The sequence below is a fragment of the Nerophis ophidion genome, linkage group LG01 (assembly GCF_033978795.1).
Source record: "Nerophis ophidion isolate RoL-2023_Sa linkage group LG01, RoL_Noph_v1.0, whole genome shotgun sequence".
Classification (NCBI taxonomy): domain Eukaryota; kingdom Metazoa; phylum Chordata; class Actinopteri; order Syngnathiformes; family Syngnathidae; genus Nerophis; species Nerophis ophidion.
This window is the reverse complement of record NC_084611.1, coordinates 19,393,562-19,537,740: the sequence shown is the minus strand read 5'-3', so window position 1 is coordinate 19,537,740 and position 144,179 is coordinate 19,393,562. Positions and strand designations below refer to the sequence as shown.

At 40.7% G+C, this 144,179-nt stretch overlaps 3 protein-coding genes and 1 pseudogene across 5 annotated transcripts; all 4 read right to left on the bottom strand.

The window, feature by feature from the left end:
* Window positions 1–8,295: 8,295 nt before the first annotated feature.
* Window positions 8,296–8,416, bottom strand: LOC133563065 (5S ribosomal RNA; annotated as a pseudogene).
* A 21,345-nt stretch (window positions 8,417–29,761) lies between these two features.
* On the bottom strand, window positions 29,762–37,729 carry LOC133565030 (uncharacterized). The gene is made up of 4 exons (XM_061919497.1): window positions 37,303–37,729; window positions 35,389–35,498; window positions 35,103–35,321; window positions 29,762–30,099 (listed from the first exon to the last, which is right to left on the bottom strand). Exons 1-4 carry the CDS (start codon window positions 37,626–37,628, stop codon window positions 29,927–29,929), a joined length of 828 nt encoding a protein of 275 aa, XP_061775481.1. The 5' UTR covers window positions 37,629–37,729; the 3' UTR covers window positions 29,762–29,926.
* Window positions 37,730–43,379: 5,650 nt separating this feature from the next.
* Window positions 43,380–51,640, bottom strand: rpl35 (ribosomal protein L35). The gene is made up of 4 exons (XM_061897897.1): window positions 51,541–51,640; window positions 51,013–51,149; window positions 46,514–46,595; window positions 43,380–43,578 (listed from the first exon to the last, which is right to left on the bottom strand). Exons 1-4 carry the CDS (start codon window positions 51,541–51,543, stop codon window positions 43,429–43,431), a joined length of 372 nt encoding a protein of 123 aa, XP_061753881.1. The 5' UTR covers window positions 51,544–51,640; the 3' UTR covers window positions 43,380–43,428.
* Window positions 46,513–128,199, bottom strand: gda (guanine deaminase). 3 transcript variants are annotated; one of them, XR_009806472.1, is made up of 15 exons: window positions 127,919–128,168; window positions 127,572–127,660; window positions 110,374–110,545; window positions 105,959–106,046; window positions 90,343–90,448; window positions 90,233–90,260; window positions 89,846–89,953; window positions 86,584–86,691; window positions 86,424–86,521; window positions 86,279–86,346; window positions 77,887–78,033; window positions 75,478–75,596; window positions 51,541–51,640; window positions 51,013–51,149; window positions 46,513–46,595 (listed from the first exon to the last, which is right to left on the bottom strand). XR_009806472.1 is itself a non-coding variant. In XM_061897884.1 (14 exons), the coding sequence occupies exons 1-14, from the start codon at window positions 128,045–128,047 to the stop codon at window positions 75,226–75,228; spliced, it is 1,353 nt and encodes a 450-aa protein (XP_061753868.1). In that variant the 5' UTR covers window positions 128,048–128,197; the 3' UTR covers window positions 74,683–75,225. The 3 variants fall into 3 exon arrangements, 2 of the variants coding, with proteins under 2 accessions (XP_061753857.1, XP_061753868.1); XM_061897884.1 differs by lacking the exons at window positions 46,513–46,595; window positions 51,013–51,149; window positions 51,541–51,640 and adding exons at window positions 74,683–75,290; window positions 75,378–75,405 and having other exon boundaries at window positions 127,919–128,197; XM_061897873.1 differs by lacking the exons at window positions 46,513–46,595; window positions 51,013–51,149; window positions 51,541–51,640 and adding an exon at window positions 66,137–66,715 and having other exon boundaries at window positions 127,919–128,199.
* Window positions 128,200–144,179: the final 15,980 nt, after the last annotated feature.

Sequence of the window (144,179 nt, the reverse complement as noted above, 5' to 3'; positions counted from 1 at the left end):
AACAACTAGATCAACTTCATTTTATCCATCGATTTTAAGTTTTAAATAAAACATTTTTTTTAATTTTTTTTTATTTTATTTTTGTCAAAGAAAACTGTGTTTTTATACGTTAAAACTAGAAAAAATGCAATATTTCCCTATAAAATATTTCAAAGTGGAATATTTGATGTGAAGGTATTAGAGTCTTGAAAAATTCAATAGCTAAATTTGATTAAGTTTTTTTTTTTTCTTTTAGCAATGGTAGTTTTAAAGAAACAAATCACCTTCATGGCAGCTTTGCGTTATCAAAGTCAATCATTGCAACTTTTTCTTGTTACATTTGACTTCTTTGCTCTTTTATTGCACTTTTTATATATTTATTAGTTTTAATTATACCGTGGACGGACGTCTGATTATTAGAACACTGAATAATAATCATTTAGGACTCACATTTTGATTTATCAAAGCTGAAACTGTTCTGTGGCCGCTGTTTTGTGTCTTTATATTTGTCATGTCTGGAATTTTCGAACAAATTAGCGCAGAAACGGACACATCTTTGTGAGAAAGGCGCCGCAAATGTAGACGATGGAGAGAGAATCCTCCGTCCGTGTGTGCCTGTCAACATATTTGGACGTCAAAAATGAAAATTGTTGGGGGGTTCATTCAAACAAATTAAATTGATTTGTTTTGGTGTTTTTATGGTGTGCATATTTTTCATATAGGAGTTTTAAAGGCCTACTGAAACCCACTACTTCCGACCACGCAGTCTGATAGTTTATATATGAATGATGAAATATTAACATTGCAACACATACCAATACGGCCTTTTTAGTTTACTAAATTACAATTTTAAATTTCCCGCGGAGTTTCTTGTTGAAAACGTTGCGGAATGATGACGCGTATGATGACGTGTGTTTGTGACGTTATTGGTTGGAGGGGACATATTAGCTCAGCACCACTTACGGCTAAAAGTTGTCTCTTTTCATCGCATAATTACACAGTAATTTGGACATCAGTGTTGCTGAATCTTTTGCAATTTGTTCAATTAATAATGGAGACTATAAAGAACAATGCTGCTGGTGGAAAGCGGTGGATTGCGGCTGTCTTTAGCACCGAAACACACCAAGTGTTTTTTTGTTTGTTGTGAAGCTTTAACACAGAGCGGTCAAGCGAACATGTTTCTCTACGTCAACCAGCATGTTTTTGGATGGTAAAATTGTGATATCAAGTCGGCTCTTACCGGAGACATTAGTGGATTGTGCGTCCTCCAGCAGTAGCTGTCAAAAAAGGCATCTGTGAGCTTGGCTCCTCGGCTTCTCTCTGAGACACTGGCGTGTTCACCGCAGCCATCTGACTTTCAGGTATGTCTTTACAATCTCACTAAAACACTATTAAAACAATAAGCAGATAAGGGATCTTCCAGAATTATCCTTGTAAATGTGTCTAATTACATCTGAAACGCTCACACTGTCGCCGCCCGGAGCCGTCGCTTTTTATTTATTTTTTTTATTTTTATTTTTTTCTAGTCCTTCACTATCAATATCCTCATCCACAAAACTTTCATCTGTCGCTTTTTTTAAAAAAAATATATTTTTATTTTTTTTCTAGTCCTTCACTATCAATATCTACATCCACAAAACTTTCATCCTTGCTCAAATTAATGGGGAAATTGTCGCTTTCTCGGTCCGAATAGCTCTTACTGCTATAACTGGACAGCAGTTATTTTAAATGCTACAATAAAAATAGTTCACATTATCAAAAACAATTAATATTTATTCACACACACACAATTATTGGTACCGTATTGGTTCAAATGTGAACGGTACCCATCACCAATTATAACCATATCATACCACTATCACATCAGTTTTCTTATACTTTGATCAAAAATAAACATAAAATAGATTGTTTTACTGCAATGAGGTGGCGACTTGTCCAAGGTGTACTCTGCCTTCCGCCTGATTGTAGCTGAGATAGGCACCAGCGCACCCCGCCACCCCAAAGGGAATAAGCGGTAGAAATGGATGGATGGATAGATTTTTTAACGGGATACCTTCTTAAGTCAACACCTGTGGCTCCCAGTGCCTCACTGCACTGAAAACCTATCAACATCAACATGGTAAATGGAAGAACATGTAGACCTTAAAGGCCTACTGAAATGAGATTTTCTTATTCAAACGGGGATAGCAGGTCCATTCTATGTGTTACACTTGGTCATTTCACGATATTGCCATATTTTTGCTGAAAGGATTTAGTAGAGAACATCGACGACAAAGTTCGCAACTTTTGGTCACTAATAAATAAGCCTTGACTGTACCGGAATTAGCAGACGATGAGCGTGTGACGTCACGGGTTGTAGGGCTCCTCACATCCTCACATTGTTTATAATCTTAGCCACCAGCAGCAAGTGCAATTCGGACCGAGAAAGCGACAATTTCCCCATTAATTTGAGCAAGGATGAAATGTTCGTGGATGAGGAAAGTTAGAGTGAAGCACCAAAAAAAAAAGGAGACGGCTCCAGGCGACGGCAGTGTGAGCAATTCAGATGTTATTAGACACATTTACTAAGATAATTCTGGAAAATCCCTTACCTGCTTATTGTGTTAATAATGTTTTAGTGAGATTATAAAGTCATGCCTGAAAGTCGGAGGACTGGGGTGAACGCCAGTGTCTCTGAGAGGAGCCAAGATCACAGCTGCCTTTTTGACAGCCACAGGAGGAGGTCGCATAATCCCCTCAAGTCTCCGGTAAGAGCCGACTTAATATCACAATTTTCCCATCCAAAAACTTGCTGGTTGACATAGAGAAAACATGTTTACTTGACCGCTCTGAGTTAAAGCTTCACAATAAACAAAGAAACACCGGCTGTTTTTCGGTGCTAACGGCAGCAGCAATCCACCGCTTTCCACCAACAGCATTCTTCTTTAAAGTCTCCATTAATAATTGAACAAATTGCAAAAGATTCAGCAACACAGATGTCCAAATTACTGTGTAATTATGCGATGAATAGAGATTACTTTTAGCCGTAAGTGGTGCTGGGCTAATATGTCCGCTACAACCCGAGACGCCGCGGGAAGTTCAAAATTGTAATTTAGTCAACTAAACGGCCATATTGGCATGTGTTGCAATGTTAAGATTTCATCATTGATATATAAACTATCAGACTGCGTGGTCGGTAGTAGTGGGTTTCAGTAGGCCTTTAATGGCCTACTGAAATGAGATGTTCTTATTTACATGGGGATAGCAGGTCCATTCTATGTGTCATACTTGATCATTTCGCGATATTGCCATATTTTTGCTGAAAGGATTTAGTAGAGAACATCAACGATAAAGTTCGCAAATGGAGAAAAGCCCTGCCTCTACCGGAAGCCGCAGACGATGACGTCACATGTTGATGGCTCCTCACATATCCACATTGATTTTAATGGGAGCCTCCAACAAAAAAAGCTATTCAGACCGAGAAAACGACAATTCCCCCATTAATTTGAGCGAGGATGAAAGATTCCTGTTTGAGGATATTGATAGCGACGGACTAGAAAAAGGAAAAAAAAAAACAAGTTAAAAAAAAAAAAACGCGATTGCATTGAGACGGATTCATATGTTTTTAGAGACATTTACTAGGATAATTCTGGGAAATCCCTTATCTTTCTATTGTGTTGCTAGTGTTTTAGTGAGTTTAATAGTACCTGATAGTCAGAGGGGTGTGTCCACGGGTGTGTTGACGCCAATCTCTGAGGGAAGTCGATGGCAGCTGCATGGACGGCGCAAGCTCAGCTGATATCCGGTAAGAGGCGACTTTTTAACCACAATTTTCTCACCAAAACCTGCTGGTTGACATTCGGTTGGGATCCATGTTCGCTGTGATTCATAGTAAAGTTTCACGTCCGTGAATTTTAAACAAGGAATCACTGTGTGTTTTTGTGGCTAAAGGCTAAAGCTTCCCAACTCCGTCTTTCTACTTTGAATTCTCCAATATTAATCGAACAAATTCCAAAAGATTCAGTAATGCAGATCTACAAAATACTGTGTAATTATGCCATTAAAGCAGACGACTTTTAGCTGTGTGTGTGCGCAGCGCTCATGTTCATAACAGCCCGTGATGTCATGCGTACACGTCGTCATTACACGACGTTTTCAGGAAAAAAGTCCCGGGAAATTTTAAATTGCAATTTAGTCATCTAAAAAGGCCGTATTGGCATGTGTTGCAATGTTAATATTTCATCATTGATATATAAACTATCAGACTGCGTGGTCGGTAGTAGTGGGTTTCAGTAGGCCTTTTAAGACTTAATATTCAGAAAATTTAACTTTTTCAGACCCCGCAGAAAGAAAGCCCTTCATCCTAAGATTGCTATAGAATGTCATTAACGCTGCAAAAAAAGTTTGTCTATTATACAAATCCACTTCGATCCTAAAATGGGAACTGCCTGTGAAAACGTCCATCGAAGACCTCTGAAACTTTCTTGCGAGCACACACACGTACTTGACATTCTGCACAAAGCTGGCACCCTGCCCAGCTCTGAGGAATGCTGGCCGGGGCACAGCGGCCCACCAACTCAGCACAAAAAAAGAATACGGCCATTGTGGTGACGGTTAGATCTTCTTTATCTGCCAAGCGCCACCACGCCACGTACTGCAGACAGCTGTTGTCTGGAGGCCAAAGGCCACAGCGCGTTTCTTCTGCAGTCATATGTCCTCACACTGGCCCGATTTATGTAGACTTCTGGAAGCCGTGCAGCCTGCGCTCCCGATGACGAATGAAATGCCGAAAGTTCTCAGAGAACCAAAAGGTCGTTCCCTCAATCTGATAATTGTTTCTACTCCACTTGTGGCGACAACACTGCCACATAAAAGTCAACTCCAAACCCTTTGACTGAGCTGCTTATTGGCAGGACAGCCAGGGCCACATGTGTACGCTAGTGTAGCATAGGAAGTTATTATCGGCGTACGATGGGAGGCATGTGTCTGCCTGTCCTCTGATCAACTGCCAAGAAAAACTAAGTTAATTCAAAGCTGAGGTCTCGTTGCACAAACTCAATCAATCTTCTCCAAATCGAATCGCTGAATGTTCGACTATTCGAAGACAGCCTCAGACACCATTCTTATTCCGTATTTTTGTCCAACTTGCTAAAACACCAAAATTGTGTGGGGATTGAATAATTTTGATCACAACTGTATCTCGTGGCACAGTGGTTGAAAAACACTGCTCTACAGCTAAAAGTCGTCTGCTTAAACCGCATAATTACACAGTATTTTGGACATCATTGTTGCTGAATCTTTTGCAATTTGTTCAGTTAATAATGGAGAAGTGAAAGTAGAAAGATGGAGTTGGGAAGCTTTAGCCTTCAGCCACACAAACAAACGGTGATTCCTTGTTTAAAATTCCCGGAGGTGAAGCTTTACTATGGATCAGAGCGGTCAAGCGAACATGGATCCCGACCAAATGTCAACCAGCAGTTTTCGGTGAGAAAATTGTGGTAAAAAGTTGCCACTTATCGAAGATCAGCTGAGCTTGTGCCGTCCATACAGCTGCCGTCGACTTCCCTCAGACACTGGCCTCAAGACACCCGTGGACAAACCCCTCCGACTATCAGGTACTATTAAACTCACTAAAACACCAGCAACACAATAGAAAGATAAGGGATTTCCCAGAATTATCCTAGTAACTGTGTCTAAAAACATCTGAATCCGTCCCAATGCAATCGTCTTTTTTCGGGGCGGTATAGCTCGGTTGATAGAGTGGCCGTGCCAGCAACTTGAGGGTTGCAGATTCGATTCCCGCTTCCACTATCCTAGTCACTGCCGTTGTGTCCTTAAGTAGAACACTTTACCCACCTGCTCCCAGTGCCCCCACACTGGTTTAATTGTAACATAGATATTGGGTTTCACTATGTAAAGCGCTTTGAGTCACTAGAGAAAAGCGCTATATAAATATAATTCACTTCACTTTTCTTTTTTTTCCCTCCGCTATCAATATCCTCAAACACGAATCTTTCATCCTCGCTCAAATTAATGGGGAGATTGTCGTTTTCTCGGTCCGAATGGCTCTTTTTGTCGGAGGCTCCCATTAAAAACAATGTGAGGATGTGAGGAGCCCTCAACGGGTGACGTCATCGTCTGCGACTTCCGGTAAAGGCAGGGCTTTTCTATTAGCGACCAAAAGTTGCGAACTTTATCGTGGATTTTCTCTACTAAATCCTTTCAGCAAAATTATGGCAATATCGCGAAATGATCAAGTATGACACATAGAATGGACCTGCTATCCCCGTTTAAATAAGAAAATCTCATTTCAGTAGGCCTTTAAAGAAAACTTAGAGACTGGGCCTTGCGTAGTGTACGGACCCTCCCTTTAGTCCCACCGCTCCGAGCGGCGCTCAAACCCAGGTCACCCGGTAAGTATGCTAGCCACTAAGCTACAGTATAAGCCAAAACTGCTAACCCAGCAGCGATCATACTCTTTTGAGGTTGTCGGTTTACCAACGGACTGATTGGCCCAGCCGCCCTGGCTGGCCTCCGTAGCAGCTGCAAGTTCAGGGAAACAAAACAGAAGTTAGTCCGGCTTCTGTTTTGTTTCCCTGAACTTGCAGTCTCTCGCTCAGGCAAATGTTTGGGAAGTTTGTTTGTGAAGAGAATTGTCCCATTGCGCCTGCTTTATGGAGACACTAGAGATACCACAGCTGCACGACATGAAAGGACACGCAGTATGCATGAGTGTTCTTTAAATAAATGACATCTGGTTCCCACTATCGTACTCAACATGAAAGACAACATGAAAGACAACCTTAAAGAACGACGTTAAACTTCTAGCTGCACTGATACTTGCACACTCAGCATGTCAGAAACACATGAAATGTGTAAATACTTTGCGGATGACATGATGTCACTTCTACTCAATGTCATCTTGGACCTGATTTTTATATCGCTCTTGATTGACCATTGTCATAGGAAAACAGACAGCATCGATGCCCAAATGTACCCAACTTTGTAATGAATATCATGCGGCTTTTTAGAAAGTTTTGTACTATAAACTCTGCTATTTTTTTCCCTACACTTCGTACCCTGCGGCTTATAAAAAGGTGTAACTAATTTATACGGGTGTGGGAAAAAATTGATTCGAATTTGAATCGTGATTCTCACGTTGTGCGATTCAGAATCGATTCTCATTTTTAAAAAATCGATTATTTTATTTATTTTTTTCATCAATCCAACAAAACAATACACAGCAATACCATAACAATGCAATCCAATTCCAAAACAAAGCCTGACCCAGCAACACTCAGAACTGCAATAAACAGAGCAATTGAGAGAAGACACAAACACGACACAGAACAAACCCAAAGTAGCGAAACAAAAATTAGTTATCAACAAGAGTATCAATATTAGTTATAATTTCGACATAGCAGTGATTAAAAATCCCTCATTGACATTATCATTAGACATTTATAAAAATCGCATCTCATAAGCTTGACAACACACTGTGTCCAATATTTTCACAAGGATAAAATAATTCATATTTTTGGTTCGTCTAATAAAGACATGCACCTGGGGATAGGTTGATTGGCAACACTAAAATTGGCCCTAGTGTGTGAATGGGAGTGTGAAAGTTGTCTGTCTATCTGTGTTGGCCCTGCGATGAGGTGGCGACTTGTCCAGGGTGTACCCCGCCTTCCGCCCGATTGTAGCTGAGATAGGCGCCAGCGCCCCCCGCGACCCCAAAAGGGAATAAGCGGTAGAAAATGGATGGATGGATGGGTTCGTCTAATAGTTAAAACAAATTTACATTATTGCAATCAGTTGATAAAACATTGTCCTTTACAATTATAAAAGCTTTTTACAAAAATCTACTACTCTGCTTGCATGTCAGCAGACTGGGGTGGATCCTGCTGAAATCCTATGTATTGAATGAATGAGAATCCTTTTAAATCGGGAAAAAAAAGTTTTTGAATCGAGAATCGCGTTGAATTGAAAAAAAACATCGATTTTGAATCGAATCGTGACCCTAAGAATCGATATTGAATCGAATCATGGGACACCCAAAGATTCGCAGCCCTACTAATTTATGTATTTTTCCTTCACCGACAGTCATAATGCAAATAGTAAAATAAGGCAAAAACACTGAATAGCTGTGGTAAATTTTGTGCTACGATGCCGGATTGTGGACGAGTTCACAGGTACTGCGGTGCTTTTTATTGATTGAAACTTTTATTAGTAGATTGCACAATACAGTACATATGCCGTACAATTGACCACTAAATGGTAACACCCGAATAAGTTTTTCAACTTGTTTAAGTCGGGGTCCATGTAAATCAATTCATGGTATTGCAGCACCTGGTATTCCCAGGTAGTCTCCCATCCAAGTACTAACCAGGCCAGACCGGGCTTAGCTTCTGAGATCTGATGAGATCGGGCATGCTCAGGGTAGTTTGGCCGTGCAGCGTTGCCTTTCTGTTTGGACTGAGCTTTGAACCGGAAGTTGAAGTGCCATTTCGTCTACTACGTCGTCCATGGCGTTGCTACTCGTATGGATTCTTAATTCATCACTCCAATGTTTGTAAATTTTACAATATAACTAAAACAGTTCTTACAGTTCTCATTCCTTGTGTGATGTCTGCAGGAGTGTTTTCATGCATATTTGTACGTGCTTTTGAAATGTAATGATGCTAGCATCTATAGCATTAGCTAATATGCCAACATATTTACAAGTGTCTGTGTTAGTATTATTACCTTACAATGGCATTTTTTCGTATTATTTCAGTTTCACAAATTCCTCAGTAAACTCACCCAAACGTCACCATGGAGTTGTTGAGTCTGTTCAGCTGACTGGAGAGCTAGCTTCCGCAGCTAGTGGGTCCATGACAATGACTTCTGTTTTGTTTGATCCGCCGTGTTACAGACACTGTTTGGAAAAAATAAACATAAACATTTACAAAATATTTATGTGTAAATAATTCATTTCACAACAGATATATGTGCAGTAAAATCCATGGAAAAAAGTTTTTTTTCTTCTAAAATTTAGTCGCAATCTATAGTCCGGAAAATACAGAACTTTTTATGATTTCACAACCCTTTGTCCAGGCATGAAGTTTTCACGCACCATTGAAAATTTGGATGGTATAACAAGGTCTTAACAGGACTCAAGTGCACCCGAATGTACCCAAAATTGGACTCACGTGGTCTTTGGGCACATGCCAGATATTTTGGAGTCACAAGACTTACATGGGTAGATCCTTTTTGGCCGAGCCTGGAATCTTTAGGATTCTGGTTGGTGGAGACTCTGTGACCTTCAGGAGAGAGATGGACCTTTCGGGGGAACTCTAGGGTCCTTAAGGAGTTAATTTATTTCTCATTTTCGCAAGCTGAATTGCACACTTAGCATAACCTTTAAGTTGAACTTAATTTGACATTCTTTAAACAATTGCAGACTATACCCTACCAACACCTGGTTTCTATAGAAGGGTCCCAGAAATGAAGGACACCGCCCTACTTTCATTAAAAACCTGAACTGTGCTAACATCATCTTGTAACACAAACCTGACTCTCCCATCTGGTTATTACCTAATTGCACTCATAATCTATGCAAAGCATGATATCACACATGTACACATGCAACGCTCATACACTGGGGGGATAGTTACTTGATCCATAGGCAAAAAAATATGTACAAACCCCGTTTTCATATGAGTTGGGAAATTGTGTTGGATGTAAATATAAACGAAATACAATGATTTACAAATCCTTTTCAACCCATATTCAATTGAATGCACTACAAAGAAAAGATATTTGATGTTGAAACTCATAAACTTTTTTTTTTTTTTTTGCAAATGATAATTAACTTAGAATTTCATGGCTCCAACACGTGCCAAAGTAGTTGGGAAAGGGCATGTTCACCACTGTGTTACATCACATTTTCTTTTAACAACACTCAATAAACGTTTGGTAACTGAGGAAAATAATTGTTGAAGCTTTGAAAGTGGAATTCTTTACCATTTTTGCTTGATATACAGCTTAAGTTGTTCAACAGTCCAGGGTCTTGTTGTCGTATTTTACGCTTCATAATGCGCCACACATTTTCGATGGGAAACCTGTCTGGACTGCAGGCGGGCCAGGAAAGTACCCGCACTCTTTTACTACGAAGACACACTGCTGTAACACGTGGCTTGGCATTGTTTTGCTGAAATAAGCAGGGGCGTCCATGATAACGTTGCTTGGATGACAACATATGTTGCTCCAAAACCTGTATGGACCTTTCAGCATTAATGGTGCCTTCCGGGTGTAAGTTACCCATGCCTTGAGCACTAATACACCCCCATACCATCACAGATGCTGTCTTTTGAACTTTGCCCCTTTAACAATCCGGATGGTTATTTTCCTCTTTGTTTCGGAGGACACCACGTCCACAGTTTCCAAATATACCTTGAAATGTGGACTCGTCAGACCACAGAACACTTTTCCACTTTGCATCAGTCCATCTTAGATGAGCTCAGGCCCAGCGAAGCCGGCGGCGTTTCTCGGTGTTGTTGATAAATGGCATTGGCTTTGCATAGTAGAGTTGTAACTCTGTACAACTGTAGTTGCTGACAGTGGTTTTCTGAAGTGTTCCTGAGCCCATGTGGTGATTTCCTTTACACACTGATGTCGGTTTTTGATGCAGTACCACCTGAGGGATCAAAGGTCCATAATATCATTGCTTACGTGCAGTGATTTCTCCAGATTCTTTAAACCTTTTGATAATTTTACGGATCGTAGATGGTAAAATCCCTAAATTCTTTGCAATATCTCATTGACAAATGTTGTTCTAAAACTTTTCGACAATTTGTTTACAAATTGGTGACCCTCGCCCCATCCTTGTTTGTGAATTACTTAGCATTTCATGGAAGCTGCTTATACCCAATCATGGCACCCACCTGTTCCCAATTAGCCTGCACACCTGTGGTATGTTCCAAATCCAATCATGGCACCCACCTGTTCCCAATTAGCCTGCAAACCTGTGGTATGTTCCAAATAGGTGTTTGATGAGCATTCCTCAACTTTATCAGTATTTATTGCCACCTTTCCAAACTTCTTTGTCACGTGTTGCTGGCATCAAATTCAAAAGTTAATGATTATTTGCACAAAAAAAAATGTTTATCAGTTTTAACATCAAATATGTTGTCTTTGTAGCATATTCAACTTAATAAGGGTTAAAAATGAATTGTAAATAATTGTATTCCGTTTATATTTACATCTAACACAATTTCCCAACTTATATGGAAACAGGGTTTGTAATAAAAGGTTCTGAATTCATTTAGAGTTGAGTAAAATACATATTTGACACCCAAGCAAAACCTCACAGTATTTGGTGTAGAAAATAGAAATACATTCATTGTTAGGTTACAAACATCTCTGGATGGCTTTCGGTCTGATTGATCCTTAGTGTTTTGTCTGAGGCTACTTCGTTGTTACATGATTGTATCTCGCTTTGAGTCATGGTCGAGACAAGGGATCTTGGTCTCAAAAAGGTTGCTGACCGCTCAGGCTGTCTTCAAATAGTCAAAGATTTGACGAGTCGATTCCATTTAGTCAAGTTTGATGTCTTCTCCATGCTGTGTTAGCGCCAACGACCTCATCAAACAATTTGTTTAACTGTTAGTTTGTCAGAGTGGTTTAGCCTTTTTTGAGGTGGAAATAGTCGTAAATGAGACCTCTGTTTTGTTCACTTTAATAATAGACTGTATTCATTTTATAAGTTTATTTGATTTACTATGGAATATTCACCAGATAGGTGCTGGATCTACATCCATGTGACGTTACCAGGGGAATTCGAACCAATACGGTAGAGATTTTGTCCGGTAACTGGGACTGTAACTGTTTTTGATAATAGAATGTTATTTTTTTTGCAACACTAAAAATGTATTAGATTATAATAACTCATTTATTTTATAATAAAATAGAAAAATGCCCAAGTCTCAAATACAGTTGCTAGTCCAAGACATTAGATGGCAGTAGTGTATAGTTCATAGTGTGTCGGTCAGTTCAGTCGTTGCTGTCTGTTGTGACCAACAAAGTGTTAATACTGTAAGTATTGCACTTAAAACGCACCTGCTGTTTGATTGTAAACGGCATCTTAGTAGTAGTTTTCATGAACACATTTTGAGGAGCCTATCTCAGCTGCATTCAGGCGGAAGGCGGCGTACACCCTGGACAAGTCACCACCTCATCACAGGGCCAACACAGATAGACAGACAACATTCACACACTAAGGACCATTTAGTGTTGCCAGTGCATGTCTTTGGAGGTGCGAGGAGTACCCGGAGGGAACCGACGCAGTCACGGGGAGAACATGCAAACTCCACACAGAAAGGTCTCGAGCCCAGGAACGAACCCAGGACTACCTACGTATTGTGAGGCACAAGCACTAAACCCTGTTTCCTCCGTGCAGACCCTAATGTATAGTATTTATATATATGTATATATTTATATATGCTGATATCTACTGATGTTTATCCAATAAGTGATTGTTTTATTATATTCATAGTGTGTATATCTTGTATATCACTGGATCATCTTTTCTCCCAAAGTAGTCTTTGTTGTCTCTCATGAAGTCTGCCACGATGGAAAGTGTTGTCGTTGTTGAAGGCAAAAAGTGAACGTTGTTCTTCCCTCACTTTATGTGCTGAGGTTATACAGCTTGGCAGACAGCTAACAACCAATCCAGGACGTTCTAATAAAGTTCCAAAGCAGATGAATCCATTTAGGCTCTTTATTGTTGTTGATCTTGCTTTGTCTTGCACTGGATTTTTTATTTTTTATTATTATTATTGTAAAACTGAAATACGCACAATGACAATGTATAAGCTATATGATTCAATTAACATACTGAAATGTAATACACAATATGTAAACATTAGCTTTACACAAATATACAGCATTATCACCAAACAAATACTGCGGAGTGTTGAAAGTATTTCGATGGGACGGCGTGGCGCAGTGGGAGAGTGGCCGTGCGCAACCCGAGGGTCACTGGTTCAAATCCCACCTAGAACCAACCTCGTCACGTCCGTTGTGTCCTGAGCAAGACACTTCACCCTTGCTCCTGATGGGTGCTGGTTGGCGCCTTGCATGGCAGCTCCCTCCATCAGTGTGTGAATGGGTAAATATGGAAGTAGTGTCAAAAGCGCTTTGAGTACCTTGAAGGTAGAAAAGCGGTATACAAGTACAACCCATTTATCATTTATTGTGGAAATATGCGACCGGTGTTGTGCCGAATTATGCACCCCCGCCGTAAAATGCACCCCCTGGCGGGAGCGCGCTTACGTCACTCGGTTGCGTCACCCGTCTCGAAAAGTAGCTAAACTCGGCTAAAATCGCCTCTTTCGGCATAAAAAGGTACATAACAAGGTGAATAATCCAAGTTGTCTTTACTTTGGATATACATTTAGGCTCTTTATTGTTGTTGATCTTGCTTTGTCTTGCACTGGATTTTTTGTTTTTATTATTATTATTGTAAAACTGAAATACACACAATGACAAGACAACTTTACTTTGGATATACATTTAGGCTCTTTATTGTTGTTGATCTTGCTTTGTCTTGCACTGGATTTTTATTTTTATTTTTTATTATTATTATTGTAAAACTGAAATACACACAATGACAAGACAACTTGGATTATTCACCTTGTTATGTACCTTTTTATGCCGAAAGAGGCGATTTTAGCCGAGTTTAGCTACTTTTCGAGACGGGTGACGCAACCGAGTGACGTAAGCGTGCTCCCGCCGGGGGGTGCATTTTACGGCGCGGGTGCATAATTTGGCACAACACCGGCAGCCATTTTAAATCCTCAAACATTCAATAAAATAAGAGCACAAAAATCGTTTTCCAATACACATCTTACTATCAAATTTAGCCACTTTCCACCTTAGTATTGAATTACATAAACAAGTTAAACAGTTTACTTACAGACTTGTCTTTTCCAAGGCTTGTAAGAGTTAACACAACTCGTCTACTTCTCATTGTTTGTGAACTGAACTAACATCGTAAACCGGAAGTGCCGAAACTAAACCGGAAGTGCCAAACTAATGACGCGCAGCATTTCCCATCGCCACAAGGTGTCAGTAATAGTCCTGGGTAACACAAGACATATTGACAGAGCTTAAACCATTTTTACTATAACAATCTACAAGATTAATATTGGTTGCCTCTCTCTCTTCCCTTTCATCTTTCGGTATTCCTTCTTTTTTTTTTTTTTTTTTTTCTTTTTTTTTTTTTTATTACTATCTTTCTAGCTATCATTATGTATACTTATTGTTGCATTTGAACAACTTTATTATTGATAATAGAAGTAAACTATTGGTTTTGTTCATGATCAATAGCGCTTTTTCTATTGGTATTTGTATTGCTCCAGTTTAAGTGTAAAAATGCTCATTGTCATTACTATATTATTTATTTCACTAACTGCTTATTTGCTATCACTTTTACGATCCTATTTGTACATATTGTATGTGCTGGTGTTGTTCTATTGTTGTTGTCGTTTTTGTCTCTCTGTCTAATCCCCCTCTTATCCCCACAATTTCCACCTCTGTCTTCCTTTTTTTCTCTTTCTATCCCCTCCTGCTCCGGCCCGGCTGCACCAAATGATAATATAAATACATTTAATGAAGTCAAATTCAAATAAGGCAACAAGAGAAGTATCCTACACTTCTCTTTTTTAAAAGAAAATCTGAACAGCCGATATATGGGCATCTACATCATTTATATGATTTGCCTGAGAAGCTTGACAGGACAAAAAAAAAAAAAAAGTAATAGTCCACAATCAAACGGGCATAACAAACGTTGTGATGTGTCTGTGAAATAAATAGGCTGCCGCATGTGAAAAATGTGCATGTTATGTCAATATTACATTTTATCATTATATTTAAAATTTTAAATTTTTCTTTATCATTGGAATAGAGTGACTCTCTATACTTCCATTGTTAGCTGACTTTTGCTAGCGTTTTTTTATGATTTAGAATGCATTAAAAAAAACATGTGTGTTCCTGTCTTGCACAAGGATTGTGAATGATAGGAAAAAATGTTTTAAACAAGTGCATTTCCCCCAGAAGTGTGAGTCACAATGCTTGCAAGAGGTGAAATGAAACACACCTCATCAGTGTTCACAGGTACGACTAACACAACTCAGAATTTCTGCCTCCCGCCCACTGGGAGCAATTTGGATTCCAGCCGCTTTAACTGAGAGCCGAGATGATGTCATTGTTTGGAGCCGGGAAACCCCCAAAAGTACACAGACTGCACAAAGCAGTTGTTGGAACATTCTATAGATTTGCAAGTGTGCTGTGAGTGCTTGTTTTGGACCAATCAGTACTCGCGTTTTTCACAAGGACGTGCACTTTTTTTTCAATTTGAGGAAAGATCTGCCTCAAGCGTTCAAATGTTTCCTCATCACTTCAATGTCAATGTTTGCTAATGTGCTACACACTGTTTTTATTGTATCTTTTATAGTACAGTTAGTTTTATAAAGTACATATTTTCATTAGGCTGAGTACACAATCATTTTTCATACATGCTTTATCAGAATCATGCCTTGAAAAGTTGTGCGGTACAAAACGTGGTAATTGTTGTCATAACTTGGCTTGGACGTGGATAGTTTCTTCGATGCAGATGAGAATCAGCACGAGTGCGGCGTGGACGTGAGTACATGGTTGTTTATTTAAACGCTATAAGCAAAAATAATCAAACTAAGGACGCTCACAAGGAGGTACAGACACTTGGCTATGAATAAACAAAAGACTAGCATAAATGCTGCAAACTACAAACATGAAACAAAAACACTTGCTCGATTGGCATGAATAATAATAAACTATAAACAAAACTAGCACAATGGCATAAATACAAAAACTTACACGGCATGGAACTATGGACATGAAGGAGGTGCATCATGGGTAGCATGTGTGCGAGTGTGAAAATCCCAGAATGATAAACGGAAAGAAAATTACTTAAATACTGGCTGTGATAATCAGGAACAGGTGTGGGACTGAGGGCAGGGGCGTGACAAGGTGGGAACTAATGCGTTGGCATGGAAACAAACAAAACCAGGAAGTGAAAAATGTGACTGAATGTCCAAAAACTAAACATAGCATGACCAAAACCAAAACATAACTTACAGGCGTGACAATTATTATTTAGATTTTTAAAAATGTGCACAAATAATTTAAGGCATTTTCGTTTTCTATGTTAAGTAAGTGTGTTTATATTGTTCTACTGAGTTAATGTTGCTTATCAATTTTAATGTATTAAAGGCCTACTGAAACCCACTACTACCCACCACGCAGTCTGATAGTTTATATATCAATGATGAAATATTAACATTGCAACACATGCCAATACGGCCTTTTTAGTTTACTAAATTGCAATTTTAAACTTCCCGGGAGTTTCTCATTAAAAAACGTCGTGGAATGATGACGTGTACGCGTGACGTCATGGACTGTAAGGAAATATTAGCGCTGCGCACACACACAGCTAAAAGTCGTCTGCTTTAACCACATAATTACACAGTATTTTGAACATCTGTGTTGCTGAATCTTTTGCAATTTGTTCATTTAATGTTGGAGAAGTCAAAGTAGAAAGATGGAGTTGGGAAGCTTTAGCCTTTAGCCACACAAACACACGGTGATTCCTTGTTTAAAATTCCCGGAGGTGAAACTTTACTATGGATCAGAGCGGTCAAGCGAACATGGATCCCGACCAGATGTCAACCAGCAGTTTTCGGTGAGAAAAATTGTGGTAAAAAGTCGCCACTTACCGGAGATTAGCTGAGCTTGTGCCGTCCATACAGCTGCCGTCGACTTCCCTCAGACACTGGCCTCAAGGCACCCGTGGACACACCCTTCCGACTATCAGGTACTATTAAACTCACTAAAACACTAGCAACACAATAGAAAGATAAGGGATTTCCCAGAATTATCCTAGTAAATGTGTCTAAAAACATCTGACTCTGTCCGATTGCAATCGCCTTTTTTTTTTTTCGAGTCCGTCACTATCAATATCCTCAAACACAAATCTTTCATCCTCGCTCAAATTAATGGGGAAATTGTCGTTTTCTCGGTCCGAATAGCTCTTTTTGTTGGAGGCTCCCATTAAAAACAATGTGAGGATGTGAGGAGCCATCAACGGGTGATGTCATCGTCTGCGACTTCCGGTAAAGGCAGGGCTTTTCTGTTAGCGACCAAAAGTTGCAAACTTTATCGTGGATGTTCTCTACTAAATCCTTTCAGCAAAAATATGGCAATATCGCGAAATGCTCAAGTATGACACATAGAATGGACCTGCTATCCCCGTTTGCATAAGTCTCATTTCAGTAGGCCTTTATTGTGTAATTGTATATCCATCCATCCATTTTCTACCGCTTATTCCCTTCCGGGGTCGCGGGGGGCTGTAATTGTATAAACTTATGTAATTTTATTTTTAAGTTAAAATGGTTCAAGTCGTTCAAAAATGTTTTTTATAGTTTTTATATGTACAGTATTTTCCTGGATATTATGCAAATTGATGCACTTTAAATCTTTTCTGTTCCAGACTAAAAAACTAATTGTTTTAAGTTGTTCTTTGTTGCAATTTAAGCATTATTTATTTATTTCCGTGTTGTTTGATATGCAGAGGTGTACTCATAACCGTTTGATAGACACATTATACTATTTACAGTCATTGCAGAGAGCGGGGTGAGGGGGGCACAACACATTTTTAACACCCTTGTGATGGGGAGGTACCAGAAAAAAAATTGAGAAACCCTTAAAGGGAAACATTACCACAATTTCAGAAGGGTTAAAACCAATAAAAATCAGTTCCCAGTGGCTTATTTTATTTTTCGAAATTTTATTCAAAATTTTACTCATCATGGAATATCTCAAAAAAAGGCTTCAAAGTGCCTGATTTTCGCTATCTGTAAATCAATCAATCAATCAATCAATCAATCAATGTTTACTTATATAGCCCTAAATCACTAGTGTCTCAAAGGGCTGCACAAACCACAACACAAACCACTACGACATCCTCGGTTGGCCCACATAAGGGCAAGAAAAACTCACACCCAGTGGGACGTCGGTGACAATGATGACTATGAGAACCTTGGAGAGGAGGAAAGCAATGGATGTCGAGCGGGTCTAACACGATACTGTGAAAGTTCAGAGTGGATCCAACACAGCCGCGAGAGTCCAGTCCAAAGCGGATCCAACACAGCAGCGAGAGTCCCGTCCACAGCGGAGCCAGCAGGAAACCATCCCAAGCGGAGGCGGATCAGCAGCGCAGATATGTCCCCAACCGATACACAGGCAAGCGGCCCATCCTGTCCATCCTGGGTCCCGACTCTGGACAGCCAGTACTTCATCCATGGCCATCGGACCGGACCTCCTCCACAAAGAAGAGTGGGACATAGGAGAAAAAGAAAAGAAACGGCAGATCAACTGGTATAAAAAGGGAGTCTATTTAAAGGCTAGAGTATACAAATGAGTTTTAAGGTGAGACTTAAATGAAAGCCAACATTATTATTTGATAGACTATCATTTGTTTGCAATTACAGAGGTCAAACGTTTCCTATAGTTCTTCAGCAGGTTTGCACAGACTGCAGGAGGGATTTTGGCCCACTCCTCCACACAGATCTCCTCTACATCAGTCAGGTTTTTGGGCTGTCGCTCAGTAACTGACTTTCAGCTCCCTCCAAAGATTTTCAATTGGATTTAGGGCTGGAGACTGGCTAGGCCACTCCAGAAAAACCATATTTTTACGAAGCCACTTCTTGGTTTTCCTGGCTGTGTGCTTTGGGTCATTGTCATGTTGGAAGATCCAGCCACAACTCATCTTCAATGATCTGACTGAGGGAAGAAGGTTTTTGGCCAGAATCTCACAATTCACGGCTGCAGTCATCCTCTCCTTAATACAGTACAGTCGTCCTATCCCATGAGCAGAAAAACACCCCCAAAGCGTGATGCTACCACCCCCACGCTTCACAGTAGGTATGGTGTTCTTGGGATGGTACGCATCATTCTTCTTCCTCCAAACATGCATAGTGGAATTATGACCAAAAAGGTCAATTTTGGTCTCATCTGTCCACAGAACTTTCTCCCATGACTCCTCTGGATCATCCAAGTGGTCATTGGCAAACTTAAGACGGGCCTTAACATGTGCTGGTTTAAGCAGAGGAACCTTCTGTGCCATGCATGATTTCAAACCATGACGTCTTGGTGTATTACCCACAGTCACCATGGAAACAGTGGTCCTAGCTCTTTTCAGGTCATTGACCAAGTCCTGCCGTGTAGTCCTGGGCTGATTCCTCACCTTTCTTAGCATCATTGAGACCCCACGAGGTGATATCTTGCATGGAGCTCCACTCCGATTGAGATTGACCGTCATGTTTAACTTCTTTCATTTTCTAATGATTGCTGCAACAGTGGACCTTTTTTCACCAAGTTGCTTTGCAATTTCTACAGAGCCCTTTCCATTCTTGTGGAGTTGTAGAATTTTGTCTCTGGTGTCTTTGGACAGCTCTTTGCTCTTAGCTATGCTGAATGTTTGGGTCTTACTGATTGTATGGGGTGGACAGGTGTCTTTATGCAGCTAACGACCTCACACAGGTGCATCTGATTCAGGATAATACAGTGGAGTGGAGGAGGACTTTTAAAGGCGGACTAACAGGTCTTGGAGGGTCAGAATTCCAGCTGATAGACAGGTGTTCAAATACTTATTTTCAGCTGTAACACACAAATAAATTGTTAAAAATCCTAGGTTGTGATTTCTGGATTTTTATTTTTAGGTTATCTCTCATACAGTGGACATTTCAGACCCCTCCATGATTTCTAAGTGGGAGAACTTGCAATATAGCAGGGTGTTCAAATACTTATTTTCTTGATTGTATATATATGTGTATATATATATATATATATATATATATATATATATATATATATAATACTTCTACCTTGTTTACTTCCATGACAACAACCAAGTGTTGTCATCAATCAGAAATATCAAGCAGCTAATATGAAGCAAACATGGATAAGTGGGGGAAGTGTTTTGCATTTTTCCCATCTTGCTTTGTAATGATTCAAATGGGTGCTATTTTAAAATTGTTATAGTGCGTGGACGTTTTTTTTTTTAATCTCATCAAAGTTCAGTGAGCAAGTCGTGTTATGTGTGAACATGTCCTTTGACATTTTGTGTTGATTGTATTTGGGGGTTTTTTGGACGATGAATAGGGAAGGTTGTTTGCAGTGGTCATATGAGTAAATGTGCCGCATTATTAAATTTTTAACAAAATCAAAGGTCATTGACCTGAATTTGGATTTTTTTTTTTTTTGCACCATGATGAGGGACGGTTGTTTGCTTTGGTCATATAAATAAATGCTCCGCATTATTCCATTCAGAGCAAAATAAAAGGTTGTTGCCTCCTAGATGACGAGATAATAACAGCATCAAAATCGACAGACTATTCAAATGAATTAAACTTCCTCATGGGTCAGAATTCTCATTAAACTCATGACCTCTTGCGGGCCAAATTTCAGACGTTGGCGGGCTGCATTTGGCCCGCGGCCATAGTTTGTACACCACTGGAGTAGCTAGGCACTTATACACATAATTTAATGTCTCTTTAATCTTTTCTTTTTTTCAAGTATTATTTATTCACACTTTCTTAGTGTTTTCTCGTATTTATCCAATGACAGTGTGAGAGAAGTTACATATGTCCTAAACTGGTTGACAAAATGTTGCACATATGAACTTATAAGAGCGAGGGCGTCTCTTCCATATACAGTACAGTAGATTCATGTGGGCGACACATTATTAAATAATGTGAATATAATTGAAATCCACTTTGAAGAAGCAAACCGGAGCCAGATCGTCCCCTCAGTTCCCCCAAATCGAATGCAGATGCAAAAGTAAGCAAACTAGCCTTTAAAGTTTAAATGTTGACGTTGTCACCTATTAACGTAGCGTTTACTATTGAAATTTTGCAGCATCAAAGAAGAATATTTGGCTGAGACGAGTTACGATGAATGGCGTCACATGCACAGAAGCTGGCCTGCTGCTTACTTACAGCATTTCCTTGCGGCAGCGCAAATAAACACATCATTACTCCCGCATAAAAGAAATATTACCGTATTTTTATATGGTAGCGTCCCGTAAGAGTTAGTGCTGCAAGGGATTCTGGGTATTTGTTCTGTTGTGTTTATGTTGTGTTATGGTGTGGATGTTAAATTTACCCTAAATGTGTTTGTCATCCTTGTTTAGTGGGGGTTCACAGTGTGGCGCATATTTGTAACAGTGTTAAAGTTGTTTATACGGTCACCCTCAATGTGACCTGTATGGCTGTTGATGAAGTATGCCTTGCGTTCACGTGTTTGTGTGTGTGTGTGTGTGTGTGTGTGTGTGTGTGTGTGTGTGTGTGTGTGTGTGTGTGTGTGTGTGTGTGTGTGTGTGTGTGTGTGTGTGTGTGTGTGTGTGTGTGTGCGTGCGTAAAAGCTGCATGTATTATGTAGTTGTGTCGACACACTGTTTGTTCGGCGGAAAACCGGACGTGGTGACAGGTTGTAGAGCAGTGGTTCTTAACCTTTTTGGAGGTACCGAACCCCACCAGTTTTATATGCACATTCACCGAACCCTTCTTTAATGAAAAGTAAAATGTTTTATTTTTTCAAATTCAAGACAGAGTTATGTTTTTTTTTACCGGTGCACAAAATGAACCATGCATGAACATCACCTTGTTCAAAGAACAAAACCAACCCACAACAAATTACACACTTGCAAATCAGATGGAAAATTAGAGGAAACATTGTTTGGGGGTACACATAATACTTAGACTTCCTTTTTTTATTGTCATTTAAATTTGAACTTTACGGTACAGATACGCCGATAGGGGGACGTTTTTATTTACACGATTGATTGATTGATTGATTGATTGATTGATTGATTGATTGATTGATTGATTGATTGGTTGATTGATTTATTTATTTATTGATTGATTGATTGATTAAATGAGACTTTTATTAGTAGATTGCACAGTACTGTACATATTCCGTACAATTGACCACCGAATGGTAACACCCGAATAAGTTTTTCAAGTAGTTTAATTAAGTCGGGGTCCACGTTAATTAATCCATGAGTCTGGTGGAGGCTCTGCCGAATCCCTAAGGCCGACTCACCGAACCCCTAGGGTTCAATCGATCCCAGGTTAAGAACCACTGTTTTAGAGGATGTTAAAGGCAGTACCTTTTAGGCACGCCGCCAATAATGTCTTCCGGGTGGAAATCGGGAGAAATTCGGGAGAATAGTTACCCCGAGAGATTTTCGGTAGGGGCACTGAAATTCGAGATTCTCCCGGAAAAATTGGGAGGGTTGGCAAGTATGGTCAAAGCATTTAAATTACATCTTGAAACCTATTTGTACACTCTAGCCTTTAAAGGGGAACATTATCACAATGTCAAAAGGGTTAAAAACAATAAAAATCAGTTCCCAGGGGCTTGTTGTATTTTTTGAAATTTTTTTCATAATTTTACCGGTCCCGGAATATCCCTAAAAAAAGCTTTAAAGTGCCTTTTTTTTCCGCTCTCTGCTAAGACACTGTTCATTTTCCTGTGACGCCATACAGTGCTGCCAATACAAACAAACAATGGCGAATAGCACAGCAAGATATAGCGACATTAGCTTGGATTCAGACTCGGATTTCAGCGGTTTAAGCGATTCAACAGATTACGCATGTATTGAAACGGATGGTTGGAGTATGAAAGTGTTGAAGAAGAAACTGAAGCTATTGAGGGAATAGCTATTGATGCTATTCATACCCATAGCATGGCCAAATAGTTGCGTTAGCATCGCCGGTAAAATGTGCGGACCAAACGATCAGGACTTTCGCATCTTGTGACACTGGAGCAACTTAAATCCTTCGATTGGTAAGTATTTTTTTCGCATTAAATGTGGGTGGAAGGAAACGTAATATAGTTGCAAATGCATCTGCAGGTTATCCATACATCGCTGTGCCACGACTGCTTTAGCACCGCCGGTAAATAGCATGTTAGCATCGATTAGCGTAGCATGTTAGCATCGATTAGCTGGCAGTCACGCCGCAACCAAATATGTCTGATTAGCACATAAGTCAACAACATCAATAAAACTCACCTTTGGGATTTCGTTGACTTTATCGTTGCAAATGCATCTGCAGGTTATCCATACATCTCTGTGCTATGTCTGTCATCGCCGGTAAAATGTGCAGACACTCCAGCACATTCAATGGGGGTCTGGCAGCAGATTTCTTGCCACTTTCGCATCTTCGGGCCAGTGGTGCAACTTGAATCCCTCCCTGTTAGTGTTGTTACACCCTCCGACAACACACCGACGAGGCATGATGTCTCCAAGGTTCCAAAAAAATAGTCGGAAAAACGGAAAATAACAGAGCTGAGACCCAGTGTTTGCAATGTGTTGAAAATGAAAATGGCGGCTGTATTACCTCGGTGACGTCACGTTCTGACGTCATCGCCACAGAGTGATATACAGAAAGGCGTTTAATTCGCCAAAATTCACCCATTTAGAGTTCGGAAATCGATTATCAAAATATATGGGTTTTTTTCTGCACCATCAAGGTATATATTGACACTTACGTAGGTCTGGTGATAATGTTCCCCTTTAAATGGACCCCCCTTTTAGACCAGTTGATCTGCCGTCTCTTTTTTGCTCTGCCACCCTCTCCTGCGTGGAGAGGTTATCAGGTGACCACAGACGATTCGCCAGCTGTTCGAAATCTAGTGGACCACTCTTCTGTGCATCAGTCGGTGACGTCTCTGCACTGCAGACTTGTCACCATTCAAGATGATCCCCTGTTGGTCCCACTATGGACTGGACTCTCACATTATTAACTAGATACACTCGACATCCATTGCACCGGTCGCCCAGGGCGGGGTCCCCACATCTGCGGTCCCCTCCGAGGTTTCTCGCTGTGCCCATTGCGTTGAGATTTTCTTGCCCTGATGTGGGATCTGAGCTGAGGATGTCTTTATTGCTTGTGCAGCCCTTTGAGACACTTGTGATTACGGGCTATATAAGTAAGCTTTGATTGTTTGATTGATTGATTGATTGATTGAATGATTGATTGATTGATTGATTGATTGATTGATTGATTGATTGATTGATTGATTGATTGATTGATTGATTGATTGATTGATTGATTGATTGGACTGGATTATTGTCGTTTTTGTATATTATTCATACTATATATGTATTTTAAATAAAATAACTCACATAATAATAACAACACAATATCTCTTAGTATGTAATATAAACGTACTTGAACTGCATTTTTGTTTTCATATGCAAATACTATATCACCATGTCCACAAGGCTGCAAAATGCATCCATCCATCTGTTTTCTACCGCTTGTCCCTTACGGAGTCGCGGGGGGTGCTGTAGCCTATCCCAGCTGCACATGGGCGGTAGGTGGGGTACACCCTGGACAATTCGCCACCTCATCAAAGGGCCAACACAGACAGACAACAGTATGTCCAAAAATGTCTCACACACGCCACTTAGCGGGCACATATGTTATTACACTGCTGATTACTACAGTATAATAGTTGTCGTTAAAAAATAAAGTTAAATCCGATATCATTTGTGTCACAAAAAATGTGGTCTTGTCCCCAATTGTATTTTGTAATGTGAATATAGATGAGTGAGAGTCAACAGAAGGTAAAACCAAGATGTGAATCATTTGTGAGGGAACAATAAATCTTGACATTTTGTACAAGATAAGGAGATAAATGAGCACACAATTTTAACGCAGATAACAGCCTACAAAGTAGCAGGCACGGATATAATAAATCAATAATTTATGGACATTATACTGTAAGTATACTTAAATGGAGGAATTAATTATTAATGTATTAATGTACAGTGCAGGATACAGATTTTGTACTATTTTTGTCCAATTTTAAGTCTTATTGAATCATAGCATTACTCTTATGTTCTATGATTATGTTCTGATGAATAATGTAAGGGGAAAGAAGTCTGTAAACTGTTTAAAGTTTGCACAATCAAATATGCTTTTATTGTGGTAAGAAATTGACAGCTGAAAACGGAAAAGGAAATGCTTCTTGTCACTACCCGGATTAACGTGATAGCGCTTCAGAGACGTCACGTGTCGTGCTATTTTGAATGTTTTATTAATGTTTTTTTATGAAAAGAGTATCTTACCAAGAATTTTATGTCGTTGCCATAAACGACACAGGGGCGCCACAAACTCATTTCTTTCATAGCTGTCTGGTGAGGGTTTTGTTTGTTGTATTTTCTTAAAAATGAACATTCATATACAAACACATTGAGGCACTTCTAAAACACAATACAACATAGCTCTAATGTTCCGGAACAAGCCGTGCAATTAACATAATAAATCAATTTAGAACAAATCTCATCCAAACAAAAACTATTAAAGTAAAAGTAAATATAGGCGACAACATGCGATTAATATATATATATATATATATATATATATATATATATATATATATATATATATATATATATATATACATATATTTATATTTATATATATATATATATATATATATATATATACATATATTTATATATATATATATATATATATATATATATATATATATATATATATATATATATATATATATATATATATATATATATATATATATATATATATATATATATATATATATATATATATATATATATATATATATAAACACAATACAACATAGCTCTAATGTTCCGGAACAAGCCGTGCAATTATTTACTTTTACTTTAATAGTTTTTGTTTGGATGAGATTTGTTCTAAATGGATTTATTATGTTAATTGCACGGCTTGTTCCGGAACATTAGAGCTATGTTGTATTGTGTTTTAGAAGTGCCTCAATGTGTTTGTATAAGAATGTTCATTTTTAAGAAAATACAACAAAAAAAACCCTCACCAGACAGCTATGAAAGAAATGAGTTTGTGGCGCCCCCGTGTGTCGTTTATGGCAACGACATAAAATTCTTGGTAAGATACTCTTTTCATAAAATAACTCACATATATATATATATATATATATATATATATATATATATATATATATATATATATATATATATACATATATATATATATATATATATACATATATATATATATATATATATATATATATATATATATATATATATATATATATATATATATATATATATATATATATATATATATATATATATATATATATATATATATACGGTTCGGTTAAATTTCGGTAGAGTAAGAAAACAACAAAAAAATATTATTTTTTGGTTATTTATTTACCAAATTTGTAAACAATGGCTTTATCTTTTTAACATTGGGAACACTATAATAATTCTACCCACTTTAATCAACATTAAACTGCCTCAGCTTGTTGCTCAGATTAAATAAAATGACAAAACTTTTCTTCTACATATAAAAAGTGCAACATTAAACAGTTTCAAGTCAACTCATCATGCTTGATTCCTCACAGCATTTGGGAAGCCTGTAGTTGATTTTTATTATGTAAATGTTTATATTTTTATCAACATGTGATAGCAGGGACCCTGCCATTCAAAACTAGGCTGCTACATTACTAATGATTAATGTAACTATAGCTGAAAAAACAGTACAACAGCAATAGGAGAGACTATTCATCCCTGAACACCATGGAGTTCATGTAGGCTTAATGATGCACTTACATTATTATATCACTAGTATACACAAACACGCACGCACGCACACACCCACACACACACACACAGCACAATGAGCTAACACACACACCGCAAAATGAGCTAATGTTACGCTAAAAGTTAATTAGCCTTCACCTCAAGCCAGGAATGCGAGCGAGCTGAGCTGCAGTCTGTTTCTAGAACGTCGTCTAGAACGTTGACTGGGAGGTGTTTATTATAATTTGGAGAGAGTCCGCTGCTCACCTGCTAAACACCTATCTGCTCGACGCTGAAGCGCTGACAACAGGCGCTCCGAATACGCACTGCTGATTGGTTGTTACCGCTCTGAATACACACTGCTGATTGGCTGTTACCGCTATATATGAAACCAATCAGATGGTTGTGTGGGTGGGACAATGCTGGGTGCTGTGTAGGAGACGGAGGCAGAACGGAGCAGAGCAGCTTGTTAAGACTTTAGCTTAGCCGGCTACTTCATATGTTTGTGTGAAAACTCGTTCGGTACACCTCCGAACGGAACCGGAACCCCCGTACCGAAACGGTTCAATACAAATGTACGTACCGTTACACCCCTAATTAACATATATATATATATATATATGGGCTAGTGCATGTGTCTCACAATACGAAGGTCGTGAGTAGTCCTGAGCATGTTCTCCCCGTGACTGCGTGGGTTCCCTCCAGGTACTCCGGCTTCTTCCCATCTCCAAAAACATGCACCTGGGGATAGGTTAATTGGCAACACTAAATTGGCCCTAGTGTGTGAATGTGAGTGTGAATGTTGTCTGTCTATCTGTGTTGGCCCTGTGATGAGGTGGAGACTTGTCCAGGGTGTGCGCCGCCTTCTGCCCGAATGCAGCTGAGATAGGGTCCAACAACCCCCGCAACCCCGAAAGGGAAAAGCGGTAGGAAATGGATGGATGGATGGATGGATTATAATATTGTCAACATTTTAAAGTTTTCTTATGAAATTGTGACTTTTATCGAGTAAAATTACGGCTCTTTTCATAAAATTGCCAAAATGTTAAGCTTTTTCTTGTAAAATTGCAACTGTTATGGAGTAAAATTCCAACTTTTATCATAACATCGCAAAAAGGTTCAGTTTTACTTGTAAAACTTTGACTTGCGTTGAGTAAAATGACGACTTTTATCATAACACTGCCATAATTCTAAGTTTTTGCTTGTGATATTCCAACACATTTTTCACCACAAGCTTTTTTATATTTGCATAGTATGTATGTATTATTAATGTTTTGAATACAAATATTTATTTATCTACAAACACCGTTTCCATATGAGTTGGAAAATTGTGTTACATGTAAATATAAATGAAATACAATGATTTGTAAATCCTTTTCAACCCATATTCAGTTGAATATGCTACAAAGACAACATATTTTATGTTCAAACTGATAAACTTTTTTTTTTTGGATATAATCATTAACTTTAGAATTTGATGCCAGCAACACGTGACAAAGAAGTTGGGAAAGGTGGCAATAAATACCGATAAAGTTGAGGAATGCTCTCCAAAAACTTATACGGAACATCCCACAGGTGTGCAGGCTAATTGGGAACAGGTGGGTGCCATGATTGGGTATAAAAACAGCTTCCCAAAAAATGCTGAGTCTTTCACAAGAAAGGATGGGGCGAGGTACACCCCTTTGTCCACAACTGTGTGAGCAAATAGTCAAACAGTTTAAGAACAACGTTTCTCAAAGTGCGATTGCAAGAAATTTAAGGAATTTCATTATCTACGGTCCATAATATCATCAAAAGGTTCAGAGAATCTGGAGAAATCACTCCACGTAAGCGGCATGGCCGGAAACGAACATTGAATGACCGTGACCTTCGATCCCTCAGACGGCACTGTATCAAAAACCGACATCAATTTCTAAAGGATATCACCACATGGGCTCAGGAACACTTCAGAAAAACACTGTCACTAAATACAGTTTGTCGCTACATCTGTAAATGCAAGTTAAAGCTCTACTATGCAAAGCGAAAGCCATTTATCAACAACACCCAGAAACGCCGCCGGCTAAGATGGACTGATGCAAAGTGGAAAAGTGTTCTGTGGTCTGACGAGTCCACATTTCAAATTGTTTTTGGAAATATTCGACATTGTATCATCCGGACCGAAGGGGAAGCGAACCATCCAGACGGTTATCGACGCAAAGTTCAAAAGCCAGCATCTGTGATGGTATGGGGGTGCATTAATGCCCAAGGCATGGGTAACTTACACAATTGTGAAGGCACCATTAATGCTGAAAGGTACATACAGGTTTTGGAACAACATATGCTGCCATCTAAGCGTCGTCTTCTTCATGGACGCCCCTGCTTATTTCAGCAAGACAATGCCAAGCCACATTCAGCACATGTTACAACAGCGTGGCTTCGTAAAAAAAGAGTGCGGGTACTTTCCTGGCCCGCCTGCAGTCCACACATGTCTCCCATCGAAAATCTGTGGCACGTTATGAAGCGTGAAATACGACAGCGGAGCTCTACATGAAACAAGAATGGGAAAGAATTCCACTTTCAAAGCTTCAACAATTAGTTTCCTCAGTTCCCAAACGTTTATTGAGTGTTGTTAAAAGAAAAGGTGATGTAACACAGTGTTGAACATGCCCTTTCCCAACTACTTTGGCACATGATGCAGCCATGAAATTCTAAGTTAATTAGTATTTGCAAAAAAGAAAATAAAGTTTAAGAGTTTGAACATCAAATATCTTGTCTTTGTAGTGCATTCAATTGAATATGGGTTGAAAATGATTCGCAAATCATTGTATTCCGTTTATATTTACATCGAACACAATTTCCCAACTCATGTGGAAACGGGGTTCTTAGAAAGAGTGCTCCTAAAGAGGTAGGCATTTTTTTTCAGAGGTCTCAACAAGTAACAATACAAGAATCCGTGTGTGTGTATGCGTCTGTGTTTGTGTGTGTTTGATTGATAACACTTTGACTCTGCTCATTTGCCGGAGAAACACTAGCCAGCATAAATGCTAACATAAAAACAAAAGACATTAACGCCTTTCTCCACTAAAAAAATGACATTTCCCAATACAAACACATGACTGTTTGAGCATATATGCTGTATTTAATTGTGCACATTAAACCTACGAGCTGTGCTAGCTTTGACATAAAACATTTTTACACACAACAAATCAGAGTAAACATTGATATATTCTTGTTTTCAGGTAAAAAAAAAAAAAAAAAGTTGTCCTGATACGATGATTGTTGCTAAACTTTGACGGACTCAGACAATGTGCGTTCCTCTTCATGTTTCACGTCTGCGTAGTATTTCCTTGCCGGCCTGTTTTCAGTGAAGAGGAAGCAAATCATGCACCAGACGTTGTGTTCTGGAGAGATCTGAACTCCACTGCTGCTGCGAAAAGGTCTGAGAGCACAAGAGCCTGCCGACACAAATGAAACGTTTATCGTCTCTGGGACAACACACTTTATACGACACACTTTATACGACACATCACACACATCATCAATCATTTAAAACACATTTCCAATGTGGTATTTCTAAAATACGTAACTACGGAGGTTCATTTGCATCTTTTATGCCAAAGATTTGATTGAGGTTTTTGAACAGTTTTATTTTTATATATTTTTATATAAATATAAATATATAGATATATATATTTATGATTTTGCTTCATCGGACCACAGAACTTTCCTCCAGAAGGTTTTTTTCTTTGTCCATGTGATGTCAGAAGAAACAAAAATTGAGCAATACCAACAATATGTTTAGAGGAGAAAAGGTGAGGCATTTAATTCCAGGAACACTATACCTACCGTCAAGCATGGTGGTGGTGGTAGTATTATGCTGCGGGCCTGTTTTGCTGCCAATGGAACTGGTGCTTAACAGAGACTAAATGGGACAATGAAAAAGGAGGATTACCTCCAAATTCTTCAGGACAACCTAAAATCGTCAGCCCGGAGTTTGGGTCTTGGGCCCAGTTGGGTGTGCCAACAGGACAATGACCCCAAACACATGTCAAAATTGGTAAAGGAATGGCTAAGTCAGGCTAAAATTTGGGTTTTAGAAAGTCCTGACTTAAACGTGTAGACAATGCTGAAGAAACAAGTCAATGTCAGAAAACCAACAAATTTAGCTGAACTGCACCAATTTGATTTTGATATGACAAATGATGCTGACAATTGAATTGAATAAACACTTGTGAGCAAAATGTGTGTGTTTAAACATTAAGTTCATCAAAATACAAGGTTTTAAAATTCAGTTGGTTGCTTCAGAACTCAAGTGAATTATATTTATATAGCACTTTTTCTCTAGTGCCTCAAAGCGCTTTACATAGTGAAACCCAATATCTAAGTGACATTCAAACCAGTGTGGGTGGCACTGGGAGCAGGTGGGTAAAGTGTCTTGCCCAAGGACACAACGGCAGTGACTAGGTTGGCAGAAGCGGGAATCGAACCTGCAACCCTGAAATTGCTGGCACGGCCACTCTACCAACCGAGCTTAAACCGCCCCAACTCAAGAGCTGTGTCACGTGACTTCCAACTTGACACCTCATTGGCTGCTTCTGAGACTGGATCCATTCAGTTTGAATTAATCGCGTTTTGAGTTTTAAAGCTGGAAATATCTCTGCACCGAATTTTTTTACATTGATTTTGTTGTGGCACATGCGCAGTGTGCGTCTCTCTCCGCTGCGGGTCCACCCAAAGGACACGCTGATCGCAGCACGCCCACACAACTTCAAGCCTGCAGACGCTCAGTCAACCTACACACCTGTGACTGATGACGATAAACTGTATAAAGGGACGAGTGGACCCAAGGATCGGTGCGGGAACTTAGTTCTCAAATGGTGTACCGTAAGCCTGATCTTCCCTCCGTGATTCCGACGTCCGTGTTGCTCATTCGCAGAGTCTTCCCCCTTCGAGACTGTCTGTTGTTTCCCCCTGTGTTTTTTTGGACTGCCTTTCTCGATTCCCGACCTTCGCCTGAACACGGATCTTGCCTTTTCTCTCCCGCCCTGAATGATCATCTGCCTGCCTCTCGGACAGCCTTGTTCCTTCGCTCTCTACAACACTTGGTAACACACACTTCAGTTAATTTACACACTTAGTCTTACACCATACACTCTTGAGTTTTTGTCACACTTAATTTCCTTTGGTTTTAGTCGTTTAGTATTTTTTAGTATTCTTATTATATATATATTTACCATATTTGCATGTCCTCCCCGTGAATGCGTGGGTTCCCTCCGGGTACTCCGGCTTCTTCCCACTTCCAAAGACATGCACCTGGGGATAGGTTGATTGGCAACACTAAATTGGCCCTAGTGTGTGAATGTGAGTGTGAATGTTGTCTGTCTATCTGTGTTGGCCCTGTTGGCAACTTGTCCAGGGTGTACCCCGCCTTCTGCCCGATTGTAGCTGAGATAGGCGCCAGTGCCCCCCGCGACCCCGAAAGGGAATAAGCGGTAGAAAATGGATGGATGGATATATATAATAAATTATTGAACATTACTGCCACCTGGTGTCCATTTGCCGTCACTCCCCTTAGTAAACCATAGATTTTTTTTCACACATTTTATTTACACCAATTTTTTTTATACACTGATTTTTTAATTCTGAATTTTCAATCAATGTTTATTTATGTAGCCCTAAATTACAAGCGTCTCAAAGGGCTGCACAAGCCACAACGACATCCGCGGCACATAACCCACACAATGTTTTTTTTTTTTTAGGAATTTTAATAGAATATTATAGAATAGAAATAAAAGGAATGAGTTTTTCTACACTAATTTTTTTATACTTCATTTTTATACACCAATTTGTGCATTGAATTTGTTAGACTGTATTTTCAACACTGAAACACTGAAACAAAGGTTTTTACACAGAACAGTTTATACAGTCAATTTTTTACACACTATTTTTACACTAATTATTTCGGACTAAATTTGATTTTTTTTTTAACCTGCATTTTATACACTGAAGTTTGATACGATGATATTTTTGTACAATGCATTTTTTTTCATCTTTAAAATTCAGTCTGTTGCTACAAAACTCAACAGTCGTGTCACGTGACTTCCAACTTGACACCTCATTGGCTGCTTCTAAAACAGGATCGATTGCTTCATTTTTAATTAATCGCGAGTTGAGTCCTTAGTTTTGAAGCAACAAATATTTCTGCACTGAATTTTTTTACACACTGATTTCATTTACACCAATCTTTTATACACTGATTTCTTCATTCTTAATGTTACCCCCGATTATTTTATGCACTAATCGTTTTATACTGACACTGAGTTTTTCTTCACCAATTTTTTTAATAATTCATTTTTTACACCAATTTGTGTATAAACTGAATATGCTTCACTGTATTTTTAATACTGAATGTGATAAACAGACATCTTTACACCAAATTGTTTATACAATTAATTTTACAAACTGTATTTTTACACTGATTATTTCAGATTCATACATTTGTTTTAGTCACATCCCCTCCCATCCTCAAGCTGAACAGTGTGAGCAAGGCGATGTGTCACTACCCCAGAAAAGTAGTTCCTCTGCGTTAGCTCCTGTTGCTACAGTTTGGTTAATATGCAGGTCACAGCAATAATGTTGTTGTTTACAGTTGTGATCAAAATTATTCAACCCCCACACAATTTTGGTGTTTTAGCAAGTTGGACATTTATTCCGTATTTTGTTTATAGTCATATCAAACAAATTTGATATGACATTTATTCCGTATTTTGTTTATAGTCATATCAAATTGTGTGGGGGTTGAATAATTTTGATCACAACTGTAAACATGCATTAAATAGACAAATGCAACTTAAATTACATTATATTTTGTAACATACCAAACAGTGTCATTTCTTTTAATATCTCATTGACAAAATTATTCAACCCCTTGAAGATCATAACTCTTAAGAACAGAATCTGAATAAGGTCTTTTCAATCAGGTGTTGAAAACACCTGTAGATGTGATTAGAACCATAGTGAGCAACAATTAAACTGATTGAAAAAGACTGTGACGCTCAGCTTCTTGTAGATGGTCAATGGTGTATTTGCAACATGGTGAAGTCCAGGGAGTGGTCAAAGAAGTCAAGAGAGGAGGTAATTTCTCTTCATAAGAAAGGATATGAATATAAGAAAAGAGCAAAGACATTACACATTCCAAGAGACACAGTTCGGAGCATAATTCGCAAGTTTAAAGCTAAAGGCACAGTGGAAACACTACCTGAGCGTGGTAGAAAGAGGATGCTGTGTGCGTACAGTGGTGAAAAACCCCCGGGTAACAGCTGAGGAACTACAACAGGACATTGCAGAGGGGGGAACGCAGGTTTCGTCCCAGACTACGAGATGAAGGCCTCCATGCCAGAACTCTAAGGCGCACCACACTTGTGACTACCAGGCACAAGAAAAAAGACTCCAGTATGCCAAAAATCATCTGGACAAACCCCAAACATTTTGGGAAACTGTTCTATGGAGTGATGAGACAAAAGTGGAACTCTTTGGGCCTATGAATCAACGTTATGTCTGGAGGAGAAAAAATTAAGCTTACAAAGAGAAGAACACCTTTCCTACTGTTAAGCATGGTGGGGGGTCAATCATGCTCTGGGGCTGTTTCTCTGCCTCAGGTACCGGGAATCTCCAGCGCGTTCAAGGCATTATGAATTCCATTTCCTACCAGGATATATTAGCTGCAAATGTCATGAAGTTAGTGACGAAGCTGAGGCTTGGGAGACGTTGGACCTTCCAACAGGACAACGATCCCAAGCATACCTCCAAATCAACATCAGAGTGGTTGCAGAAGAAGGGCTGGAAGACTCTGGAGTGGCCTTCACAGTCGCTAGACCTAAATCCTATAGAAAAGCTGTGGTGGGACTTGAAGAAGGCAGTTGCAGCACGCAAGCCCAAGAATATGAATGAACTGGAGGCCTTTGCCCAAGAGGAATGGGTTAAAATACTTGTAGATGGTTGCAAGAAGCTTGTGTCCGGTTATGTATCACGTTTGAAGGATGTCATTACTGCCAAAGGGTGTTCTATTGAGTACTAAAGATGCATGTAACTAGGGGGTTGAATCATTTTGTCAATGAGCTATTAAGAAAAAGGTCCTTTTTTTGGTATTTTGTAAAATACAGTGTTACAATTTAAGTTGCATTTGTCTATTTGACACATCTTTATTTGATATGACTATAAACAAAATACGGAATAAATGTCCAACTTGCTAAAACACCAAAATTGTGTGGGGGATGAATAATTTTGATCACAACTGTATAACCTGCATAGCTGCCTCTTCCTTGCAGTTTTTCACTATTTAGAGCACTCAGAATAGAGACAGGCATGTGTTCTTGTCTCACACAAGGGTAGTGGATGATGGGTTTTCCTTTAAAAGCAAAAAAAACCCCAAAAAAATAAAAAAAAAATGCTATCATACCAATGATGAAGTAAGCGGCAGCGCTTAAAGAAAGGATGATGAGAAAGATGGTCCCAAGTCCGAGGTCGCCGATGGCACAAGCGTTGGGACAAGCACACGGACTCTCCACCCAGATGTTCAGCACCTCTTCCTCCTTCAACATCTGGTCTCGGATGAAGGACGAGGACTGGTTTGGATTGCAGTGATAATGAACGATGGTGGTTGGAAGTTCTTTGTGTCCTGACAAGCAGGAGGAGAAAGACGTCATTTAAATATATCTATTTGACATTTATGTCCGTCTTCTCACCAAAATAAGAGACTGACAGCGTCCTCAGAGTGTCGTTGTAATGGAATGCATTGCCGTCGTGACCACCAAAGTTGAGATAGCGGTAAATGTAGCTGCTGGACCTCTGATACCTGCTCACAAAACACACCTTTTAGCAAGTTCCTACTGGCACTTTGTGCAAATGTGACAATTATGCCAATGAGGAAATGCAATTTTGGTAGAATGGTACTGGAACTACAAACCCTGTTTCCATATGAGTTGGGAAATTGTGTTAGATGTAAATATAAACGGAATACAATGATTTGCAAATCCTTTTCAACCCATATTCAGTTGAATGCGCTACAAAGACAAGATATTTGATGTTCAAACTCATAAACTTTTTTTTTTTTTTTTGCAAATGATAATTAACTTAGAATTTCATGGCTGCAACTTGTGCCAAAGTAGTTGGGAAAGGGCATGTTCTTTCCCATTCTTGTTTTATGTAGAGCTTCAGTCGTTCAACAGTCCGGGGTCTCCGCTGTCGTATTTCACGCTTCATAATGCGCCACACATTTTCGATGGGAGACGGGTCTGGACTGCAGGCGGGCCAGGAAAGTACCCGCACTCTTTTTTTACGAAGCCACGCTGTTGTAACACGTGCTGATTGTGGCTTGGTATGTCTTGCTGAAATAAGCAGGGGCGTCCATGAAAAAGACGCCGCTTAGATGGCAGCATATGTTGTTCCAAAACCTGTATGTACCTTTCAGCATTAATGGTGCCTTCACAGATGTGTAAGTTACCCATGCCTTGGGCACTAATGCACCCCCATACCTTCACAGATGCTGGCTTTTGAACTTTGCGTCGATAACAGTCTGGATGGTTCGCTTCCCCTTTGGTCTGGATGACACGATGTCGAATATTTCCAAACACAATTTGAAAAGTCAACTCGTCCGACCACAGAACAATTTTCAACTTTGCATCAGTCGATCTTAGATGATCTTGGGTCTAGAGAAGCCGGCGGGGTTTCTGGATGTTGTTGATAAATGACATTCGCTTTGCATAATAGAGCTTTAACTTGCACTTAGAGATGTAGCGACAAACTTTATTTAGTGACAGTGGTTGTCTGAAGTGTTCCTGAGCCCATGTGGTGATATCCTTTAGAGATTGATGTCGTTTTTTGATACAGTGCCGTCTGAGGGATCAAAGATCACGGTCATTCAATGTTGGTTTCCGGCCATGCCGCCTACATGGAGTGATTTCTCCAGATTCTCTGAACCTTTTGATGATATTATGGACCGTAGATGTTGAAATCCCTAAATTTCTTGCAATTGCACTTTGAGAAACGTTGTTCTTAAACTGTCTGACTATTTGTTCATGCAGTTGTGGACAAAGGGGTGTACCTCGCCCCTTCCTTTCTTGTGAAAGACTGAGCATTTTTGGGGAAACTGTTTTTATACCCAATCATAGCACCCACCTGTTCCCAATTAGCCTGCACTTCTGTGGGATGTTCCAAATAAGTGTTTGATGAGCATTCCTCAACTTTATCAGTATTTATTGCCACCTTTCCCAACTTCTCTGTCACGTGTTGCTGGCGTCTAATTCTAAAGTTAATGATTATTTGCAAAAAAACATTTTTTTATGAGTTTGAACATCAAATATGTTGTCTTTGTAGTGCATTCAACAGAATATGGGTTGAAAAGGATTTGCAAATCATTGTATTCCGTTTATATTTACATCTAACACAATTTCCCAACTCATATGTTCATTTTGTATATAGACATATGTATTCATATTTATTCATATATAAATATATGTATTCACATATAAATCAATGTGTATATATATATTTATTTTTATTCGTATACAAATATATCTATGTATAAATATATATTTATTAATAAATAAAAAATGTAAATAAAGATGCAAAACGTTTTCTATAAAAAAAATTGGAAGTACCTGACAACGAGGCAGGCAGCCACGTTAGTGCAGTCACTTCCCGTCAGGTCTTCAGGCTGCGAGAAAGGTTGGCATGGACTAAAAGTCAGCAGGATCTCTTCACCCATCGGCGTGTCGTCCGCAGGGACGTGTTTCATTCGCCCCAGAAACCCGTCCGAGTCTCCCATGGCTTGAAGGTTTATGACGCCACTGCCGTCCTTCATGATGCACTTGCAGTTGTTGACTCTGAAGCAGCCCGTCTTCTTGGCGGGCGCCACATCGGCGCAAAGAAAGAAGGGGAGCACGCTCAAACAGAAGGACAGTTTGTGGAGCGTCCTGGAGCTCATGGCGTCCAGACATGTGGGACAAGACGGCTGCTGTGGCTGACAGGATGGTGTCGCTCGGAAAACTAATTAGGATAAAGGTGCTTGGCATTCCAGGCCTTCCTCAGGGTCAATGTGCTGACATCGGCATCTTTAAGGAGCAGTGTTTGTGCACAGAGTTATGCAACGTGCATTGGGGCAAAAAAGTATTTAGTCAGCCACCGATTGTGCAAGTTCTCCCACTTAAAATGATGACAGAGGTCTGTAATTTTCATCATAGGTACACTTCAACTGTGAGGGACAGAATGTGGGGGGAAAAATCCAGGAATTTACATTACAGGAATTTTAAAGAATTTATTTGTAAATTATGGTGGAAAATAAGTATTTGGTCAACCATTCAAAGCTCTCACTGATGGAAGGAGGTTTTGGCTCAAAATCTCACGATACATGGCCCCATTCATTCTTTCCTTAACACGGATCAATCGTCCTGTCCCCTTAGCAGAAAAAGAGCCACAAAGCATGATGTTTCCACCCCCATGCTTCACAGTAGGTATGGTGTTCTTGGGATGCAACTCAGTATTCTTCTTCCTCCAAACATGACGAGTTGAGTTTATCAATCCAATCCAATCCACTTTATTTATATAGCACATTTAAACAACAATCCGTTGTGGTGAAGAAGGAGCTGAGCCGGAAGGCAAAGCTCTCAATTTACCGGTCGATCTACGTTCCCATCCTCACCTATGGTCATGAGCTTTGGGTCATGACCGAAAGGATAAGATCACGGGTACAAGCAGCCGAAATGAGTTTCCTCCGCCGTGTGGCTGGGCTCTCCCTTAGAGATAGGGTGAGAAGCTCTGCCATCCGGGAGGAACTCAAAGTAAAGCCGCTGCTCCTCCACATCGAGAGGAGCCAGATGAGGTGGTTCGGGCATCTGGTCAGGATGCCACCCGAACGCCTCCCGAGGGAGGTGTTTAGGGCACGTCCAACCGGTAGGAGGCCACGGGGAAGACCCAGGACACGTTGGGAAGACTATGTCTCCCGGCTGGCCTGGGAACGCCTCGGGATCCTCCGGGAAGAGCTAGACGAAGTGGCTGGGGAGAGGGAAGTCCGGGCTTCCCTGCTTAGGCTGCTGCCCCCGCGACCCGACCTCGGATAAGCGGAAGAAGATGGATGGATGGATGGATGGATTTAAACAACAATGTTTTCAAAGAGCTGCACAGCCATGTTAAAAACAATATTAAAAACAATATTATACTCCACCAATGACTGAACAAAAACAAAAAATAAATAAATATAAAACCAATATAAAACCAATATAAAAAATAAATAAGATTAAAAACAATGTTTAAGGGTAAGAGCAATTAAAACAGTAAAATAGAAATGAAAATGTATAGAAAAAACAGAGGACAACAGAGGACCACACAACTCACGTAGTGTTAAAAGCCAAAGAATAAAAATGGGTATTTAAGACGAGACTTAAAACACTCCACTGTGGAAGCAGTTTGAACATGAAGATGTAGAGTGTTCCAGAGCTTAGGGCCGACCACAGAGAAAGCCCTGTCTCCCCTGGTCTTAAGTCTGGTCTTGGGCACCACGACCTGGAACTGGCTCTCGGACCTCAGAGCGCGCGCGCAGGAGTGTAAATTTGGATGAGGTCCGTGATATACTGAGTTTATACCAAAAAGTTCTATTTTGGTTTCATTTGACCACATGACATTCTCCCAATCCTCTGCTGTATCATCCATGTGCTCACTGGCAAACTTCAGACGGGCCTGGACATGCACTGGCTTAAGCAGGGGGACACGTCTGGCACTGCAGGGCTTGATTCCCTGTAGGCGTAGTGTGTTACTGATGGTAACCTTTGTTACTTTGGTTCCAGCTCTCTGCAGGTCATTCACCAGGTCCTCCTGTATGGTTCTGGGATTTTTGCTCACCGTTCTCATGAACATGTTGACCCCACTGGAGGAGATCTTGCGTGGAGCCCCTAATTGAGTGAGATTATCAGTGGTCTTGTATGTCTTCCATTTTCTGATAATTGCTCCCACAGTTGATTTTTTTTACACCAAGCTGCTTGCCTATTGTAGATTCACTCTTCCCAGTCTGGTGCAGGTCTACAAATCTTTTCCTGGTGTCCCTCGACAGCTCTTTGGTCTTGGCCATAGTGGAGTTTGGAGTCTGACTGTTTGAGGCTGTGGACAGGTGTCTTTTATACAGATAAGGAGTTCAAACAGGTTCCATTAATACAGGTAACGAGTGGACGACAGAAGAGCTTCTTAAAGAAGTTACAAGTCTGTGAGAGCCAGAGTTCTTCCTTGTTTGAAGTGACCAAATACTTATTTTCCACCATAATTTACAAATAAATTCTTTAAAATTCCTACAATGTGAATTCCTGGATTTTTTTTTCACATTCCATCTCTCACAGTTGAAGTGTACCTATGATGAAAATTACAGACCTCTGTCATTATTTTAAGTGGGAGAACTTGCACAATCTGTGGTTGACTAAATGCTTTTTTACCCCATTATCATGCTGGCTTTTTTTAATACTAATTTTGCAGGCATACAGCTCAGTGTTAAATATGTTATTTGACAAATGGTACTTGATAGCGTACTAATGCTAGTATGCTACCTTTTATTCTTTAGCTGATTTTGTAGCTACACACCTCAGTCATATGTTGGTACTTGATGCATGCCAACGTTAGCCGGCTTGCATTTTAAACAATTTTTTCACAGACGCCTCAGTATCATATTTTGGTATTTGACGCACGTTACAGTTAGCATTTTAACATGCTAACACTAAACTGCTAGGTTCATTTTAGCTAATTTAACAGGTACATGCCTTAGTGTCCTGTTTTGGTATTTCACTAATGCTAATATAGACAGTCCCGATAAAAAGTATACATACACTTGTAAAGGACATAATGTCACGGCTGTCTTGAGTTTCAAATAATTGCTACATCTCTTATTTTTTTGTGATAGAGTGATTCGAGCACATAGGTGTTGGTCACAAAAAACATTCATGAAGTTTGGTTCTTTTATGAATGTATTTCTGGTTTACTGAAACTGTGACCAAAGTTGCTGGGTCAAAAGTATACATACAGCAATGTTAATATTTGCTTACATGTCCCTTGGCAAGTTTTACTGCAATAAGGCGCTTTTGGTAGCCATCCACCAAAATGTGTGGAGTTTGCATGTTCTCCCCGTGAATGCGTGGGTTCCCTCCGGGTACTCCGGCTTCCTCCCACCTCCAAAGATATGCACCTGGGGATAGGTTGATTGGCAACACTAAATTGGCCCTAGTGTGTGAATGTGAGTGTGAATGTTGTCTATCTGTGTTGGCCCTGCGATGAGGTGGCGACTTGTCCAGGGTGTACCCCGCCTTCCGCCCGATTGTAGCTGAGATAGGCGCCAGCGCCCCCCGCGACCCCGAAAGGGAATAAGCGGTAGAAAATGGATGGATGGATGGTAGCCATCCACAAGCTTCTGGTTGAATTTTTGACCACTGCTCTTGACAAAATTGGTGCAGTTCAGCTAAATGTGTTGGTTTTCTGACATGGTCTTGTTTCTTCAGCATTGTCCACATAATCTCAATGGGGTTTTAGTCAGAACTAAAACCCATTCTAAAACCTTAATTCTAGCCTGATTTAGCCATTCCTTCACCAATTTTTGGGGTCATCTCTGCGCTGCCGACCCGTCTCCGCTTGGGATGGTCTCCTGCTGGCTCCACTATGGACAGGACTCTCGCTACTATAGTGGATCCACTATGGACTGGACTTTCACAATATCATATTAGAACCGCTCGACATCCGTTTCCTTCGGTCTCCACTAGATGTCACATGTGTTCTTTCATCCCTTTTAAAAAGCAAACAGTAGTGTTGGGTAAAAGTTTTCAGCGGAAGAACAGCGCTTTTACTTGGCTGCATGGAAGAACTACAGACAATACATACTTAGTTTTGTGCAGGATGTATCGTGTTTGTATTTACTATGTGTTGAAGGGGTCAATTTGCTCATTCATAAAAAAAAAAAAGATAAAAAATCGTACTAGCGCACAAATACAATATTTATCGAAGGTCCGGGAACGCTTGTGTAGACTGAACACAAAAATTACGCATGAACCTGAGCCGGCCTTAACACAACCAATCGCCAGCTTTTCTTATTCTTCTCCTTTGTATTGATTGGCTGCCGGTATCACATGACCTCATGGAGACATTGGCTAACGAAACAAAATGAAAAGTAACGAGTGCGATTAGGTGGCGACTTGTCCAGGGTGTACGCCACCTTCCGCCAGATTGTAGCTGAGATAGGCACCAGCGCCCCCTGCGGCCCCAAAGGGAGTAAGCGGCAGAAAAATGGACGGATGGAGTGGCGCCGATGGTAACTGGCAATGGGGTTTTTTTAAATAACATTTCTACGTAAGGTCGGTGCTGACAAAGTATATTTTTACATCTCAGACATGACAAGTTTTATATAGCGTTCATTTTGGAGGCCATTTACATAACTGTCTTATATGCTTGAAATGTTCGATAAACTGGTTTATATTTGCTCGTAGTTTAATGTTCAATAAAATAACATACCGACATAGCTGGGTTAAAAAAAAAGTACACTTTTCACCACACAATGTAAATGTGGTTAACTAGGTTATTTCTCAAGTCTAAAGCTCTTTAATGTATTTGGCTGAACTCTCCAATACATATGGTTCCAAATTGTTTAAAAGCATGCATTTGACTTTTTTTCTAAAACATGCACCTTGGACTGCTGCAAATCTAAAAGTGACAGCCACTTCTCAAACAGAAGATTAATACATTTGTAAACAAAAAGTTGATTATCAGGAGTTGTCTAAACTTGGTATACAAAGCTTAAAAAAGTTAAGTCAAGATACCAATATTGTGCATATAGAGAATCAAAGCAGTTATCAGTTACCATTACCACAAAAAGGAATTTTTTTGCATTGCAATGTTTTTTGTTAATCAAAAACGTACAATCTAAACGTTCAGGCGGCTGAAATTTGAGCAGTTTTAGACAAGTTTTAAATGTCATCATAGCACTTTGAGGGTTATTCCAAATAGATTGTTACTGTTCCTATACAGTCATTACTTAAGTAGTCCACCTGACAACTTATTTTAGGAAATATCACATATTTGGTGGTTTTCTCGAAATACATGTTTTTATGGTTTTGTCATTTACTACATATTTAAAACAAACATAAAATACACTGAACTTCTATGGCTTGGTCTGAAGCTCTGGAAAAATTTAAAGTGTCGAAAGTTGAAAAATAAAAATACTTTGCCCACACCCGATTTTCAGGCCAAAGGGCAGGGGGAGTTTAAAGAATACATTTCTCCAAAAATATACCATTAAAAACCTTATTATGAATTAACAACCTATTAGAAGGCTGCAGTTAAGTTATGTAAAGTATTCCACTTTGCAACTTTCTGGAAATCCTGCAGTGTTTTTTCCATTTAGTTTTTTTTCCCCACATAAAACATTAAATGTAAAATATTTCAATAAAGACTTGTACGAAGACCTGGACGAAGTGGCTGGGGAGAGGAAAGTCCGGACTTCCCTGCTTAGGCTGCTGCCTCCGCGACCCAACCTCAGATAAGCGGAAGATGATGGATGGATGGATTGACTTGTGTCAGTTTTTAGTAGTTTTGAACCAAGTCCACTCGGGGATTAAAGGGGGCTTTTTATGCAAAACTAACAATTACAGGTTGGTACCTGATGTGCATAAGTGCATAAAATATAAAATAAAGCCATAGCGGAGATAATTGTAGACAATTTCGCACTTGGCCAATTTAAGATTTTATTATTTCAAAGAAAAAAAGCTTCAAGCTTTGAGAGCAAATTTTCTGACGGAGTAAAGGAGATCTTTTCTCTGCTGCTTCTTTGTGCGCAGATTCTCCTCATGTTTGTTGAGGCGGCGCCGCATAGCTCTTGTCTTCTTGGGCCTCAGGTCCAAGGGCTTGTATTTTTTGCCCTGAAACAAAACATGTGAATAGGTCAAACTGGTAAATAATGTGAAGAATGACAACTTGGAAAGATATGTTAATCCTAAACTTCATACATGTTATTTGATGACTACAAAGGAGACAAACATCAGTGCTGTCAGTGCTTATTCAGTCATTCCTTATCCTGATTGCCTCAACCAGGCAGTCAAAGTCGCAGGGAGATTTCAGCTTATTCTAAAAGTTTGACATTTATAAAACCATTACTTGGTCGCCATCTTGTGGACAACGTGAGTAATTCAAGTCAGTGACCTTTAATGGCGCAGATCTACAATATGTGCAACATTACTTATGTGACCCAATAAACATTTCCTAGTCAAGGTGTAAAAAAAAAACAGTCACACCTGAACTGTATGCACATTATAACCAATGCTTATGCACCATACACATTTCAAAATTAAACCCATTTAAATCCATTATAAAACATAATTGGGGAAAAAGCAACACCACACTTACATTTGGCACACATTAGCTGCTTGTGTTTTCTGATTGATTACAAAACTTTTAAGAGTTTGTCACCAAAGTAAAGGTAGGTGTCGAAATTTCACATACTCTTAATATTCATATCTATCCATCTCTCTATATATTGATATATTTATATACACAATCATATACATACAGTACATATGTATAAATAGTTACTCTACATGCAGTCTGCTTTCAGCCCTCAACCTATTTTTTTTTAGCCCATTGCGGCCCTTATCCAAAAAGTTCGGAAAGCCCCTGCCCTAAACAGTTACCTAAAATGTACATCATATTTAAATCCATAATCGTATCCTTTATGAATTAAATTTCCCCTCAGGGATTAATTAAGTATTTCTGATTCTGAATAATTGGACCTAGGGCTGGGCAGTATGGCTCAATATAGATAATTACTGTTATTTATGACCGATGGAAAATAGGGAGCTGGAGAACAAATATTAAATGCAAGCATTTTTATATGAAATGTAACCGTCCTGATTATAAATCTCTCAGCCATCAAGACAGAAAAGGAAATGTCTACATGAGCATAGAAAACATTCAATGTAAACAAAATAGTAAAATCACGGAACATTTAACAATAAGCTCTGAAAATGAAAGGTGCAAAAATAAGTAAAAAAGAAAATAAAAATAAAGGAGAGGCAAATAGTGCCAAGTGTGAAAATGTAAACAGAAACCTAAGAACTATTTTCTGCAAGTTTAGTGCCACAACGTTTGTTAGGGCTAGACAATTATTTTTGATTGATAATGTAATCGTGATTAATAACACGATTATTCAATCATCTGAAAAGATGAATATTTATCGTACCCCCAAAATTCAACTTTTAATAGTTTTAAAAATTTGTAACCAATAAAACAAGTAAAATAATAGCAGTAACAATACATTTTAACAGAAATATAAAAATTGTTTTCCATTTTGTTTAGATTCCATTTTTTTACCTTTTAAACTTATTACCACTGAAGTGGTGTGCTTTGATGTCAAAAATCATTTAAAGAAATGTGTAATTGAATGCAAATATAAATATAAAATTTTTTTGGACAACACGTATTTGGAAAATTGTGACCAGTATTAATGGTTAAAACATAATTGTGTACTACACAGCGCTTGAGGCAAAGTACTTTTTTGAAACCTTTTTGTTGCAGTCCGACCGGATGTGTGCCATTATTGTGAAGGGAAGTGTGCTGTGCTGTTAGCCTGACAGTAAGGAGACAATTGGCTGGAAAAAAAAAGAGCGCCTCTAAAGTTGTGACTGCTGTTTGTATGTTCACAACACCAAAAGGAGATGAGCTGTAGGTGTAGGAATTGTTCTTGTCAGCTTAAATTTTGTAGTTAATTCGCTTTTTTAAGGGGCTGTCTACATTTTCTGGAACATTTGACATTTGTCAATTTTCTAAATATTCATCGTTTAACAGCAGACTCCGTTTTAATGGCCAATTAGGCGATTCTGTCCAGGGTTCTGTAAATGTGGACATCAACTGACTTTACTTTTTTTGTTGAGTTTAGTGATCGATTAGGAATACTAGTGCTGTGTCTTATAAAAGGTAGCATCCCAAATTTATGATAGACGTGCTGTAGTGGATTTACCTAATTCACCGCGACACCAAAAGGTACAAGCGGTATAAAATGGATGGATGGGATGGACTCACGGGTCTTTAATTGTATTTGAAGTTCGAGTCGGACGGGGTTTTCCCATGTGTGTTGTTGCACTAAGAAGCAACAGATGTGTAGCTACTGCTCCATTGCTGATTTACAAAGTCTGAATGTCATTAAAACAATTAGCTCCATCTTCTAACACTCTTGCGTGACTCCATTGATTATAATTTAGTGATCGTGACGAGCCATATTTCAAATCAAAATTTGATTAATTGTACAGCCGTGGTATACTGGTCTTGGTGGTTCCTTTGAAAAAATACATAAAGTGCAATACTGGCCAAGTGACTCTAATCTACAATTTCTTCATATAAACTTTCTCGTCTCACTCCATGTAAAGAATCAACCGCCAGACAACAAATCTTGATTTATGATACCGTAACCTGATTGGCAGTCAGTGTGTCACTCCCACAGATGAGTGATAACTTCCTACGTTGTTCGGTTACCAGAGAAAGCCAACCTTGATTCCATACTTCGCCTTTCTTACAACCAAAAAATATCTGCAGTATATCGAAAGTTTTACCGATTACATTTATATCGCAATATAGATTGATATTGTTTTACCGATTACAGTTATATCGCAATATAGATTGATATTGTTTGATCGGCCCAGCCCTAATTTCACTAAAACCACAAGCTATGACATTCAGATATTGTGTGGCAATATAAGACATGGTTGAAAAATAACGCAGCACATTCAAGTTAGTCTTAAGGTAAGTAGTTGTGTTGTTAGCTCAACACCTCTTTTACAGACTTATGTTGTTTTGGGTTCTCACCTTGTAGAACTTTCTCAAGTTTTCTTTTTGAGTCTGATTGATGACAGTCAGGACTCTGGCAATGGATTTGCGGACAACACGGCTGTAGAAGGAAAAGATACACACATGCCACAGTTGATTTAAAAAGATGATATTTATCCAAAGTCACAAGTTTACTATATGGTCACAAAATAGGTTCACTTTTACTGACATGCTGGGGCGGGGGTTTATTTTGATCAATCATAGCTGATGTGAATCGCAAATCGGACATGGATTATAAAATCGATACGTAAATGTGAGTGTCAATAACATCCTCCCCACACATTTTCTCATTAGAAAAATGCCACAACACACCAAAGACAAATATCTAATCACTCAATACACTTTGGTTTAAATATTAGCATATTTGTGATGACAATTACTAATCTGCAAGAGAGCTTGATTACCAATTAGGAAAAATAATGCCCAAACGGATAAATTCAATACAACTAAGGTATACTACACCAGTGTTGGCGTTGACACACTTGTGTCTTTTTACCCATTTAAATCCAAAAGGACGCGAAATCCCAGAAGCCGAGATTTTGTATACCGTGTTTTCCAGTTATAAAGTTGACATTGAGTTGACTTCAATGCTTTTGAAATATCCATAGGGGTGAAAATGGCTTTAAATAGAAGATGACAAGAAATGCTGTCATACTGTATGTTCACAGCCAATTTGAATGAACATTTTGATCTAGGATATCCCATGTACAAATAAATAAGGGACATTCTTAGTCAACAGTTATACATGTCACACTAAGAATGGCTGTACAAACAACTCCAACACTGTCATATAAGCTGCGCCATTTTGTGAAACCACACTAAATAACAATGACAAACACATTTCGGGAGAATATTTGCACCGCAACACTACATAAACACAACAGAACAAATACCCGGGATTGTACTCTTCCAGGACGCTACACTATTTTATTTGGTACAGTGTGTAATTCTAAAGGGTGACCAGTAGATGGCAGTCCAACATAAGAGCTGGGACTTGTAAAGACACCAACATTTTAAATGTCTCATTGAAAATATACGTTACACACGGCGCTCAAAAATCTATCAAAATCTTTTAGTAGTGAATATTTTATTGCCATTTCTAATATAAAGTAGTGTTAATTTCTTACTTATATCTGTCAAACTCGCCAAGAAAGCACTTAAACATACCCGTCTAATGAGTTTACATTAGTTACAGTACCCATGATTGTCACACACATACAATTGACCCATCACCCTTGATTACCCACCGGGAGGTGAGGGGAGCAGTGATCAGCAGCGGTGGCTGCGCTTGTTATCAGTTTGGTGATTTAACCCCCAATTCAAACCCTTGATGCTGAGTGCCAAGCAGGGAGGTAGTGGGTCCCATTTTTATAGTTTTAGGCACGACTCGGTCGGGGTTTGAACTCACAACCTACCGATCTCAAGGCGGACACTAACCACAAGGCCACTGATTCACGTTTATGACAACCTTTGACCAAAACACGATACAGAATGAGTTATAACAGGAGAATGCATACATTTATAATTTGTTTTCAAAACGCTTACAAAGAAGTGGGACCCCAAAAAATTTACTATAGGAACCCAATTTTATGACTCATTTTGAAGATTCCCAGCGCCAACACTGCTATATGGTATCAGTACTTTAATGGCAATGCAGATCATAACATTACTCAGTGGCCTAGTGCAGTGGTTCTCAACCTTTTTTCAGTGATGTACCCCATGTGAGCATTTTTTTCATTCAAGTATCCCCTAATCAGAGCAAAGCATTTTTGGTTGAAAAAAAGAGAAAGTAAAATACAGCATTATGTCACCAGTTTCTGATTTATTAAAGTGTATAACAGTGCAAAATATTGCTCATTTGTAGTGGTCTTTCTTGAAATATTTGGAAAAAAAGATATAAAAATAACTAAAAACTTTGTGAAAAAAAAACAAGTGATTCAATTATAAATAAATATTTCTACACATAGAAGTAATCATCAACTTAAAAGTGCCCTCTTTGGGGATTGTAATAGAGATCCATCTGGATTCATGAACTTAATTCTAAAAATTTCTTCACACAAAAAAAATCTTTAACATCAATATTTATGGAACATGTCCACAAAAAAATCTAGCTGTCAACACTGAATATTGCATTGTTGCATTTCTTTTCACAGTTTATGAACTTACATTCATATTTTGTTGAAGTATTATTCAGTAAATATATTCATAACAGATTTTAGAATTGTTGCTATTTTTAGAATATATTTAAAACATCTCACGTACCCCTTGGCATGCTTTTAAGTACCCCCAGGGGTACGCGGACCCCCATTTGAGAACTACTGGCCTAGTGGTTAGAGTGTCCGCCCTGAGATCGGTAGGTTGTGAGATCAAATCCCGGCTGAGTCATACCAAAGACTATAAAAATGGGACCCTTACCTCCCTGCCTGGCACTCAGCATTAAGGGTTGGAATTGGGGGTTAAATCACATAAAATGATTCCCGGGCGTGGCACCGCTGCTGCCCACTGCTCCCTTCACCTCCCAGGGGTGATCAAGGGTGATGGGTCAAATGCAGAGAATAATTTTGCCACACCTAGTGTGTGTGTGACAATCATTGGTACTTTAACTTATTACTGCTGTAAGCATTTCACCAATCTCGTGCACTTTGCAAATTTGGACGCGACCTAACAGCAAAACAGTCTCCCAAAACTGCGTAGATGGCTTCAAGGCCTATTTATCCAAGCGTGAGGGTTGGGAAACGAAGGTGCTTAGCGAGGGAAGAGTGGATTTAGGCCGGGTGGCCTATTTCAAGTTCCAGGTAACCCTACATTATATTATTTTATAAATAGTAAACCAAGTTGTGGTAGTACTTTAGTCAGTGGTTTAGTCGTGGATGTACACTGTATAGCAGGAGTCGGCAACCTTTACCACTCAAAGAGCCATTTTGGCCCGTTTCACAAATTAAAGAAGAAAAAGGGAGCCGCAACCATTTTCTCGCGAATATCTGCTGGTGGTCACCCATGTAACAGTAATAAGGGCGTGCCATGAAGCCATTGCCTTTTGACGCCTTATACAACATGTACAGACAGCTTGCAAGTCCAGCAACATGTTGTATGTGGCTTCCGCAGATACACGTACACGACTGCAAGGCATACTGGGTGACACAGAGTACACTGAAGGTTGTGATATAAACAATTTTAACACTCTTACTAATATGCACCACACTGTGAACCCACACCAAACAAAAATGACAAACATTTCTGGAGAACATCCGCACTGTAACACATTATAAACGCAACATAATTATAGAGAATGCTATGCATCCATTACTCTTTCAGGTTATATTATACACCCCGCTAGCACCAAACCCCCCCCCCCTTCCGTGCGTCGGTTGAGGTGGGCGGGGGTGTATAATATAGTCAGGAATAGTCATGGATGCAAAGGATTCTGGGTATTTGTTGTGTTGCGTTTATGTTGTGTTACTGTGAGGCTGTTACCATGAATTGATCAACAAGTAAATAAATGATAAATGGGTTGTACTTGTATAGCGCTTTTCTACCTTCAAGGTAATCAAAGCGCTTTGACACTACTTCCAAATTTACCCATTCACACACTGATGGAGGGAGCTGCCATGCAAGGCGCTAACCAGCACCCATCAGGAGGAAAGGGTGAAGTGTCTTGCTCAGGACTCAACGAGGTTGGTACTACGTGGGGATAGAACCAGGGACCCTTGGGTTGCGCACGGCGACTCTTCCACCGCCCCACGCCGTCCCTAAGTAGAAAAACTTATTCGGGTGTTGCCATTTAGTGGTCAATTGTACAGAATACGTACTGAACTATGCAATCTACTAATAAAAGTATCAATCAATCAATCTCGAAATGTGTTTTTCATTCTTATTTGGTGTGGGTTCAGTGTGGTGCATATTAGTAAGATTGTTAGTTATTTTTATAACAACCGTCAGTGTACTCTGTGTCACCCAGTATGCATTGCAGGCATGTACGTGTGTCTGCGGAAGCCACATACAACATCTTGCTGGGCTGGCAAGAAGTCTGTACATGTTGTAGAAGGCGTTAAAGGCAATGGCTTCATGGCATGCCCTTATTACTGTTATATGGGTGACCACCAGTGGTTATTCGCGAGAATGGTTGCAGCTCCCATTGTCTTCTTTATTTTGTGAAACGCGTCAAAATCTAGAGGGTGCTAAAAGTAAAGCCATCATGGCCCTCCCTCAATATTGTTGTCCGAGTGAAAATCGATGTTGACCCCGAGTGATGTCCGGAATCCCCCCGTAACAATCGGGAGGTCGGCGATTGTGCAGCTGAGCCACATCAGTGGCCAAAGAGCCGCATATGGCTCCGGAGCCGGAGGTTGCCAACCCCTGCTGTATAGTGATGAATCCAATTAACATTTGATTTGATTTTGATTTGACATTGAATTTGCAAAATGCGCCCATTAGTATTGAGCTTACAACACTACAGACAACTTACTCAAGATACTTACATTTTGGACAGTTTGGAAGCCGCTCCGCCAGTTACCTTGGCCACACGAAGTTGGGAAAGCTCGTTTTTTAAATCGTCGAGTTGCTTCAGCAGCTCCTCTTTCTTTTTGCCTCGCAAGTCTCTCGCCTTAATCTTGGCCTGGACAATAATGAAAAAATATCGCCGTTAGCATTGGTGGCCTCCAGTCCCACTCGCTCTTCCTTGGCGACCAGATAACCTATGGTGCCATTCCAAAATGTGGTTAAGCATTAAAATAAACATGCATTCAGGACACAATTGGGTAAAATATGTTACTAATGTGAGGGCAGCTTCAAAGCTATCGCTTCGTTGCATTAGCTTAGCAATTTAGCTACGCACCGCTGCGTCGACTAAACACCATTAAACTCATTCACACGCGTTACATACTTAGCCACACGGCACAATATAGGCACATAAGTGTCTTATGTGCACATTAATGATATTTTTCATTGCGGCGAGCAGCTACAAAAGTTAAAATGTACAAATTATACGAGACCCGCGGCATACACACCATGTCGCCTCTCGTCGTCCTGTCGGAAAGGCCGGACGTGCCTCGTGCTCACCAAAAAGTCAGTTTCCGGTTCCGGAGAATGTTTTCTTCGTTGGTTTCTCTGGTCGTGTCCCGCCAACAACAACGCCACCCATAGAAATCAAAATAACAGCCGTTGTATGTTTTGGTCATTGCATTTTCTTTTAATGAATGAGTTCATAAATAAATAAATAAATTAATTAATTAAAAAAATATATATACAGTGGGGCAAAAAATAATTTAGTCAGCCACCGATTGTGCAAGTTCTCCCACTTAAAATGATGACAGAGGTCTGTAATTTTCATCATAAGTACACTTCAACTGTGAGAGACAGAATGTGATAAAAAAAAATCCAGAAATTCACATTGTAGGAACTTTAAATAATTTATTTGTAAATCATGGTGGAAAATAAGTATTTGGTCAACCATTCAAAGCTCTCACTGATGGAAGGAGGTTTTGGCTCAAAATCTCACGATACATGGCCCCATTCATTCTTTCCCTAACACGAATCAATCGTCCTGTCCCCTTAGCAGAAAAACAGCCCCAAAGCATGATGTTTCCACCCCCATGCTTCACAGTAGGTATGGTGTTCTTGGGATGCAACACAGTATTCTTCTTCCTCCAAACACGACAAGTTTATTTTCCACCATAATTTACAAATAAATTATTTAAAATTCCTACAATGTGAATTCCTGGATTTTTTTCCCACATTCTGTCTCTCACAGTTGAAGTGTACCTATGATGAAAATTACAGACCTCTGTCATCGTTTTATGTTGGAAAACTTGCACAATCGGTGGCTGACTAAATACTTTTTTGCCCCACTGTGTATGGTAAATGGGTTGTACTTGTATAGCACTTTTCTACCTCTTTTTAAGGAGCGCAAAGGGCTTTGACAATATTTCCACATTCGCCCATTCACACACATTCACACACTGACGGCGGGAGCTGCCATGCAAGGCGTTCACCAGAACCAGAGGTGGGTAGAGTGGCCAGAAATTGTACTCAAGTAAGAGTACTGTTACTTTAGAGATTTATTACTCAAGTAAAAGTAAGGAGTAGTCACTCAAATATTTACTTGAGTAAAAGTAAAAAGTATGTTGTGAAAACACTACTCAAGTACTGAGTAACTGATGAGTAACCTGATTACGGCCACAAATAATGCACAAAAACTTAAAAATAGCAATGAACAAATTCAGAGCCAAGAATATCTCTTAAGCAACTAAAACAATAATATATATTAAATAATAGTACATTGAAATAAAATAAAAAAATGGCACACTGAGCCACAATAACTTAACAGCACCATAAGCTCAGTAGGCATTCATTGATTTGATTGATTGATTGATTGATTGATTAAAACTTGTATTAGTAGATTGCACAGTACAGTACATATTCCGTACAATTGACCACAAAATCGTAACACCCCAATAAGTTTTTCAACGTTTATCAATTACTTAGTAAATGACCAAGTCGAAGTTATCTACCTCATATATACATACACACACATATCATTTATACACATACATATCATACATAGACACACAAATCATTTATACACACACATATCATATAGACATATATATATATATATATATATATATACATACATACATACATTTATATATACAGTATGTAATTTATATTTATTTATTTTGCTGTTTTTGTTCACATGTTAAAGGTGTTTTAATGAATATACGTGCATGTTTAACATATAGATTCCTATCTTTCATGAAGACAAGAATATAAGTTGGTGTATTACCTGATTCTGTAGAATTGACTACTAAATGATAACACGCCAATAAGTTTTCCAACGTTTATCAAGTACTTAATAAATAACCAAGTCAAGGTGATCCACCTCATATATACATACACACACATATCATATATATATATACATATATATATATATATATATATATATATATACATACATAAACATAAACATATATATATATATATATATGCATACATACATACATAGATTTATATATACAGTATATAATTTATATTTCTTTATTTTGCCGTTTTTGTTGACATGTTAAAGGTGTTTTAATGAATATACGTGCATGTTTAGCACATAAATTCCTATATTTCTTGAAGACAAGAATATAAGTTGGTGTATTACCTGATTCTGATGACTTGCATTGATTGGAATCAGACGTCCACGTTTTCAAATGGAGAAAAAAAGTTCATCTTTTCTGTCTAATACCACATGAAAGTCGTTGGTTTTTGGCATCTTATCCGTCCATATTCGTTTGTATACACTTTACAAGAAATACATTGGCGGCAAACTCCGTAGCTTGCTAGCTTGTTTGCGCTGTCTTTCGGAGACTCTTATTTTGTTAGCGCAGGCGCGATGGAGCGGCACTTTTATTGTGAAGACAGGAACTGTGCGATCAGTCTTTAGGCTTTGACGGGAAGTACGGTTGAAATAAAAAGTGTCTTTTTTCCTTTACACTTTTGATTGATTGATTGATGGATTTAAACTTTTATTAGTAGATTTCACAGTACAGTACATATTCCGCACAATTGACCACTAAATGGTAACACCCCAATACGTTTTTCAACTTCTTTAAGTCGGGTCATGTGACCGCCTGGCTCTGTTTGATTGGTCCAACGTCACAGGTGACTGCATGTGATTGGTGAAACGCAGGCATGCGTAGATTCTATATTGAAGCTCTGTCATTAACCAAAACAAACATAAATAGATCGATAAAAAAAAGGTAGCGAGTAGCGAGCTGAATGTAGATAAATGGAACGGAGTAAAAGTAGCGTTTCTTCTCTATAAATATACTCAAGTAAAAGTAAAAGTATGTTGCATAAAAACTACTCGCAGAAGTACAATTTATCCCAAAAGTTACTCAAGTAAATGTAACGGAGTAAATGTAGCGCGTTACTACCCACCTCTGACCAGAACCCATCAGGAGCAAGGGTGAAGTGTCTTGCCCAAGGACACAACGGACGTGTCTAGGATGATAGAAGGTGGGGATTGAACCAGCAACCCTCAGATTGCTGGCACAGCCGCTCTACCAACTTCGCCACGCTGTCCCCATAATATGAGTACTTCAGGTGAGTATATACAGTATTATGAGTATTTAAGGTGAGTATTTACAGTATTATGAATATTTAAGTGAGTAATTACAGTTTTATGAGTACTTCAGGAGAGTATTCGCAGTGTTAAACACTTACCGTTCTTCCAGTTGGCTGACCTCAGCGGTGCTGAATCCAAATGTTTCTGACAGATCAAACAGATCCTTGCCTTCCCGATGAAGGCAATCTGATAAGAGAATGTTATATATATATATATATATATATATATATATATATATATATATATATATATATATATATATATATATATATATATATATATATATATATATATATATATATATTGTAGGAGCCATTTTAGGCATCCTTATTTTGAGTTGGCATTACTTTCTTTTGTCACTAGGTGGCGGGATTTTTGGTTGAGCAGTGCAGGGTTGAAGGCATAAATAGAAGCACAGGTGAGCTGATTAGGGAGGACTCAGGTGTGGGAGCACAAACCGTTCTTATCACAACAGCAGACAACGCCAGATAACAGCAGACAACAACACACAGCAACAGGCAGGAAAGACAGGAGAACATATGGCACCATGTCACTACAATAATCCATGGTATGTTTCATTCACCCTGCAAGTTAATTGATAAATATGCATTAACTGGACTTCTGACTGGACCTCACTTCAATGCAATGTTTGCTGCTGCGTAGGATCACTCCCTCAAACCTGTTGAGTAGTGTCAATAAATTTGAACATTAAAAGGTGAAGATTGCCACTATATATATATATATATATATATATATATATATATATATATATATATATACACACATAGATATTAGGGCTGCGAATCTTTGGGTGTCCCACGATTCGATTCAATATCGATTCTTGGGGTCACGATTCGATAATATATAGATTTTTTTTTATTCGATTTGGTTCTCAATTGAAAAACAATATTTTTCCCATTCAAAATGATTCTGTATTCATTCAATACATAGAATTTCAGCAGGATCTACCCCAGTCTGCTGACATGCAAGCAGAGTAGTAGATTTAAAAAAAAAAAAGCTTTTATAATCGTAAAGAACAATCTTTTATCAACTGATTGCAATAATGTAAATTTGTTTTAACTATTAAACGAACCAAAAATATGACTTTTTTATCTCTGTGAAAATATTGGACACAGTGTGTTGTCAAGCTTATGAGATGCGATGCAAGTGTAAGCCACTGTGACACTATTGTTCTTTTTTAAAATATTTATAAATGTCTAATGATAATGTCAATGAGGGATTTTTAATCACTGCTATGCTGAAATTATGACTAATATTGATACTGTTGTTGATAATATTCATTTTTGTTTCACTACTTTTGGTTTGTTCTGTGTTGTGTTTGTGTCTCCTCTATTGCTCTGTTTGTTGCAGTTCTGAGTGTTGCTGGGTCAGGTTTGGTTCTGGAATTGGATTGCATTGTTATGGTATTGCTGTGTAGTGGTTTGTTGGATCGATTTTTTAAAAATGAGAATAGATTCTGAATCGCACAACGTATTCGATTCGTATTCTAATTAATTTTTTCCCACACCCCTAATAGGTATATATATTTTGGGTTCCCCTCTTCTGCTGACGCAGCCAAAGCCTGAATGTGATCGCTGGGCCTGGTATTCCATCTGGCTTCCTCCAAATTTCAGAGACCCCATTTTTTGGACATTTTGGGCCTTTTTCCCTTTTTGGAAAGCTTCCCCCCCTTTCTATCTATCTTGACACTATTGACAGATACATTAAGCGTTCTTCTTTTTGGGTCGAAAAGCAATAACTTGATTTGAAAAAACAGGTACGTTTTCATTTCATATTTCATATAACATTAATAGAGCTCACCAGTCAGCATTGATTGATTGAAACTTTTATTAGTAGATTGCACAGTACAGCACATATTCTGTACAATTGACCACTAAATGGTAACACCCGAATAAGTTTTTCAACTTGTTTAAGTCAGGGTCCACGTTAATCAGTTCATGGCAAAAGCCATAAAACCGACTAGAATCAAATGTTTTTTTTAATATAATGACATCGGAACCGGAAGTTTCTATTTAAAGACGCCATGTGTAGTGTTGTGTCACTCTTCGTAATTTGATGTACTGGGAGGAAATAGTAATGCTCCCAGCTCCACACCTTTGTCACCGGTGCTTTCAGCGGCTCCGAGAACCGGGGGTGTTCCTGGGCCACATGAACTTTACCTGCACAAAATTGGTGACAAGAGAACAAGCTACAGTGAACCAGACAGGAAAACAAGCTGCAGCCTTACATCCAGGGGGTGAACCAGACAACAGTGCAACCGTCTGAACAACTACAGGAGGATGAAGCCCCTCCGATGGTGAACCTCACCCAGACATGGCCACAAAAATCGGTCACTTGCATGAAAGAGAAGGTATTCAAGCTAGACCCATGCTTGTGGAACTTGGGTCCAATCAGATGTGAGAAAGAGCATTTTCTGGTTCTGAGCCATGTGAAAGAAAAGCAACCAGCTACAGCGGGCTATGGCCTAGCTGAATCATACATAGAGCCCTTCGCCGGGGGACAATATGGACTCGGTGAAGTGTATGTTGAGGCCTGGCTGAACGACTCCCTGCCGTGGGTCTGGAAGAGATCCGTGGCGCACCAAACGGCGGGTCAACAAGCCTCGTCGAGAGGGGGTAATGTAAGAAGCATACATGGCCCGAAGATGTCTGACGTTTATGTCCAGAAGGTGCCTGCTCCAGATGAACTGTGGGGGGGTACTGCAAGATGACTTTGCTAAAATTGACAAATGTGCCCTGGAAAACATGTTCCAGGACCTAAATAACTGTGACTACTCCTGGGAAAAGGGCGCTCATACGTACGATGCCTCCCCTAGATGCGACATTTGGCAGCCGCCAATGTCTGTCTACACCACGGGGGGCTGGAGGTATGAATGCTCCCGTCATCGACAACACAAGACAATGAAGGGGGCATTAGAGCAGTGGCCACAGTTCATCTACCCCAACCTGAAATGACTTTGGCGTGGTCTCCAAGAGGTTGAGTTCAAGGCATGGGTCCTACCGTGCCTGGAACTTACTCATAGCTACTGGGTTGGATACCAGTATGTGGCGTCAGTCTACTCGGCTGTTGATGGTGTGGCAGACTGGTACTGGTGGACAGGATATCGACCGAGCCTAGTTATGAGCCCGAGACCCTGGAAGATGACCTGCAACAAAGACAACACCTCTTGCACCATAGGCCTAGCTAGACGACCTTGTGGGGAGCTTGAGACTTGGGGATCGACCAGTCTTGTACCAGGGGAGGTACAAGACTTTCGGGCAGGACGTGACGTGGGTCAAAAGTAACACCAACTTAGAAAGAGGCCTGAGAGGATCCGTAACCCGTGATCAGGTCTGGCAAAGAGGCCCGTCAGAGTGGAACCATGGGTGTGCCAGGGTGCTGTTGGGTCCTGTGAGGCTCCGGGCCGACATCCACATGGACATGGTACCGCACGTCAGTTATGCCGAAATTATTCGTCTCAAGGGCCAAACATTTAGACAGAGTTTGTGCATGGGCAAAGAAATCGATGGATTCCAGTGGGTCGGGCGCAACATAATCCATAACCCATAACAATGGTACCTGTGCGGCCCCGCTCGAAAACTGGGAGAAGTGTGGGACTCACGAATGTTCACTGTTAGAGATATCGGGCAAAGCCCTCCTAGCGGGAGTAGAAGGCTTGTTAGAGGTGCCAGGGGAGATCCTGGGAAAGATTGAAGAAGGTGCGACCGTGCTTCTGCATGACTTGTGGGACATAGTTCGACCCTTTGTAATGTACGGGTTGGCAGGCCTCAGAGCCATCATTTTAGGGCTTTTGGCCTTGCAGCTACTCCGTTTCCTTCTTGGAGTTATCTGCAGAAGGGGGTGGAGCAAGCCCGCCCGTGCAGGGGAGGTATCAGAGCCTCACCTGTGACAGGGGGTTCTGACTCCTTAACAGTAAAGTAACCTGGCTTTAGCAGCCAGAACAGACTAAGACTCAACTGAGACTAGCAACACAACATGAAGTTAAGAGGACTACACAACCTGAAGTTATAAAAAGACGTGATGACAGACAACCGCAAAATGGCAAACACATTCAACGGGGCTGCTACTCTGTTGACAATTCCCCTGAACATTCGGACTTGGAACAGCACAGAACAATGCTCGTTCAGCACCTTGGAAGGGATTTGGCTGATCTTCTGCTGGGCCAACAACCCAGGAATGCGAGCCATATGTATGACCCTTGGAGCCGTACATGTGATGGTAGAAAACGTCGGACTGGGTCTGAAAGACTACACAACGTCATGGTTCGTGGTCTACGTGCTGGGACGCGTCAAGATCGAAGCGTCTAAGATTGGCCTCACGAAGGCCCTGATCCTGGCTGTCTGGATGCTGTTGGACATGGAGTCAATCTGGTTCGAGTCCGTGATGTGGGTGACCGTCGTCGCCGAGGGCCTGGCTGTGCTGGGTATGCTCACGTATGTATACAACCAGGTGTGCCGCCTACGTGGTGCCCAAGCAGCCCAATTGTTTGTTAAAATGATAAACTTGGGGGTTTGGGGAATAGGTTGGGGAGCCTTAAGCTCCCTCTGTTTAGCGGGATACTTAACCGACTTGCCATTAATTGTGTGGTTTATCTTATACGGTTACCTGTTTCCACAACCTAGCAGTAAAATGCTAGGTGGGGCTCAGATAGCCCCACCTCAGCGGGGGATTGCTCCGATACCCCAGAATAGATGGTCAAAATGGTCAGAACAGATGTATGGTGATGTCCCTGACCCTTTGGGGTAAGAAACTTCAGTTGTGCTTGCTATTTGCTCGCTATTAAGATGAATGCTTTATTCTGCTGATATACTAAAGTGTTATGAATTATTTTTTATTTTTGCTGATTTGGAGGGGAAGCTGTATAACTGGGGCGAAAGAGGAAGTTGCGTAATTTTGGGTGGGAGTGGAGGTTGTGTAACTTAGGTCGGTAGCCTAAGTAGCCCTTGGGCTACTTAGGAAGGATCGCCGACGGGTGTTTCTCACTTTGTGTGAAACGCCTTCCAGGGCTGCTACACCGCCTGATGAGGCCTTGACTGCTCTCTTGAGGGCGTTGGGTGATTATAAGGTAATTGACAAGGCCTTCTCTCCTGCGTCTTCCCGGGGTCGTTTAATATTTGACGCTGACAACATGGGGGCGGCAGTGGTGTATCTGGATGCCTCCCCAATCTTACCGGCTTCCCCTGTTGAACCCTCTGGTGTCCCCAAATTTGTTAGGAATATATTAACTGATCCCCCTACCAAGGGTTTCTAGGAGGGGGTGTCAAGATAGGTACCCCCCCCCCCCCCACCAATGTACTGTTGAGAATAATGTGATGTGTTATATCCCCATAGCAATGCCATAGCAACGAGGAAGGTAGTTTGCTTAGAAGAGTAACCACCCCAAAACTGAGGGTATATAGGGATGTTGAATTTGCTATTATACGGGATTTCGTACTTCTACGTCGCATCGAATGGACCACAGAAAAGACCTCTGACCTGCTTGGACTGAAAGAAGATTTCCAGCTCTCCAAGTAGAATCTGATTCGACGAACAAGAGACTTTTCTTCATTTCTGATCTCCCCCTGCGACAACGGCAAAAGAGGAACAATACTTCCTGTCCACCAGAGGAACCAGGGCTTTGGATGCTCGGGCCTCGGCTCGCGGCCGCCACCACTTCTCCTTTTCGGTTCCCCTCTTCTGCTGATGCAGCCGAAGCCTGGATGTGATTTCCAGGCCCGGTGATCCATCTGGCTTCCTCCAAATTTTTGGGACATTTTTGGCCTTTTCCCCTTTTTGGAAAGCTCGCTTCAGTTCCTCCCCTTTCTCTCTATCTTGACACTATTGACAGATACATTAAGCGTTCTTTTTGTGTCGAGAAGCAAAAACTTGATTTGAATAAACAGGTTCGTTTTCATTTCATATTTGATATAACATTAATAGAGCTCACCAGTCAGCATTGATTGATTGAAACTTTTATTAGAAGATTGCACAGTACAGCACTGTGACGGACTCTCTGCCGTCCTCGTGTGGGTTGCGGTGACACTGGACACACGTAGCAGGTTTGATTCACTTTTATTTTTTCAGCAAATCTGTGTTCGGGCCAGTCGGGCGCGCCCATTTCTAGTGCGCCAGCCCTGCTTCCTGGTCGCGATGCACCTTTCGGTGCTCGCCTGCTGCGTCTGTGGCGGGGATTCATCTTCACGTGCTCTGTTGTCTGGCTCGTGGTCGGGTGGCCGTGATTTCCTTCTCTCTCCTCGCGATCGTGCCCCCTTCGCCTCTCTTATGGTCTAGGGGCAGATGCGCAGATTGTGAGCAGGTGACTCAGATTGCCGTTCTCGTGCCGCTCCGCGTGCGTCACGCCTCTCCTCGCCGCCGCATGCCCCGCCTCCTGGCCTCCATCTTGGTCCTGAACGCTTCTGTCCGCCCGTTGTCGGCCCGTCGGCTGCGTCTCTCCACAGACCTCCCTCGCCAGTTCGAGGCCGGGCTCTAGTCCGGCTGAGCATACTCCCCCCAACCTTTTCTTCCAGGAGCGAGAAAAAAATTGCAACGGCCCTCTGATTCCTTTGTCTTTCTTTTCTTTGTCTTCTGTGAGTCCCCTTCTTCCTTTCCTTGCATTTCTCCCCCCAAAAAATTCTCAATTTCTTCCTCTTCTTGTTCGTCTTCATCATTTTCCAGCAATTCTTCAATTATTTCTTCTATTTCAATTTCTGGAGTTGCTTCTTCTCGTTTAAGTTTTTCTTTGTCCTCTGTGCCTTCTCCGTTCTCTACTTGAATTTCTCCAAGTAATTCTTCTTTTCTCTCAAATTGTTGAGGGTGGTCGACTACGTCTTCATTAATAATTTCTGCTTCATTTTCATCCGCTTCCAGAATTTCTTCAATTATTTCTTCTTCTTCATCTTCTTCTTTAACATAAATTTTATCATCATTGTTGTAATCTTCATCCTAAACATAAACTTCATCATCAATGTATATTTCACCATTAACGTAAACTTCATTCTCAACGTAAATTTCTTCATCATAAACTTCTTCATATTCTTCTTTACCGTAATTTCCATTAACATAAATATCTTCAATGTATAATTCTTCTTCCGGGGGGCACTCGTCCTTCCTTTTGGCCGACCGCTCGCTCTGGTGGTCGGCCTGCTCCAACAGCGCTTCCAGTCTCTGAGTCTCCCGGCGCTTCTCTTCGAGCAGCCTGGTGTAACTTGCCACGAGAGCCCAGATGACGTCATCCTCCTCCACTTCCAATGGTGTCTTCCAGTTGGGCGCCAATGTGACGGACTCCCTGCCGTCCTCGTGTGGGTTGCGGTAACACTGGACACACGACGCATCGTAGCAGGTTTAATTCAGGTTTAATTCAGGTTTATTCTTTCAGCAAATCTGTCTTCGGGCCAGTCGGGCGCGCCAATTTCTAGTGCGCCGGGCCTGCTTCCTGGTCGCGATGCACCTTTCGGTGCTCGCCTGTTGCATCTGTGGCGGGGACTCATCTTGGCGTGCTCTGTTGTCGGGCTCGTGATCGGGTTGCCGTGGTTTTCTCCTCGTGGTCGTGCCCCCTTCGCCTCTCTTACAGTCTAGGACATGGGTGTCAAACTCTGGCCCGCGGGCAAAAGCTGGCCCGGCGTGTAATTTAATTTGGCCCTTGAGGCAATATCAATTTAGCATTAGAGCTGGCCCGCCGGTGTTATACAGCGTCGGTGCCGCTGTAACAACACATTCACCGCTAATACTCATACTTGCCAATCCTCCTAATTTTCCCGGTAGACTCCCGGGGCAACCATTCTCTCGAATTTCTACCGATTTCCACCTGGACAACTATATTGGGGGCGTGCATTTAAGGCACTGCCTTTAGCGTTCTCTACAACCTGTCGTCACATCCGCTTTTCCTCCATACTAACAGCGTGTCACATAATATTTGTGGCTTTTACACACACACACACACACACACACACACAAGTGAGTGCAAGGCATACTTGGTCAACAGCTATACAGGTCACACTGAGGGTGGCCGTATAAACAACTTTAGCACTGTTACAAATATGCGCCACACTGTAAACCCACACCAAACAAGAATGAAAAACACATTTCAGGTGAACATCCGCATCGTAACACAACAAAACAAATACCCGGAACCCCTTGCAGCACTAACTCTTCCGGGAAACTTCCAGCAAACTGACCAATAATTAACGTTTTATTCATGCATTTTCTCTTGCTACTTCAAGGTTTGAATGTTTGGTTCATTCATTATTGTTATTTTATTTTCAAATTTATTATTAGCCTGTGGAAAAAATTTGATATTTACCTCAGAAGATTGCAAATAGAAAAAAAGGCATTACATTTTTATTTAAATTTTATTTGATATGCCATTGATATATTTTTTAATAATTATTATTATTATTTGAAACTGGATTTTGCATGTCACTAAAGTTATATAAGCCTTGCTTGTTCAATATTTAATGCAAAACTTGTTTGGGTCCCTATTAAAAGGTTAATTTGTTTAACCTTAGCCCGCGGCTTTGTTCCGTTTAAAATTTTGGCCCACTCTGTATTTGAGTTTGACACCCCTGGTCCAGGAGCAGATGCGCAGATTGTGAGCAGGTGTGTGTCTTACACACCTGACTCAAATTACTGTTCTTGTGCCGCTCCGCGTGCGTCACGCCTCTCCTCGCCGCCGCATGCCCCGCCTCCTGGCCTCCATCTTGGTCCAGAACGCCTCTGTCCGCCCGCTGTCGGCCCGTCGGCTGCGTCTCTCCACAGGCACTAAATGGTAACACCCGAATAAGTTTTTCAACTTGTTTAAGTCAGGGTCCACGTTAATCATTTCATGGCAAAAGCCATAAAACCGACTAAAATCAGATGTTTTTTTTTTAATATAACGACATTGGAACCGGAAGATTCTATTTAAAGACGCCATGTGTAGTGTTGTGTGCTGCATTAATATAAAACAAAATATATTGATCCATGATCTGTCTTTCTGATGCAGGATACCATTAAGCACCTTGTTTTTCCTTGTCTTGAAATAACTTTCGGTTCCGTTGTTGGAATATATTAAAAAAAACTTTTTTTTTTGTCAGTTTTTTTTTTGTTTCTGCTGACTGCTGATTTAAATTTTTGTTACATGAACCATTTTTTTTTTTTTATGTAATTATTGATTTTTGTATGTTTATATGTCAGGCTGCAACGATAAATTGATCAAATCGATAAATTGGATTAGAAAAAAGATTTGAGTTATTTTCTCTATTTACTGTGTTTACCGAATACAAATTATTCAAATCCGAACCACATTGAGTGTCATATTAAGTGGACCCCGACTTAAACAAGTTGAAAAACTTATTCGGGTGGTACCATTTAGTGGTATATTGTACGGCATATGTACTGTACTGTGCAATCTACTAATAAAAGTTTCAATCAATCAGGAATTTAAGAAATGAGGCCGTAGTTTCCATATGGCCTCTGCAATGGAGCACACATGATGGCGGTGTGTGTTTGTGTACTGTGATCTGTGTGGCGGACAACAGCGTATAGTTTTTCTTTTTTAATTTTTATTAATGGACACATTACCGTACAATTTCAATGTTAAAAATGTGCATTTATTAGACAAAAAAAAACAAAATTGAGGGTAAGCAGAATTTTTATTTATTTAAAGTACTTTCTCTAAAGTGATTGATTTTTCTTTACATCACTTTGTGTGTTGAGGAAAGCGATATATGAAACCAATTATCATTATTTTAATTTAAAATATATTTGAGGCTTTAAAGGCCTACTGAAATGAGATTTTCTAATTTAAACAGGGATAGCAGGTCCATTCTATGTGTCATACTTGATCATTTCGCGATATTGCCATATTTTTGCTGAAAGGATTTAGTAGAGAACATCCACGATAAAGTTCGCAACTTTTGGTCGCTAATAAAAAAGCCTTGCCTGTACCGGAAGTAGCAGACGATGACGTCACCGGTGTGAGGGCTCCTCAAAATCTCATTGTTTATAATGTGAGCCTCCAGCAGCAAGAGCTATTCAGACCAAGAAAGCGACAATTTCCCCATTATTTTGAGCGAGGAGGAAAAATTCGTAGATGAGGAAATTTAGAGTGAAGGACTATAAAAAAATAAAGTTAAAAAAAAGGCGTTTGCATTGGGAGCGATTCAGTTGGTTTTAGACACATTTACTAGGATCATTCTGGGAAATCCCTTATCTTTCTATTGTGTTGCTAGTGTCTTAGTGAGTTAAATAGTACCTGATAGTCGGAGGGGTGTGTCCACGGGTGTGTTGACGCCAGTCTCTGAGAGAAGTCACGAAGCTGCAGCAGGACAGAAGCTCTGCTGATCTCCCGTAAGAGGCGACTTTTTACCACAATTTTCTCCCCGAAACCTGCCGGTTGACAAGTGGTCGGGAACCATGTTCGCTTGACCACTGTGATCCATAGTAAAGCTTCACCTCCGGGAATTTTAAACAAGGAAACACCGTGTGTGTGTGTGGCTAAAGGCTAAAGCTTCCCAACTCCATCTTTCTACTTTGACTTCTCCATTATTAATTGAAGAAATTGCAAAAGACAGAACCATGACATGATTTACACTTACTGGCTTAAGAAGCTACCTGCACTTCATTAACGATTGGTTGGCAACACAAATGAACACTGCTGCTAACACCAGGACAAACTCAGGGCATTCAATCGATCACAATTGGACGGTTTGGTTCGTCTTAGAAGTCGTTCCGCCTCTCATCCAAGTAGGCTTCATCAGTTCATGTTCCTAGACTTAGATTGGTTAGGGCCCACGTCCCCGGATTGTAAATAATCAAATATATATACTTGTTCTTATGCTTTCTGAGCTCACTATGGTCACCACTCGCTGTAAATGTCTTACCAAGTGAGACCTACACTGTTACAATGTCCATTTCTCAAATGATATAAGTGTTGATGACTGAAGTATGCTGATTGCAACCCAACCTAAACCCCCCACCTCCCCAACCCCCCGTCCCAACCCCCTCCACATCCCAACCCCCCAGATTGTAAATAATATAATGTATATACTCTGATGAATACCATGATTTGATTAACGTGGACCCCGACTTAAACAAGTTGAAAAACTTATTCGGGTGTTTCCATTTAGTGGTCAATTGTACGGAATATGTACTGTACTGTGTAATCTACTAATACAAGTTTCAATCAATTGAGCAAAGATCTAGTCTTAGTCTTATGGTGTTCTTGGGAGGCAACTCAGTATTCTTCTTCCTCCAAACACGACGAGTTGAGTTTATACCAAAATGGATACATGGATGATACAGCAGAGGATTGGGAGAATGTCATGTGGTCAGATGAAACCAAAATAAAACTTTTTGGTATAAACTCAACTCGTCGTGTTTGGAGGAAGAAGAATACTGAGTTACCTCCCAAGAACACCAAACCTACTGTGAAGCATAGGGGTGGAAACATCATGCTTTGGGGCTGTTTTTGTTGTATATGGGCAAAGGGAAGGAGGCAACACCAGGACTGAACTGCGGTTTTAGAAGGTTTATTAAAACCTTTGATGAATGTGTGGGGTGTGGATGCTACTACTGGAGAATGAATGCGGACGATGTGTGGAAATAACAATGTGGAATTTACCAGAGGGTGTTGTCTTTGCGTGTTGAATGTATCTTTCGTCAAATCCAAGGGGGAAGGCAAAGAGGCAGTCAACAGTGAGGCAAGCGGTCGGGGGCTTGAGAGAGGCAACGATGTCCGGTTCCAAGCAGTGGTCCAGGATCGGGGAGAGCAGGCAAAGATCCAGGAGGAGGTCGTGAGGCAGGACACGATCACAGAAAACATCAAGGGGGATTGACTACGTTCTGGCGAACGTCTCTTGGCTTCACTGGTCTTTTATGTCACTCCCTCTCGTCAAGTCCAGGTGTTTTGATTCCTGATTGTGTGCAGGCTCGTTTCTGCGTGGGCGTGCTGCGCTCAGCACAAGTGGGGACGTGTCTGAGCATGCCGTCAATGGAGGAACGCTTTGGCGCGCTGTCAGAGGAGGCGTCCGCAGAATCCAGCCGCAGAGGAAACGCGGGTTCGACTCCGCGCCATGACAGTTTTTCTGCTAAGGGGACAGGACGATTGATCCGTGTTAAGGAAAGAATGAATGGGGTCATGTATCGTGAGATTTTGAGCCAAAACCTCCTTCCATCAGTGAGAACTTTGAATGGTTGACCAAATACTTATTTTCCACCATAATTTACAAATAAATTCTTTAAAATTCCTACTATGTGAATTCCTGGATTTTTTTTTCACATTCTGTCTCTCACAGTTGAAGTGTACCTATGATGAAAATTACAGACCTCTGTCATCATTTTAAGTGGGAGAACTTGCACAATCGGTGGCTGACTAAATACTTTTTTGCCCCACTGTAAATACATTTAATGAAGTCAAATACAAATAAGGCAACAAGAGAAGTATCCTACAGTTCTATTTTGTAAAATAAATCTGAACAGCCGATATGAGCATCTACATCAACTATATGATTTGCCTGAGAAGCTGGACAGGACAAAAAAAGAAATAAAACAAAATTTAAAAAAATAATTATACAGTTATATTCATTGGTTGGAAATCAATTATATTTTGAAGCAATTGAGGTAAGCAGCAGAGGTGCATCTATAATCACTTCATACTTGTTTAGCATTGACTGTGGACTAACAATCATTTTATCATTTGTACTAAAATAAAGGTTGTAGGATCCATCCATTTTCTACCGCTTATTCCCTTTCGGGGTCGCGGGGGGTGCTGGCGCCTATCTCAGCTACAATCGGGCGGAAGGCGGGGTACACCCTGGACAAGTCGCCACCTCATCGCAGGGCCAACACAGATAGACAGACAACATTCACACTCACATTCACACACTAGGGCCAATTTAGTGTTGCCAATCAACCTGTCCCCAGGTGCATGTCTTTGGAAGTGGGAGGAAGCCGGAGTACCCGGAGGGAACCCACGCATTCACGGGGAGAACATGCAAACTCCACACAGAAAGATCCCGAGCCTGGATTTGAACCCAGGACTGCAGGAACTTCGTATTGTGAGGCAGACGCACTAACCCCTCTGCCACCGTGAAGGTTGTAGGATGTACACTATTATCAGTAAATGATCAGAGACACTTCGGTTTGCATTGATTTAAGACTGAGCATAACTCTAACTGTATGAACAATACAGCCACATTAGATCCTGACGACATTACAATACTAAGTACGAACAATAAAATATTGAATATCAACAGTGTGTGAAGGTCAACTCCTACCTTGTTTACTTCCGCGACGACCTCTTTAAAGTTTTGTAATCAATCAGAAATATCAAGCAGCTAAAACGCGCCAAACATGTGTGCAGGATGTTTTGCATATCGCCCATCATGCATTGTAGTGGATGTACATGTACATAGGTGTAATTTTGAATGAGATGATAGGTTGATTGGCAACACTAAATTGGTCCTAGTGTGTGAATGTGAGTGTGAGTGTTGTCCATCTGTGTTGGCCCTGCGATGAGGTGGCGACTTGTCCAGGGGGTACCCCGCCTTCCGCCCGATTGTAGCTGAGATAGGCGCCAGCGCCCCCCGCGACCCCGAAAGGGAATAAGCGGTAGAACATGGAAAATGGATGGATGAAATTTTCTGTGTACATGGTTATAGTTCATTTGAACTATAACCATGATAACCATCAAAACAACCATTCCTGAGTGGGAAGGGTTGCTTGGATTTGGTAATATAAAGTAATACTGTGTTCAATTTACTCAAAATAAAAGACCTCATGGTCAATGAAAGTAAATGCTCACAATGATCATAAATTGGCACCTTAATTGAAGTACCTAAACTCTCAGGCAAGTAAAACTGCACACAAAATATGCAGTGAGCCAGCTTTCTTATTATGGGCCTGCTGCAATGCCAGCGCCCATTCACATGCTGCTCAACAGCAGTGGACGGGCACTTGCAATGCAAGTAGCCCATATTATTATTGCTCATACTTCAACTTTTATGAATATTATTCTTATAGTTCGCACGTTTCTCTTACCGCCACTACGAGACGAACTGGCCAAAGAACCCCCACGTATGTTATACCGTCTGAAAGGTCTCGTTTGGGCCGATGTTCGAAATCTAAATTGGGAACATTTTGTGTTACCATGCCGACGCTATTCACGAATAAATCCAAAAATGGGCCAATTGATTAGGTATGGCGCTTTGGTCTAATACGAGACGAACAGCCAACGAACCCCACATATGTTATACCGTCGGATAGGTCTATTTTCTGCTTATGGATGTAATTTAAATTGGGAACATTCACGATGTAACAAAAATTGCGCCAATTGTTTTGCGAAAATGGACCAATTGAATGGGTACCCATATTTTGTCTAATACGAGACGAACCGGCCAACGTACCCCCACACGTTATACCGTTGGAAAGGTCTCGTTCGCCCGGATAGGCGTGTTCTAAATTGGGAACATTTTGTGTTACCATGCCCACGCTATTCACGAATAAATCCAAAAATGGGCCAGTTGATTAGGTATGGCGCTTTGGTCTAATACGACACGAACACCCAACGAACCCCCACATATGTTATACCGTCGGATAGGTCTATTTTCTTCCTATGGATGTAATTTAAATTGGGAACATTCACGATGTAAAAAAAATTGCGCCAATTTTTTTGCAAAAAAACGGTATGCCTATTTTGTCTAATACGAGACGAACCGGCCAACGTACCCTCACACGTTATACCGTTGGAAAGGTCTCGTTCGCCCGGATGGGCGTATTCTAAATTGGGAACATTTTGTGTTACCATACCCACGCTATTCACGGATAAATCCAAAAATGAACCAATTGATTAGGTATGGCGCTTTGGTCTAATACGAGACGAACAGCCAACGAACCCCCACATATGTTATACCGTCGGATAGGACTATTTTCTGCCTATGGACGTATTTTACATTGGGAACATCTCAAGTTTCAATGGCGACGTTATTCACGATGTAACAAAAATTCCGCCAATTGTTTTGCAAAAATGGGCCAATTGAATGGGTACGCATGTTTTGTCTAATACGAGACGAACCGGCCAACGTACCCCCACACGTTATACCGTTGGAAAGGTCTCGTTCGCCCGGATGGGCGTGTTCTAAATTGGGAACATTTTGTGTTACCATCCCCACGCTATTCACGAATAAATCCAAAAATGGGCCAATTGATTAGGTATGGCGCTTTGGTCTAATACGAGACGAACAGCCAACGGACCCCCACATATGTTATACCGTCTGATAGGTCTATTTTCTGCCTATGGACGTATTTTACATTGGGAACATCTCAAGTTTCAATGGCGACGTTATTCACAATGTAACAAAAATTGTGTCAATTGTTTTGCCAAAATGGGCCAATTGAATGGGTACGCATATTTTGTGTAATACGAGACGAACCGGCCAACGTGCCCCCACACGTTATACCGTTGGAAAGGTCTCGTTCGCCCGGATGGGCGTGTTCTAAATTGGGAACATTTTGTGTTACCATGCCCACGCTATTCACGAATAAATCCAAAAATGGGCCAATTGATTAGGTATGGCGCTTTGGTCTAATACGAGACGAACAGCCAACGAACCCCCACATATGTTATACCGTCGGATAGTTCTATTTCGCTGCCTATGGATGTATTTTACATTGGGAACATCTCAAGTTTCAATGGCGACGTTATTCACGATGTAACAAAAATTGCGTCAATTGTTTTGCTAAAATGGGCCAATTGAATGGGTACGCATATTTTGTCTAATACGAGACGAACCGGCCAACGTATCCCCACACGTTATACCGTTGGAAAGGTCTCATTCGCCCGGATGGGCGTATTCTAAATTGGGAACATTTTGTGTTACCATGCCCACGCTATTCACGAATAAATCCAAAAATGGGCCAATTGATTAGGTATGGCGCTTTGGTCTAATACGAGACGAACAGCCAACGAACCCCCACATATGTTATACCGTCGGATAGGACTATTTTCTGCCTATGGATGTAATTTAAATTGGGAACATTCACGATGTAACAAAAATTGCGCCAATTGTTTTGCAAAAATGGGCCAATTGAATGGGTATGCCTATTTTGTCTAATACGAGACAAACCGGCCAACGTACCCCCACACGTTATACCGTTGGAAAGGTCTCGTTCGCCCAGATGGGCGTGTTCTAAATTGGGAACATTTTGTGTTACCATACCCACGCTATTCACGGATAAATCCAAAAATGGACCAATTGATTAGGTATGGCGCTTTGGTCTAATACGAGACGAACAGCCAACGAACCCCCACATATGTTATACCGTCGGATAGGACTATTTTATGCCTATGGACGTATTTTACATAGGGAACATCTCAAGTTTCAATGGCGACGTTATTCACGGTGTAACAAAAATTCCGCCAATTGTTTTGCAAAAATGGGCCAATTGAATGGGTACGCATGTTTTGTCTAATACGAGACGAACCGGCCAACGTACCCCCACACGTTATACCGTTGGAAAGGTCTCGTTCGCCCGGATGGGCGTGTTCTAAATTGGGAACATTTTGTGTTACCATCCCCACGCTATTCACGAATAAATCCAAAAATGGGCCAATTGATTAGGTATGGCGCTTTGGTCTAATACGAGACGAACAGCCAACGGACCCCCACATATGTTATACCGTCGGATAGGACTATTTTCTGCCTATGGATGTAATTTAAATTGGGAACATTCACGATGTAACAAAAATTGCGCCAATTGTTTTGCCAAAATCGGCCAATTGAATGGGTACGCATATTTTGTCTAATACGAGACGAACCGGCCAACGTACCCCCACACGTTATACCGTTGCAAAGGTCTCGTTCGCCCAGATGGGCGTGTTCTAAATTGGGAATATTTTGTGTTACCATACCCACGCTATTCACGAATAAATCCAAAATGGGCCAATTGTTTAGGTATGGCGCTTTGGTCTAATACGAGACGAACAGCCAACGAACCCCCACATATGTTATACCGTCTGATAGGTCTATTTTCTGCCTATGGATGTAATTTAAATTGGGAACATCTCAAGTTTGAATGGCGACGTTATTCACGATGTAACAAAAATTGCGTCAATTGTTTTGCCAAAATGGGCCAATTGAATGGGTACGCATATTTTGTCTAATACGAGACGAACCGGCCAACGTACCCCCACACGTTATACCGTTGGAAAGGTCTCGTTCGCCCAGATGGGCGTGTTCTAAATTGGGAATATTTTGTTTCACCATGCCCACGCTATTCACGAATAAATCCAAAAATGGGCCAATTGATTAGGTATGGCGCTTTGGTCTAATACGAGACGAACCGGCCAACGAACCCCCACATATGTTATACCGTTGGAAAGGTCTCGTTTGGGCCGATGTTCGAAATCTAAATTGGGAACATTTTGTGTTACCATGCCCACGCTATTCACGAATAAATCCAAAAATGGGCCAATTGATTAGGTATGGCACTTTGGTCTAATACGAGACGAACCAGCCAACGGACCCCCACATATGTTATACCGTCGGATAGGACTATTTTCTGCCTATGGATGTAATTTAAATTGGGAACATTCACGATGTAACAAAAATTGCGCCAATTGTTTTGCAAAAATGGGTATGCCTATTTTGTCTAATACGAGACGAACCAGCCAACGAACCCCCACATATGTTATACCGTAGGATAGGTCTATTTTCTGCCTATGGACGTATTTTACATTGGGAACATCTCAAGTTTCAATGGCGACGTTATTCACGATGTAATAAAAATTGCGTCAATTGTTTTGCCAAAATGGGCCAATTGAATGGGTACCCATATTTTGTCTAATACGAGACGAACCGGCCAACGTACCCCCACACGTTATACCGTTGGAAAGGTCTCGTTCGCCCGGATGGGCGTATTCTAAATTGGGAACATTTCGTGTTACCATGCCCACGCTATTCACGAATAAATCCAAAAATGGGCCAATTGTTTAGGTATGGCGCTTTGGTCTAATACGAGACGAACAGCCAACGAACCCCCACATATGTTATACCGTCGGATAGGTCTGTTTCGCTGCCTATGGATGTTTTTTTAATTGGGAACATTTCAAGTTTCAATGGCGACGTTATTCACGATGTAACAAAAATTGCGTCAATTGTTTTGCCAAAATGGGCCAATTGAATGGGTAGGCATATTTTGTCTAATACGAGACGAACCGGCCAACGTACCCCCACACGTTATACCGTTGGAAAGGTCTCGTTCGCCCGGATGGGCGTATTCTAAATTGGGAACATTTTGTGTTACCATGGCAACGCTACTCACAAACAAACAAAAAACAAATTTTGTTCACTACGACAGTTTTATATATATATATATCATTTGGTATATAAAACATGCTGACTGTAATCATGCTATCGTTAGCACTCATGCTAGGTGTTATCATTTTTGTGTAAGCATGCTACTGTTTTAGGCTAGCTCTGTGGCTCTCTTTTGTTACACCTAAAACTCCCGGATTCAGACACTAATAAGTACGGCGGCTTCCTGCGACCACCAGCCAGAGGTCGGGGGCACAGATAGCAGTCCCATCAAAATTTACGCAGGAATTTTCTAGTTGAACTTGTGACTTCTGGCGGACCTGACTGAAGAGGGACACTCCTGATTTAGATAGTAAAACTGGCTGTCCAGCCTTGGACACGTAAACGCGCTGTTAGTTTATATGAGAGATATGAAGATACATGGCTATGACTATACAACACAAGCTGATCCTTCTCCAGAGTCCCCACTTTGCACACATGTGAAAACAGAATACACAAGTTCTCCTCCATTGCTGTCGTAGGGCAGCGTGCCACATTTTCACGGACTAATTCAACACATTATTGAGTACTGTTCAGTTTGTCATAGAAGAAATTGGGCCTCTCATCCGAGCAGGCTTCCTCAGAGTTGGTTAGATCTAGTTTGGTCTCAGACTAGATCTGTCTATGAACATGAACTGATGCAGCCCTGCTGGGATGACTTCTCCCAAGTACAAGGGTGGCATGGGTGCGTGAAGGAACAAGGATGGTGCCAGTGATGATCGTTGAAAAAGGACTAATTTACTGAACATCACATCAGATCCTGACCAATAACTGTGTAGTATCCACCCAAATGATATCTCTCCACCTAGACAACCTGTTTTTATGGACCGATATGATGTTATCTAAGTTTGTAAGGTTCATGGTACTGCAGTTGACTCCATCATGACCAGATTAAGGCATGCATTTGAGAAACTAAGGGTTCCCTAAACTTTGAGCTTGGGCCATAACTACATTTTGCCGATATCTAAACATAGAACATGCGCTCACGGGGATCTAGTTGTTTCCCTGCACAGATTTAGAAGTCATCTCTTGAGGGATGTTTGTTATCGCACATTTGCATGTCACGTTTAATGGCCATACTTTATTACTGGCTGTTTGCTTGCCCCCAAGAATGTATAGACTTAGACAATCTGAAAAAAACAAGTTATTTCATAGTATAGTAGATACTACAGGATGGATTGACGCCTTAAGAATACGATGACCTGATGAATGAGAACACCCATTGACAACACGGTTATACTATCACAAACAAGACCTAAATGCAAGGTTGTCATGACGGGGGGAGTCGCAGCTTGCTGCGAGGATTGTTCTCCCGGGATGCAATCAGACTATTATGGACACGGCTTGAAGGTAGGAACATTATTTGATTATTCAAACTCAAAAAAAAGGAACAAATAAAGAGGCGCACGAGGCGAAAACACAACTTAGACAGAACTATGGACAAGAAACAAAACTCACTAAACTGTGGCATGAATAAATAAAACTTACTTGGCTTGAAAACGAGCAGCATGAACTATGGCGTGAAAACTAGCAATGTCGCCAGGACGACTGACTGGGAGAACAGGCTTACATAAAAGTCTCTTGTTTTACATGAGGCAGGTGAAACTAATGGGTCGTCATGGTAACTAAACAAGGGAGCGTAAACAGGAACTAAAAGTGTCCAAAACTACAGAAAATAACAAAACATAATCCAGACCACAAAACATGACAAAGGTGTTTAATTTATTTCATTTTCTTACACATTGACCCATACAGAAATAGAACGCAAATAGATGCAATTTAAATGTCTATTCAGTGATCTTTCGTAAAATGTATTTTATTTTCTAACATTAACTGGAAATCTCTTCATGGAATTTCCACAGCTTCTGCTAATTACACACCATTAAGTATTTGTATTTTTGATGAAACCCCTGTCACAAAAGGCAACAGTTGTGATTTAAGTTGAGATTTAAAAAAAAAAAACAATCATGTTCCTTTGAAATCTAAAAGCAAACAGTGACGGTATTTCAAATGCACCAGACAGAAGAAACTAAACGGTCCCTACAGTTACAGTGCACAGAGTCTGCAACTGAGAGAAATGTCTCACAATTGCGATAATACCCGACAGCCTCACTGTGACTCCATTTTTCACATTATGACTCATTTCAATCATTGCGACTCAAATGTTATACAATATGACTCATTTCAGAACAAAAGCAATTCAAGCAATATTTCCAGGAATGCCATGGATCTTCCAGGCATTGGATCTACCCGGGCAACGGCACCACTCTCCTTCCAGCCACGTAAACTTCTACTATGTTGCGGTCGTCACCTGCATGACACCAACCAAACCATCAAGTCGGTGATGCGCGGCAGACTCAAGAACGGTTTGGAATCAGACTCAGAAATGGTCACTTACCTAAATTCAAGAACTTTTCCAGATAAATCTGTAAAGGAAAGTGGTGATAAATCAGTTAGGTTTAGATTTTGCAACCAAATAAATCCCCTTTCAAACATACCTCTGGCTTCTCAGGCTGCATCAAGTCAATGGGCCCACCAGGAACTGCTACATTCACTCTCAGTGCGTCAAAGTCTTTGCCCACCTCAAAATTTCCAATTTGGTCATCAAGGGACAACGCTGCAGACAAAACACATGTTGACAAAAAGGCTACTTCACATCCTAATACTGGAGATTTATATCAGGGGTGTCCAAACTTCAATTTGGCCCTCAAGACGGCAAGAGTTCAAAAAGAAATCTGGCAAGGCATGGTGTTAGCATATTATGTAAAAATACACATTTGGATTAGTGCTTAAATGTCACATTAATGAGGGTGACTCAGCCCATTGACCATGAAGCATAGTTTCTAGTAATAAAGTGCACAGCATTTACTTATGGTTGACCCAATCCAAACAACCTTCCATAATCATGGTGCAGAAAAAACAATCAACCAGCACAAAAGGTCATCACACATGGTCACACATAACACATCCTGCTCACTGAACTTTGTGGATATTATTTAAAAAACAACAACATCCAACTACCATAAAAAAAGCAAAGTTACACCTATTCAAATCCATTTTAAGGCATGATGGGAAAAATGCAAAATGCAAGCTCTCTCGATATTTATCCATGTTTGGGGCAAATTTCATATTTGAAATTGATATTTCTGATTGATTACAAAACTTTAAAGGCCTACTGAAACCCACTACTACCGACCACACAGTCTGATAGTTTATATATCAATGATGAAATATTAACATTGCAACACATGCCAATACGGCCTTTTTAGTTTACTAAATTGCAATTTTAAATTTCCCGCGAGTTTGTTGTTCAAAACGTCCCGTGACGTCACTGACCGTCAGGAAATATTAGCTCAGTACCACTAGCGGCTAAAAGTCGTCTGCTTTAACCGCACAATTACACTGTATTTTGTACATCTGTGTTGCTGAATCTTTTTCAATTTGTTCATTTAATAATGTAGACTATAAAGAACAATGTTGTTGGTGGAAAGCGGTGGATTGCATCTGTCTTTAGCACCGAGACACAGCCGATGTTTCTTTGTTTGTTGTGAAGCGGAGCGGTCAAGCGAACTTGTTTTCTCTACGTCAACCAGCATGTTTTTGGACGGGGAAATTGTGATATATATCTTACCGGAGAAATCATTGGATTATTCGTCATCCTGCAGCAGCGGCAGCTGTGAGCTTGGCTCCTCGGCTTTTCTCTGAGACACTCCGTGTTCACCGCAGCCATCCGACCTCGAAGTATGTCTTTACAATCTTTAAAATCTCACTAAAACACTATTAAAACAAGAAGCAGATAAGGGCTCTTCCATAATTATCCTAGTAAATGTGTCTGATTACATCTGAAACGCTCACAATGCCGACGACCAGAGCCGTCGCCTTTTTTTTCCTTTTTTTTTTTTTTTCTAGTCCTTTACTATCAATATCCTAATTCACAAATCTTTTATCCTCGCTCAAATTAATGGGGAAATTGTCGCTTTCTCGGTCCGAATTGCTCTTACTGCTGGTGGCTCCCATTAAAAACAATGTGATATGTGTGGAGCCCTGCAACTTGTGACATCACGCGCACATACTTCCGGTAAAGGCAGGGCTTTTCTATTAGCGACCAAAAGTTGCAAACTTTAATGTCAATGTTCTCTACTAAATCCTTTCAGCAAAAATATGGCAATATCAGGAAATGATCAAGTATGACACATAGAATGGACCTGCTATCCCCGTTTAAATAAGAAAATCTCATTTCACTAGGCCTTTAAGGAGGTCTCATTAAGGTAAACAAGATAAAAGGTGAACTTTCACATACTCTTAATGTTCAACTCTAATTAATATTGACTACATATACATTATAGCAACAATTTAAAAATCCTTTATAAATATATTTATTGAATAATACTTCAACAAAATATGAATGTAAGTTCATAAACTGTGAAAAGAAATGCAACAATGCAATATTCAGTGTTGACAGCTAGAAATTCTGTGGACATGTTCCATAAATATATATATTTTTTTGTGAAGAAATGTTTAGAATTAAGTTGATGGATGTCTATTACAATCCCCAAAGAGGGCACTTTAAGTTGATGATTACTTCTATGTGTAGAAATCTTAATTTATAACTGAATCACTTGTTTATTTTTCAACAAGTTTTTAGTTATTTCTATATCTTTTTTTCCAAATAGTTCAAGAAAGACCACTACAAATGAGCAATATTTAATAAATCAGAAACTGATGACATAGTGCTGTATTTTACTTCTTTATCTCTTTTTTTTTCAACCAAAAATGCTTTGCTCTGATTAGGGGGTACTTGAATGAAAAAAATGTTCACATCAATGAAAAAATGGTCGAGAACCCCTGCCTTAACCCATCGAAGATAATCAGCAGCATTATTACAAGGTGTCTACTTTGGGTGATACCTTGGCTGCCTCCGAGTGTAGCCAGTCTGAACACCTCCTGGAAGGTGAGCGTCTCATGGTGTCGGTCCTGGATGGTCAAGACTTTGGACGTGTCCATGGCCCTCCTCACGGCATCCAGCATGGAGGCAGAGTAGCCACCCGCCACGTCTGTCACAGGAGGCATCAGAAGGATCGAATAAATCATTGGGGTCAAACTCTGGCCCGCGGGCCAAATAGGGCCAGCCGTGTATTTTCATTTGGCCCTTGAGGCAATATCAAATTAAATTAGAGCTGGCCCGGCAGGATTATACAGCGGTTAACACCGCATTCACTGTTCATACTCATACTTGCCAACCCTCCTGATTTTCCCGGAAGACTCCCAAAGTTCAGTGCCCTTCCTGAAAATCTCCCGGGACAACCATTCTCCCGAATTTCTCCCCGGAGAACAATATTGGGGTCGTGCCTTAAAGGCACTGCCTTTAGCGTTCTCCACAACCTGTCGTTACGTCCGCTTTTCCTCTATACATACAGCGTGCCGGCCAAGTCACATAGTATATGCGGCTTGTACACACACACACACACACACACACACACACACACACACACACACACACACACACACACACACACACACACGTGAATGCAAGGCATACTTGATCAACAGCCATACAGGTCACACTGAGGTTGGCCGTGTAAACAACTTTAACACTGTTACAAATATGCGCCACACTGTGAAGCCACACCAAACAAGAATGACAAACACAATTCGGGAGAACAACCGCACCTAAATACGACATGAACACAACAGAACAAATACCCAGAACCCCTTGCAGCACTAACTCTTCCGGGATCCTACAATATCAACCCCCGCTACCACCAAACCCCGCCACCCTTCAACCCCGACCACTTCATTATTTTATTTTCAAATTTATTAGCATGTGGAAAAAGTTAATGTTGATATTTACATTAGAAGTGTTGGGATGTCGCATGGCTGCAGTTGTGTGACCTCAAGTATGCAAAAATCCAGGAGAGCAGAAAGCCGGTAAGATGATTTTAATTTCATCAAAGTAAAAGATATAAACAGAAAGCAGTCTTGCATGGAGATGTTCCCAACATGGTTTTAACTTCGAGCACTGAGGAGTGCTCGAGTGAAACATAAATAGACCTATGTTGATTGACAGCAGCTGAGGACCGCTACCAATCAACGGCGAGTGTGACAAAAACAGTGCTCAGCGGAGTAAACAGGAAGTATGACAAAATAAGAGCACTGAACAGGAAATAAAGTACAAAACACGAAAAACTATCAGAAAGTAAGTGACAGATCGTTACAGGACCTCCCCCTCAAGGAACAGATACCAGATGTTCCCTGGAAAAGAAAAATGGAAAAAAAATGTCCACAAAGTAAGGGAGGGTGGAGGGAGGATTTGGTGGAAGGTCGCCAAATCTCGTGTCCCCGCAGCCAGCGAGGAAAAGTCAGGTGGCGACGGCGCGTAGAGCGCCGCTGGAACTGGCGGGGCGGGCGGCCACGGAACAGCCACATCATTGGCCGAAAAAGAGACCAGTGCATCCCGCGAGGAGGACGCCCAGGGCACGGCCACATCCGCGGCTGACGTGGAGGCGGGCGCGCTGAAGCAGGCCCGGAGACAGCAGACAAAGCGGCGGGGGCTGCAGCCAAAACAGATACCTCTGCAGGAGGCGGCTGAGGAGCCGATGTTGGTGCCGGCGTGGAAGCGGCAGACGTCATCAACGGCGTGGAAGCGGCAGACGTCATCAACGGCGTGGAAGCGGCAGACGTCATCAACGGCGTGGAAGCGGAAGACGTCATCAACGGCGTGGAAGCGGAAGACGTCATCGGCGGCGTGAAAGCGGCAGACGTCATCGGCGGCGTGAAAAGCGGCAGATGTCATCGGCGGCGTGAAAGCGGCAGATGACGCCGGGCGAGGAGCAGCAAATGCTGGCCGAGGAATAGCGGATGCCGGCGGTGACGAAGCCCGGCGTGGTGCTGCTCTTGGCGGCGTTGGAACCGTGCGTAGTGCCGGCGTTGGAGCTCGGCGTGGAGCCGGCGTTGGGGCTCGGCGTGGAGCCGGCGTTGGGGCTCGGCGTGGAGCCGGCGTTGGGGCTCGGCGTGGAGCCGGCGTTGGGGCTCGGCGTGGAGCCGGCGTTGGGGCTCGGCGTGGAGCCGGCGTTGGGGCTAGGCGTGGAGCCGGCGTTGGAGCTGTGCGAAAGCCCGCTAGGGACGTAGATGTCTCCGTGGAAGGAGACGCTGGCGGGGATGACAGCGGTGTGTGCCTGGCTGCACCGCAGTGTATAGTGGGCCCCCCTCCACTAGGTGGCTGCCAGACACCGTTCACACATGCGGGAAAACGTGCCTGCTCGTCGGAGTCCCCCGGTGCGAAAACCAGGGACGGGCGGGAGGGGACCAGGAGGAGGGACGAAGACACGTCCCGTGCCGAGTCCCAGCAGGAGGACAAAAGCGACCTCACTGTGGGCTCCACTGGAGCTCTCGGCGAACCAAAAAAGAGAGCGGGAGCTGGCAAAAAGAGCAGCCGGGGAGCAGCCGCTGGAAGCTGCGTAGGAGCAGGGAGAAGCAGCTCAGCAGACGACGGGAAGGATGGCGGCGGCGGACGTGCCGGTCGGAGAGCCGCAGTCGGCGACGGAGCCGCAGGAGCCGCGAGACGTGAAGGAGGAGGCGGGCGCGCCGGTCGGTGAGCCGTAGCCGGCAGCGTTGCCGAGAGGAAGGATGGCGGCGGAGGACGCGCCGGTCGGAGAGCCGTAGCCGGTAGCGTTGCCGCGGGAGCCGCGAGGCATGCAGGAAGTGGCGGACGTGCTGGTCGGAGAGCCGTAGCCAGCCGTTGAGCCGAGAGGAAAGATGGCGGCGGGGGACACGCCGGTCGGAGAGCCGAAGCCGGTGGCGTTGCCGCGGAGAGAGGGTCCGCGTCTGTAGGCTGGGACCGCACAAACCTGGCCTTCAAGTCCTCCAGGAATTGTGCGGTCCAGAACGTCGGCTGAGGATTGCCGACAGGGATTCTCGCGAGGTCACAATTTTCTGGCTCGAAGTTACTGTTGGGATGTCGCATGGCTGCAGTTGTGTGACCTCAAGTATGCAAAAATCCAGGAGAGCAGAAAGCCGGTAAGATGATTTTAATTTCATCAAAGTAAAAGATATAAACAGAAAGCAGTCTTGCATGGAGATGTTCCCAACATGGTTTTAACTTCGAGCACTGAGGAGTGCTCGAGTGAAACATAAATAGACCTATGTTGATTGACAGCAGCTGAGGACCGCTACCAATCAACGGCGAGTGTGACAAAAACAGTGCTCAGCGGAGTAAACAGGAAGTATGACAAAATAAGAGCACTGAACAGGAAATAAAGTACAAAACACGAAAAACTATCAGAAAGTAAGTGACAGATCGTTACAAGAAGGCTGCAAATAGAAAAGAGGCATTACATTTTTTATTAAAATTTTATTTCTGTGATGTTTTTTCGTTTGTTTTTTGAAAGTTGATTTTGCACTATTAGGTTATATAAGCGTTGTTAAAGCAAATCAGTGTAGCAAACTGAGCAATAATTAACGTTTTATTCATTCACTTTCTCTTGCTACTTCAAGGCTTGAATGTTTGATTCATTCATTGTTCTTATTTTACTTTCAAATGTATTATTGGCCTGTGGAACAAGTTTATTTTTATATTTACCTCAGAAGGCTGCAAATAGAAAAGAGGCATTCGATTTTTATTTAAATTTTATTTTATATGCCATTGATGTTTTTTAAATATTGTTATTATTATTTGAAACTCAATTTTGCATGTCACCATAAAGTTATATAAGCCTTGCTTGTTCAATATTCAATGCAAAACTTGTTTGGGTCCCTATTAAAAGGTTAATTTGTTCAACCTTGGCCCGCGGCTTTGTTCAGTTTTAAATTTTGGCCCACTCTGTATTTGAGTTTAACACCCCTGAAATAAATCAATCAAGGCCCTATCAAGCTCAGGCGGAACATATTGGTGTGAGCAGAGGTCTGTTTGCGCTCGCAAAGTGTTCCCAATCACATAGGAGGTGAGTCGCTGGGCCAGGTATTCAATATCCACCCCCAAGTGCCATTGCACTCGCAGAAAAAGACACATTGCAAGCGCAAACAGAGTCTGCAACAAAAGGCTTCGCGTGCGCGGACTGTTTTCTGGCACTGTTTTTACGTAATAGTAGGGATTCACGAAAACTTCACAGAATGCCACAACAGGGCAGTGCGCGAATTTATCAACAACACTCAGGAACGCCGCTGGCTTCGCTGGGCGCAAGCTCATCTAAGATGGACTGATGCAAAGTGGAAAAGTGTTCTGTGGTCCACATTTCAAATTATATTTGGAAACTGTGGACGTGGTGTCCTCCGTAACAAAGAGGAAAATAACCATCCGGATTGTTATAGGCGCAAAGTTGAAAAAACAGCATCTGTGATGGGAAGGGGGTGTATTAGTAACTTACACATCTGTGAAGGCACCATTAATGCTGAAAGGTACATACAGGTTTTGGAGCAAGATATGTTGTCATCCAAGCAACGTTATCATTGACGCCCCTGCTTATTTCAGCAAGACAATGCCAAGCCACGTGTTACAACAGCGTGGTTTCGTAGTAAAAGAGTGCGGGTACTTTCCTTGCCCGCCTGCAGTCCAGACCTGTCTCCCATCGAAAAAGTGTGGTGCATTATGAAGCGTAAAATACGACAGCGGAGACCCCGGACTGTGGAATGACTGAAGCTCTACATAAAACAAGAATGAGAAAGAATTCCACTTTCAAAGCTTCAACAATTAGTTTCCTCAATTCCCAAACGTTTATTGAGTGTTGTTAAAAGAAAAGGTGATGTAACACAGTGGTGAACATGCCCTTTCCCAACTACTTTGGCACGTGTTGCAGCCATGAAATTCTAAGTTAATTATTATTTGCAAAAATATAAATAAAGTTTAGGAGTTTGAACATCAAATATCTTGTCTTTGTAGTGCATTCAAATGAATATGGGTTGAAAAGGATTTGCAAATCATTGTATTCTGTTTATATTTACATCTAACACAATTTCCCAACTCATATGAAAACGGGGTTTGTAAGTTGAAAAGGATTTGCAAATCATTGTATTCTGTTTTTATTTACAATCTACACAACGGTGGCAGAGGGGTTAGTGCGTCTGCCTCACAATACGAAGTTCCTGCAGTCCTGGGTTCAAATCCAGGCTCGGGATCTTTCTGTGTGGAGTTTGCATGTTCTCCCCGTGAATGCGTGGGTTCCCTCCGGGTACTCCGGCTTCCTCCCACTTCCAAAGACATGCACCTGGGGATAGGTTGATTGGCAACACTAAATTGGCCCTAGTGTGAGAATGTGAGTGTGAATGTTGTCTGTCCATCTGTGTTAGCCCTGCGATGAGGTGGCGACTTGTCCAGGGTGTACCCTGCCTTCCGCCCGATTGTAGCTGAGATAGGCGCCAGCGCCCCCCGCGACCCCGAAAGGGAATAAGCGGTAGAAAATGGATGGATGGACAACGTGCCAACTTCACTGGTTTTGGATTCTGTAAATAAGTATTCGTAGCCTTTGCTCAATACTTTGTTGATGCACCTTTGGCAGAAATGACAGCCACAAGCTTGGCACACCTATCTTTGGGCAGTTTCGCCCATTCCACTTCGTAGCACCTCTCAAGCGCCATCAGGTTGGATGGGAAGAGTTGGTTTTCATCCAGGATTTCTCTGTACATTGCTGCATTCATCTTTCCTGCTATCCTGACTAGTCTCCCAGTTCCTGCCCCTGAAAAGCAACCCCACAACATGATGCTGCCATCACCAGGCTTCTCTGTAGGGATTGTATTGGCCTGGTGATGAGCAGTGCCTGGTTTCCTCCAAACATGATGCCTGGCATACACGCCAAAGACTTCAATCTTTGTCTCATCACACCAGAGATTTCAATTTCTCATGGTCTAAGAGTCTTTCAGGTACATTTTAGCAAAATATTATAAATAAATGGCTTCTGTCTGTCAGGCTTGCCACTGACAGTTTGTTTGTGTTTTATTTTTTCCTCTGTGTGTGTTTAGTATTTCCTGTCCTTAGTTCCTGTCAGCACTCTTATTTTGGTTCAGCTTCCTGTTTGTCTCCCTGTGTGCTGTTTTCCCTCAGCTGCGGCTGATTGGCATCTGGCCACACCTGTGGTCAATCAGCCCGCTCCTATTTTACCTGCTTTGTTCCTCCAATAAGGGCTGGATTATTGTCGCTCTTGTGTCGTTGCTACCTGTTGTGTCGTGGATTGTCGATGTCACTTCTTGTCGCTCTTGACGTATCTTTGCAGCGTAGCAGTAAGATATATTTTGTTAGCTATTTGTAGCTTACTGGCTTTTGTTCCCTGCTTTCAGTTTTTTTTGTTTATAGCTCTTTTTGTTTGTTATCCGCCCACGTGCGCGCTTTTTGGTTGTACATTTTTTTTGTTCTAGTTCTAGTATAAATACATGGGTTGTACTTGTATAGCGCTTTTCTACCTTCAAGGTACTCAAAGCGCTTTGACACTACTTCCACATTTACCCATTCACACACACATTCACACACTGATGAAGGGAGCTGCCATGCAAGGCGCTAACCAGCACCCATCAGGAGCAAGGGTGAAGTGTCTTGCTCAGGACACAACGGACGTGACGAGGTTGGTACTAGGTGGGAATTGAACCAGGGCCACTCTTCCACTGCGCCACGCCGTCCCTGCGTAGTATTTTAAAATAAACCATGTTTTCTCACTTCATGCCTGCCTCCTTCTCTGCATCTTGGGGTTCGTCAACAACAAACTTTGACACTGTCTGACCACTCTACCATACATGTTAGATAGCCGGATTGCTGCAGAGATGGTTGTCCTTCTGGAAGGTTCTCCTCTCTCCACAGAGGAATACTGTAGCTTTGACATCGGATGACCATCGGGTTCTCGGTCACCACCCATTTCTGGACTAAGATAAATGCAGCAATGTACAGAGCTACTTTCCCACCACTTGTGGCAGTAATGCGTCAGTCAGTTGACTGAGTGACGAATGACAATCTCAAACAACACAATGTGTTGCAACAATTGTACCTCTGCGTCAAAGAGCCTCCCGTGGGTTTTAACTTCTTGGATCATATTAATTATTTCTACCTATTTCTACGGCAGTGCTCGTTAATACCTGCTGCGGGGCAGTGATTGCGTTATTGAAGTGACATCGTTTGGGGACATCTCTGTGCTGCTGCGGTCTCCTGATGATCCCACTATGGACTGGACTCTCATTATGTTAGATCCACTATGGACTGGACTTTCACAATATTACAATGTCCATTGCACCAGTCGCCCTTTCCTCTCCAAGGTTTCTCATTGTCATCCCACTGGGTTGAGTTTTTCCTTGCCCTGATGTGGGATCTGAACCGAGGATGTCGTTGTGGCTTGTGCAGCCCTTTGAAACACTTGTGATTTAGAGCAATATAAATAAACTGTGGAGAGACGCAGCCGACGAGCCGACAGCGGGATAGGACAGACGGCAGTCCTATCCGAGATGGCGGCCAGGAGGCGGGGCATGCGGCGGAGAGGAGAGGCGGGGCGCACTGCAGCCACCCGAGTCAGGAGCGTAAGCGACACACCTGCTCCCAATCTTTACATCTTCTGCTGCAGTATAAAAGGGGAGAAGGAGGAACAATCGCGGCAGAAGTAGGCGAGGAAACCACAGCCAACGACAACAACGCACACGACGAGAACGTCCCAGATCACGATGAGCCCCCGCGGCAGACTCAGCCACGCGCCACTGAAAGGTGCGCTGCGATGAGCAGTAAGAGCCAGCGCGCTAGAAAGTGGCGCGACCGACTGGCAAGAAGATGACATGTTTATTGAAAAAATAAACCCGAGTCAGACCTGTTACAATGCGTCTTGTATCAATCGGCACTGCAACCCACGTTGGGCGCCACTGTGACGGGTCTCTAGCCATCCTCGTGTGGGTTGCAGTGCCGATCGATACAGGACGCATCGTAACAGGTTTGACTCGGGTTTATTATTTCAATAAAAATTTCATCTTCTTGCCAGTCGGTCGCGGCACTTTCTAGCGCGCTGGCTCTTCCTGCTCATCGCGGCGCACCTTTCGGTGGCCGGTGGCTGCGTCTGCCGCGGGGGCTCATCTTGATCTGGGTCGTTCTCGTCATATGCGTTGACTCGGCTGGCTGCAGCGTCGCTCCGAGTGCGCCCCGCCTCTCCTCTCCGCCGCATGCTCCGTCTCCTGGCCGCCATCTCGGATAGGACCGCTGTCAGTCCTATCCCGCTGTTGGCTCCATCCCTCCGCATAAACATTGATTGATTGATTGATTGATTGATGATGGGTCCCTTTCACATTTTAAATCGATACGGTACCTATTCACCATACCTGGCAATCGATACCGGTTCAAATTCCTACCTGTTCCCAGTCCCAGCTTCACTTTGTGCTTCAGGACTTTACGTACATCGAGCATCCCACTGCACAACCTTGGGGACATGAACCAGCATCCGTCAGTCGGTGAGTCACAAAAAGAGATTACACGAAAGAAACCAGAATGACTTACGAGATGTTGGAGTTGGGACAGTGCGACAAGGAGGCTCCGGTTTCTCGGAACAAGGACAACTCTTCATCACTGAGATGGCAACCATGCGCCATCACGGTCTGTGAGGCAATACCATCATCAACCGTCGGGTTTCTTCACCCGTCTGAAGATCTGACCTCACCTTGTTGGTAAGCAGGTTGTGTTTGTGGTAGACATCGGTGTAGGAATCATAATCAGGGAAGACCTCCTTCACAATCTTCACCTCCTCAATATTTTCACTAATATGACTCTGGAAATAAAACAACATGCAACAGGAGAGTCTAAGCCGCTCCTTTTTTCCTAAGCTTTGGATCTTATAAAACGGTGCGGCTAATTTATACATTATTTTGCAAGTCATATGTATAAATTATTTGCAAAATAATTTATACATTTATAAATAAATTTTTATTTTTTTTTATTTTTTATTAAATCAACATAAAAAACACAATATACACTTAGAAATAGTGCACCAACCACAAAAAACTTCCTTTTTCATTACAAAAACGTCCCTTTTTCATGACAAAGAAGAAAAAGAAAAAAAAAGGACACCTCTCGTGGGACAAATTATTAAGCGTTGACCGGTCCGCGGACACAAAAAGGTTGGGGACCACTGGTTTAAAGCACTATTTATGTATTTTTTATGATAAGTGCTAAAAATGTTTTTGCTTGCGCGCTTTGTACGCTCACATGAATTATTTGTGCCCCAGGTGTGCCCCAGTACAGTATTAGGTCTAGTGACGCCCCTGTACAGACACCCTTTGGAAACAATTAAGGTATGTAAATAGACATTTGCAAAATATTTTTGTGTAAACAACTAATTTCACAAAATATATATCTCCGGTTTATAGTCCGGTGTGGCTAATGTATTCCCCCACACTTGTTTACCTGTATCTCACCTTTTTTGTAAGGGGCGCTGGAAGCCGCCAGACCCGTCAGCCATCCTGTTCTTTCTCCCTGTAATGTTTGTCTGATCTTGAATGGGATTGTGCTGGAAATTTTAATTTTCCTGAAGGAACTCTCCTGATGGAAAAAATAAAGTACTATCTAATCTAATCTAAAATATACATATATATATATATATACACATATATATATATGTATATATATATATATATATATATATATATATATATATATATATATATACACATACATACATATATATATATATATATACACACACACATATATATATATATATATACACACACACACATATATATATTATATATATATACACATACATACATATATATATATATATACACACACATATATATATATATATATACACACACACACATATATATATTATATATATATATATATATATATATATATATATGATTAAGGGCTATATAAATTAAATTTGACTGATTGATATATACTCAAGTTTTTAAATAGACTTTGTTTTAGACCAGTTGACCTGCCGCTTCTCTTTTTTGGCTCTTAACTAGTCATTATTAAGTACTTATTAATGCCTTATTCGACATGGCCTTATTATACCCTAACCCTCTAACCCTGACACTAACCCTAACCAAATAACTCCAAAATAAATCTTTATTACTTAGAGTATGTTCCACTACTGTCCAAATAACTCTAAATTAAGACTTTGTTGCTTATAATGTGTTCCCCATTCTAAAGCGTTACCAAAAACATCTAACTTTGTCTTGAATTTGAAAATAAAACAACTTTTTTTTTTCACTAAAGAAGGGTTCAGTGAATGCGCATATGAAACTGGTGGGGTTCGATACCTCCAACAAGGTTAAGAACCACTGCTGTAGTTTTTAAATAGACTGTTTTAGACCAGTTGACCTGCCGCTTCTCTCTTTTTTGTCCCCCTTTACGGCTTAGAGAGGTTTCCAGGTGGACAGTCTCACTGTTCTAAGTCATGACCTAGTGTAGACCAATCCTCTATGACCTGAAAGGGAGACCTCCTACGATAAAGTTTATTATATTTAAAAATGCACTTTTTCTGACTTCCTTTTTATGTTAAAGTATAAAAAAACAGTGGGGCAAAAAAGTATTTAGTCCGCCACCGATTGTGCAAGTTCTCCCACTTAAAATGATGACAGAGGTCTGTAATTTTCATCATAGGTACACTTCAACTGTGAGAGACAGAATGTGAAAAAACATTGCAGGAATTTCTTAAAAATGTATTTGTTAATTATGGTGGAAAATAATTATTTGGTCACTTCAAACAATGAAGATCTGTTGCTCTCACAGACCTGTCGCTTCTTCTTTAAGAAGCTCTTCTGTCCTCCACTCGTTACCTGTATTAATGGGACTTGTTTGAACTCGTTATCTGTATAAAAGACACCTGTCCACAGCCTCAAACAGTCAGACTCCAAACTCCACTATGGCCAAGACCAAAAAGCTGTCGAAGGACACCAGGAAAAGAATTGTAGACCTGCACTAGACTGGGAAGAGTGAATCTACAATAGGCAAGCAGCTTGGTGTGAAAAAATCAACTGTGGGAGCAATTATCAGAAAATGGAAAACATACAAGACCACTGATAATCTCCCTCGATCTGGGGCTCCACGCAAGACCACTTCCCGTGGGGTCAAACTGATCATGAGAACGTTGAGCAAAAATCCCAGAACCACACGGGGGGATCTGGTCAATGATCTGCAGAGAGCTGGGACCAAAGTAACAAAGGTTACCATCAGTAACACACTACGCCGACAGGGAATCGAATCCTCCAGTGTCAGACGTGTCCCCCTGCTTAAGCCGGTGCATCTCCAGGCCCGTCTGAAGTTTGCCAGTGAGGCCATGGATGATACAGCAGAGGATTGGGAGTATGTCATGTGGTCAAATGAAACCAAAATATAACTTTTTGGTATAAACTCAACTTGTTGTGTTTGGTTGAAGAAGAATACTGAGTTGCATCCCAAAAACACCAAACCTACTGTGAAGCATGGGGGTGGAAACATCATGCTTTGGGGCTGTTTTTCTGCTAAGGGGACAGGACGATTGATCCGTGTTAAGGAAAAAATGAATGGGGCCAGGTATCGTGAGATTTTGAGCAGAAACTTCCTTCCATCAGTGAGAGCTTTGAATGGTTGACACAATACTTATTTTCCACCATCATTTACAAATAAATTCTTTAAAATTCCAACAATGTAAATTCCTGGATTTTTTTTTTCACATTCTGTCTCTCACAGTTGAAGTGTACCTATGATGAAAATGACAGACCTCTGTCATCATTTTAAGTGGGAGAACTTGCACGATTGGTGGCTGACTAAATACTTTTTTGCCCCACTGTACATCTCATATTGGAGAGGTGCCTAAAGGGGAGTGTGCGTACTGGGCATTTAACTTCCCAAAAGGCATAACGAACAATCTCTTGAGCAACTGAAGCCTCTGTGGGCATCGCCTGGTTTGGTTACCAAGGTGACGTTACCTGAATATGCAGGTTGTTATTCTTGGCAAGCTGTCCCAGCTGTCCCATCAAGGCCCCAGAGCACGACGGGACAAAGCGAGGAGTCACCACTGGTTTGACGAGAGTGTACTAGAAGGAAAGAGCAGAAGGAGACAAATTACTTGGAAAGTTGCTACCGACAAGGACTTGGTAACTCTCAAATGAATGTGAGGTTATTGTTCTCACGTGCAATAACAAAACAGTAAGTTTAGAAAAAATATATTTTTTGATTTTGTACAGCTTAGGATCATTTTCGTGACAACAGAAATAATTAGAGTACATTCAAAACACGCCTGTTCAGAGCCGCCTGTTTTGACTTTGTAGACAAGAAAAAACAAGACGAGTTTTTCACGAGGTCAAGTTTCTTACCTTCTTGGCCAAGAGCTGCGAAATGAACCTTGGAGAGGAAACGGAAATGTTTGCCATCACCAGATGAATAAACCCGCACTGATGTGTAAAAGGACGTGATCTATACACACCGTCGTGTTTCATCCAGGGACTCCTGAAGGCTCTCTTTGTAATGTTTCACACAATTGTTCTGGTCCATACACACTTTACCCACCAGGGCTCGCTGTCCCAAGTCGTCTGCAAGATAAAACCAACACAACCGAATGTTGGTAACCAGAAAAAACAAGATTTGCGAAGAACTAAAGAGGAACATGTTTTGTGTTGAATAAGAAACATGTTTTGGGGGGTTACAAATAAAAACATTTTTTTTCAATTTGTTTGAGTTTCAAATGTTGTTTTAGTTCTGAATTATTTTTAATCCAGTAATTGTAATTATAATTTTAATTATAAATATTTTTTGTACTCAGTGGTCTCGTGGTTAGAGTGTCCGCCCTGAGATCAGTAAGTCGTGAGTTCAAATCCCAGCCAAAGACTATAAAAATGGGACCCATTACCCCTCTACTTGGCACTCAGCATTGGGGGTTAAATCACCATAAATGACTTCCGGGCGCGACACCGCAGCTGCCCACTGCTCCCCTCACCTCCCAGGGGGTGATCCAGGGTGATGGGTCAAATGCAGAGAATAATTTTGCCAATTCTAGTATGTGTGTGACAATCATTGGTACTTTAACTTTAACTTTATATATTCATGTATTTATTTTCGATCACAAATCTGTTTCTTTTTTTTAATCTGTTTCTTTTGTTTAACCTTAGGGCGTTGTTACAGGTTGTTCCAACTGGGGGTTTTTGGTCAAAAAGCAGCATTTTGGCTAACATTTTATTTTGGTTGCAAAAAAATTTTGAGAGTACAATATATATATTTAGTTACAAGTCGCTTTTTGTGTTTTACAACATGTTTTATTTTGGATTTCAAATTATTATTTTTTTTACTTAAAAATAGTTGTTTGGGTGGGGTGCTAGAAAAAAAATGTAGTGTCAATTAAAAATCGTTTTTTTTTCTGGTTACAAAGCATTTTTTTGGGTTAGAAATACTTTTTTTTTGTTCAAAATCGTTTTTGGGGTTTCAAATCATGTTTTTGTTTGTGTTAAAATATTTTTTTTAAATAATTTTTTTTCTTTTTTAAATCTATTCTTTTTTTATTTTCTTTTTTAATGACCAATGGGTATTTTGGACACACAAAGCTTTTTTTGGTTCTAAATTATTTTTTCCCAGATACAAACTGTTTTTGTTTGTTGCAAATCATTGTTTATTTAGGTTCCAAATGATAGTTTTTTGGTTATTCATTACAAAACCTTTTTGTTTTGAATATTTATGGTTATAAATATAAATATGGTTATAAATTATTTTTTCCCAGATACAAACTGTTTTTGTTTGTTGCAAATCATTGTTTATTTAGGTTCCAAATGATAGTTTTTTGGTTATTCATTACAAAACCTTTTTGTTTTGAATATTTATGGTTATAAATATAAATATGGTTATAAATTATTTTTTCCCAGATACAAACTGTTTTTGTTTGTTGCAAATCATTGTTTATTTAGGTTCCAAATGATAGTTTTTTGGTTATTCATTACAAAACCTTTTTCTTTTGAATATTTTTTGTACGGCTACAAATCGTTTTTATTTTTATGGGGTGTTACAAATCTTTTTTGGGGGGTGTGGGGGGGAGGGGGGGGGCTTCGAATTATAGTTTTTTGGTTGAAAATATAATCTATTTATCACAAATGTTTTTGGGGGTTGAAAACTATTTTGTCATGCAGCATTTTTTATATTTTGGGTTTGCAAATCATTATTTAACACCCACAGAGCCCAGAACCTCCAAGTGATAAACCCTCCAGCTCCCTGCCAAGTAATTAAGCAGCCTCGTAACAAGTGGCCTCCTGCAAGCCAACACAAAGTGTGGCACCAATTCGACGAGCACACAGCCAGAATCATCGAATCAACAGCCAAAAGGGAGGTCAATAAACGGTTTCAGACCATGGCCACCATCATTGTCTTTAATGGAGTAGAAAGGTTCGGTGTGGAAGAGGACAAGCCCATCAATTCCAACTACACCATGAACCGAAGGGCGGAAAAGATCCATCGACTGCGGCCGGAGCTGCGGTCCCTGGCAAGGCAGTACAAGGCAGCATCTGAGGAGGAGAAGGGACTATGGGCTGAACTCTGGAACATCAGCAGGAAGAAACTTATGACCCTGCATAGAGCTGAATGACACAGGAAGTGGAGGAGAGAGAGAGCCAGAGAAGTCAACACACTTCTTGAAAAACAACCTGAGCGACCCTGAAAGAGAGAAAGAGCTTGGGCCCCTCAGTGCCTTATTGGACATACCATCTCCCACTGTCAATTTCATCACCAGCGAGCCACCCTGGAAGGAAATCTAGGAGGTTGTTACTCCAGCCAGAGCTACTTCAGCTCCAGGACCCAGTGGAGTACCTTGCAAGGTGTACAAGCGATGCCCGGAACTCCTTGGAATCCTTTGGAGGATCCTGCGAGTGATTTGGCGCAGACAAACTATTGCACAACAGTGGATGCAGGCCGAGGGTGTTTGGATACCTAAAGAAGAGAATTATACTAAGCTGGAGCAGTTCAGGACCAGTTCAGGACCACCTTAGCGTTAATGGGAAAATCTTCTTCAGCATCCTTTGCAGAAGGTTGACAGATTTGCTCCTCAAGAATGCCTGCATTGACACCTCGGTCCAGAAAGGTAGAATCCCAGGTGTGTCAGGATGCCTGGAACACACCGGTATAGTTTCCCAGCTGATCAGGGAGGTGCGGGAGGGTAAGGGAGACTTTAATGTGCATTGGCTTGACCTTGCCAATGCCTAGGGATCCATACCCAAGAAGATCTCGAGGGACTACACTGGACCGACGCCATGTACCCAAGAAGATCAAGGACCTAATCCTGAATTACTACAGGAACTTCAGGCTCAGGATCACTTCTGGGAGTATAACATCAGATTGGCACAGGCTTTAAAAAGGGCATTATAACTGGGTGTACAATCTCAGTATGCCTCTTTGCCCTAGTTGTGAACATAGTAGTCAAGGCACCTGAGACAGAGTGCAGAGGCCCCTCTGTCTGTAAGTCTGGAACTCGACAGCTCCCAATCAGAGGCTTTAAGGATGATCTCGCAACTACATCAATGCACGGCACAAGACTCCAAGTCCTGGAAAAGCTCATCTCCTGGGCAAGAATGAACTTTCAACCAACTAAATCCAGGGTGATGGTTCTGAAGAAGGGAAAATTGGCAGGCAAGTTCCGCTTCTTTGTGGATGGCACAGTAATCCCATCCGTCATCCATGATGCTGCTTCTTGATCTTAGCGCTGCTTTCGATACCATCGATCATAATATTTCATTAGAACTTATCAAAACATGTGTTGGTATGTCAGACTTAGCCTAGTCTTGGTTTAACTCTTATCTTACTGATAGGATGCAGTGCATCTCCCATAACAATGTGACCTCGGACTATGTTAAGGTAACATGCAGTGTTCCCCAAAGTTCAGTTCTTGGCCCTGCACTCTTCAGCATCCTGAAGGTTACATCATACGCAATTACGGTGTTAGCTTTCACTGTTATGCTGATGACACCCAACTCTACATGCCCCTAAAGCTGACCAACACGCCGGATTGTAGTCAGCTGGAGGCGTGTCTTAATGAAATTAAACAATGGATGTTCGCTAACTTTTTGCAACTCAACGCTAAGAAAACGGAAATGCTGATTATCGATCCTGCTGGACACTGATACCTATTTAATAATACCACCTTAACATTTGACAACCAAACAATTACACAAGGCAACTAGGTAAAGAATCTGGGTATTATCTTCCACCCAACTCTCTCCTTTGAGTCACACATCAAGAGTGTTACTTAAACGGCCTTCTTTCATCTCCCTAATATCGCTAAAATTTGTTCCATTTTGGCCACTAGCGACGTTGAGATCATTATTCATGCGTTCGTTATGTCTCGTCTTGATTACTGTAACGTATTATTTTCGGGTCTTCCCATGTCTAGCATTAAAAGATTACAGTTGGTACAAAATGCGGCTGCTAGACTTTTGACAAGAACAAGAAAGTTTGATCATATTACGCTTGTACTGGCTCACCTGCACTGGCTTCCTGTGCACTTAAGATGTGACTTTAAGGTTTTACTACTTACGTATAAAATACTACACGGTCTAGCTCCGTCCTATCTTGCCGATTGTATTGTACCATATGTCCCGGCAAGAAATCTGCGTTCAAAGTACTCCGGCTTATTAGTGAATCCCAGAGCCCCAAAAAATTCTGCGGGCTATAGAGCATTTTCTATTCGGGCTCCAGTACTCTGGAATGCCCTCCCGGTAACAGTTAGAGATGCTACCTCAGTAGAAGCATTTAAGTCCCATTTTAAAACTCATTTGTATACTCTAGCCTTTAAATAGACCCCCCTTTTAGACCAGTTGATCTGCCAATTCTTTTCTGGTCCGCCCCCCTCTCCTTCGTGGAGGGAGGCAAAGCAGAAAAGGTTTGGTGGTCATGGATGAAGCGCTGACTGTCCAGGGTCGGCACCCAGGGTGGACTACTCGTCTGTGCATCGGTTGGGGACGTCTCTGTCTCTGACCTGTGTCCGCTCGGGATGGTTTCCTGCTGAACCGACTGTGGACTGGACTCTCACTATTATGTTAGATCTACTATGGACTGGACCCTCACAACATTATGCTAGATCCACTTGACGTCCATCGCACCGGTCGCCCAGGGGGCAGGGGGCGGGGGGGAGCCACACGGAGAGAAATCTACTCCCAAGTGGACCGGACTGGTAAAATCACGGCACGATAACTTAAAAATAAAGACAACTTCAGATTTTTTTCTTTGTTTAAAAATAGAACACATTCCGAAATTGTGCAAATCATAATGTTGTCTGGGGTTTCTTTACATCTACATGTTGTGGTCAATCGTATTCTATCTTTAATAGTTGTTATTTTTATTTTCTGAATAAATTATGTGATAATGTTAATCAATCAACTTATTCGTGTTAATTTTCAATCTTTCAAGATGAAAAAATTATATCTAAATCAAATTACAGTATGTTATTTATGTAGTTTGATATTTATCCTCAGCTGATGTACTAACATCTTTTGGTTTATTTTTTACCTCATGTGGCATCGTCTACGAAGATACAAAGAATTGCTATTGCGACACCCAGTGGACACATTTAGAACAGCTGTTTCTTTCATTCAAAAATTTCAGGTTAATTTTTATACTTAGCAAACTCATCTGGCGGGCTGGATAAATCCTGTTCGCGGGTCTGATCCGGCCCTCGGGCCGTACGTTTGACACCCCTGCTCTGGGTGGTTTTGGCTCAGGAGCAGCGATCTGTGGGCCGATACTACTAGGACACAAGCTGGGGTGTGAATAACCCCGGCTGGGTCACCTGAGGGGAGAGGGTATGATGTTAAAAGACCCAAAACCTCCCATGATCTCAGGCATATCACTGATGATGCCTGCCAGTGCATCAGAGGATGTATCGTACGATCATTTTGGCTACAAATCGTTTCTCAGGGCTGAAAAAACAATTTTTTTTATTAACAAATCATTTGTTGGTTACAAAAAGTTTTTTAGTTGCAATTTTTTGGGGGGTTGCAAAACAATTTTTTGTTATTAATCCTTTTTTGGTTGAAAAAAAAATAGTAAAATTTTTTTTGTTGCAAAATATTTTTTTTCCCAAATTATTTTTTGGTCACGGCTCAACTTCAATCTTGTGGGCGGGGCTTCCTCTGACAAGTATGTGTTCCCCCCCCCTCTATTAATCCTCAACAATAACAATAGTGAACAGTTTTTAGCTACTTCATTTGCTTGCTACAAAATCTGCAACCTACATAATGTCAGATTGTTGACACTGGGGTGTTTGTAGGTGTGAAGACTCGGGCTGGTTTTCCCGTGGTGCAAAGCGACTGGACCGGACAGGGCTTGCAGGTAAAAGACATGATTTAATTTTACTTAAAAAAAGAACAACAAAAGGCGCGGAGAACAAACTTGGCTAAGAAAAACAAAAACTAGCACAAAGGCAGAACTATGGACAGAAAACCAAACTACACTTACGGTGACGTGAGCAGAACTGCATGAACTTTGATATCAAGAGCTATGGCCTAAGCAGAGTCCAGAGTATCAGGGGTGAATCAAGAGTGGAGCATGAATAATGTCAGGGGTATCAGGAGTGATGTCGCCAGGCCGACTACCTGGCAACTACAGGCTTAAATAATAGTGACTTGTTTCTTTTACTTTTTATTCATAGCTGTGTGTAGAAGTGGCTGGTTGCATCAGCCCCGCTACTTTAATGTCTTTCATGTCCTTTGTGTTCTTTGCTTTTGATGTTTCGTACTATGGCTACGAGTTGTTTTTTTTCCCTTTGCCTCAGTCTGGACCCCCTCTCCAGGGGCCCGGACCCAGACCGATTTTTTTTATTTTACTTTATTTTATTTTAATCTTTTACATTTTTTTCTCCCATTTCCCCCAACTTGTTTACCTGTATCTCACCTTTTTTGTAAGGGGCGCCGGAAGTTGGCAGACCCGTCAGCGATCATGTTCTGTCTCCCTGTAATGTTTGTCTGATCTTGAATCAGTGTTAATTTTGACAGCAAAATTTGATTTAGTTTTAGTCATAGTCTTTTGACTAAAATGTAATTTAGTTTTAATCATAATTTAGTTATTTAAATTGTTTTAGTTTTAGTCTTGTTTTAGTTGACGAAATATCATAAGATTATAGTCGACGAAAACTTCAGTAGATTTAGTCGACTAAAGGGTAATATGTAAACTTTCCCTTCAATTTCTGAAAGGCAAAGCAAAACAGCGGAAAAATCACAGATAAAAGTCGTATTTTGATGAAAATCATGTCTCAAATTTAGTATTCCACGAGAAAGCCGTGTAATAAACAGGATAACGTCGAGTGAGTTGTATGTTGTGGAAAATGCTGACCTGTGTGTGGATTTCGGGGTGATTCGACTGTAAATGTCGCTTCAAGATTGTTGTGTTTTTCCCCGTAATCCTCGCACTGCATTTCTTACACTGCGTCTTGTTATCTTTGACGTCAAATATAAAATGTCCCCCATATGTCCTCTCTCCTCTTCCTCCCCGGCGTTGACATGTTGTCTTCTGCAGCGCATTCCCGGGTCAGTCTCAAACGCAAACTACATTTAGGTAACTTCCTTACCACGTCGCTCTGATTGGTTCTCTTCCCAACTCATCCCGCCTCTTCCTAACGAAATGAGTTCCGATTGGATCTCGTCTCTGGCAGACATTTTCGTCTCGTTTTTATTCGTTGACGAATAGGTCAATACACCTCGTCATCGTCTTAGTCCACCTAAATTATTTTTTATTTAGTTATTGTCTCGTTTTAGTCAGACGATAACTATGACAAAAATTTTTCGTCAACAAAATTAACACTGTCTTGAATGGGATTGTGCTGAAAATTTTAATTTCCCCTCGGGGATTAATAAAGTATGTCTGATTCTGATTCTGATAAATGACCGGTGCGTGAGTCTAAATGAGTACAGGTGAACTAATCGGTCGTCATGGTGACAAAACAATGGAGCGTAAACAGGAACTAAAAAGTCTTAAACCAACAGAACATCCATCCATCCATTTTCTACCGCTTATTCCCTTTTTGGGGTTGCGGGGGGCGCTGGCGCCTATCTCAGCTACAATCGGGCGGAAGGCGGGGTACACCCTGGACAAGTCGCCATCTCATCGCAGGGCCAACACAGATAGACAGACAACATTCACACTCACATTCACACACTAGGGCCAATTTAGTGTTGCCAATCAACCTATCCCCAGGTGCATGTCTTTGGAAGTGGGAGGAAGCCGGAATACCCGTAGGGAACCCACGCATTCACGGGGAGAACATGCAAACTCCACACAGAAAGATCCCGAGCCTGGATTTGAACCCAGGACTGCAGGACCTTCGTATTGTGAGGCAGACGCACTAACCCCTCTTCCACCGTGAAGCCCTCCAACAGAACATAACTAAACAAAACGTGAACACAGAACAGGACAGTAGGATGCAACAAACTTCACGTCTTCATCCGTCCGATACCGCAAATTTCACAAATAATCTAATTTATGTTGCACCAATCCCTCGTCAAAAAAAACACAAGCAAACATTTCACAAATAATTATCTTTGGTATGTCTCGTCCCTTGAAGGGGACGACATTCCGGATGTAACCTCCAGTTCAAGCTGTCTTCACCCTGAAAAGAAAAACCTCATCGAGAGCACCCTTCATCCTTGGACTCGCCCCCCACCATCGCAAGGAGTCTGCCATTAGGAGAGTGAAGACCCTTTCATCAGGGCTCACGCTTGTTTGGGGAGGCACCCGCTTACGCACCCAAATGACATACTTTTGGGGAATGAGGCCAACGCTGTAACATTTACCCATGGCCTGCTTTAGTAAGCAGATCATGGGTAGAGAGAGACCTTCCGGAAAAGACGACCTGTGACTGCTGAAGAAGAGAACGCGGGTAGAGTCTAACAGTGCTGTGTTTGTTCTTGTGTGCGGTGTGGCTAACATTCTCAACGCACAACAACTACAACCACGACACTACGCGGGGACGAAGAGCCTTTGGAAAAACAGACAATTGGCAAACCTGAAGCACGCTCGAAAAAGGTTAGAACTTGTTCGACAAGGTCTTGGACTGAATTTGGTACAGAAATATGAGACTTTTAATTATATGTGAGCACTGTTGTTATTTAAAAACAGCTCTTTCCTCTCACATGTGTAATTACTGTGTGTGGAAGCCTTTCACGTTGGGACAGGAACCTGTTTGGGGGCTTAGGAGTAATTCTGTTTTGTCTGAAAAACATTTGCGAGGTCGGAGGTCACCAACTTTGGTCTGGTCTTATTCATCCCAAAGATGTTTGATTGGTTTTACCATGAATTGATTAACGTGGACCCTGACTTAAACAAGTTGAAAAACGTATTGGGGTGTTAGGGTAGGATAGGATAGGTCTTTATTGTCATTGCACAAGTACAACGAAACTTTGTTTTCAGCACAAACCTGTTCAAGATTAGACAAACAAACAGTGTACAGGGTTACAGAACAAGAACGCTGATGGGTCGCCATAGGGCGCCCCGTAAAGATGGGAAAAAGGTAAACGCTGGGGAAGAATGAGTAAAAAAATACAATCCAGACTGGGCTCCTAAGGGGGCCTAGTCTGGAGTGGGAAAAAAACCTCCATAGCAAAGCACATATACATATTACAACATGCATCTCGAGATATCTAGCAACAGAGGGAAGGTAGTTCAAGGTCATGGTGGTAGGCCAAAGCTCTCAGGCGCTGACCGTCCATTCATCACCCCTATGGGATTTGTGTCGAGGGCATTGGTTTAGAGATGGGGTGTGTATGTGTGGCGTATATTTTTGTGGATGTGTGTGTGCGTGTGTGTGTGTAAGCCCGTAGTGTGTCTGTTCCGCAGCCTTGATGTATTGCAGTCGCTAGTCCAAAGTCAACAACAACAGGTGTGTGTCTATGAAAGACAAGAAGGGAGTTTGTTGTGTCTTCGCTGCGCTGTCCTTCGGGAGAGTCTCGAAGCCAGGGAAACAATCCAAGTTAGAATGATTTTTTTATGCGGGTGAAAATTAAATTTGCTTTTCATTCTAAATTGTCTATGACTGGTCCTCAAAACTGCGGGGTAGACAGTCCGATGTAATCCACAGTTCTTCCCGCATCCTCCAATCGTTTTGTGGCAGCTTTGGGGTACTTTGAAGACTTTGAAGACCAACTTCCAATTTGTCGACAAACCGGAGCAACGCTTAGTCCAATAGGCAGATGTCCTGTTGTCATAATTCCGAAAAAGTGGATATCTTCACGTCCTCGACAGAAAAGGGTCGCCAGGCACGCGGCTCTCCTTCTTCTCACAAGAGTCCGTCGTGTGTCCAGCAATGACCGCTTCGTCACGACAGCAGGTTCCCCCAAACCCAAGATCTTGTCAATTTTGTTGAGGCCAGGTAAATAGTTCCAATGTTAAGATTTGGAGAGCAGTGCAAAAAGAGGCAACAAGAAAGTTAAGACAAGACAAGACAAAGAAGCAAGCAGGAGAGATAAGGGAGAGGAAAGGGGAGCGTCCACTCTGGATGAGTGCCAGAGAGAAAACCTTTACCATTTTGTGGTCAATTGTACGGAATACGTACTGTACTGTGCAATCTACTAATAAAAGTTTCAATCAATCAATCAATCAATCAATGGTTTGAGGGTTCTTGCACACCCAATAGTGTTTTTTTAAAGTACCAGTTGGGTGGAAAAACAAGTAGCCGCTATAGTGAATCTACAATCGTATACTGTATATCTGATTTATGACTGTTTTTTTTTTTGGATTGATTGAAACTTTCATTAGTAGATTGCACAGTACAGTACATATTCCGTACAATTGACCACTAAATGGTAACACCCGAATAAGTTTTTCAACTTGTTTAAGTCGGGGTACACGTTAATCAATTTATGTAGACACTAAAAGACTTACAAAGTTTGCGAGTAAATATACATCATCAAAATAGTATCACTCTCATGGAGATTCCAGAGCCATTTCGAGAGATAATGATCAAGCCAGTCACGTGATCACGTGACGTCGAGGAGGAACCACAGATCCCTTCCCCATCAACAACAATGTTAATCAAGAAGACTTTGTGAGAGCCAGCAACAATTATTTGGGACAAATGCTGATCCAGAACCTTATATTTTTTGAGCCCGAACACAAAGAGGATGATCAATTTAGAAGCCGAGTGCTGAACGATTGCAGTTTTGTTAGCATTAGAAGCATTGCTATGCGCTAAACATACAAACTAACCATAATAAAACAAACACTTACTGTAATATTTCCACTCTCGCCGGGATGCCGACTGATGGGACACGCACATCCCTGCTTGGCACTCAGCATCAAGGGTTGGAATTGGGGGTTAGATCACCAAAAATGATTACCGGGCGCAGCCACCGTTACTGCCCACTGCTCCCCTCACCGACAGGGGGTGATCAAGGGTGATGGGTCAAATGCAGAGAATAATTTCACCCCAACTAGTGTTTGTGTGTGTGACAATCATTGGTACTTTAACATAATAATTTTGTTTGGATGAAGATTCAATCGCAATGCTCACGAAAGGTTAAAAAAAAGTTACTGCGTCTTTTTTGCCATCTCTGGGATGTGAAAGTGGACCGACCTGTCGGTCCATGGCAACATTTGTCTACTAGCAGGTGAGAGATGCATGACTTAGAATCTAGAATTCATCTTTAAAAAGTAAAAAAAAAACCAACAATACATTGAAACACAATCAAGCATATAAAGTCCACTTGTTTTTTTCGCTCTTCCGGTGTTTTAAGTTTTCTTAAAGGGTTTTCGTAATCCAGTCTGATTCGTAAGACTTTGTCCTTAATTGAATCTCGGTCGAATGCACAGCATTTATATTCCAAAAAACAACAACAGATATGTAGTGTATTCTATTGTTAACAGCCTCTTTAAGGGTGAGAATGACTGTAATAATATGATTGAATTATGGTAATATGATATTGTACACTTTAAAAAGCCTAAATGTCCATACTTTACAGCAGGGGTGTCCAAAGTGCGGCCCGCAACTAATTTTAAAAATAGTATTACAGAACAATGTAAAAATTGGGAATAAAGAGCAAACAGGTGTAATGTAATGACAAAAAGTTGTAATTTTGACACTAATAACAGAAAGCTGCCAAGCCATTGCTACAAAAATAATAAAAAGGTATTATTGAAAAAAAAATCTGAAGTTGATCTAGACCAGAGGTGTCCAAACTACGGCCCGCCAGCAACTTCAATTTGGCCCGCAAGACACAAAGTATCGCACAGCTTTCAAATTAATATTAAACACCAAGCGGTGTCTGAATGCTAAATATGTGCTGCCATCTTGTAGACAATGTGAGTGAATCGGATCAATGACCCTTGAAGGCAAATTTGAAATAATAGCACAGCACTTGTATGACACAATCCAAACAACCTCCCCTAGTCATAGTGCAAACATGATCACACAAAACACAACCTTCTCAGTAAACTTACTGGATCTTACGAAAAACATCCAACCTATATAAAAAAGTTCAGAATTACACCCATTTAAATACAGTAGAGTGCATGATGGGAAAAATGTAAAACACTCTCTCCATACTTATCCTTTTCTCACATTGAAAAATAGAAGGCCAAAACACATAAAAAATATTAATAAAAACTTTGCCAACGGATATAGCTGAAGTTAATCTATAAATATTTAAAGTTAAAGGTAAAAAGTATCAATAATTTTCACACACACACTTGGTGTGGTGAAATTAACTTCTGCATTCGACCCATCCTGTCAGGCTTTCCCCTGACAGTTTGTCTATGTTTTAGTTTTTTCCTCTGTATTTGTCTGTTTCCTCTGTGTTTAGTATCTCCTTTCTTTAGTTCCTGTCTAGTGCTCTTATTTTGTCAGCTTCCTGTCTTGTTCCCTGAGTGCTGTGTTCCTCCTCAGCTGGGGCTGATTGGCACCTGGCCACACCTGTTGCCAATCAGCCTGCTCCTACTTGTACCTGCTTTGTCTTGTGTCAGTGGCTGGATCATTGTATTGTCATTTGTATTGTCGTTGCCACATGTCGCTCTTGTCGTGTCGTTTTGATTTCAGCTATTACCTGTCGTGCTACATCTTGTCCTGGTCGGCGTAGCGGTAAGCTGTTTTTGTTAGCCATAGCTATTTCCAGTCTTTCTGTTTGTTATTCTCTAGCTTCCATGCTAAAGTTCCTTTTTGTTTCTTGTTTGCTTCAATGCTAAAGGCCTTTTGTTTTTTTTATCCGCCCACGTGCGCGCTTTTGGTTTGAACCCTTTGTTTGGTTTTGTCTTAGTATTTATATTAAAATCATGTTTGATCACTCCATGCCTGCCTCCATCTCTGCATCTTGGGGTTCGTCAACAAATACCCCTGACACATCCCCTTGTTTACCCCCAAGGGAGCAGTGAGCATCAGTGGTGGCCGCGCCCGAGGATCATTTTGGTGATTCAACCCCTAATTACAACCCTTGCTGCAGAGTAACAAGCAAGGAGGTAATGGGTCCCATTTTTATGGTCTTTGGTACGACTCGGCTGGGGTTTGAACTCACAATCTACTGATTCTAGGGCAGACACTCTAAAGCCACTGAGCAGGTGTTGTTAGGCGTTGAAAGTTTAAATAAATATATATATCATATAGCTGAGATAGCCTCCAGCTCCCCCCGCAACCACAAAGGGAATAAGCTGTAGAAAATGGATGGATGGATATAATATATATATATATATATATATATATATATATATATATATATATATGTTTTGCATTTGACATACAGTATGTGAAGAACAGTGGGGGTGGATGGTTGATAGGTTGGAATCGGGTAAAAATGGTGCTACATTTTGAGAATTTTGGGCATTGTAGAACATTTGAATGGGAATTTCCTGGAAATTTGGGAATTTGGGGAAAAACTGGAATTAAAAAAATATATTTATATCAGCACAATTGTCCTAAATGATATGAATGTGTTGATGTCAGAATTTTTTCAAACAGTTGAAAAATTCTGAGGTAGTAACAGTTAGAATTTTAATTTGGAATTTGCATTCCTGGAATTTTGGGAAAACCGGGACTCTTGGGAAGGCACAACATGTTTTGCGTTCAACATATGTGAAGAACAGCATGGGTTGATGGTTGAAATGTTGGAATCTGTTTGAATTTTACTTTGGAATTTGAATTCCTGGAATTTTTGGAAAACCATGAATTTTTACGGGGAAAAAAAACAAAAAAAAAACTATTGTCCCAGTTAAGAAGAATGTTTTGATGGTGGAATGGTCAAAAACGGTTGAAAAATGTGAACGAGGATATCGTAGTGGTTTGTATTGTGGTTTGTGCAGCCCTTTGAGACACTAGTGATTTAGGGCTATACAAGTAAACATTGATTGATTGATTGAACTGTGAAAACTTTTCCAGGAAATTCAAACCGGGAATTCTGTGAATTCCTGGAATATTTTTGAACTTGGAAAATGGTAGTTTGATTATCCAAGGTATGGATGGTGGAACGGTTGAGAAATGTGCAAATTCGAAAAAAAATCACCTATTCATTTTCAATGGGAAAAATGACCCGGAAAACCGGGAATTCTGGGGATTCTGGGATAAGTTGTATTACATTTTTTGGGGGGAGCTCCCGATTCCCGGTTGGCCCGAACGATTTGATGCTGGAACAGTTCCAATCGGATAAAAACTGTGGGCTGTAGATCGCGCCAAACTTTTGCGGAATGATGATGATAATAATGATAATAGTACATTTATGTTTTTGGTGTATAATCTATCATTTTGTAAATGCTTGGACGTTCACACAATGACAATAAATAGACTGGACATTCAGTCAATGATAATAAATTTATTGAGCATCCACACAATGATAACAAATGGACTGAACATTCACACTATGATAATAAATAGATTGGACATTCACTCACTGATAGTACATTTATTGAGCATCCACACAATGATAATAAATGGACTGGACATTCACACTATGATAATAAATAGATTGGACATTCACTCAATGATAGTAAATGTATTGAGCATCCACACAATTATATTAAATGGACTGGACATTCACACTATGATAATAAATAGATTGGACTTTCACACGATGATAATAAATGGATTGGACATTCGCTCGATGATAATAAATGGACTGGACATTCACACTATGATAATAAATGGATTGGACATTCACTCAATGATAATAAATGGATTGGGCATTTACTCATGATAATAAATGGATTGTGTCATGGTCCACATCTTGGACCATGTCATATTCTGGATTTTGTTCTGTTTTGTTATCGTCCTGTGTTGTATTTGACGTCTTTGGTTCCCGGTGGCACTTCCTGTTTGGTTTCTGTTGTCATGGTAACTCGTTAGTGTCACCTGTCACTTGTTTGTCGTCGCGCACCTGATTTGTGAATATCTCCTTATTTAAGACCATCTTTGTTTGACATTCGTTCTTGGACTTTTGTTTGCTCCCGCGCAACAGTTGACGCCGCTCGTTCTGCATTATGGTAAAAAAAATACTTTTGTTACTTGTTAGCTTCCACGCTATTCCTGTTTTGTTTATGTCCCTAGCTTCAACGCTAGCGCTTTTTGTTCCTTCTAGCTCCCACGCTAGTTCTGTCGGTTTTTGGTAGTGCCTCTGTGCAAGTGTCTTTGTTTTGTAGTATAAATACAAATATTATTCCTACCTTACGCTGCGTCCATCTTCGCTGGGGCGGCATAGCTCGGTTGATAGAGTGGCCGTGCCAGCAACTTGAGGGTTGCAGGTTCGATTCCCGCTTGTGCCATCCTAGTTACTGTCATTGTGTCCTTGGGCAAGACACTTTACCCACCTGCTCCCAGTGCCACCCACACTGGTTTAAATGTAACTTAGATATTGGGTGTCACTATGTAAAGCGCTTTGAGTCATTTGAGAAAAGCGCTATATAAATATAATTCACTTCACAATTCACTTCACTTCGCTGCACCCACGGGAGAACGCAAACACATCACCACTATGCCACCGAAGCGTCACAGATTGGACATTAACTCAATGATAATAAATGAATTGGACATTCACTCAATGATGATGAATGGACTGGAAATTAACACAAACAGGATAATAAGCATTGAGAGAGAGTGGAGGACTTCTTACTGGCGATGCGTCCCAGCAGGAGAGAGGCGTCGGTATGGATGGTAGCAAAGTAACAAGCGGTGGTGCTTCCGTTCCTCAGAGTTCTCCTCTGTCAAAGACGGTGTAAAGTGAAAAAACATTTTCAACATTCTTCTCCTATTTGGACAAAAAAAACATTCAGCACAACAATAGTCGACACTATATTCAAACGCCAGCTGCCATTCTGTCCTGGTGCAGCACACACTTTGTATTTACACACGGTGCAATCCATTTTTTTACTATTTGCAAGGTTTTCATGGCGTTTATCGTGTGTAAAAACCTGCACTGCAAACCGGATCATTTCCCCTTTGTGGGATGAATACGAGTTTATTTCCTGTACATTACGGCTTCTTCGCACACGATACATACATAATTTGGTTCATTTTCAGTAATATCACATTGTATAAACAACGATAATAGATTTTACTGTAAAAGCAGGTTTACCATGTACAGGAATGCACTGTAAAAAATAAAAAAACGATTCCATATTTTACACTAATATTTTGGTAGCTCAGGTTCCGACAGTATTTTTGCGTAAAAATATCAGTTGTGGGCTGCTTTTTCATGAACAGTAATATTACATTGTAAATAACAAAAAGATTTTATGGTGAAAAAAAAAAAAAAAATAGTGGCCAGCTTTACATTTACCATGCACTGTTAAAAAAAACAACTTCAGATATTTTATGGTAAAATAATGGCAGCACAGTCACCATCATTTTACAGTACAAATAACAACAGTATATATATTTTTTAAATTTACATTATTACTCTGTAAAAGTGATCGGTGATTTTATGGTAAAAAAAAAAAAAAAAAGACAGATCAGTCCCAAAAATTTTACCACAAAATGAAATTGCCCTTTTTCCGTTTACAATGATACACTGTAGAAAAAAAAAAGAAAAAAACAACTTTTGATTTTACAGTAATATTGTGGTAGTTCAGGTGCCGCCAGAAATTTTCCATAAAAATATAATTAATGCTATTATTTTTGCGATTGACACTAATATGACATTGCAAAAACAAAAACCGTAGATTTTATGGTTAAAAAAAAAAATTGTTCCCATATACAGTAATACACTATAAAAAGAACAACTATAGATATTTTATGGTAAATTAATATTAGTTCAGTTGCCATAACAGCAGTAGGCTTTTTCCATTTACAGTGATGCACTGATGTAATTTTTACATTAAAAAAACAAACTTTTACAGCAATGCACTGTTAAAGGGGAACAGTATCACATTTTCAGAGGGGTTGAAACCAATAAAAATCAGTTCCCAGTGGCTTATTTTAGTTTTCGAAGTTTTTTTCAAAATTTTACCCATCATGGAATAGGCTTTAAAGTGCCAGATTTTCACTATCTGTAAATCCACCTGTCCATTTTCCTGTGACGTCACATAGTGATGCCAATACAAACAAACATGGCGGATAGAACAGCAAGATATAGCGACATTAGCTCGGATTCAGACTCGGATTTCAGCGGCTTAAGCGATTCAACAGATTGAAACGGATAGTTAGAGTGTGGAGGCAGATAGCGAGAACGAAATTGAAGAAGAAACTGAAGGTATTGAATAGCTATTGAAGTTATTCGGCGATCGCCTTCTAACCAACGCTTGCATCTTTTGACCACTGGAGTAACTTAAATCTGCCGATTGGTAAGTGTTTGTTTGGCATTAAATGTGGGTGGAGGGAAAGGCTGGATACAAATAGAGCTACAAATGTACATACAGTGAGCCAAAATAGCATGTTAGCATCGATTAGCTGGCAGTCATGCCGTGACCAAATATGTCTGATTAGCACATAAGTCAATAACATCAACAAAACTCACCTTTGTGCTTTTGTTGACTTTATCGTTGGAAATGCATCTGCTTTGAGTGTCGCAGGATATCCACACATCTCTGTCGTAGCATCACTATCGTCGGTAAAATGTGCAAAACAAACAAGGGACTTTTGCATCTTTTGACACTGGGGCAACTTGAATCCATCGATTGGTATGTGTTTGTTTGGCATTAAATGTTGGTAGAGGGAAAGGCTGGATGCAAATATAGCTACAAATGAGGCATAACGATGCAATATGTACATACAGCTAGCCTAAATAGCATGTTAGCATCAATTAGCATGCCGTGCTAATCGATGCACACTCCACATAAGTCCACTTGAATCCGTCCCTGATCGTGTTGTTACACCCTCCGACAACACACTGACGAGGCATGATGTCTCCAAGGTACCGGAAAACAGTAGAAAAAACTGAAAATAACAGAGCTGATATGACTTGTGTGTGTAATGTGTTTGAGAAAATGGCGGATTGCTTCCCATTGTAACATCACGGGTCATTGCTCTGACAGCGAAAAATTGAAAGGCGTTTAAATCGCCAAATTCACCCTTTTAGAGTTCGGAAATCGGTTAAAAAAACATATGGTCTTTTTTCTTCAACATCAAGGTATATATTGACACTTACATAGGTCTGGTGATAATGTTCCCCTTTAAAAACCACTGTAGATTTCATTGTTAAAAAAAAAACCTGGCAGTTCAGTTGCCAGAATTTTACCATCAAATAATAGTGGTACCGTTTTTCCATCAGTGGAAATTCACTCTAAAAACTAAAACATTTTTTACGGTAAATAGTTGCCAGAATTTTACTGTAAAAATAACAATAGTGCCTTGTCTCCATTCACAGTAATGCACTGTAAAAACAACAATGGTTGATTTTACTGTAAATAAATGGCATCTTAGTCACCAGAATATTACTCTTAAAGGGGAACATTATCACCAGACCTATGTAAGTGTCAATATATACCTTGATGGTGAAGAAAAAAGACCACATGTTTTTTTAACCGATTTCCGAACTCTAAATGGGTGAATTTTGGCGAATTAAACGCCTTTCTATTATTTGCTCTCGGAGCTACGACGTCAGAACGTAACGTCACCTAGGTAATAAAGCCGCCATTTTCTCAAACACATTACAAACACTGGGTTTCAGCTCTGTTATTTTCCATTTTTTCGACTATTTTCTGGAACCTTGGAGACATCATGCCTCGTCGGTGTGTTGTCGGAGGGTGTAACAACACTAACAGGGAGGGATTCAAGTTGCACCACTGGCCCAAAGATGCGAAAGTGGCAAGAAATTGGACGAAATTTGTTCAAAATACGAGGGTGTGGGGAAAGCTGATGAAATGGTCAGTCGTTTGTTCTGCACACTTTACCGACGAAAGCTATGCTACTACAGAGATGGTAAGATTGTGTGGATATCCTGCGACGCTCAAAGCAGATGTATTTCCAACGATAAAGTCAAAGAAATCTGCCGCCTGACCCCCATTGAATGTGCCGTAGTGTCTGCACATTTTACTGGCGATGCTAAGGCAGACATGGCACAGAGATGTATGGATAACCTGCAGATGCATTTCCAACGATAAAGTCAACGAAATCACAAAGGTGAGTTTTGTTGATGTTATGTGCTAATCAGACATATTTGATGTTATGTGCTAATCAGACATATTTGGTCGCGGCATGACTGCCAGCTAATCGATGCTAACATGCTATTTAGGCTAGCTGTATGTACATTTGTAGCTATATTTGCATCCAGCGTTTCCCTCCACCCACATGTAATGCCAAACAAACACTTACTTACCAATCGACGGATTTAAGTTGATCCAGTGTCACAAGATGCGAAACTTCCGATCGTTTGGTCAGCACATTTTACCGGCGATGCTAAGGCAGACATGGCCGAATAGTGTAAATAGCTATTCGCTCAATAGCTTTAGTTTCTTCTTCAATTTCATTTTTGCTTTCTGCCTCCATACTCCAACCATCCGTTTCAATACATGCGTAATCTGTTGAATCGCTTAAGCCGCTGAAATGCGAGTCTGAATCCGAGCTAATGTCGCTATATCTTGCTGTGCTATCCACCATTTGTTTGTATTGGCATCACTGGATGACGTCACAGGAAAATGGACGGTGGCTTCACAGATAGCGGAAATCAGGCACTTTAAAGCTTTTTTTAGGGATATTCTGGGATGGGTAAAATTTTGAAAAATACTTTGAAAAACAAAATAAGCCACTGGGAACTGATTTTTATTGGTTTTAAAAAATAACAAAATAACAGTGTTTTACTGTAAAATTCCGGCGACTGAGCTGACAGTGTACTTTAAAATGTTTTTTTTTTTTACAGCTTAGGAAATTGAGTTTCAGACAAAGCCCCCTTTCAGTCATTTCCTTTCAGAATGCGTGACGGAAGGATATCTGTTCCCGCAGAAAAGACCTCACCTGACATGAAGAGTATTTGATTACCGAGTGTATCCATGACGCCAGAAATACTTCCTGTCTTTCACTTCTAATAAATTGTGGTGCGTCTTCATGAAAACGCTTGAATATTTCATAAATACGCGCCATGCGCACACTCACCACGACTTGAGTGTAGACCTTCTGGGCAAAAGTCAAATCTTCAAACCGTGACTCCACGGGGAAAGTGTATTTGTTGAGCCAGTCGAGCAGCGGCAGGTCGAGGGCCGTGCCGGCATAGCTGTACTGTGGTGCATGGATGTGCGTGTCCACCATCCCTGGCATGAAGAATTCACTGCCAAGCAAAAACAAGTTTTCATGTCATATTATTTTCATCACATCAGTGTCAAGAGCAGAGCACCACAGTTGGTGTGAAAATACTGTGTCATGTGGAAAGAGGTGGGACTAAAATTTGGGAAGGACAAAAACAACTCACCAGGTCAACTTCGGCTCACAAGACCCACTTAGGCCTACTGAAATGAGATTTCCTTATTTAAACGGGGATAGAAGGTCCATTCTATGTTTCATACTTGATCATTTTGCGATATTGCCATATTTTTGCTTAAAGGATTTAGTAGAGAACATTGACGATAAAGTTCGCAACTTTTGGTCGCTAATGAAATAGCCCTGCCTTTACCGGAAGTATGTGCGCGTGACGTCACGAGTTGCAGGGACCCACACATATTCACATTGTTTATAATGGGAGCCACTAGCAGTAAGAGCAATTCGGACCGAGAAAGCGACAATTTCCCCATTAATTTGAGCGAGGATGAAAGATTTGTGAATTATGATATTAATAGTGAAGGACTAGAAAAAAAAAAAAACACAAAGCGACGGTTTCGGGCGGTGGCAGTGATAGCATTTCAAATGTAATTAGACACATTTACTAGGATTTTTGAAGATCCCTTATCTGCTTATTGTTTTAATAGTGTTTTAGTGAGATTGTAAAGACATACCTTGAAGTCGGATGGCTGCGGTGAACACGCAGTGTCCCAGAGAGAAGCCGAGGAGCCAAGCTCACAGCTGCCTTTTTTGACATCTGCTGCAGGACGATGAATAATCCAATGATGTCTCCGGTAAGATATATATCACAATTTTCCCATACAAAAACATGCTGGTTGACGCAGAGAAAACATGTTCGCTTGACTGCTCTGCTTCACAACAAACAAAGAAACACCGGCTGTGTCTCGGCGCTAAAGACAGCTCCAATCCACCGCTTTCCACCAACAGCATTGTTCTTTAAAGTCTCCATTATTAAATGAACAAATTGCAAAAGATTCAGCAACACAGATGTCCAAAATGCTGTGTAATTATGCGGTTAAAGCAGACGACTTTTAGCCGCTAGTGGTGCAGCGCTAATATTTCCTGACGGTCAGTGACGTCACACGCATGTGTCATCATTCCGCGACGTTTTCAACAAGAAACTCGCGGGAAATTTAAAATTGCAATTTAGTAAACTAAAAAGGCCGTATTGGCATGTGTTGCAATGTTAATATTTCATCATTGATATATAAACTATCAGACTGCGTGGTCGGTAGTAGTGGGTTTCAGTAGGCCTTTAAAGGCCTTTAAAGTCACTGGGGAACGAGCAAAAGAGAAAAAAAAAGAAAAAAAAAACTGTGCTGTCAGGTCCTTATATATAATTTGGCCGGAGTATACTGTTATGTTTTACTAAGTGGAGCTGACGGCAGATTAACGCCAGGTGGCAGTAATGTCCAAAGATTTATTTTTATATAAAGTAAATATATATATAATAAGAATAATAAACAATACTACTGAATAAACCAAGGAAATGAAGTGTGACAAAAACTCAAGTGTATATGGTGTAAGACTAAGTGTGTAGATTAGCTGGAGTGTGCCTTACCAAAGTGTTGGAGGTGAGTGTTGAGAGACGCGGTTAAGTCCGACAAGGGCAAGTCAGGCAGGGTAATCCATGGGCGGAAGCGAGGAGTCAAAAACCAGAAAAGCACGAGGAAGACAGGGAAGATCCGGAAGCACACGACACACAACGTGACTCGAGGATGGACACAGGGAAGATACAGAAGGCTATACTCCGGCATCGGCATGCCAAGTTGTGCACGCTTATGAATGCAGGTCTTTCATTATGGGCAGGCGCGGTGATTGATTACAGCTGGCGGCCGCTGCAGGGCAGAGACGCGCGCCCACTGGAACGCACAGACTGACGAGGGCCGCCGGCAAGGGTCCGAGCCGTAACAATTACGCCTATACTGGCTTCCTGTGCACTTAAGATGTGACTTTAAGGTTTTACTACTTACGTATAAAACACTACACAGTCTAGCGCCACCCTATCTTGCTGATTGTATTGTACAATATGTCCCGGCAAGAAATCTACGTTCAAAGAACTCCGGCTTATTAGTGATTACCGGAGCCCAAAAAAAGTCTGAGGGCTTTAGAGCGTTTTCTAATCGGGCTCCATTACTCTGGAATTGTCAGATTTCTTTGTACTTGATGTGGTTCATGGGGAAGAGGTCCTAATTTTTGTAAAAGTCCTCCATATTGTTAAGTATCAGGGTCAAAGTACAGATCACAACTACAGAACATTCATGTTGCTATCATTGTGAGACACAAGTTTGTGCAGAAATATGGATATGAATCAGTTCTGAGACCACGGATAGCTGACTTGTTGAAACTCCAAGTTGACGGGTTGACCATCAATATTAACAGCGAACAACATACAATCAAAGGGGCACTCGCATCTATAGTGTCCGACAATTTTTTCGCTCACTCTTTGGCTGGATTCTCTACTTGTTTCAGCAGTGGAAGAATTTGCAGGCATTGTCTGTGCCGCCTTGAGGAGTTAGCAGTCCACACTGCTGAAAATTCCTGTGTACTACATACACCTGCTGTTCATAAATGTCATGTGGACCATCCTGATAGACAGGCTTATGGTGTGACAGGACCCTGTCCATTTGATGTCATTCCTCACTTTGCGGTTTCTGAGAAGTTTCCCCCAGACGTCATGCATGACGTTCTGGAAGGCACAATTCCACACACTATTGCAACAGTTTCAAGGGGAGAAAATTGTAACCCTCCACACGTTCAATACTCAATTGAACAAACTTGGCTTTGGCCAGAATGACAGGAAACATAAGCCTGTGCCTCTAAAACAGGGGTCGGCAACCCGCGACTCCGGAGCTGCATGCGGCTCTTTGGCAACTCTGATGCGGCTCAGCTGCACAATCGCCGACCCCCCAGATTGTTGCGGGGAGATTCCGGATTTCAATGCCTCTCCCGGACATCACCCGGAGTTAACGTTCTCCAATTTTCACTCGGACTACATTATTAAGGGGGTGCCGTGATGATATTACTCTTAACCTCCTCTTGAACGTCATCGCGCGCACCATTCACGGAATGCTATTTGCGTCCTCTTGAACATCATCGTGCCCGCCATTCACGGAATGCTATTTGCGTGCCGACTGGACACATGCATTTCGCTGCTTCTGTCGGCGCATGTATGAGATTGCAAGGCATACTGGGTGACACAGAGTACACTGACGGTTGTGATGTAAACAACTTTAACACTCCTAATAATATGCGCCACATTGTGAACCCACACAAAATAAAAATGACAAACACATTTCGGGAGAAAATCCTCACAGTAGCACAACATAAACGCAACATAACAAATACCCAGAATATTTTGCATCCATGACACTTCCTGACTATGTTATACACCCCGCGTATACCAACCCCCCTCCCTGCGTGGTTGAGGTGGGCGGGGTTTGATGCTCGCGGGGTGTATAACATAGTCAGGGTTTTGACATGGATGCAAAGGATTCTGAGTATTTGTTGGGTTGCGTTTATGTTGTGTTACTGTGAGGATTTTCTCCCGAAATGTGTTTGTCATTCTTCTTTTGTGTGGGTTCACAATGTGGCGCATATTAGTAGGAGTGTTAAAGTTGTTTATATCACAACCGCCAGTGTACTCTGTGTCACCCAGTATGCCTTCCAGTCGTGTGCGCGCACCTGCGGAAGCCTCTCACAACATGTTGCTTGACTGGCAAGCAGTTTGTACATGTTGTAGAAGGTGTTTAAGGCAATGACTTCATAGCATGCCCTTATTCTTGTCATCTGGGTGACCACCAGCAGATATTGGCGAGAATAGTTGCGGCTCCCATTGTGTTCCTCATTTTTTGAAATGGGTCGAAATGGCTCTTTGAAGGGTAAAGGTTGCCGACCCCTGCTCTAAAAGAATCAGTTCTCCGTGATGCAGCTCTGCCAGGGAAAGCAATAGAAAAGTGGACTCTCTTTCGCCTCTTTCCTCCAATGATTGGTAGATTTGTTCCCAAAGACAGCCCTCATTGGCATCTGTACCTGCTTCTGCGGAGCATTTGTGACATCATCTTAGCCCCATAAATCAAACTCAGTTGGCTTGGGTACCTGTCCTCTCTCATCTCTGAATTTCTGGCAGAGCTCCAGCTCCTTTTTCCTGGCAAATTCACCCCCAAAACCCACTATCTTGTCCACTATCCACGACTCATTCGTGAATTTGTGGCACTCAGAGCACATTGTTGCATTCGGTTTGAAGCCAGACATTTGTATTTCAAGCAGCTATCATCTGTTGTATGCAACTTCCAGAACATTTCATTAACACTTGCTAAAAGATATCAAATGCGCCAGTGTTACGATATACAGAAAGGCACGGCCATTGCTGTGTGGCACCTGGTGCATGTAGAGAAGTACCTCTATCCAAACTACAAGCACTGAAAGAAGTGATCACTTCTGGGGACATTCCAAATGAAACAGTCTGGAAGACTGAAAAAAAATTGTAATAGACAGCACCACATATGAAGTTGGAGATTTCTTTGTACTTGATGTGGTTCATGGGGAAGAGGTCCCAATTTTTGTAAAAGTCTTCCATATTGTTAAGTATCAGGTCAGTGGCTGGCTTGTGGACTTATCTAGCGAATCACTCCGATGGGGCGGCATGGCGTAGTGGGTAGAGCGGCTGTGCCAGAAACCTGAGGGTTGCAGGTTCGCTTCCCACCTATAAACATCCAAATCGCTGCCGTTGTGTCCTTGGGCAGGACACTTCACCCTTGCCCCCGGTGCCGCTCACACTGGTGAGTGAATGATGAATGAATGATTGGTGGTGGTCGGAGGGGCCGTAGGCGCAAACTGGCAGCCACGCTTCCGTCAGTCTACCCCAGGGCAGCTGTGGCTACAGATGTAGCTTACCACCACCAGGTGTGAATGAGTAATGGGTACCCACTTCTCTGTGAGCGCTTTGAGTATCTAACAATAGAAAAGCACGATCTAAATCCAATCCATTATTATTATTATCTATACATCAACACATTTTGAGGAGCACCTTCATAGGTACTGTGTCCAAAACACAAGGAAGTGGGTTGCCTTCAAACCAGGGGATGAAGCAGATTTCCATCCACTAGATCAGGGGTCGGAAACCTTTTTGGTTGAGAGAGTCATGAAAGCCAAATATTTCAAAATGTATTTCCGTGAGAACCGTATAATATTTTTTAAACACTCAATACAACTAAATGCGTGCATTTTTAAGTAAGACCTGTCATTTTTTTGTGATCATGTTCTGTTTAGTTATGTTCTGTTTTGTTTTTGACTCCATTAGATCCTGTTTTTGCACACCCTGGTTTGTTTTTGTTTCCATGACTACCAATCAATTCAACTGTTTTCACGACTCACACACCTGATTCACTTGAACTCATGTACCTGTTGTCAATCACCACGTCACCATTTAAGCCTGCAGTTGCCAGGCAGTCAGCCTGGCGATATCACCTTCTACTCACCCTCTATCACCTCCTACACACCTATGTTATCCATGCTGATGATCCATGCTCTTTCTCGGTCCAAGTAAGTTTTTCATGCCATAGTTTATAAGTTTTATTTCATGTTCATAGTTCTCCAAATGTGCAAGTTTTAGTTTTCATAGCCAAGTTTTTAACCTCCACTGAAAGCGCCTTTTGTTTATACCCTTTGTTTTTGTAATATTTTTGAGTTAAGATTAAAGATGTCATTACCTTCACGCCATGTCCGTTCCAATCGCTTTGCACCACGGGAAAACAAACCACACCATAGTCCAGGTCTTGACAAGACCAACATTTTTAGAGTATAATAAGTCTCTTACTCTTTTTAATAACATTGTTATTTTAAACTTAACCAATAATAAATATATTACTTTTTACCATTAATGCGACATCTTGGACAGGTGCGATAGAAAACGGATGGTTGGATTAAAATGCATGAAAATGTTTTATAATTTGAACGTTATTTTTAACACTGTGATTACCATCGTAATTATTAATTACTTATCGTGTTAAGCAATGTCAGCTAAGATTTATCTGAGAGCCAGATGTAGTCATCAAATGAGCCACATCTGGCTCTAGAGCCAAAGGTTCCCTACCCCTGCACTAGATGCATATACAGATGTTAATGACAACCTGTTCATCACTCTGCACCACAAGCCACAAGGCCAGGGGTCACCCACGCGGTGCCCGCGGGTACCAGGTAGCCCGTAAGGACCAGATGAGTCGCCCGCTGGCCTGTTCTAAAAATAGCTCAAATAGCAGCACTTACCAGTGAGCTGCCTCAATTTTTTTTTATTTACTAGCAAGCTGGTCTCGCTTTGCTCCACATTTTTAATTCTAAGAGAGACAAAACTCAAATAGAATATGAAAATCCAAGAAAATATTTTAAAGACTTGGTCTTTACTTGTTTAAATAAATGTATATATTTTTTTACTTTGCTTTTTATAACTTCCAGAAAGACAATTTTAGACAAAAAATACAACAATTAAAAATGTTTTTAGGATTTTTAAACACATATACCTTTTTACTTTTTAAATTCCTTCCTCTTCTTTCCTGACAATTTAAATTAATGTTCAAGTATTTTTTTTTAAATTGTAAATAACAATAAATACATTTTAATTTAATTCTTCATTTTAGCTTCTGTTTTTTCAACGAAGAATATTTGGGAAATATTTCTTCAAACTTCCATCCGTCCATTTCTACCGCTTATTCCCTTTTGGGGTCGCTGGGGGGCGCTGGCGCCTATCTCAGCTACAATTGGGCGGAAGGCGGGGTACACCCTGGACAAGTCGCCACCTCATCGCAGGGCCAACACAGATAGACAGACAACATTCACACTCACATTCACACACTAGGGCCAATTTAGTGTTGCCAATCAACCTATCCCCAGGTGCATGTCTTTGGAAGGTCCTGCAGTCCTGGGTTCAAATCCAGGCTTGGGATCTTTCTGTGTGGAGTTTGCGTGTCCTCCCCGTGAATGCGTGGGTTCCCTCCGGATACTCCGGCTTCTTCAAACTTATGATAAAAATTCAAAAAAAGTATTCTGGCAAATCTAGAAAATCTGTAGAATCAAATTTAAATCTTATTTCAAAGTGGATTTTAACCTATTTAAAACATGTCATCAAAATTCTAAAATTAAACTTAATCAGGAAAAATGACTAATTATGTTCCATAAATTCTTTTTTTAATTTTTTCAAAAAGATTCCAATGAGCTAGTTTTTCTCTTAATTTTTTTCGGTTGAATTTTGAATTTTAAATAGTCAAAATTGAAGATAAACTATTTTTCAAAATGTAATTTTTTTTTTTCATTTTTCTCCTCTTTTAAACCGTTCAATTAAGTTTTTTTTCATCATTTATTGTCTACAAAAAACCTTCCGTAAAAGGAAAAAAAATGTACGACGGAATGACAGACAGAAATACCCATTTTTTATATATATATATAGATTTATTTATTAAAGGTAAATTGAGCAAATTGGCTATTTCCAGCAATTTATTTAAGTGTGTATCAAACTGGTAGCCCTTCCCATTAATCAGTACCCACGAAGTAGCTCTTGGTTTCAAAAAGGTTGGTGACCCCTGCACTAGGCCATGGCGTCCTAGAAGACTGACAGAGTGAGCAAAACACAACACTACATAAAATAATGTAATTTTTTTTCTTTTCTTATCAAATAATAATTTATATTTCTTTTGCTTTGAAGAAAATGACATTGACGGAGCGACCCTCACATTACTAACTGAGAGGATGATGGAGATATTGTTCCCCTCAATAAAAAGACAAGCTCAGTTCCTTAGGTGCCTTCAGGACCTGAAGTCATCGTCATCGTCGTTGTCATCTTTGTCTTCATCTTCATCAACAACAGATGAAACCAGGTAAAATGCTGTGAATATGCTGCTGTTCTAGTCATTTGCTGGGAGAAACTATGTCTCAGTACTAGTTCCAGTAAGTTCAGGGCTACTTCACAAAGCTCAGCCTAACACACGTCTGTATTTTTCCATATTTCACAGACCTCATGATGAGCAAACAGCTAGTGCTTCACTGCAGTTTGTTTTCCCCAAAACCCTAAGGGATGCACTTGACTCAAAGGATCCAGAGCTTCTGGCCCCTCAGAGAACCAAGATTAAATCTGTTCTTATACAAGCTCTATATGACACCCTCAGCAACAAAACTATGTAGGTTCCTTTATAATTCTTATGGACAATTATTGCACATTGTAGCTTTTAGTTGAGATTATAAGCCACTTTTTACATTGGGGATGCCTGCAAACATATCAGAATACATACCTATCTGTAGGGCTGGGCGTACCGATACCAAGTATCGATAGTATCGATACTTGGGGAGTATCGTATCGATACTGGCGTGATGGTATCGATACTTCACCAAATTAAGCGAATCACTCCGATTTAAAAAAAAAATGTGAGCGCAGCACTCCTCACCACTCCACCCTCCTCCCTAGTGATGGGTCGCAAACGAGATTTAAAAACATTTTAAAAATTCATCTTCAACCCAAAATAAAATAAAATGAATACAATTAACATGACGCTTGGTGCGTTCGCGCACACACATCAGTATAATTCGCTCCGAGGTTCACTCGGACACACACACACACACGCGTGCGTTTCCAGTGCGACTTAATGTCTTGGTTGTAAACTATAAAGTATTTTAATACACTAAAATAACGATAAGAATTTATCAGTTCTTTTGTTTTGTGTTCATTTTTACAACTGTTTAATAACTAGTGTTTTCTTTTTTACTTAAGTTCTTGTGTGTTTTGATAGGCGACTAGCCAAGTTCAGTATTTGTTTTCACCTTATTTGCGCTACTTACTTTATTGTAATTGATATTATTACTTTTTATTTGAAATTCTCAGTTCTTTTGTGTTGTGTTCATGTTTACAACTTTGTTCAAAAACTAGAGTTTTGTTATTTACCTCAAGTGTTTGTGTGTTTTGAGGCGACAAGCCAGGTTCAGTAGTTGTTTGCACCTTATTTGCATTACTTTATTGCTATTGATATTACTTTTGTAATAAATATTTTATTTTTTGACTTAAATCATTGTCCTGTGTTGTATTATTATCATAATGAATTAATAAAGGCAAAAGTACAAATTAGTTTTTCAAATGACGACACTTCCGTTATCGGTATCGGCGATACTGGCCGGTATCGGATCGGATCGGTATCGATACCCAAATTTGCGTTATTGCCCACCTCTACCTATCTGAGGTTTACTGTTGCTACTCTCACTCGGAGCCTCCACTGATGTGTAATCTTGCTATAGTATGTACAAACATTTAAAACTTGTTCCACTTACTCTTCAACCCCCCCTCCCCAAAAAAGGTATCCCTCAGACAAACAATATACTGAGATTTTAAGTCGGTTCACACGCAAGTATCCCTTCATGCGGTTCAGGACATGTGAGTAAGCACAAAATTAGGCTGTGAGTATATGTTCACATTCAGCTCCATTGTAAGGATATATAGCTACTGTAACTCCCCCGTCTTGGTTGCAGGATGCTTTACGTGACTCTTTAAAGGGGAACATTATCACCAGACCTATGTAAGCATCAATATATACCTTGATGTTGCAGAAAAAAAACCATATGTTTTTTTAACCGATTTCCGAACTCTAAATGGGTGAATTTTGGTGAATTAAACGCCTTTCTGTTATTTGCGCTCAGAGCTAGGTAGTCAATCCACCATTTTCTCAAACACATTACAAACACCAAGTCAAATCAGCTCTGTTATTTTCAGTTTTTTCAACTGTTTTCCGTACCTTGGAGACATCATGCCTCGTCGGTGTGTTGTCGGAGGGTGTAACAACACGATCAGGGACGGATTCATGTTGATTTACGTAGAGTGTGCATCGATTAGCACGGCATGCTTATCGATGCTAACATGCTATTTAGGCTAGCTGTTTGTACATCTGTAGCTATATTTGCACCCAGCCTTTCCCTCCATCCACATTTAATGCCAAACAAACACTTACCAATCGACAGATTTAAGTTGCTCCAGTGTCACAAGATGCGAAAGTCGATCGTTTGGTCTGCACATTTTACCGGCGATGCTAAGGCAGACATGGCACAGAGATGTATGGATATCCTGCAGATGCATTTCCAACGATAAAGTCAACAAAATCACCAAGGTGAGTTTGGTTGATGTTATTGACTTATGTGCTAATCAGACATATTTAGTCGCGGCATGACTGCCAGCTAATCGATGCTAAAATGCTTTTTAGGCTAGCTGTATTTACATTTGTAGCTATATTTTCATCCAGTGTTTCCCTCCACCCACATTTAATGCCAAACAAACACTTACCAATCGACGGATTTAAGTTGCTCCAGTGTCACAAGATGCGAAAGTCCCGATCGTTTGGTATGCACATTTTACCGGCGATGCTAAGGCAGACATGGACGAATAGCATCAATAGCTATTCGCTCAACAGCTTCAGTTTCTTTTTCAATTTCGTTTTTGCTATCTGCCTCCATACTCCAACCACCCGTTTCAATACATGCGTAATCTGTTGAATCACTTAAGCCACTGAAATCCGAGTCTGAATCCGAGCTAATGTCGCTATATCTTGCTGTGCTATCAGCCATGTTTGTTTGTATTGGCATCACTGGATGACGTCACAGGCAAATGGACGGTGGCTTCACAGATAGCAAAAATCAGGCACTTTAAAGCCTTTTTTCGGGATATTCCATGATGGGTAAAATTTAGAAAAAAACTTCGAAAAAAAAAATAAGCCACTGGGAACTGATTTTTATTGGTTTTAACCCTTCTGAAATTGTGATAATGTTCCCCTTTAAAAAAACAAATTCAAAAAGGAAAGACGACCCCTTATTGGTGACTCAATGGTGCAACAAATGCGTGCTAAATTTGCTGTGGCAGGATCTGGAAGGAAGCGCAGTTTTCCGGGTCAACCAAGCAAGCTTCTTCACATTAACAGGCTTACTGTTATGTATGAGTACCATGGTGCTATGATATTTGAGTCTTTGGAAACATATGGAAGAATCATCCTATCTTTAATCAAGTGTGTGGGTTTTCAGTTTGAGGGCATAGTTTGATTCCTTTTCAGTGATACAGCTCCTTTTCATGTTCAGATTTATTCTCCTCGTACTCACATTTTGTGCTATCACTGAGATGTCTGCTCTGACCAGTGATGAATTATATTGTAACCTATTTTTGTTATGGCAGCTCTCACAGACACTTCATACTGTCTTGTCCAGCAGGGGAAACTTTGCTTGTCCTCTCAACGTACTTGCCAACCTTGAGACCTCGGATTTATGGTGGTGGGAGGTGGGGGGTTGCGGTTGGGGGCGGGGGGCGTGGTTAAGAGGGGAGTAGTATATTTACAGCTGTTGTGTGCGCAGTTTTGCACTGCACTTTCTAAAGTAGATGTTATTGTCACAAATGCATGATTGATTGATTGATTGATTGATTGAAACTTTTATTAGTAGATTGCACAGTACAGTACATATTCGGTACAATTGACCACTAAATGGTAACACCGCAATAAGTTTTTCATCTGGTATATTTGTACCATCTATATTAATGGTACAAATATATACTATCAGCAAAATACAGTCATCACACAGGTTAAACATCATAGTATATACATTGAATTATTTACAATATTTACAATCCGGGGGGTGGGATGAGGAGCTTTGGTTGACATCAGTACTTCAGTCATCAATAATTGCACCAACAGAGAAATGGACATTGAAACAGTGTAGGTCTTACTTAGTAGGATATGTACAGCCAGCAGAGAACATAGTGAGTTCAGATAGCATAAGAACAATTATATACATTAGAAATACATTCGATTATTTATATTAGGTTATTTACAATCCGGGGACATGGGATGTGAATGGAGGAGATTTAAAGGGTTGAAGTTGCCTGGAGGTGTTGTGGTGCATCAAGTAAGGTAGATGGCAGTATTGTCCTGTTTAAGAGTGTCACATGCTGTTTACGGCAGACGAACTGCCTTACGGTAGAGTGTTAGACGTGAACGTGACTGCTGTTGTTGTGTGTTGTTACTGCGCTGGGAGGACGTTGATGAAACTGCCTCACAATAAACTCACATAAGAAACAAAAAACTCACCCTTGATCATTCTAGAGTTATAACGTCATTGGGCAGACACGCTCTCAGACACTTCACTCAGGTCCTCATGGAGCTAGGGGGGCGTGGCCTCCAGCTCCGCCTGAATTTCGGGAGATTTTCCGGAGAAAATTTGTCCCGAGAGGTTTTCGGGAGAGGCGATGAATTTCGGGAGTCTCCTGGAAAATCCGGGAGGGTTGGCAAGTATGCCTCTCAATCCTGACTCCACTGGTGAATGGCCTCTGACCGTCGCTTTCTGTCATGCAGTGGCTCCTGGTCAAACAATACAATACCTGACAAATCTCTGCTGAGAGCTGCCATAACAAAATAGGTACAATATATCTGTACAATTAATCTGAAATAATTCTAAAAAGGTTATCGTAGTTGTTATTTTAATGAAATATTATGGTATAAATTGTCAATGTTAGAGGGAGCTTTAACGTTGTCGGTAGCCACGTTGTGGTCGCCATCCAGTTCGTCTTTGGAGGGATGGGTGGGCTGGTAAGCACCATGGATCTAATACATCCATGTTGAGCACACATTAATGTGCGGGTAGGAGGAGCAGGGAGACTGGGCTTGAGCTTGATCTCCAACATAGTGGTAGCAGAAAGATAACACAAGACGAAGGTTACAGAGAGGCTGATTCTTCCATATTATATAACTTTTTAAAAAAACATGAACACCTCATCTTAATTGTTACCTTTTACTATATTGCTTGTCATTTTTCTTGAATGCATATAGGCTCAGGAGAGTGAAGGATGTAGAGAGGATGAAAGGAGCATTGATGTCAGAGTTATTTGTTGATGTCGAACCCCGAGATGCAGAGATGGAGGCAGGCATGGTATATGAAATCCTGATTTAATTAAAACTACACAAGAACAAACAAAAAGCACGCACGTGGGCGGAATAACAAACTAAGAGAGCTAGCACTGGGAGCTAGAAAAACAAAAAGTAACTTTAGCATGGAAGCTAGAGGATTAAAAACAGAAAAACTGGAAATAGCTAATGGCTAACAAAAACAGCTTACCGCTACGACCAGGACAAGATGTAGCACGACAGGTAATAGCTGAAATGATGCCAAACACGACAGGTAGCAAAGACACAAGAGTGACATGAGGCAACGACAATACAATGATCCAGCAACTGACACAAGACAAAGCAGGTGCAAAGAGGAGCAGGCTGATTGGTAACAGGTGTGGCCAGGTGCCAATCAGCCGCAGCTGAGGAGGAACACAGCACTCAGGGAACAAGACAGGAAGCTGACAAAATAAGAGCACTAGACAGGAAGTAAAGACAGGATATACTAAACACAGAGGAAAGGCAGAGGGAAAAATTAAAACATAGACAAACTGTCTGGGGAAATCCTGACAATTGAAGCTCATATCAATGAAATGTTTACAGAGATGCTTAAGGTACACCGTAATCTGAACTCTTTAAAAGAGAGAATGAGACAAACCTATGCATACCGAAAGACCTTCATGGCAACTGCCAGGGCAGAGGAAATCATCGAAAAGTTTCCCGCACAGAAGCTTCCTAAAATAGTTGGTATATTCAAGCATTGAATGGACCATATTTATTTGTAAGTGTATTATTTCATTTATGATCATCAAGTATTTTGAGATGACACTTTTTATCCCTCCTTACAGCTTCTGTGGGAGATGAAGGAGCAATTCTTTGTAGAAGCTGATCGCAGAATGGTCACAGAATTTTTTTTCTTTTTTCTTATTAAAAAAGAATTAAAATTAATAAAACATTATTCTGCCCCGCGACCCCGAAAGGGAATAAGCGGTAGAAATGGATGGATGGATGGATGGATTATTCTGCGGCCCGGCACCAATTGAGCCGCGTCCCGGTACCGGTGGTTGGGGACCACTGACCTAAAGGACTGCTGCCAGAGGGCAATCAAAGGGGGGGGGGGGGTATTTACAGTGTTATGAGTACTTCAGATGTGAATTATATTTGTGAAGTGAATTATATTTATATAGAGCTTTTCTCAAATGACTCAAAGCGCTTTACATAGTGACACCCAATATCTAAGTTACATTTAAACCAGTGTGGGTGGCACTGGGAGTAGGTGGGTAAAGTGTCTTGCCCAAGGACACAACGGCAGTGACTAGGATGGCACAAGCGGGAATCGAACCTGCAACCCTCAAGTTGCTGGCACGGCCACTCTACCAACCGAACTATGCCACAGATGAGTATTTGCAGTGTTATAAGTACCTCAGATGACTATTTATAATATTATGAGTACTTTAGGTGAGTATTTACAATGTTATGAGTACTTCAAATGAGTATTTACAATGTTATGAGTACTTCAAGCAAGTATTTGCAGTGTTATGAGTACTTCAGGTGAGTATTTACAGTGTTATGAGTACCTCAGGTGAGTATTTACAGTGTTACGATAATTAAAACAAGTAGTTACAGTGTTATGAGTACTTCAGGTGAGTATTTACAGTGTTATGAGTACCTCAGGTGAGTATTTACAGTGTTATGATAATTAAAACAAGTAGTTACAGTGTTATGAGTACTTCAGGTGAGTATTTACAGTGTTATGAGTACTTCAAGTGAGTATTTACAGTGTTATGAGTCCTTCAGTTGAGTATTTGCAGTGTTATGAGTACTTCAGTTGAGTATTTACAGTGTTATGAGTACTTTAGTTGAGTATTTGCATTGTTATGAGTACTTCAGATGAGTATTTGCAGTGTTATGAATACGTCAGGTGACTATTTATTATATTCTGAGTACCTCAGGTGACTATTTATAATATTATGAGTAATTCAGGTGAGTATTTACAATACTATGAGTATTTTAGGTGAGTATTTACTATGTTATGAGTACTTCAAGCAAGTATTTACAGTGTTATGAGTACTTCAGGTGAGTATTTACAGTGTTATGAGTACTTCAGTTGAGTATTTGCAGTGTTATGAGTACCTCAGGTGACTATTTATAATATCATGAGTAATTTAAGTGAGTATTTACAGTATTATGAGTACTTTGGGTGAGTATTTGCAGTGTTATGAGTACTTCAGTTGAGTATTTACAGTGTTATGAGTATTTTAGTTGAGTATTCGCATTGTTATGAGTACTTCAGATGAGTATTTGCAGTGTTATGAATACGTCAGGTGACTATTTATTATATTCTGAGTACCTCAGGTGACTATTTATAATATTATGAGTAATTCAGGTGAGTATTTACAGTCTTATGAGTACTTTAGGTGAGTATTTACTGTGTTATGAGTACTTCAAGCTAGTATTTACAGTGTTATGAGTACTTCAGGTGAGTATTTACAGTGTTATGAGTACTTTAGGTGACTATTTATAATATTCTGAGTACCTCAGGTGACTATAATATTATGAGTAATTCAGGTAAGTATTTACAGTATTATGAGCACTTTAGGTGAGTATTTACTGTGTTATGAGTACTTCAAGCAAGTATTTACAGTGTTTTGAGTACTTCAGGTGAGTATTTACAGTGTTATAAGTATTTCAGATGAGTATTTCCAGTATTATGAGTATCTCAGGTGACTATAATATTATGAGCAATTCAGGTGAGTATTTACAGTCTTATGAGTACTTCAAGCAAGTATTTACAGTGTTATGAGTACTTCAGGTGAGTATTTACAGTGTTATGAGTACTTCAAGCAAGTATTTGCAGTGTTATGAGTACCTCAGGTGACTATTTATAATATTAGGAGTAATTCAGGTGAGTATTTATAGTATCATGAGTACTTCAGGTGAGTATTTACAGTCTTATGAGTACTTCAAGCAAGTATTTAGTGTTTTGAGTACTTCAAGCAAGTATTTACAGTGTTTTGAGTACTTCAGCTGAGTATTTACAGTGTTATAAGTATTTCAGATGAGTATTTCCAGTATTATGAGTATCTCAGGTGACTATAATATTATGAGTAATTCAGGATGGTATTTACAGTATCATGAGTACTTAAGGTGTGTATTTACAATTTTATGAGTACTTTAGGTGAGTATTTACTATGTTATGAGTACTTCAAGCAAGTATTTACAGTGTTATGAGTACTTCAGATGAGTATTTGCAGTGTTATGAGTATCTCAGGTGACTATAATATTATGAGTAATTCAGGTAAGTATTTACAGTATTATGAGCACTTTAGGTGAGTATTTAGTGTTATGAGTACTTCAATTGAGTATTTGCAGTGTTGTGAGTATCTCAGGTGACTATTTATAATATTATGAGTAATTCAGGTGAGTATTTACAGTATTATGAGTACTTTAGGTTAGTATTTACAGTGTTATGAGTACTTCAGGTGAGTATTTACATTGTTATGAGTACTTCAAGCAAGTATTTACAGTGTTATGAGTACCTCAGGTGACTATAATATCATGAGTAATTCAGGTGAGTATTTACAGTATCATGAGTACTTCAGGTGAGTATTTACAGTATTATGAGTACTTCATGTGAGTTTATACAGTATTATGAATATTTAAGGTGAGTATTTAAAATATTTTGAGTACTTCAGGTGAGTATTTACAGTATGATGAGTACTTCAGCTGAGTATTTAAAGTATTATGACTACTTCAGGTGAGTATTCACAGTATTATGAGTATTTAGGTGAGTATTTACAGTATTATGAGTACTTCAGGTGAGTATTTATAGTATTATGAGTACTTTAGGTGAGTATTTACAGTGTTATGAGTACTTCAGGTGAGTATTTACAGTGTTGTGAATACGTCAGGTGACTATTTATTATATTCTGAGTACCTCAGGTGACTATTTATAATATTATGAGTAATTCAGGTGAGTATTTAAAGTATTATGACTACTTCAGGTGAGTATTCACAGTATTGTGAGTATTTAAGGTGAGTATTTATACTATTATGAGTACTTCATGTGAGTATTTATAGTATTATGAGTACTTCAGGAGAGTATTCGCAGTGTTATCCAACACTTACTGTTGTTCCAGTTGGCTGACCTCCGCGGTGCTGAATCCAAATGTTTCTGACAGATCAAATAGATCCTTGCCTTCCCCGATGAAGGCAATCTGATAACAGAATGGGCGTGAATTAGTCATTAATCTTTAACAACTAAAACTACTAAAAAAAAAAAAAACCTTGCCAGGCTGATCACTGTTGAATAAAAAACTCAAAAAAATCAAATGCAATGAATTTCCTTAAACAAGTTGAAAAACGTATTACCATTTAGTGGTCAATTGTACGGAATATGTACCGAACTGCGAAATCTACTAATACAAGTTTCAATCAATCATTTAATCAATCAAAGATTTATTTTGAAATCTAACCTTCCCCTCGGCGTTGACGCCGAGCAGCGCATCTTCCAGGACCAGCACGGCTTCGTCGGCTGTTGCGTGCATAAAAGTTCCCCGGAAGACGTGCACGGCACCGGCGGAGGCTTTGTTCCGGTGCGCCATCCCTCCTTCGCAAGCGGGCAGCAGTGGCTGACACCTGCCGCCGAATGGTGCTTTACGGGGCCGGGGCGGTGGGGGCGCACCTGACCGACGCCTTCAGCCAATGATAGCGCACAAAGAGCCAGGGTGCGCCCAAATAAAACGCACTGTATAACTATATAATCTCTCCCTCTCTCTCTGTTTTTTTTTTTGTTTTTTTGAACGGAATCCCCTCCCCCTTTTAGAGCGTTTACGCCTCCACCAGCAGGCCACAGCATTAGGTACACCCGCACAATCTAATGAGACGCAACAGGCTAAATCAGGGGTCGGGAACCTTTTTGGCTGAGAGAGCCAAAAAGCCAAATATTTTAAAATGTATTTACGTAAGAGCCATACCATATTTTTTTAACACTGAACACAACTAAACGCGTACATTTTTAAGTAAGACCAACATTTCTAGAGTATAACATGTGTCTTATTCTTTGTAATACTATTGTTATTCTGAAGCTAACTGTAGAAGGGGCGTGGCCTGCGGGCCTGCAGCGAAGCGAAAGGTGCGTAGAAGTCCCACCTGGGCCTTGTTATCACCTGTCGCTCTGTTATAAGCACCAGCCAGGAGGAGAGATGAATTGGGCCTGGAGCCAGAGCGCGAGCGAGAACGAAAGAGAAAAAGACAATCACTGGAAAGCAACTGAGGGACTTATTGAAAAATAAAACTATCTTATAACCCTGAAACAGGCTCTCATGTCGGTGCTTGGTGGTCTGAAGAACCCCCAGGAGGGCAAGCCCCACACTAGAAATGCGCGGATAGGCAATTATATCATCCACATCCGCATCACCATAGTCTTCATCCACCCAAACCAACATTTTATCAGGACCGTACCCGCCCGCCGACCGTAATACATCAGAGGTTCTCCGCCTCTCCGGGGGTTTGCTGCTAGCGGGGTGTATAAAATAGTCAGGTGTGTCATGAATACAAAGGATTATGGGTATTTGTTGTGTTGCGTTTATGTTGTTACTGTGAGGATGTTCTCCCGAAATGTGTTTGTCGTTCTTAATTGGTGTGGCTTCACAGCGTGGCGCATATTACTGAAATTGTTTGTATCACAACCATTAGTGTACTCTGTGTCACCCAGTATGCCTTGCATTCGTGTGCCTGTTGCTGCGGAAGCCACACACAACATGATGCTGGACTGACAAGCAGATCGTACATGTTGTAGTAGGTGACAAAGTCAATGGCTTCATAGCACGCCCTAACTTCTTATTATCTGGGTGACTATCGGCGACCAATCAGGAGAATAATAGCGTCTCTTATTGTCTTCTTCGCTTTATGACACGGGTCTTAAATGGCAAACAACAATTTCCCCATTAATTTGAGCGAGGATGAAAGATTTGTGTTTGAGGATATTGATAGCGACGGACTAGAAAAAAAAAAACGTTTAAAAAAAAAAACGCAATTGTATTGGGACGAATTCAGATGTTTTTAGACACATTTACTAGGATAATTCTGGGAAATCCCTTATCTTTCTATTGTGTTGCTAGTGTTTTAGTGAGTTTAATAGTGCCTGATAGTCGGAAGTGTGTGTCCACGGGTGTGTTGACGCGCAGTGTCTCAGGGGAGTCGACGGCAGCTTTATGGGCGGCACAAGCTCAGCTGATCTCCGGTAAGAAGCGACTTTTTAAAGTGAAGTAAATTATATTTATATAGCGCTTTTTCTATAGTGACTCAAAGCGCTTTACATAGTGAAACCCAATATCTAAGTTACATTTAAACCAGTGTGGGTGGCACTGGGAGCGGGTGGGTAAAGTGTCTTTCCCAAGGACACAACGGCAGTGACTAGGATGGCGGAATTGGGGATCGAACCTGCAACCCTCAAGTTGCTGGCATGGTCGCTCTACCAACCAAGCTATACCGTCCGCGACTTTTTACCACAATTTTCTCACCGAAACCTGCTGGTTGACATTCGGTCGGGATCCATGTTCGCTCTGATCCATAGTAAAGTTTCACCTCCATAAATTTTAAGCAAGGAATCACCGTGTGTTTGTGTGGCTAAAGGCTAAGCTTCCCAACTCCATCTTTCTACTTTGACTTCTCCAATATTAATTGAACAAATTGCAAAGGATTCAGCAACACAGATGTCCAAAATACTGTGTAATTATGTGGTTAAAGCAGACGACTTTTAGCTGTGTGTGTGTGCAGGGCTCATATTTCCTAACAGCCCGTGACGTCAAGCGTACACGTCATCATTACGCGACGTTTTCAAGAAAAAACTCCCGGGAAATTTAAAATTGCAATTTAGTAAACTAAAAAGGCCGTATTGGCATGTGTTGCAATGTTAATATTTCATCATTGATATATAAACTATCAGACTGCGTGCTGGGTAGTAGTGGGTTTCAGTAGGCCTTTAAATAGTAACATATTTTTAGTGATGGAAAAAATAATAATAATAAATAAATAACCTGAATTAATCCAATATTCCTGACACATCCTTGGCCTGTGTTCTGGCGAGACATAATTAAAGATAAATGTTATGTTTTTAATAAATATCCTAAAACAGTGGTTCTTAATCTGGGTTCGATCAAAGCCTAGGGGTTCGGTGAGTCGGCCTTAGGGGTTCGGCAGAGGTCAAAACACATCCGCCTCATCGTGTAAATACCAACTTCTCCCTGTCAGCTACAAAACAGGTGGCTTTTCTGGATGTTGTTGATAAATGGCTTTTGCTTTAGATAGTACGTAGATGTTGAGATCCGCTTTTCGGTTCTCCACATATTATTGTTTATTGTTCCAGTTTTTGTATCACTCCGTCGTTCCACCTGCTTAGTTCCTGTTTTGTCCGTTTCCATGGTTTCTCATTGATTTCACCTGCTCCTCACGGTCCCACACACCTGTTACTGTTAATCAGCTTCCCTGTATAAACATGTCTCCTTTTGTTGTTCAGTCTGGGACCCAAGTTTGCTTTTCATGCAACAGTACGTCTACTATTTAGTTGGCTTTCACGCAACTATTTTCGACTGCTCTTCGCTACATGTTTATTCACGCTAGCTTTCACGCTACGCACTTTTATTCTCGCGGGCTTACATGATACGCATTTGTTTTATTCCATCTCTCATGCTGATGATTTGTTTTTCCCTTTTTGTGTGCCTTCGTGCCAGTTTATTTTTTTCTATTTGTATATCCTAGCTTTCATGCTAGCGTCCTTTGTTTGTTTTTTCTACTAGCTCCAGTATTTTTTGTTCTCTAGCTCCTTTTGTTATTTAAATAAATTCATTTTATCTTACCTTTGCTGTGTTCTTGCTTGACGCATCCATGGATGGACAAATTTGGCAACAATATGCCACATAGACGTACTAGTAGAGCTTTAACTTGAACTTACAGATGCAGCGACGAACTGTATTTAGTGACAGTGGTTTTCTGAAGTGTTCCTGAGCTGTAGCGACGAACTGTATTTAGTGACAGTGGTTTTCTGAAGTGTTACTGAGCTCATGTGGTGATATCCTTTAGAGATTGATGTCGGGTTTTGATAGAGTGCTGTCTGAGGGATTGAAGGTCACGGTCATTCAATGTTGGTTTCCGGCCATGCCGCTTACGTGGAGTGATTTTTCCAGATTCTCTGAACCTTTTGATGATATTATGGACCGTAGATGTTGAAATCCCTAAATTTCTTGCAATTGTACTTTGAGAAACGTTGTTCTTAAACTGTTTGAGTATTTGTTCAATTAGTTGTGGACAAAGGGGTGTACTTCGCTCCATCCTTTCTTGTGAAAGTTCTATTTTGGTTTCATCTGACCACATGACATTCTCCCAATCCTCTGCTGTATCATCCATGTATCCATTTTGGTATAAACTCAACTCGTCGTGTTTGGAGGAAGAAGAATACTGAGTTGCATCCCAAGAACACCATACCTACTGTGAAGCATGGGGGTGGAAACATCATGCTTTGGGGCTGTTTTTCTGCCAAGGGGACAGGACGATTGATCCGTGTTGAGGAAAGAATGAATGGGGCCATGTATCGTGAGATTTTGAGCCAAAACCTCCTTCCATCAGTGAGAGCTTTGAATGGTTGACCAAATACTTATTTTCCACCATCATGTACAAATAAATTCTTTAAAATTCCTACAATGTGAATTCCTGGATTTTTTTTTTCACATTCTGTCTCTCACAGTTGAAGTGTACCTATGATGAAAATTACAGACCTCGGTCATCATTTTAAGTGGGAGAACTTGCACAATCGGTGGCTGACTAAATACTTTTTTGCCCCACTGTATATATATATATATATATATATATATATATATATATATATATATATATGTGGATCCACACCCATGTTTCTATGACATCCATCAATGTTTTTAAAACGTTCTCTAGAAACCAAATAGTGTGGAATTTCATGTTTACACTTTGACACAAAAAAACACAAAGGTCACTCTAACCCCAGCTCAGCTGTCTTACTCCAAAGAAGGCTTTGCCAGAATTTTACAGTACCCAGCTTCAGAGACGTTACGCACTGGTGTGACAACCAGCCTCCGGTCTTACCTACTTCAAGTACAAATTACATTTCACTTTTCTGTCACCAGCAGTTGTTAGTTTGCACAGACAATCTGTGTGCTTGCTAATATGCACCCTAGTCCCTACACTACGAGAGGTCATAAATCAGTTCAACGTTGAACTCGTGTTTGAATTAGCATTTTAAACGTTGCATAAACATGTGTCAGCAGGGAAGATATTATGTCTGTGGTTTGAGAAGGCCAGTCTGGACCCAAAAGTCCAGGGCCAAATTTTAGTTCATTCCTGGTCGCTTGCGAGTGCGTCAATAAGACATTTGAAATGACTCCAGTTGAAACCTAGTCAATGATTAGCTAAGTGTTGTAGAGTTAAGCACAAACCACTTGGTAATGGCTCATCCATGCTGCGTAATTGCAATAGCTTTGGTGTAAAAGATCCAAAACAAGACGCTGTAAACACCAATGATTCACATTATGATCCCATTCTTTCATTTTCAATTTCAGTAGGAGTCAAAATTCAGTCCTGAGTGGCTTAAACAATAATTTGGGTTACTGTTATTTGCTTTCATTCTGTTTATTAACGATGTGCCATACCACCGATTTTCTTTAGGATCTGATACCGAGTAAAATTCAGGCTGGTATCGGCGATACCAATACTTTGTGCAAATATGCCTATTTTAAATAGCATAAATAATTATATATATATAAGTTATTTATTCATTTTGAACTCGGAAGTATATTGAGGTAGTGTCGTGGATATCTATACAGCCAAGCTAATACAACAGAACAAAAAGGGACAAAATCATAGACAGTGCAGAAAAATGGTGTTTCAAACCATAAACAAGGAATTAAAGGCCTACTGAAATGAGATTTTCTTATTTAAACGGGGATAGCAGCTCCATTCTATGTGTCATACTTGATCATTTCGCGATATTGCCATATTTTTGCTGAAAGGATTTAGTAGAGAACATCGACGATAAAGATCGCAACTTTTGGTTGCTAATAAAAAAGCCTTGCCTGTACCAGAAGTAGCAGACCATGTGCGCGTGACGTCACGGGTTGTAGAGCTCCTCACATCCTCACATTGTTTACAATCATAGCCATCAGCAGCTAGAGCGATTCGGACCGAGAAAACGACAATTTCCCCATTAATTTGAGCGAGGATGAAAGATTTGTGGATGAGGATGAGAGTGAAGGAGTAGAAAAAAATTTTACAAAAAAAAGGCGAGGTCAGATGTTATTAGACACATTTACTAGGATAATTCTGGAAAATCCCTTATCTGCCTATTGTGTTACTAGTGTTTTAGTGCGATTATATAGTACCTGAAAGTCGGAGGGGTGGGGCCACGGGTGTGGTGACCGCCAGTGTCTCTGAGGGGAGCCACGCAGCTGCAGCAAGACGCAAGCTCCGTGTCAGGCTTGCCACTGACAGTTTGTTTGTGTTTTCGTTTCTCCTGTGTGTTTAGTATTTCCTGTCCTTAGTTCCTGTGTAGTGCTCTTATTTTGTCAGCTTACTGTCTTGTTCCCTGAGTGGTGGGTTCCTCCTCAGCTGCGGCTGATTGGCACCTGGCCACACCTGTTGCCAATCAGCCCGCTCCTATTTGTACCTGCTTTGTCTTGTGTCAGTTGCTGGATCATTGTATTGTCATTTGTATTGTCGTTGCCTCATGTCACTCTTGTGTCTTTGCTACCTGTCGTGTCTGGCATCATTTCAGTTATTACCTGTCGTGCTACATCTTGTCCTGGTCGTCGTAGCGGTAAGCTATTTTTGTTAGCCATTAGCTGTTTCCAGTTTTTCTGTTTTCTGCTAGATACCTGTTAGCTTCCACGCTAGGCCTTTTGTTTTTTATCCGCCCACGTGCGCGCTTTTGGTTTGAACCCTTTGTTTGGTTTTGTCTTCGTATTTATATTAAAATCATGTTTGCTCACTCCATGCCTGCCTCCATCTCTGCATCTTGGGGTTCGTCACCAAATAACTTTGACACTCCGCTGACGTCTACGATAAGAGACGACTTATTACCACAATTTTCTCACCAAAACCTGCCGGTTGACATGTGGTCGGGATCCATGTTCGCTTGACCGCTAGTAAAGCTTCACCTTCGGGAATTTTAAACAAGGAAACACCGGCTGTGTTTGTGTTGCTAAAGGCAGCTGCAGTGCACCGCTTCCCACCTCCATCTTTCTACTTTGACTTCTCCATTATTAATTGAACAAATTGCAAAAGATTAAGCAACACAGGTGTCCAGAATACTGTGTAATTGTGCGATTAAAGCAGACTACTTATAGCTTGGATCGGGCTGGAAAAAAATGTCCGCTACAACCCGAGACGTCAAACGCACGTCATCATTCCGCGACGTTTTCAACAGGATACCTCGCGGGAAATTTAAAATTGCAATTTAGTCAATTAAACCGGCCGTATTTGCATGTGTTGCAACCAGAGGTGGGTAGAGTAGCCAGAAATTGTACTCAAGTAAGAGTACTGTTACTTTAGAGATTTATTACTCAAGTAAAAGTAAGGAGTAGTCACCCAAATATTTACTTGAGTAAAAGTAAAAAGTATGTTGTGAAAAAACTACTCAAGTACTGAGTAACTGATGAGTAACCTGTTCGTTTAATGATTACGGCAACAAATAATGCACAAAAACATAAAAATAGCAATGAGCAAATTCAGAGCCAGGAATATCTCTTAAGCAACTAAAACAAAAATATATATTAAATAATAGTACATTAAAATAAAATAAAAAATAAGGCACATTGAGCCACAATAACTTAATAGCACCATAGGCTCAGTAGGCATTCATTGATTAATTGATTGATTGAAACTTGTATTAGTAGATTCCACAGTACAGTACATATTCCGTACAATTGACCACTAAATGGTAACACCCAAATAAGTTTTTAAACGTTTATCAATTATTTAATAAATTACAAAGTCGAGGTGATCTACCTCATATATACATATACATACATACACACATATCATATATATATATATATATATATATATATATATATATTAAATATATATTAAATATATATATTATATGAGAGACATAATGTGAAAAAACAATCCAGGAATTCACATTGTAAGATTTTCAAAGAATTTATTTGTAAATTATGGTGGAAAATAAGTATTTGGTCAACCATTCAAAGCTCTCACTGATGGAAGGAGGTTTTGGCTCAAAATCTCACGATACATGGCCCCATTCATTCTTTCCTTAACACGGATCAATCGTCCTGTCCCCTTAGCAGAAAAACAGCCCCACAGCATGATGTTTACCCCCATGCTTCAAAGTAGGTATGGTGTTCTTGGGATGCAACTCAGTATTCTTCTTCCTCTGTCTCTCACAGTTGAAGTGTACCTATGATGAAAATTACAGACCTATGTCATCATTTTAAGTGGGAGAACTTGCACAATCGGTGGCTGACTAAATACTTTTTTGCCCCACTGTATATATCTATACATACATACATTTATATATATACAATATATAATTTATATTTATTTATTTTGCCGTTTTTGTTGACATGTTAAAGGTGTTTTAATGAATATACATGCATGTTTAACATATAGATTCCTGATTCTGATGACTTGCATTGATTGGAATCAGACAGTATTGCTGATAACGTCCACGTTTTCAAATGGAGGAGAAAAAAAGTTCCTCTTTTCTGTCTAATACCACATGAAAGTTGTTGGTTTTTGGCATCTTATTTGTCCAGCTTCCATATTCGTTTTTATACACTTTACAAGAAATACATTGGCGGCAAACTCCGTAGCTTGCTAGTTTGTTTGCGCTGGCTTTCGGAGACTCTTATTTTGTTAGCGCAGGCGCGATGGAGCGGCACTTTTATTGTGAAGACAGGAATTGTGCGGTCAGTCTTTAGGCTTTTGACGGGAAATACTGTCGAAATAAAAAGTGTCTTTTTTCCTTTACACTTTTGATTGATTGGTTGAAACTTTTATTAGTAGATTGCTCAGTACGGTACATATTCCATACAGTTGACCACCAAATGGTAACACCCCAATAAGTTTTTCAACTTGTTAAAGTCGGGTCATGTGACCGCGTGACTCTGTTTGATTGGTCCAACGTCACCAGGGACTGCATGTGATTGGTGAAACGCAGGCATGCGCGGATCCTACTTCGAAGGTCTGTCATAAACCAAAACAAACATTAACAGATGGATAAAAAAAGTAGCGAGTAGCGAGCTGAATGTAGATAAATGGAGTGGAGTAAAAGGAGCGTTTCTTCTCTATAAATATACTCAAGTAAAAGTAAAAGTATGTTGCATAAAAACTACTTGTAGAAGTACAATTCCTCCCAAAAGTTACTCAAGTAGATGTAACGGAGTAAATGTAGCACGTTACTACCGACCTCTGGTTGCAATGTTAAGATTTCATAAAATTCAGACGCATGTTCGTCAAACTAATAATAATAATAACTGCTGTAGTAGCCGCAACATTAATGCTGCCACAACGACGACTCTTGCTGGCCTACTGCCCTCGGTAATGGCACCGTTCCCAAAGTATGTGGGCTCTATTGATAACCTCACTAACAACTTTAACGACGCCCTGCTGGAAACCATTGATAACATAGCACCGCTGAAATTAATAAAAGGCTCCAAAAAGGCGTACCCCATGGTTTACAGAAGAAACTAGAGCTCAAAATTTATTATGTAGAAAGCTGGAACGCAAATGGCGCACGACTAAACGTGAGGTGCACCATCAAGCATGGAGTGATAGTTTAATAACTTATAAACGCATGCTTACCTTAGCTAAAGCTAAATATTACTCAAATCTAATCCACCTTAATAAAAACGATCCTAAATTTTTGTTTAGTACGGTAGCATCGCTAACCCAACAAGGGACTCCTTCCAGTAGCTCCACCCACTCAGCAGATGACTTTATGAAAGTCTTTAATAAGAAAATTAGAGTTATTAGAAAGGAGATTAAAGACAATGCGTCCCAGCTACAACGGGGTTCTATTAACACAGATACGATGGTATATACGGCGGATACTGCAAATATCCAAAATAGTTTCTCTCATTTTGAGGAAATAACATTAGAGGAATTGTTACAACGTGTAAATGGAATAAAACAAACAACATGTTTACCTGACCCACTTCCTGGGAAACTTATCAAGGAGCTCTTTGTATTATTAGGTCCATCCGTGCTAAATATTATAAACTTATCACTTTCCTCGGGCACTGTTCCCGTTGCATTCAAAAAAGCGATTATTCGTCCTCTCCTTAAAAGACCTAACCCCGATCCTGACCTCATGGTAAACTACCGACCAGTGTCTCACCTTCCCTTTATTTCAAAAATCGTCAAAAAAATTGTTGCAGAGTAGCTAAATGAACACTTAGCGTCTGACAATCTATGTGAAACCTTTCAATCCGGTTTCAGGGCAAATCACTCTACAGAGACAGACCTCGCAAAAATGACTAATGATCTATTGCTAACGATGGATTCTGATGCATCATCTATGTTGCTGCTCCTCGGTCTTAGTGCTGCTTTCGATACCATTGATCATAATATTTTTTAAGAGCGTATCAAAACACGAATTGGTATGTCAGACTTAGCCCTGTCTTGGTTTAACTCTTATCTTACTGATAGGATGCAGTGCGTCTCCCATAACAATGTGACCTCGGACTACGTTAAGGTAACGTGTGGAGTTCCCCAGGGTTCGGTCCTTGGCCCTGCACTCTTCAGCATCTACATGCTGCCGCTAGGTGACATCATACGCAAATACGGTGTTAGCTTTCACTGTTATGCTGATGACACCCAACTCTACATGCCCCTAAAGCTGACCAACACGCCGGATTGTAGTCAGCTGGAGGCGTGTCTTAATGAAATTAAACAATGGATGTCCGCTAACTTTTTGCAACTTAACTCCAAAAAAACGGAAATGCTGAAATTCGGTCCTGCTAGACACCGACCTCTATTTAATAATACAACTCTAACATTTGACAACCAAATAATAAAACAATGTGACTCGGTAAAGAATCTGGGTATTATCTTCGACCCAACTCTCTCCTTTGAGTCACACATTAAAAGCGTTACTAAAACCACCTTCTTTCATCTCCGTAATATCGCTAAAATTCGCTCCATTTTGTCCACTAAAGACGCTGAGATCATTATCCATGCGTTTGTTACGTCTCGTCTCGATTACTGTAACGTATTATTTTCGGGTCTCCCCATGTCTAGCATTAAAAGATTACAGTTGGTACAAAATGCGGCTGCTAGACTTTTGACAAGAACAAGAAAGTTTGATCACATTACGCCTGTACTGGCTCACCTGCACTGGCTTCCTGTGCACTTAAGATGTGACTTTAAGGTTTTACTACTTACGTATAAAATACTACACTGTCTAGCTCCGGCCTATCTTGCCGATTGTATTGTACCATATGTCCCGGCAAGAAATCTGCGTTCAAAGGACTCCGGCTTATTAGTGATTCCCAGAGCCCAAAAAAAGTCTGCGGGCTATAGAGCGTTTTCCGTTCGGGCTCCAGTACTCTGGAATGCCCTCCCGGTAACAGTTCTAGATGCCACCTCAGTAGAAGCATTTAAGTCTCACCTTAAAACTCATTTGTATACTCTAGCCTTTAGATAGACTCCCTTTTTAGACCAGTTGATCTGCCGTTTCTTTTCTTTTTCTCCTATGTCCCACTCTTCCTTGTGGAGGGGGTCCGGTCCGATGGCCATGGAGGAAGTACTGGCTGTCCAGAGTCGGGACCCAGGATGGACTGCTCGTCCAGAGTCAGGACCAAGGATGGACCGCTCGCCTGTGGATCGGCTGGGGACATCTCTGCGCTGCTGATCCGCCTCCGCTTGGGATGGTTTCCTGCTGGCTCCGCTGTGGACGGGACTCTCTCTGCTGTGTTGGATCCGCTTTGGACTGGACTCCCGCGGCTGTGTTGGATCCACTATGGATTGAACTTTCACAGTATCATGTTAGACACGCTCTACATCCATTGCTTTCGGTCCCCTAGAGCGCGGGGGGGGGGGCACATATGTGGTCCTCTCCAAAGTTCTCATAGTCATTATTGTCACCGACGTCCCACTGGATTTGAGTTTTTCTTGCCCATATGTGGGCCAACCGAGGATGTCGTAGTGTTTTGTGTTGTGGTTTGTGCAGCCCTTTGAGACACTAGTGATTTAGGGCTATATAAGTAAACATTGATTGATTGATTATTGATATATAAACTATCAGACTGCGTGGTTGGTAGTAGTGGGTTTCAGTAGGCCTTTAAGTGAAACATTAAAAGCGTTAAAAGAATCAATTGATAAGAGCTAGTCTACTGTTAGAATAAAAAAGGGAAAAAAACAGTAACAATTTAACAAAAAAGAGCAAAAATTTATTTTAAGTACATAATTAATGCCCTACTGAAACCCACTACTACCGACCACGCAGTCAGATAGTTTATATATCAATGATCAAATATCAACATTGCAACACATGCCAATACGGCCGGTTTAGTTTACTAAATCACAATTTTAAATTTCCCGCGGAGTTTCTTGTTGAAAACGTCGCGGAAGGATGACGTGTGCGCGTGACGTCACGGACTGTAGAGGACATATTAGCGCAGCACCATTTGCGGCTAAATGTCGTCTCTTTTCATCGCGCAATTAACCAGTATTCTGGACATCTGGGTTGCTGAATCTTTTGCAATTTGTTCAATTAATAATGGAAAAGTCAAAGTAGAAAAATGGAGTTGGGAAGCTTTAGTCTTTAGCCACACAAACACACGGTGTTTCCTTGTTTAAAATTCCCGGAGGTGAAGCTTTACTATGGATCAGAGCGGTCAACCGAACATGGTAAGGCTTTTTTATTACCGACCAAAAGTTGCGAACTTTATCATCGATGTTCTCTACTAAATCCTTCCAGCAAAAATATGGCAATATCGCGAAATGATCAAGTATGACAAATAGAATGAACCTGCTATCCCCGTTTAAATAAGAAAATCTCATTTCAGTAGGTCTTTAATAATATACTTAGTCATCTATCATGACACAAAGTTTTGCTTTTAAGTATATATAGTATATGTTTAAAACAACAAAACAATGTTTAAATAGCCCTTACACGTTGGATTTCAGTATGTGCCTTTGGCCTAAAATGGGAGGACACACCTGAACTAAAATATTAAGTTATTTAATTTAACAGTAAAATACAAAATTTATGAATTATTTAATTAATTTTAAAAATTATAACAACAATAAACATGAAAATTAATGTTTTTGTAAAAGCGTACTTTTTGACACACTAGGTTATGCAGTTACACAATCGTATATTATTTTATTCTATTCTCACAGGGGAAAAACGTCAGTATAAATGTTAGAAAAAGAGAAAAAAATTGGTCAGTACTGAAAAAAATAGGCAATGGTTGAATAATTAATAATATACCTCGTCACCTATAAATCAAAGCTGACTCAACAAGTTGTTAGCATTGGTTAAATGAAAAATATCAATATAGCCCCCGCATACTTTGACTTTTCAGTGTGTGGCCCTCGGTGGAAAAAGTTTGATCCTTGAACTAAAGTATCAAAAAATATTGATATTTTGATTTGAGAGTCGATATTGGAACAATAAGATCTGGTATCGGTATTTCAGTATCGATTTGCACGTTACTCGTGTTTATAACAATGTAGGTTTTTAGCAGCACTACAGTTTGGGATGTAGATCACTTCACAGTTAAGGTGGGTGACAATGTTATGACAAACACAAACCAGATGACCAATCTGGGCTGCATCCCAGAGCCTAAGTTCTCCAGGGGAAAAAAAATCCACCGAAGGATTTGGCTTTTGGTGGGTAGAAATACAGTGGGGCAAAAAAGTATTTAGTCAGGCACCGATTGTGCAAGTTCTTCCACTTAAAATGATGACAAAGGTCTGTAATTTTCATCATAGGTACACTTCAACTGTGAGAGACAGAATGTGAAAAGAAAATCCAGGAATTCACATTGTAGGAATTTTAAAGAATTTATTTGTAAATTATGGTGGAAAATAAGTATTTGGTCAACCATTCAAAGCTCTCACTGATGGAAGGAAGTTTTGGCTCAAAATCTCACCATACATGGCCCCATTCATTCTTTCCTTAACACGGATCAATCGTCCTGTCCCCTTAGCAGAAAAACAGCCCCAAAGCATGATGTTTCCACCCCCATGCTTCACAGTAGGTGTGGTGTTCTTGGGATGCAACTCAGTATTCTTCTTCCTCCAAACACGACGAGTTGAGTTTATACCAAAAAGTTCTATTTTGGTTTCATCTGACCACATGACATTCTCCCAATCCTCTGCTGTATCATCCATGTGCTGTCTGGCAAACTTCAGACGGGCCTGGACATGCACTGGCTTAAGCAGGGGGACACATCTGGCAATGCAGGATTTGATCCCCTGTCGGCGTAGTGTGTTACTGATGGTAACCTTTTACTTTGGTCCCAGCTCTCTGCAGGTCATTCACCAGGTCCCCCTGTATGATTCTGGGATTTTTGCTCACCGTTCTCATGGTCATTTTGACCCCACTAGATGAGATCTTGCGTGGAGCCCCAGATCGAGGGAGATTATCTTGTATGTTTTCCATTTTCTGATAATTGCTCCCACAGTTGATTTTTTCACACCAAGCTGCTTGCCTATTGTAGATTCACTCTTCCCAGTCTGGTGCAGGTCTACAATTCTTTTCCTGGTGTCCTTCGACAGCTCTTTGGTCTTGGCCATAGTGGAGTTTGGAGTTTGACTGTTTGAGGCTGTGGACAGGTGTCTTTTATTACAGATAAGGAGTTCAAACAAGTGGCATTAATACAGGTAACGAGTGGAGGACAGAAGAGCTTCTTAAAGAAGAAGTTACAGGTCTGTGAGAGCCAGAGATCTTCCTTGTTTGAAGTGACCAAATACTTATTTCTCACCATAATTTAAAAATAAATTATTTAAAATTCCTAAAATGTGAATTGCTGGATTTTTTCTCACATTCTGTCTCTCACAGTTGAAGTGTACCTATGATGAAAATTACAGACCTCTGTCATCATTTTAAGTGGGAGAATTTGCACAATCGGTGGCTGACTAAATACTTTTTTGCCCCACTGTACACTGAAGACTCTGGCACAAGCACTCAAGTCAACCCCACTTTGAGTACGGAGATCATGTCTGGTACCGTGACGCCTCCAAGGCAGTCCAAAACAAATTAATCAGGCTATGACTTAACCATTTATCTGGGCTTCACCTTTCCGACAACCATTTCCTTTGCGTGCAGTGGCTCTTGGTAGCCGACAGAGTACACGGCTCCTTGCACTGGGCCTGGTGCACAAAATGGACTATACCATTAAAACACCATTGTACCGGTCTAGATACTTCCAGAATGTAAAAGATGTTCACCACTACAACACCAGACGTAGTTCTACAAATCACGTTCAACTCCAAAAAGTGTTCCAACTCATCCATTCGTCAATTTTCTACCGCTTGTCCCGTTGGAGCCTATCTCAGCTGCATTCAATGACCTGCTATACTATCAAAATGTGGAGATCTCTACCGACAGCCATGAAAGAGTGTAAATCCCTTACTTCCTTCAAAGCCGCTTTGAAAAGCCACCTACAGGTTTGTAACTGGCAGTAGACAAAAGCATTTTACTTTATTATCTTGTGATATTTTTGCCTTTTAAATGCTACATTCAGAAAAAGTACTTTCTTCTATCTGTATGTTTTTCTAATGGTGGACACGTTTTAAAAAAAGGAATTCAATTGAAACAAGCTCAGGGTTTCTTGTGTAATTTCCTTGTACCAAGGAATCTGTACTGATATGACACTGTATTCAAACTTCTGATAAATCCTTCAATGAAAAAAACCAAACCACAAACAGAACTAAAGTTCCCAGTACCACAAAGTGACTGATAAAGATATGTGCATGAATCACAGCTGTGAGCTATCATGTGATGTTTACTGAGGGTTACTTAAGTGCATGGTTTCATTTTGCACTTGCTGTTCGTATCATGCAATTGCTTTCATTTTGAATTACATTCTACAGACCAGGGGTCGGCAACCTTTACCACCCAAAGAGCCATTTTGACCCGTTTCACAAAGTAAAGAAAACAATGGGATCCACAAAACTGTTTTGAAATTTAAAATGAAATAACACTGCATTCTGAGTTTTTTTTTTTTGCTTTGTGCTATGTATAAACCAGGGGTCTCAGACACGCGGCCCGCACCTTACTATGAAAATATAATGTTGGTGCGGCCCGCGAGTTTTATATGAATACCGCTCGACAGCATCACACTTGCCAACCCTCCCAATTTTTCCGGGAGACTCCCGAATTTCAGAGCAACTATTCTCGCGAATGTCTGCTGATTTTCACTCTAACAACAATAATAAGGGCGTGCTATGAAGGCGCTGCCATTAACGCCCTCTCCAACAAGTACAAAGCGCTTACCAGTCCAGTCACATGTCATATGTAGTTTCAGCCTACACACGTTGACGACTGCAAGGCATACTTGATCAACGGCCATACAGGTCACACTGAAGGTGCCCGTTTAAACAACTTTGGTAAATGGTAAATGGGTCGTACTTGTATAGCGCTTTTCTACCCCTTTTTAAGGAGCCTGAAGCGCTTTGACGGTATTTACACATCCGCCCATTCACACACTTACAGCGGAGGTTGCCATGCAA

What these genes read in the sequence shown, in the direction of transcription:
- gda (XM_061897873.1), bottom strand. Translation starts at nt 128,047, where the DNA reads ATGGCGCACCGGAACAAAGCCTCCGCCGGTGCCGTGCACGTCTTCCGG. An exon ending in CCTGCTGGGACGCATCGCCA is followed by an intron (nt 90,449 to 105,958) that starts GTAAGAAGTCCT and finishes TTTATCTTGCAG; the next exon opens with ACGACTTGGGACAGCGAGCC. An exon ending in TACACTCGGAGGCAGCCAAG is followed by an intron (nt 75,597 to 77,886) that starts GTATCACCCAAA and finishes TTTTGTCTGCAG; the next exon opens with CGTTGTCCCTTGATGACCAA.
- rpl35 (XM_061897897.1), bottom strand. An exon ending in GCTTCCAAACTGTCCAAAAT is followed by an intron (nt 46,596 to 51,012) that starts GTAAGTATCTTG and finishes TTCCTTCTACAG; the next exon opens with CCGTGTTGTCCGCAAATCCA. An exon ending in ACTTGAGAAAGTTCTACAAG is followed by an intron (nt 43,579 to 46,513) that starts GTGAGAACCCAA and finishes GTTTTGTTTCAG; the next exon opens with GGCAAAAAATACAAGCCCTT.
- LOC133565030 (XM_061919497.1), bottom strand. Translation starts at nt 37,628, where the DNA reads ATGAGCTCCAGGACGCTCCACAAACTGTCCTTCTGTTTGAGCGTGCTC. An exon ending in GCTGCCTGCCTCGTTGTCAG is followed by an intron (nt 35,499 to 37,302) that starts GTACTTCCAATT and finishes TTTTGTGAGCAG; the next exon opens with GTATCAGAGGTCCAGCAGCT. An exon ending in GCTGTCAGTCTCTTATTTTG is followed by an intron (nt 35,322 to 35,388) that starts GTGAGAAGACGG and finishes CCTGCTTGTCAG; the next exon opens with GACACAAAGAACTTCCAACC.